We start from the raw sequence: 144,179 nt of genomic DNA on the forward strand, positions 1-144,179 counted from the left end.
TATAACGACTAACGCGAAGACATGCATATTTTTGTTCCATATACATACTTTTTTAGTTATACAAAACAACATCATAATACCGTTTTGAACGTTATAAACTTTATTTTGAGACTTATTAATACTTATTTTAAACCTTATTAACTCTTGTATCAGTTATTTCAAGCAATGGTCTTGGAATTAGCCCCCAATAAGGATCAACATGCGTACATATTCACATACTTTCACTTTAATAATAAAACAGATTGTAAAATTGTAGCATTAGTTTTAAAAAGACATACTTCTGATTTAGTAGTCAACCCAATATGCGCGTACATAAAATTTTGACAAGAAATACAAATTGACAGTTATAAAAGATTTTTGCATTTTCTCAAAATTGATGGCAACCTGAATCGATTGAAAAATTTTTAGTTTCCAAGGTAACCTGGAAGTCGGTTTTTGCTGTCTGTTGCAGTTTTTTTGGTTTTAACTCCCAACCAGCAAACAAATATCGTGCAATAAGGAGCATAGTTCCAACAAATAAATAAGTATCGCTTATAACGGCTCTCCATTATAACGACCATTATTGTTGGACCCTTCTTATTGTTCCTCACAAAGAACGTAAAATTCGGTCATGGGGGTGCCATCTTCACAAACCTCTTCAATGTCGCTATAACCGATTTTGACTGTTGTTACTTTCATTACCACCAGTAACAATAAAAAGACAATGAAATTTCATAGAATCTTATAGAAAAACGAGAAAATGGTATGTACCGAACAAGGAAGAGAGTTTATCTAGACAACTTTCCCATACGTTCTATTTTCGAAATTAATGCGAAACTAACAATTTTATTAATCGTATTTTATAATATAGTTAATGTTTGATTATTATAATCTTCCAAATTTAAATACGCATATTCAACGCAAAAAAACAAAAACTTCTTAATTAATCCCAAGGTTAAAATACATCTTTTTGTCCATCTAAATAAAATATAAGTATAATCATTTAGGATGTCCTCAGTAGATTTATTATCAAAAAACGAAGAGTTTCATGTTAAGTGTGACCTTGTAGCATACCCACGTGTGATGATCAAAATAATGCAAAAAATTAGATCGCATTTTAAACTCTAATAAAATATTAAGAGAGTTTTTATCCTTTTTTTACCAATCAATATAATTTTTATTGTAATCCTAACGACCTTAGCTGTGATAAAGACCTTGTTTGAAAGACTATACATACAAGTCAGTAGAAGAAAAAAATTTGTTGACCATACATTGACTAGGTTTTACTTTTACTTAACCATAAAATTATTACATTCATAAAAACCAAACTCATAAATATGTCACTCACGTTACTCCCGTATAAAGATACTGGTTAAATTTAGCTTCTTTTATTGAAGCATCCAGGACGATGTCAAAAACTCGATCACAAATGTTTTTCTAACCTTTAGAGTCCTTATAAAACAGACCTTTAGGCTGTAATTTCTGAAAAATTTGATGAATTGTAATTTTTAGCACATAATTGTCAAAACTGTTTGTCAGCTTAAAGTAATAATTGGGGTATATTTGAAGCTAAAAATCCCTAATTAATTAAAAAGGCCTTACTAATAAAAAACAAGTGAAAACAAACAATTGACTGAGTTAGTTGTTGAAATACCATGCATAGACAGTGTTGATTACTCTTTCACATTACACATACATACATGTCACACATACATAACTAATATTCCTATCTAATACATACTATAAAATTTACGCCTAATTTGCACCCTCACGGCTAAACAATGATGTTTACAAAAAAATCTTTCAAACAAAAGTTGGTTATTTTTTTATAAGGATTTTTTTTTTTCAATTTAAACTTTTGTTTACCCTTGTGGGCACTGTTTACCCTTGAGGGCGGAAATCTGACGCAAACTGTATAGTATATATTATATGGGAATATCAGTTACATATGTGTGACATGTATGTATGTGTAATATGACAGAGTAATCAACACTGTCTATACATGGAATTTCAACAATTAACTCAGGCAATTGTTTTCACTAGTTTTTATTTAAAATTAACTATTTTTCACTTCAAAAAAACCCATTTTTGTCTTAAATATGTTGCCAACAACGATAATAGTTGTTTTTTTTTCTGAAATAGATGTTTTTTTGTCTGAAATAGATACAAACAACATGCAACAATTTTTGTATGAAATGTTGCGTGGGTTTGTTGATGGGATACATTGTCGCCAACATTTTGTTGATTGGTGTTGATTATGGTTTATAAATATTCTATTTATCAGATTTCGAACACTCCACATGTATGCCTAAGCAAACACGCTAACCAAATATGTATCTTCCTTGCACCTCCACCATTAAAATAGCAAATGTCAATTTTGTACCATATTTTCAGATTCCGTTATGACATCAGACAAACCGATTATACCGAATTATTGTTTTTCCATAGGTTGTTAGTAATTTTCATGGGCGAATATTGAATAGGAAAATTCTATTATATTAGTAGTTCCAGTATATTAATTCTGAATTGCTCAAATATTTTAGTAGTTTAATTTTTCACGTATTTTAGTAGGATTATCCCGATTATCTCGAGCGTAATAATACATATGGAGGTATAATAATATTATTTAAGTAATTATTCACAATGGCATTAAATAATACTTATTATGAATTCTCATCTTAATTATTATATATTTTAATTATCATATTAAATAAATCAGAAGAATAAAAAGAAAAAAAAGGAATATTTTTTTTTAAATAAGGCATCGGAAATAGCATGGTTAAACTCTTTTATAATAAATCAGTATAATTTATGCATTAAAAGATAAAAAATTTAAAATATAAATTTATTATTGTAATGCCTGTCACATATTATATAAAATAGCTTATATGATGTGTTTTTGGTTTTTTATTTTTTTGAAATATATAAATTGCTGCGCCAAACGTTATGGAAACATTTAATTATTTGAAAGAAGATACTTTACACTTTCAAAGTATAGTTTTCAAAATACAAACACGAATTATTTATAATCAAATAAATTAATTTGATTGAGCTATTAATTTGGGAAATCATGTAATAAAGAATGCGTTAAGAGTTCTATTCCTATATGAGTAAGATACTATATACCTTAGTTGATTATAGTTAAGATTTAAAGAAAAAAATTAACGAGAAGAAACGAGACGAGATGTTTAAGTTTCTATTTATTAGTACAAAAATTTGCGATAAAATGTATCCAATTTTCTTAGATTTATCAGAGACTTTAACGTCCATCAATTGTTTTAATCAGTTTACCATCCGCAAAACAAAATTAATGGACTAAAAATGATCAATTTCCATGGTTGGTTTTCCAATTCATATGAAATAATAATGGATCTAAAGTGTATTTAAGTAATTTTTTTTTGAATTAATAATTAAATTTATTTATTTATTATTTAAAAAAGATTATATTTTTTAATAAAAAAACGGCAGTGACGTATTTACATCTTTTGAGGCTTGTTTCTATGGAAAATTGTGTTATAATACAGTGAAGTCTAGTTGAGAGACAAACCATTTATCATTATTCATGTTATTTTATCATTTCTCCGTGAGATGGCGAAAGTGATTTGTTGACGTCACCGCCTTTTTAATTTATAGATTAGAAAAACCATTTTTAATTGTAAAATTACATGAAAAATTAATTTTTTTTGAAAACTTTTAATTTTTTCTTAGTAATTATTAACAAATTTTTGAAAAAAAATAAAGTAAAAAACATGAAATTTCTCTATTATTATACTGAATTATTTCATTTCAAGAAGCTAAGTTTAATAATATTATATAGGGGCAGTGAAATTCAAAAAAATCAGATTCACTTAAAATAATATGGTTTTTTCTGAAATTTTCCGACAGATTTTCCGTTCTGTGCCAACCACAACTCATTCAAAAGCTTATTTATGTTGTCAAAGCAAAAACTCAAAAAGACCATAATGCTCTACTATTTTGTGTCTATAGGTCTGAAAAAACATTGTGCTGAAAAAAAAAGCTTAAAAAAATCTTTTGTTGATTTTTTGATCAAATATTAATTTTATAGACAAAATAGATACTGAATTTAAACTACTACAATTCCTGAAATAATGATCACACAGAAATCTGACGTCATTCAAAAGCTAAAAGTCTTTAAAGTCTATCATTCAATTTTGTAAATACCGATCAAATTACTAAAAATAAGAAAATACTATTTTTGACATATTTTAAATCTTTCTAGAAGGTGAAACAATTTTTTTTAACTGAATGAAAATATTCCAAAATAGATACTTTCAGATTGTATAGATTTAGCCACTTGAGCCAACACCAGTCTGTGCTAATAAATTATAATAAACATAAAACAATTAATAATAGTTTAAATCAAAAACTTTATACTTGTCTAATTTATTTAAATAACAGTAAAATGTTATTTGAAATCAATAAATGTATCTCAGACATTATAATATGCAATAACCAACCAGTATGCACAATAAAAAATATATATCCTTGCAATTTAATATCTTAAAGCATTCAAGTCTTATAATAACTTTATGATTGAACTTGTAACAATTTCAATAATAATTTTTAATTATCCATAGACGACATGGGTCATGATGGTTTAATGTATATGTATAAAAATATTGTTAAAAAAAATTACGATAAGTAATAATCCTTGTCCTGGAAAATTAAAAGGGAAATTTGATTTTATTTATAATTAAGGTTATTTTTATTAATAGATCGATAGTTGATTTATAGAGTAGCTACTTCCACATTTTCAAGTCTAAATTAAATCTCTCCAGTATATTTTGACATATCGTATTATTAATTGCTTGTAAATGAAATGGGTCATATTCACCTTCACTATTGAATTTCAATAATAAACAGATGACTATGATGATAAAAGAAGGCAGAAGTCAATAAACAAAGTTTTCCAAACTGATGTACACCTGAAACGGTGAATGGAAAATTTGGAGACTTTTGGATCTGATAAACCGTTAACGAGATGGAGTTTCGTTAGAGACTTTTTGTTTTGAGAATTTCTTGAATAATAAGCGGTTGCTAAGACTATTCACCTTTACAACCGTAAACTGCGTTAAAGGCTTGGAAATTGGCTTACGAATTGAGTTCATGTTAAGAAATAGCGAGGTAATGTCAACTTAAAAATTGCATGTACCAAAAACACTAAAAAAATCTAATTTCAATTAAAAACATCTGATAATAAGATTGTCTTAATAGTTGTTGCTCCAAACTAAATGATTTCCTAATTTTTTCTGCTAACAAACACTCAAATTGCTTATTCAACCTTGAAAAATTTGGCCGAATTAAACGCTAGATAAAAATTTAAAAAAACGCTTGATAAAAAATATAGACATAAATTACATCAATTTTTCTTAAAAATAGTTTATTTCTGACATTTCAGAGTCAACTTCTAAAGTACTTTACAATAATTTTTATAGCTACGTATAAGCGGCAAAATAATTTAGTTCAAGAATGTGCATAAAAAATAATCAATTTTTTATCCGATTGTATCTTGTTAATCATTTTTAAACAATTTGTTTGGTGTGTTACTTTTTTGCATATATAATTTAAATAACTTATTATAACAATACATACTTAAAAATGTCTGAAAATAACACCTACCACAAAATAATTATTTAAATTCCAAATGACAACTTTTTATATAAGATTGCAGACAAATTAATAAATGCATTTGAAATTTTAAGTAGGTACCTTACCTATTTAAATGTTAAATTAAGAAACACATAAATAAATAAATAAAGTATTTAAATAATTTCAACACACATAATTTGGTTTAAAAAATATTGTTTAACTCGCGCAGTACCTACTTCATTACGGGTGGAGAAAATACAAGAGAATTGGCTAAATCGTTCTGACATTTAAATCGTACTACTTCTACATTTCTCACAAAAGAATATAATTTTTCTAACCTGGTAGATAATGAATGATACCTGTTAAAATTGCATGTATGAGAGAAATAAATAATACTTCTAAAAACACGCTTTTATAACTAGCTGAAAAGTAGAAAATATTTCTATAAGTTCAAAAAATAAAATCGATTGATTAAGAAAAAATAAAATATGTTATTGGCGGATATTGGTAAGGTAAAGTCATTATAAAATACCCTTAAAAGCACATCACAGTTTTTAACGATAAATTGATTTTTTTCTAAAATAATTTTATTCTATTTTTTTATTTAACTTATTTTCTACTTTTTAGTTCAGTTTGTTACAAAATCGTATTTCTTATAGACTATTATTTATTTTTCACCTTTTAGTTCATATAGCTACAAAAGTGAGTTTTTTAGATTTTAAAACTATTATTTAATAATATTATAGAATATTATCTGCGCTTCCACCATCACCTATTTATTAGTTACTCGTTAATCCTGAAGATTCTGATCAAGATAATCGGGCAAACTTATGATATCATTGTATTGTCATCGGGCCTTGATCCGGACGTTTTTGAAGTGGGTGCAAATCCCGTTTAAGGATTCCGTTAAATAGATACATTGATACATACATATCACGCTAGTAAAAGATAGGAGAATTTGTATCTTGTTTTATTTAAAATAAAAAATTATTTAATACGTATTTTTAATGGTTTTATAAAAATATAATTCTATAAAAATACAGCCTTGTTGTCTGTTCATTATATAGTAAAATCTTCCTCTCAATATAAGGGATTAGATAGATATAGATAGATTACAGAAAGACAAAAAAGGAGACACACAGTTATAAAGTAAACTATATTAAGGCCAAGAAAATTTCTTAAAGGAAATTCTTATAAGAAATTATAATTCGCAGTAATGCCAACCCTCGTCCCCCAATCTCTACGTTTCCACAAATTTTCTTGTTCTTATAATGAGTTTATTACAATGCGTTACTAACAAAACTATTTATAATCTTAATATTGAAGGTTGGCGTCATTTAGTTAAACTTCATTTTTGCATATTTCAAACATGTTTAACCGACTTTAAAAAAAGTATATTTCTGTGAATTGGCGTAGTTCTTATACTTATAAGAAGGTTTTGATTCCTATATAATAAGTAACTGACTTCCATATTGTGCATTTTATTTATTTTAATCAATTAAAAAATTTTCATACACTACGTACATACATAGAGATGCCACGCCGAAACATAGTCAAAATGGAATCGGGAATGCTCAAAATGGGTATTACCGTAGAACACTAAACAGCAATTTTTTTTATAATTACAATTCATTCTTTCATTTTTACAATAAATTAATGAAACATAATATAGATACTAAGGCACCTCGATTCAATTTAAAAACCATAATGATGTATAAGATATGATAATAACATGGAGACTCCAATGCATGATTAGAACAGAAACCCATTGTAATATTCATGTTTCTTTTTACTCATATTTTTTCCGAAAATATAGACTTATGCACTGTATCGAAAGTCAATGGGGAGGGGTGGGAGTATGTTTTTGATCCGTTCTATGAGCCCAGAACGAAGATATTGGTGGTATGATAAAAGCTTTAAAAACCGAAAAAAGGGTGACTAAAAATGTTTTTTGAAAACTGTTATGTAAATTGATTTAGTGTCAAAGATGTGCCTTTTGGGGGTGAAGCAACTTTCAAACCCTCTTACCCTTTTTTATACATCAAAATCATGTTTAATGATGCGGTTTTTTGCAAACATATCATGTTTTTGACAAAAGAAAATTTCCATTTCAATAAAAAGTATAAGAATAAGAAATGTGAAATGCGAAGGAAATATGACATTGGGGATGAAGCTCTGGTGTTCTCGAGTATTTTTTAGTTATTTTTTTCTAAGTCTAGAACCGCCAAAGGATCATTATTGTGCCCATTTGCGTGTACATCCATCACAGCGGTTTATCTTAGACAGTGTATTGATGAAAATTGAAAAACAGTAGATTTTGATCTTCAGTGCTTCCAATATATTATTTCCACACTAAACAAATGGTATAAAATTAGCTTCCTTATTTATCATTTGATTTTCATTCAGTAAACAAGAACTTATTCCAGCGCACACTTTGCATTCCGTCATGAGCTAAATTTCGATTTGACTGGTAAACATTTTTAGTCTATAAACTAACTAAAATAAAAATGTTAGATTGTAAATATTATTGTTCGTTCAAAAACTCTCGACGGTTTATACTCTTAATAGATCTATTATAAACTAACGATTCTTAAATATTTGAAGCAAATTATTATAAAACTAAATAAATTGCATCTATTTAAATTACATTAGAGAATTATTCAATAGAATATTTATGTATTCTGTCATTTTCGATTAAATTAAAAATTTAAAAAAAAAAAAGTTGAACTAGATGGAAGATTTACAGGTATGCTATTACCAATCATATGTGCAAGTATGTTGAATATTCCATGTCATCTGTCCAACTTCTGAGATCAAAATAAAGATCCTCTTTTTGAGAAAATAAATTTTTATGGACATTTCTTTGAAAGAAAAAATTAAAATAGTAGGAAAAAATAATCTAAAAAACCTTGCACTGCAATTCTACAGCCAAAAAAGTTAACCAGTTAACCTTTTATGAGATAGTAACATGCAAAAAATTGTAAGAATTTTACAACTGACGAAAAAAAGGGTTTGATTTTTTTGTAAAGACATTGACTACATTTTTAAATCATTTGACAGTTGCAAACCTCCAGTCATTTTTGACTTCGTATTCTGTTTCAACAAATTTCTTTCGTCGAAAAAACACGAAAATCGAAAAATTTTGAATCATTTTCCAATTATCAGCTGATAGGGTAAGTCGATATCAATCCCATTCAGCTTTAACATTATTGATTTTTCAACGGACTACTACCATTTAAAATAGTCTTCATTATGTCTACATTTGCATAAATTTACAATATTTTAAGCACTTTACATTTATTACATTTCTTTAAATAAAAAAAAAAATAAATAATAACTTGCGGTCATTTCTTCATGTTTATATTTATAATGTACATTTTTTTAAATTTATGTGAAAATTATTGTAATCTATATAGAACAAATTACTGTTTTTTGCAATTGTACCGAGTAAAAAAAAATGATAGGCAGAGTTCGTTTTTTATTAGTATAGTTTCTTAATCTGCTAATCTTGTATATTTCAAAATTTATTAATAATTACTTTTAATAAGCTTAGATTACATGCCAATTTGATCTATACTTTGTATTAGATTAAGACATTATTTAAATTTGTTGCTTATATTAATGAATTTTGTACATAATAAGCTGCACACACGTCAATTTGTGATGAATGGACATAAAATATATTTTAAATGCTAGCCTAGAGCTTATACTTTAATTCGATTAAATGTGCCCATTATATTTTGCATAAGTTCAATAACCCCATATCTTTAAATAAGACACTTTTTTATCACATTTTGGCAAAACAATATACTTCGAGATACAAACTAACCTCTGTAAACATGAGCCATTGGGTGCGTTTGGCAGAAAAAAGCGCTTGAGAGCGCTTACTAGCGGTGAAAAACAAACTGTACAGTTTTCGGCCAGGACATGTTTGCTAACTTCAGTTGCGCTGACACAATCCGCCATTTTGCTTATTTATTTTGTTTGTTTTGAAGTAGAGTTCATAAGTTGTTTTGTGCAATTAGTTTCAAGTAATATTAAAATAAACAATAATGTCAGTCCAAAAAATAGTAAAATATTTACTATTTGACAGCGCTTACCGCTTAACAATCGCCATTTTGCTTACAAGCGCTTCCTAGCGCTTTTTTATGCTAAACGCACCCATTGAAATGAATAGAAAAACCAGCGTCATTATAAATTTTACTAACATTGCGGATTTACTTCAAACTACTACCTAATTTTAACATTATTTTGAAAAATAATGATATACTAGGGTAAACAACCACCAACAGTTGCAAAGGTTGGAAGAACAGAACTGACAATAGATGTTTTAAATCTTGCTGAAAAAATAAATTCGACTGGAAAAATATATACGCCTAAATAGACGTCGTCTTAGGTTGGGTTAGGTTATATTATCTGTCCACGAATAACACACTTAGGCTATAGAGCCCATTGTGATACCATATATGTGTTTTACCACTTTCCCGCTAATAATTTCATTTATCAGGTTCTCAATTATTTTCAGAGGCAGAGTGCACCTCCTTCATGCATATACCATGCACTACACCAGCCCATTAGAACTATTAATTAAATTAATTTGTTTTTTGGCGGCGATAATCGAACCCGCTACCCTATGCATATCGCGAAAGGAATTGGTTACGCCTTAACCAACTGAGCTACAAGGGTTGGCATAGACATCATCTTCCTACAGTTATTTTTTGAACTCGGTTACATTTAGTCAATTTTCTTGAAGCTTTTTTACGTGGATAAACAATTTAATTTGAAAAAATTGATGGGATTAAACTTTAACTTGTTTAAAGCGTCTTCAAAATGGCATATTTATATGTAGCAATCTTTATATTTTCTTGGCTTCTCCACCAAATTTATTTATTTATTTATTTATTTTTTTTTTTTTTTTTTTATGAGATCAGTATAAAACGATAGTATAAAATTGTCTTCAACACGTATACCTAAAATTTTAAATTGATTGGGTAAGAGGAAATACCTGAAAAATTTCTCTACAGATTAGAAAAGACAATTACGTATATTTTGACAAAAGGCAATTAAACAATTTTACGTAATGATTAATTCTGAAAGGAATTTCGTTCGTATTACATAATTGCTTCTCACAAAACTTAAAGTCAACAAGTTAAAGTTTTTTGGTATACTTTAAATACTACACACATTGTGCTAAATGTTGTAAGACTTTTTTTTTTAATTTGTCAACTCTGTTATTGCAACAAAGAAAATATTTTCACCTCAATTTATACAGTTTTGATCTACAAATACACTTGTCTCATAAGATTTTATCATTCATATATTCTCAACAGATCAGAAAATATTGTTCATTTATTAATTTATTATTGATAAAATCATTTACAAAAAATTATGAAAACTTCTCATAATATTTGTGTGTAAAATAAAAATAAAAATACATAATTACTTCTTTTAATTAAGTAAGATGTAATTTTTTTATAAAAAAAATTGGATTAAATAATAAATAAAATTTTAAATTTCACAGGATTGAACTTTTTATTTAAAAGTACGGGTAATAATGGCATAATCGTCTGCAATCGATTGATTGAGAAAAATCTTAAAAATTTCTGAAGTATCTAAGATTTTATATTTTTATAGATATCTACATTTTTTCGAAAACTGTGACTATTTAATTCAGAGTATCGATTTTCAAAGTTTACTATATACATTATTAAAGGTTAAATGAAAATAAACCTGCCAGAAGAGATTAAATATTCAAAATAGGTTCCTACCTCAGGTGGGGCCAAATGACGGCTTAATAGAATGGAGTCTTTCTGCTAATTATGTTGCTGGACATGTAGCAAAGACCAACCACCATTCCAAACAGAACAACCTGTGTAGTATCTTTGCAAACAGTAAAACTTCAAAGCTTTCTTTTTCAAATGAGCTTTTTATAAAAATATAATTCTATAAAAATACAGCCTTGTTGTCTATTCATTATATAGTAAAATCTTCCTCTCAATATAAGGATTACACTTTTTCACCGAAAAATAAAAATATTTCGTAGTAGATTACAGAAAGACAAAAAAGGAGACACACAGTTATAAAGTAAACTATATTAAGGCCGAGAAAATTTCTTAAAGGAAATTCTTATAAGAAATTATAATTCGCAGTAATGCCAACCCTCGTATGCGTTACTAACAAAACTAGGTTCCTACCTCAGGTGGGGCCAAATGAGTCTTTCTGCTAATTATGTTGCTGGACATGTAGCAAATACCAACCACCATTCCAAACAGAACAACCTGTGTAGTATCTTTGCAAACAGTAAAACTTCAAAGCTTTCTTTTTCAAATGAGCTTTATTTTTCAACTGTATCAGTCTGTATATTCGAGTGATGAGTGTTATTGCTCATAGTTTTGAAAACTTTTGAAATTATCTCCTCCAATGTTTCCTCTTCTTTCAATCAAAATATGTTTCGCAGTGATGGCCTCGCTAAGATACAGGTTTTCTGTTTGAAGTACTCAACTCAAAGGCAAAGTCAAAGAATGTACCGAGCTCAAAATATGCATGGATATCTGATTCGTCAGTAGAAATGCGTCTCATAAATAGGTGCATTTACAGAACTAAATTATTATTTCAAAATCTATGTGGACAGATTCTCAACAGAGGGGTTTTACCACCCAAAAGTCCTCCTTTACGCATGAGCTGATCCCCACCCTGACAATATTTATCGTGGTAGAGAAATAATGGAACACATGTAACAAATTTCGTAACTTGAACTCAAAATGAAAAGGGACTTTCCTTAGCATGAGTGAACTTGCTATCTACAATGAGTTTTTATTGACATGTAATCACACCTGAATCAACTTTTCAACCATACATTAAAATGTTTCCAAATAGTTTAACTAAAATTTTTCATTTTGGTAGAATTTCATTTTTTATCTATTTCCTATGTCTTATATATGTTTTAAGGATAAACTGAACCTGATTATCAAATGCTATCCATTCAGTATGATCTATTTAAATTCAATAAAACCTGCATTCATTTTCAAAGTACCATGCCAGTTTTAACTATACTAATATGCAAGTACACAAGTATTGTATGACAATTTTATAATATTTAATCAAAGTAAATATTTAATTACAATTTGGAACATTTAACACTTATGTTCTTTTTTACGTAAATGCAATTAAGTTTTATAACTGATTGATCTAAAAGATAACTTATAACTTTTTTACAACAACATGCCTTGAATTAATATTACGTTTTTTTATGTGAATCTACATGAATATTTATTAACTAATTAAGTTGTGTTGTTAATTGTTCAAATTTTAATATTATGTCATATAATTATTCAAAACGACATTTTTTTGGTATGCAACATTATTAAAAAATACAGGTATCTCACAGTCCTTCTGTACCTTTAATTCAATCAGCATAGGGTCTATTGATGACATTATGAGAAATAATCAAATGTCCTTAAGGACGTTTATTCATGATAATTGTTTAATAGGAAAATAAAAAAAATTAGGGTAAATAAAACTTAAAATGATTTTGAAAGATTTAAGAAAAACAAATTTACTGTTATCGAATTAATTTCATTGAATTTTAAGTTTAAAAAGTGACAAAAAGCAAAGTTTTACAATTATTTAAAATTTATATACTCTTATGAACTCTATGAACACACATAGCAAAACAGGATGGTGAATTAACGTCCTTACTCAGTTCAACTATGAATATAAATTATTTAAAACAGCCTCTAAGTTAATTAACAGGATATTCAATGTTATTTATACCAGTAGGATATCTCGTCATAAACTCCTGAAAAGCAATTACAGAGGCAGTAAGTTTTATTACATGATTAATCCAATATTAAATAAAATTAAATATCCTGTTAATTTACTTAAAAGCTTTTATTCAAGAAGTGTCATTCTCTTTTCTGAATAAATGTAACTTTTTGTTTATTGTAAACACTTATATTTTAATTTTTAACAACGAAAACACATTTGTTTCATTATCAATATCTACCGTGTTTTAAGCAAAAAACCAAATTTTTCACCAAATTTCTTTTAATCTATCAAAAGTAAACTTTTTCGATAAACGAATTTTTCGAGTTATTAAGAAGAAATGAACAATTTTTAAATAATCTTCATGCAAATCTTACATAGGTATGTATTATACATGTATATCTCGGAAACCACGCATTTTAAGAAAAAAAATATAGAACAGTTTTACATAGATTGAGTTTCTCTAACAACGGTCCTAAATATCAAAATAAAATTTCACTTGTTCTTTTTTACAATACATGTTTTTTCAAGATAACTGTCTATTTGGAGTCTCTCGGGAAAATGAACTTCTCTAATCGCTTTTAAACCTTTTACCAAATCGGAAATAAAAACACAGGTAATCGAATAATATTTCATACCCTTTTGTGTGTATGATAAATACAACAAAAAAAGAACATTATGAAAAACGTGCGTTAAAAAAGAAAAAATCTTCAAAAATACATTCATATTGCATGGTTATTAATTAATACAAAATTATTAATTTTTAAATATTTATTGATGTGGAAATAATTAATATAAATTTATAAATAACAAAAATTTATTTAATAATTATATTATTATAATAATTCTTTTATTACATTTTTTTCTACCAAGTAATTTTAATATTCATAATATATGTGGAACAAACAACAGAAAGTCGTATTATTTCGAAATTATACTCAATTAATAAAGCGAAAAAATTGATATAAAAATTAATGTTTTAAATTCGTCATTATGAAAAGAAATACTTTTTTTTTTCATTTATATTTTAAGTATATTATTTTGCAATTGTAAATAAGAATATTTTTATTTTTAATCAAAATTTTGGTTGTTCAAAATAACCAACGGCAATTTATAAAGATAGAATGAATAAATATACCTGTTGTGATTTGGGAATGATATACAAAAATGTAAATTAAATGCTCTCGACTAAATGTTTGTACTTTTCAAGAATTTAAGAATGCTGCATCGTAAACACCTCATCGATATATATATATATATATATATATATATATATATATATATATATATATATATATATATATATATATATATATATATATATATATATATATAAATTCGTTATTTAATTGGACTAGCTCGTTACTCGGGAGTTTGTTGGGTCGCTGAGTACGAATATCGCGCCATAATTAATCTCAGAGGTATGTTTTGCCCAAGGTACCTTGTGTCCGATTGTATCACGATATTCGTGTTCAGCGACCCCAAAAACCCCCGAGTAACAAGCTTGGAATCATTTTCATCACTATTAACCGAATTTTGAATTTAGTATATTTACGTTAATTTAAAATGCAATTATAAAATGCATATTTATAAAATGCAAATGCAAATATATGATAATTGCCTATTTTTAAATTCTTATAAATCAATTTAGGTAACAAAATTTCCTGACGCTCTAACGAAACGAATGTCGAAAACCGCAATCAAATCCGACTTACTGTTCAAATTTTTCAAACTTTGACCATTTTTAGTGTTTCGTTTCTGTGACTAATAGTTTCTTTTGAACAAACAGAAACGAACAATTACACAGAAGCCAGGACTCGAATCCGGGACATCTATATATCCGATCTTGGACATAACCAACTGCGACACTTCTGCTCTATATGAGTTAGTAATTTGTGAATTCTTTTTTTATAATTTACTTATTTATTTTAATTAACTTATATTTAATTATATATTGAATAACCGAGCAATGAGATTATCGGGGAAAAGAACCAATGGATACCTTGACACTTCCGCCCCAACGTTTCATTTAGTTTAAAATTGTTAAATTCATTGCGTTTCAATAATAATATTATTTAATTTTATTTGTAAGAATTTTAATTTTTTTTGTGTGTGATATGTAGCGAATATACATTTGTATTTTATCAAAGCTAATGTATGGGTTGATTAAGCCAATAGGGCATATCTAATAAATAAATAAATATAAAATATATTTAATTATACCTACATAGCTATTTAAAAAAAAAAAGTTCAACTTTATTTATTTATGATAAAAAATTGAAATAAAAAACAAAAATTGACTATTATTTTATTATTCGACAATTCAATTAGCCTTTTTCAAGACTTTGGGGTCAGGGGGTGTCTTAATTAATGAGGTACCTAATGATTTAGATGTCAATCATAGATTAAATATAATGATTTAGTTAATTGAATGTTTTTTATAATTTTTTTAATAATTTAAATAAAATAACAAATTATACTTTTGTATGTGTTAATTTTTAATATGTTGATAGATTTACACCTGGATCATCAACTCATAAAATGATTTTGTACCCCCCCCTCACAAAATTTTCAGAAGAAAAAGGTTAATATCTTTTAAATAGAAGTGATGTGAGTGCTTCTAGCCAAATAAATCAATTTATTATTAATATAATATTGAATAGAAATATAATAAATTTGATAAATTATTGTTATTTATCTATTTATTATACGTGTCGGTATGAATGAGAGAATCTTCAATATTGAACTTAATTTTAATAATATGTATATTTACTTTCAATTTCATTATTATTAAATATGTATGTATATGCGATCCTTTTTTATATATAAATGATAAAGAGGAAATTGCAAGACCTATAATTTACTTTTATGTGTTTTTTTATATAGCCTTATGTACTTTAAGGAAGGAGGATGCACTGTCAAAGCACTGTAAACAAAGAGAAGTAGAATGGTGTATAAATGCCCCGTAATTCTCAGAAATCAATTTCTGCATTCCCGGTATCAGACTTCTTATAATTTTCTTGGCCAGCGAACGAAAAATTGCATTTTTTTAAATGGAAACCATTAGTTTTTTTTTAACAGATTCTATTTGCTTTTGGCAAAAAACTTTTTTTTAACATTAATTACTAGGCTTAAATTTTTTTTAATTTTTGTTGTAAACTTTGGTGCCATTCGCTTAAAACCGTCAAATTATATTTTGTACAAAGAAACAGACCCAACGTACGAGAGTCAGACTTGACAAAATTTTTTAAATTTTTGATCTGTCAATTTTTGTGTTCAAGCATATCCATCCAGGCTTGCTGAATAAGCAAAATTGCCAATTTGAAGTTATGTATCTGTTTATCAATAATGTCTACACCCACAAAAATTAGATAATATTTTGGTGTAGTTTTATGGTATGGAAGTATAATTTAACTATATTTTTTCCAAAATAAAATAGCTCAGTTGTTATCGCTATAAGACGCTTTCATTTACATGAAATCGTCAAAATGAAAAAGGAAACATATCGATATCTCATGCCCTTTTGCTTTTTTTTATCTCATATTAAAAATGTATAAACTCAATTTGATCATCTATAAATATATAGGAGACTTTCTATAGATATAGATAGATAGATAGATAGATAGTCACTCATCACGATATCTCTGGAACTATAAGACCTAGAGACTTGAAATTTGGCAGGAATATTCCTTTTGCCAAGTAGAGGTCAGCTAAGAACGGATTTTACGAAATTCCACCCACAAGGGGGGGTTGCGGGGGTGTTCATGAATAAAAAATTCATATTTTTCAATTATGGCTTTTAATAGTTCAAAACTTGGTCAGAATGTTTTAAATTACATTTAGAAATTTTTTTAACCTTCGGAGGGTAGAAAGGTGTAGCGAGAAAGTGGGAAGGAAATATCGAATATTTACAAATATACCTAAGTGGGGTATCAAATAAAAGAGCATGACGTGTACATTACAAAACTGTTCCAACGCAAGGAAATGTGGAGGGAGGGGTGCAAGTGGGGATGTTGCCCAGCCTAGCGGGTATATTTTACGCCACGCAAAGCGGGCGGGTAACAGCTAGTTCTTAATAAAAGATATCTTTATTCTAATTTAATTACTTGTTAGGTCTACTTGTGTCATTTTTGGTAATTTTCAGTGTATGTAAAATAAAAGTATCTATAAATTATTTAAAAAAAATAATAATAAAAAACTATAAATATATTAGATTTCAAATATTATAAGTAAATCCGTTTTCTAATATGCATTGATTTTTAGATAAAATATATAAGTTTATTTGATTGTAAAAGAAATTATGTGGATTATATTTTTAATTTATAATGAACTTCCTACAAAAGATCAGAGCAAAAGTGTGATTTTGCAATCGAAACGCTAGAAAACTAATTATTGAGATATATTCTTTGTTATATCTATACCAAATATGCTAGATGGTAATGGCAACATGAATATGGTTATTTTAATTTCGATATAAGACCGATTTTTCGATATTTATTCATTTTAATATCTATTAATTCGATATTGATATAGTATCGATGTTTTTAAAAATATTAATCGAGGAAATGAAAGTATTTCGAGTTCAGTATTACAAGTTTATTTTTTAATTTTATTACTAGTGTGCTACGGAATGTAAAAATTGGACAAATTGATACTTAGTGTTATGTATTCAAATATTTCTATAAACTTGTAATAATTTTGAATGTAGACCAAAATAATGAAAAAATTAAAAATGCGAATTTTGTTATGAAAGTCTATATAAATATAATATGGATATAAAAAAATATTTCAAGCAACTTTTTCGAATAATTTTTTCACCCGGTATGATTCTGCAAAATTTCAAATCGATATTCCTATAAATAACGAAAATATGAGGATATAAACACTATGTCTTCATCTTAAATGCGACACAATGTATAAAATGATCGATATATAAAAACAGAATTTTCCAACCACCATGTTAAGTTTCCATATTTCAGAAATTCATTTTTAGATTCAGGAACCTCGAAAATTCTCAGGATGATATTATTTTCGTAATATATTTGTTTTGACCATGTTTCAAGGGTCTAATGGGCCTTCGGCTAAAAACTTTTTAGTTCCATAAATAAAATAAGTACTGTATTTAGCGAGAGCAACTCTCAAATATTGATCATTTTATTCAGATACACAAAATAGCACAACTTTTTTTGCATGCAAAACGTAGTTTCACACTCCCCGAAATGGTCCCAATTACATACCGTAGTTTTACCTCACATCACGTAAGTAAGTTGCATGAGCGGTATTGTCGTAAGAAAGATACATATTAAAACTGAAAAAAATTTCAGTCCTTTATTTTAAACCGCTTGGAAGTAATTTTGGGGATATCAAACTTTTTCCTATGATTGTATATAAGACCATGATTAGAACCAAATCTTTGTAAAAAATTAATTAGTAAAATGTTTCAAGAATACCCACAGTAATTAAAAATGTCTACACTTGTTTATTAAATTATTGTTTATACTAATTGACTTCCTTATATCTACCTAGATGAATAGATTTAATAAAAAAACAAAATCTATATAAGCTGACCATATTTTATTAAAAATTGAAAACAATAGAAAAATTGACTCTATACAATAAAAATTATCGATATTTCCTTATTTTCAATATCATTTTTACACCCAAATTGTATAATAGCATAATTCTTTTGTCTGTTGCATATAGATAAATATATTTTTAAATAATAATTAACCACTTTCTAATTTATAGTTTGAGAATAATTTCAAAAAAAAATATAGGTACATAAATGTTAGGTATGTATAAATCAATTATTAGTTATTACAACTGATTGTCAGTTATAAAATAAGGAAACCGAATATAGAGATATAGGCAATTTATTTCTAGTAATATTAATATAAAAAACAAGAGGTGTCGTGGGACACCCGGCTGGAACTATGCTCCTATCGTATCTTCGGATTTGCTTTGATTTTTTTGCTGTTTTTAATCATTGACTATGCACATGTCCAATTTTGCAGCACTAACTTAATGGTCATGCATTTTAACTAAATGAATTCGAAGCTTTCTTCTCGTCAATTCACCAATACTATCTTTACTTTATTAACAAGTGAAAACAAACAATTGGCTGAGTTAAAATACCATGTATAGACATTGTTGATTACTCTGTCACATTACACATTACACATGCATATATGTCACCCGGGGGTTTTTGGGGTCGCTGAACACGAATATCATGGCACAATCGGACGCAAAGTATCCTGGGCATTAGATACCTCTGAGATAAATTATGGCGCGATATTCCTACTCAGAGAACCTAAAAACTCTCGAGTAACGAGCTGAACTCCATACAGACGACGGCAATTTTGCTGCAATATTCGTGTCCAGCAACCCCAACCCCCCCCCCCCGTACCAAGTTTGGAAATATGTTCATCACTATTAACCGAATTGTGAATTTAGTATATTTACGGTTAATTTAAAATGCGTACTATTTATGCAAATTGCTTATTTTTAATTTCTTATAAATCAATTTACATAACTGATATACCCATATAATACATACCATACAATTTGCGCATAATTTGCGCTCTCATACATAAACAGTTATGTTTACGAAAAAATATTTTTAAAAAAAGGTTGTTTATTTTTTTTAGAAGGAACAAGATGGGTCCCACGGATCCAAGACCCAATTGACCTATGTTACTCATTTACGAGCTCGACCTCACTTTTTAAGTCCTCAGCACGCTATAAAAATTTCACCTTGATATCTCTTTTCGTTTTTGAGTTATCGTGATGACAGACGGACAGGCGACAGACAGACGACACGCAGGCGACAGACAGACAACCGAAAATGGACTAATTAGGGGATTTTATGAACACCTTTACCAAAATTTTGTTCATAGCATCAATATTTTTAAGCGTTACAAACTTGGGACTAAACTTAGTATACCTTGATATATTTCATATACATGGTATAAACAAGAAAAATAACGAATTTCACATTTATTTCTAAATAACGTACATTTTATTCATCATATAGAAATAGTAATACCTACTTTCGAATTGAATAATAACGATATAAAAATGATAAAAGAATTAATAATAATATTATATTTGTTTATAATACCTAATCTAAAATTCAATAAATCATTTTATAAATTGCTTTTGTAAAATTTAAACTATTTTTTTAAAGTTCATTATCTAAGTATTTCATTTTGTAATATTATAAATTAAATAATAAATGTGTTTTAAATATTTAACTTTATTTATTTACTTAGAAAAAATTTAATTGATATAATTATAATGTGTTAAAATAAGAGACACGAATTCGAACGGTTATAAAACGACTAAAAATGATTTAAGGCGCCTCTCATACAAAGAACTCACATTTTTTGACTATCTATTTTTGTTTGTATTAGCTACAGAGTCTATACACATACAGCTGCGGTGATAAACAATATAATATGTGGTGACTGACTAATAAAGTGTGTATGTAACCTTAGTCTATAGTTTCTATAATGTTTTTATACAATAAACCAGACTGAAGAGTTGGCCGAATAGATTAAACTGTAAGACGGGCGGATCGATAAGGTAAACTGTGGGAAATTCTCACAAGTCAAGATTGCGGTTGGCTTTGAAGTTCGTCAAGTTGATGATGCACTTGAAACTCTGGCTTCTGGCTTTTAAAAAAGAATTTCTGACAATATGAAACAATTTATGGAGAGTTTTCAATATGCCTCCACCTTTCGCCTCTTCTCTATGTACCAGCATCTTGACTCATGATTCCATTGTTTTTGTTTGTAAAATATTGTCATTTAATACATCGCGCCAAATTTTACGGATATCTTAAGGGTAATCTTAAGTTAAAACAAAAGAAATAAACCAAGTAACGTAGGAAGAGTAACGCCTTTTCTAAAGCAAAGCATGAATCTTACTGAACTAAATAATTGCCAACGGTGAAATGTTGGGAAGGTAGGAGCCCGTTGAAAGGAAAGGAATGAAGGGTAGAAAGAAAAACCGACATTAAGTGATTCATTTTACGGTATCAAAACTTTTCGATATTCCAAAACGGATTCCGAGTAATTTCCTACGGCCAAGATCTTTAAAATGAGTTCTGTCTCGATCTTTTTACTTGAAGTGAAAAAATATCTGCCAAAAATATTCTACCTTATTTTGTTAAAATGATGTATCTAAAAAAATTCATTTCTTTCTATTTTAGACTATTTATTAACACGTTTTTATACAATGACGTAGAATTTTTTTTTTTTTTTTTGAGAACACCCTTTTTTAACACATGACACCCTTTTTGGTCCTAAGTATAGGCTGTGAACAGATTTAAAAATCGCCCACGAAGTTTCGGTTATTAGCTATAGTTTATCAGTATAACAATTAAAAATACGAAATGAAAAATATTACAAAATTATAATTATCTTTTAGTCGATAAAGAATATCAACATAAACAAAAATGCAAAATTTCAAAATTGTTACCTATATCTTCGATAGCAGTGCACATAATTTATCAACATATTTTTTTTAAACGATATGGTTTCCATAATTAATATTTACAAGTATATATATTTATTTATATATCTATATAAAACAGGAAATTTTTTATGAATATATTAATTTTCGGTATAGTAATTTAATATAATAAAAAATCTTTTTTTATTGATTTTATTGATATCTTCAAAATGTCAAATTATTAAATCTATATGTAGATATACATATTTTTAATGCCTTTAGGTGATTTTTGTTGTATTTTGAACACCTATCAAGTTAGCATTGCTCTTATTCGTTGAAAGAGAGAAGTACTTACACAGCCCAGAAAGCACAAGACAAAAAAGAAGACCACTGTTAAAATGGATAAAAGATGAAACGCTAAATGTACGACAAACACAAGAGTAAATCGACTGGAAAGCGCTTTTAAAATGTAGTTGCAAACGCTCCGAAGTCTTCTTCCATAAAAAGTCTTTTATAGAAACTTTTGCACAAATGTATGTTCAGATGGACTCGCGTACCATTCATTATTTTATTTTAGTTTTAATTGTACTTTTCGGTACTCAAAAATGGTTCTACCGATTAACGAAGTGCATGCGCCCATTTTGGCTTATTTTCCCGCCTCTTCGTTCCCATCGGTCTCCGAGTGTTCGAGCAACCAGCCAATAATAATTTTGGTATGTTTACGCAGAACTGGGTAAATGCTGCTAACTTTGTAGACATGAAATATGAATATCAAATCCCAATAATAGTTAGCTCCAGTTCTTGTAATTATCAAAATTTGTAACAAAATACCTTCTCTGTTATTAAAAACAAGAAAAAACTGTATCAAAACCATTTGCAAGGTTAATTGATACCTTTTTTTTTATAAAAAGGTGTAACATTTATTAACAGTTAATTACTTAATTTAAAATCGACAAAATAATAAACAAAAAAATTTTTTTAATATATATCATTTCAATATAGTAATTTGCGTAAATACGTTACGTTTTATGGTAGGCACATAAAGCTCTAAGTAGTTAAAGCCCAATACACACTGTATTTTAACAATCCTTTAGTACGCTATAAAAATAACGAAATAAAAATTAAATTTTGCGTGGAAGAGGAGGGTTTCGGCATCCATTTTAAGACCCTACTAACGCACAGTCTCGATAGTGCTGGGGTTGCGATAATTAACGCTATATATACATAAAAAACGATTTTTAGCCCATATCACGGAAACCATCTTTATGAAAACAATGTTTCAAACAATTATCGGAAATATTTTTTTCTAAGAAAAATGTGGAATCAAAAATTATGATATCTTCAGCCAAAATACAACAATTTTCCCTAAAAACCGCCTTTTTTTGAAAATTTTTCAAAAAACCTGCCAAAAAAATCGTTCCGGGTCTAATTTTTGTGAACCCATCCCCTATCAAGTATGTACCTTAAGTTTTTTTTCCTAATGGGAGTACTGGACTAATTAAATTATTTTTGTTTTAAATCCATATCACCTTGGATCTAAAAAACGAAGCGTTTTGGTACCGACATCATTGGGCTTAAAATGTTTATTTGGATGGTCCCTACAGCCTCCATAAGTTGGTCGGTGTATTGAAACAGCCTTTGTACAGGATATAAAAATATAACACGAATTAAGAAAATATAATATTTGTACTTTGAAAATATCTTTAAAAAAATTATTTTAATTCGTACCAATATTAAGATGTTGAAATAACTGATAAACATTTTATAAAAGGATTTTTTCAGTTTAATTCTTATCTTTTTTTTTTATTTAATAATAATATTTAAATATTTCACAATTCCAAAGGTAAGCACCAGCTGAATATAATAATTTCGTATTATTAAGTTGATTTATTGACTATGATAAAACATAGATAAAGTGAACCAAATGCATTTCAAAAAAATTTGGAGTAGGTTTTCATAAACTGTTATTTGTTATTATGGTTCGAAATTATAAACGCATATGGTCCATACACCAAAAATTACAATGAAGTAATCCAGTTGTCAACCTTGGTGGTTCTAAAAAACTAGTGATCTTTAAAAAGATGCAACCGCGCCCAGCTATTTTACATATAATTTACGAGTTCCAATCCGATCTATCTGATACACTGATACATATATGAATTGTTATTTACATCTATATAAACACTGCAACTTTATGGGAAGTGTATCGATAGATAGGTCTTTACAAGTCGAGAATCTCATTTTTGGGTATCGCTTAGAAAAGTATGCACCAATATAAATAATACCTATTTATGATGTATCGAAATATCGAAATCAACCAGCTAACTGGTCGTGCGATCTAAATCGTCTTTAGAACGTTCGACTACTGACTGGAAGGTTGTGGGCTCGAACCCAGGCAGTGCCTTTGTGAGCAATTATAATTAATGTGACGGTAAAATGGATCGCACTGTCGTCGCTTAGATAAAAACGAAGTAACCAACTCCATTCCCATCATTAAATTTTATTGTATATTAAATGTAGTTTAAAATAAATCAATAAAGATTAAAAGAATAATGATGTGCTTATTATTATTAATATCGAAATCAAATAATCTTTTCCAAAATTACAAGTTTCCTCAAAAATTTTTTCGATAATTTTTGCTATTCATAAAACCTCACGACCACAAGTATGTATACAGAATATTTTCCAGAGAGGTCGTAAAACGATGATTCTTAAAGCAACGACGCCTTTTATTTAATTTGTGTAAATTTTTGCTATTTTCTTTCCTTTACAAAGTTTATAAAGCCATTTTTGCTTACAATAGTGTCATAGATGGCAATTAACTTTTTTTTTTGCTCAGTTTTTATGACCCACCACAAGTGTTGCTTTTTTATGGATGCGGAAACATTAATTTAATTTAACGACTCCCAACGTTATAGCGTTTTACGTCGCTTGACATCAAAAATATAATCTTATACATGTATAACATATACGTAGCACAAGTTGCCAATTAATTAATTTTTTAAGTTAACTTTTACATACAAAGTTCTATTAAGCGGTTTATTTAATTATGGGCGAAATTTGGCACTTAAGAAAGACATTCCAGCAGGTCTTAGCAAACAGTGAGAAGTTTATTTCATTTTCCTTAATTAGTCGATTTTAGTTACCTCTTTTACTGTGCTTCACCAACGGATGTATGATTTACAATATTGCTATTGGTTTATATTTTGCCAATGTGGCAGAGATCTTAATATTAATACCATAAATTTCTGACCAAAAATCTTTTTAGGTTTAAAATTTTTTTTAATTAAAATATTTTAGTTTACAGATTTTTATATTTTGTAGATGGAGGTTTTGTGGCATTCAAAAATTGGTTGTATCCAGATTAACACATTTTGGTAACTTTATTGGCTACAGGGTTATGAAATGCATTTCGTTGTCTTGCAGACAGATATCAATCAATTAAATTTTTTTTTTAAATATAAAATTTAAAATTATTAACACGTCTGTAATAGATATTTCATTTCGTCACTAATTTTGCATAAAAATTATATATGCACACATTCAATAGTTAACAGTCACTAAGAATCATTAGGTAAAGTCTCTTGCTTTAAAATATATTATCATTAATTTAAATTAAAACAAGTGAAAACAAACAATTGACTGAGTTAATTGCTGAAATACCCGGCATGGAAAGTGTTGAATGTCAGTGCTTACATTATTGTTTTTATAAATTTTAAGAAAAGGTTAAAATACCCGAAAATTTTGGAATACATTTTCTAGAATGTTTTTTTTGTTTTTCAAGAATGTTTTACAAGGCCACTAGTTGAAGCTTCCTGCATATTTCCAATTCCCTATCTTTTATAACTTTAGAAAAAATGGACTCCAAAATTTGGTCATAATTTTCAATACTTACGAAAAAATGTTCCAAACAAAAATTGTTAATTACATAGTGCTTCTTATACAACACTACTGTGTTGTTTCCTTTGTTTTCTGCATAAGAGCGTCTATAAAAACTCTTTTTACTTCATTTATTATAAATAGCTAACGAGATTATAGTTAACGAAAAGAGGATAATAGTGAACGAAAAGATCTACTTTCGAGTAGATTAAAATTCGTTATATATGCTAGTCAGTGAAAAATTTCTAAAAATTTTACTCTTGGTATTTTCACTAAAAGTAGTCTTGACCACATTTTTTAGGCAACCCATTGCAGGGTTATTTGTTAAAATTTTATATTGCATAAAAAATAACTTTCATTCGATAAGCAGATGAGTGAAGGTCGATCCCAATTTGGATCTTAGACCATTATGATTTATGCTGAAAAAAACCATTCTTACAATAAATATAAGAAAATTCAACAAAATTTAAATCACTTTATTTAAAGAAAAAAGGATTATCCTTCAAAAATTAACAAAATAAATATATTCTGGATATCAAAACTAACTAACACTCTATCATTAATATTAATTATTTCATCAGCCTGATAAAATCACATAAAAATACATACTTTTTATTTTTAATAAAAAGTTTAATTAAAAAAGTTCTTCTATTACACTGTTGGTATCATCACTGTCAGTAGAAACCGATGATTGCACTTCTATTAAAATTTTAAATTTACTAATTCACGAACAAATGTCGCTTGCTCACAATCACGTTCAGCTTGTGTTAAACGATACAGAACTGGGCAATCTAAAGAAGTACATTGAGTCTCTTCAAAACGACCACAACACGAAGAACATATCTAAAAATAAACAAAACATATGAAGATAACTAACAGAGTTAATTGTTTATATACTCTATATAATGCTTGAACTGTTTATAATTTAAAAAAAGATTCAAATGTTCTACCTTTCTGATGTTATCTAAATTCCGTTCCCATTTTCGTAGTTTATCTTCTAAAATTGTTACAGTTTTCTGTGGATCATTAATGCAGTTGGAACAAATTCCATCTCGTGTCTGTGTTTCACAACTAGCACAACTAGCTGTTGCAAAATGCTGAGCAATTGTAGTTTTTTTTGCATCCTTTGATGACGTTTCAGCGGTTGGAAAATATAATTTATATTTTCTAGGCAAATCTTTATACCTAAAATAAGAAATAGTTCAAGTTCAAAAAATCTCCGCCTTTTTATGACAAAATAAGCCTCATAAATTTAATATATTTAAACATTCAATTTCAGCGTTATCATATGGAGATAATAGTAGCCACGCAAAGACAGTATACAGGGTGTTGGAAAATTCAATGGTCAACTTGAATACTTGAGCTCATTTACAACAAAGACCGCAAAACTAGCGATCAAAAATGCACGGCTTTTAAGTTTTTTTTAAATATTTCACATATTTTTGGAAAAAAACAACTATCAGTACAAAAATTATTGGAACACACAACTGAGCTGGATCTAATAGCTAATGGGTTGATTATTGACTTCTTTAAAATACAATACACGGATCAAATAAAAAAATTGTGAGAAATGTAGATGATCAAATCACATAAGTCCTGCGTATTTCACAAAAAACTTCCTTAACTGATAAACCTTCCAAAAAGCCGTTTTCGGAGACATTTTCCTTTTGCCAAAATATTTTTTTTGTCGTACCCTACCATCTCCTTGATTATTGACCATTAATTAAAAGTATTATTATAATATTTTTAATTTTTAATAGACATCAGATAGTAAGATCCCTTTCAGCTACTTTTCTTTTAGTTGAAATTTGGTTATTTTTAAGCATTAAATCAATTATTAATATTTACCACGCATGAACATCAACACCACAAAGCGACAGACACCGATTTAATGGTGGTATAATAACTTTTGTAATATAATATTGAATATGAGGTTTTAAAGCTGGATCAGATAATAGCTCATGCGGTCCTTTTGCTAATCTTACAAGAGTCGTCCCTGGTGCTCCACTAGCAATAACATATGGTACACGTTCGCTACGTAATGGTTCACTTCTTGGATCTTGTTGTTTATATCGTCTTTAAAATAAATTGAAAAAAATATTAGAAAAAACTAAATATTGAAATTAATTTTTTTTTACTTACTTTGCTATTTCTAATGCTGGAACCATTGCACCCGGTCGATATCCATTTAATCCACGAAATTCTCGGGCAAAAATTAAGTCTTGTAAATTTATTCGTCCAGTTATAATCTTTGAAAATTGGCGGCAGACATATTGTTTGACCATGCTCATATCTTTGGTTTCAAATAGTATTCTTAATGTTTTCTCTAAAATCTAATAAGCAAAATCAAGATTAAAATATATCAGAAAAATTATTTAAATGATTCTACGTTAAGAAATATTTTTGAGAATCATGTCCATTTTCTGACTATTTATAAAATTCGTTATAGGTAAATAACGTATTAAGCTTTAAAATACCGAGTCTACGTTAAAGATTAAAAAAAAAGAAATAGTTTTGTCTTAATCGAATTTTAATTATTACAACAGTTATATCCTCTCATTGAAATTTATTACTGCCTATACTTGAACTCTGGACTCGAAAATTCTAAATTGTATGACATTATGTTCGAGAAGATTTAAGATTCTTCGAATTTATAGTTTTAAAAGGTTTAATCGAAATCAATTTTACATAAGAATAGTGCGGGTTACTTTGCTTTGTAAATGATTACCTTAGCTACAGCTGGACAACCATCACGTCTAACCGTTTCAATTCCTTTTGCATTATAAACAGGCTCTTCTTGATCAGGGCTCTCATACATATATCCAACGTACCGTTTTTTTGTTTGTAAAATACAAGGTTGATAAATTTTCTCCAATTTTAACTTAACCGGTGTTGGATTATCATTTGTCACAGCATCAGCAATTTCTTTACCAATTTCAAACGCATCTTTTCGGCTGCGTCCCGGTGTTATTACAAACAAAGAATCAGTGTCACCATAAACGACTTTTGCGCGCCACTTTTCATTTTTCTCCACCATTTGTATAGCCCGTTCTAAAGTTTCACGCCCTTTACTTACCACACTATCGCCTAATTCACAGCATGGCATACGACCACTAAAGTTTGCTGCTGTATAGCCATACGTAACATTTGCAATTAGTTTTAACCCTAATTGGCGAGAATTTAATACACGTTTCAAAGTTGCATCGTCTTTATTTTCTTTTAATGATTTTTTCACCATCAGTCGACAATCGAGAATTTCTTTTAACATACGTGGTAAAATTCCTTGGCGAACGCTGTCGTTAACAAATGCCACACCGCATGGACTAATATTTAGTTTATTATTATTTAGATATGCTTCAACAAGTTTTGGATTAACACGTAATTGTGTTGCTCCAAATTCAAAAGGATGTGATTGTCCGAGTTCACTTACTCGTCCTAAGCATGTCGAAAAACAATAATTATATGCAATTATCATTGAAGGATATAAACTCTGAAAATCTAGTACAATAATTGGATCGTTATATAGTCGTGAATCTGGTTCCATTATTAAAGGTAAAAATTCAGGTGCTTTCATTTTTGCTCGTTGTGTCACACTCGGTGTTACAGGTATATAATTTAAAGGTTTTGTTAATCGTAGCATCATTGATTCGACACGAAATTGTGAACCTCGGGATAAAACTTCATAGAACTGTATACCAAATAGTCGCGCAAGCTCCGATGTTCTTCCAATAAAGTCTAATTGATCTAAAATGCTTAATACTCCAGTGACACGTTTGAGATAATATTGAACAGTGATATAACGATTGCGTGTGCTTTCAAACCAAGTGCTCAAATTTCTAAATGAATGCTTTGGTATACGCTCATGTAAAATATGAAAGTAAATATTTTCAAATGAATAACTATACAAATTAATTTCATGTCGCATTAATCGCCATATTTCTAAAAATAATCGCCCGGTAAAATTTAAATCGGACATTTGACCATTTTCATCGATACGTGTATTTGCACGAGATTCTGGTATACGGGATAAACGTTTTGGTAGATTTAATTGCAAATGAAAGCTACGTTCTAAAAGATAACCCCAAGATAAACGACCTATTTCATATCCCGCTAAAATATCTGGATCCCATTTCGTAAATAATTCGATTAGTTTATCAAATAATTGTAATTCAGATTCAACGTATGTAATTTTTATATTACTGGTACATGTGCCCATTAAAAAATCATTTGAACCAACACAAATAACACCTGTTTCAGATTGAGGTAATTCGAAATTTTCTGGTACATCATTGTAAATTGAATAAAATATTGCAACGATTGGATCTAGCCGTGGATTTGGCTTAAAATCTTCTCGATTTTTAATATGTAATTCGAGAATAACTGTCGTTAAATATTGATACTTTATCATTGCTTTTACGTCTTGAAAATTTTCTAAAGGTACTTTAAAACCGTGTGTATTATCTAACGTAACGCCTGTTATAAGACAACTTGAATTACTCAATGGTGAATTTAAATCTTTACGAAATTGTGGATCATTTAAAAGATTTGCGACGGATGGATCTAGTAAATTTTCGTTCTCTTGTGATTTATTAAATGATTTTGCTAATGCAACTTTTACACGTTTATTTTTCAAAATATGTTTTGTACCTTTATGAATCATACTTGGACTTTGTCCAATTTGTGTAGTTTTCGGTGTATTTGAAAAATTATCTAGTGTTAGAATTGTTGAATTTTGTGCACTTTTTGGTGTATTTATGGAAATATCGATTGGTGTTTGAATTGATTCATTTCTTGGTGTACATGGTGTTAAAGTTAGAGAATCACTATCATCTGAATCGTTACCTCCACCGCCAGGACTGGAAGGAATTCGTATCTTTATTTTTACACTTTCATCTCGTTTTGGTTTAACATCTTTAAGATAATTTTTAGCTTTTAACCACACCTCGATATCTTTTAAAGACGGCGGTTTAATATTTGGTGTAATTAATATTTCACGATTAGAAGCAAAATTTTGGCCACCATTTACATGCATATTATCAATTTTACGCTGTCGCCACACATTCAGAGCATCAAATTCTAAATTAGATGTGAATTCTGATAAATCTTGTACAATCTTTGTAGGAATTTTCAATATTTTGTGGCCAATTTCAATACGACCCGTTGCATCCGTTGGTACACTATAAAAAGGATTTTCATATTGCACTTCAGGAATATTGTATTCGGCTGCAGAATTTTTAATATCATCGTAAGAGGGTGGGTTAAATTTCGGCATTAATATGACATATCCATTTGTTAAACGTTTTACACCTTTCCCAAATTCTATAGTTGACAAGTTTAAAATATTTAATTTTTCATTTGGTGTCTGTGTTAAAATTTGATCTGATTGAAATGATAAACCACTTAGTTGCATTTCTGTCGATTGTGATGGTTTTTGATCAAATTCATTAATATTTTGAGCGCAATGGAAAGATGAATTACTTTTAGAATTAGATACTAGATCGTCTTCATCGAGTTTTGTACAATCGCCAAATGTAATGTCATAAAAACTTTCTACATCACATTCAGACACTTGAGTTTGTGGCAATTTTTCATTATTTTCAAATAGTAACGATTGTGAGGTCTCATTTTCACAGAGATTTGTTATTTTTTCCCCTGGATGACTTTCAGATGCTAAGTTATCACCTTTAGTTGTGGAACATCCAGGTTGTGGAAAATATTTATTTTTTAGATCATATTCAAAAGCGTTTGAGTAATTTTTTTGTGTTTTCCTAGGTGAAATTAATAATTGGATTTCATGTTCTGGACTGGGAGAAATATTTTCCCTGTTTATTTCTGTAGGATTTGGAATAGTAATACTATCATCACTTTCAATTTCTGGTGAGCAATTTTTAAATTGTCCCATAGCAGCATCAGCTTCATCTTGTAAGGGAACTTGTGATAAATTAATTAAACTTAATTTTTTGGTAGATTTAGGACTAAATACACAACCTGTATTTTCCTCGACATATGTCCTATTTGAATTTATAGACGTTTCTGGAACTATTTTTCCAATTGAAGTTGATGGTTTTGAAATATTTGTTGAATGTTTTGCAATTTTTTTGGTTTCTGATAACAGTGTACGATTTCTTAAGCTTCTTCTACGATTCTTATCACTAATAGAATTATTAACTAAATCACTTGAATTATCACAGGAATTTTGAATCACATTATTCATATCATTTTGATTATTATATAAATAATTATTTTTATTCTTTTTTAAATTAATTTCTTTTCTTTGATATAATTTCTTAGTTTTCTCCGATTCTGATGAGTCTAAACTAGAAAAGAAAAGAAAAATATGAAAAGAAATTATTTATTACGCAAAAACCATGTCTTAACTGCGGTTATAAAAATTAAAGAGTCGCCTAAATCTTTGTTTATATCGAGTCTCATAAAGTCTCGAAACGATCATATTGCACGAGAAAAGCACTTTGTCCAATATTTTTAAAGAATATATCGAATATGATCATGGTCGGTCTCATTCCCTCAACATGGACTGAGATAAGAAGAAACTTATAAATCTTACGTAGGAATCGTAATTTTCCTTTAATCGTAATTTGAATCATTTTTTACAATTCGCATAGGATAATTTGAATAAATTCTATTGAAAAGCGAAACATAACAAAACAAAAATTCAGTAACTTGAAATAAACCAGTCATTGCTGCAAAATTCAGTAAAATCTCGCCTCTATGAAGAAATGGAGAATGTTTAAAGGCACTGTTGTATGAATTTCTCAAGTAAATTCACTGATATAACAAGCGTTATAAATGAGTTGGCTAACCACTTTAATTCGCGAGGGAAACAGTAAAACCTGGTGGAATCGATTAATCATATTATTTTAAACAACACTTATGAAACTATGCAAAATTTATAAGAAACAGATTTCTTCAAAAATAAATTCCTGGCTAGAGAACACAGTCTGGTTAGTTTTAAATGAATCTTTGATTTTTCCTAAATTCAATGAAAATTTTTTAACACAAAACTAATTTTAACTACTATAACAAATGTCTGAAATATTTTAGGTAATAGGGCTGTGGAGGAAATACCGATGTATCCAAATAAACAAGACATAATGGGTACCGATTTTCATAAACATGTGTTAAAAGTTGTTTGATTTTAAATTCAAATTTTTTTCTATTTCTTACTATTTTCGAAATCAATTTTAGAATGGGGAAATTAGTTTCAGTAACAACAGATATTTTCTGCATTTATTACTAACCGAGGAACCTCTTAACTCCGAATACGATTTAAAAGATTTCCGAGAATAATTCGAAGATCGATTCAAGTTTTTAAGAAACCTTAAAAAATATTAGAAAATGGCAAACATCAAAATTCTTAGAAATTAGTAGCAATTCTATTCTTTTTTATGGTTCTAAAACATATGTTCAAAGTGTTTGTTAGCTAGCAATAATAGGTGACGAAAAGGTAGGAATTGCTTTCTTTAATAATTTAATCTGGAAATTTGTTAGCCTCTTATGCAGCTTCATCCAGAAATAAAATTTCAAACAAACCAAAATGAAGACACAAACAAGCATCGATTATGTTATATAAGAGTGAATAAAAATTAAGAGAGCAAAGTGTAGATCAGAAATAAAAACCCTATACTGCCACCAAAATTAAATGCATTTTAAAGAATTGAAATATAACTACTCACGATTGCGATTCAAAATGTTGTTGAATTAACTCACCGCCTACAGATTGTGGTAATATTTCTTCAATTTCAGATGCGGATTGAAAATTCTTATCTTTGAAATTATCTTCAATATTTTGCAACTCTAAAATTAATTTCAAAAGAGAATTAGAATTAAATTTCATTTATTTAAAAAAAATTTTTATTTGAGAATTCTGAGCCATGTTTTCGGTTTAAGGGAATACTTTGGTCTAGAAATAAGAGAAAATCGATTTTTTGTTTGTTAGTATATTTTCAAAATTCGAATTATTTTCGGAGATACATAGGATTTTCTGGTAACGAAATTCGAATTGATCACTAACATCTGTAGAAGTAGAAGAAGGGCCAATGTATGGATCTGGGATCGCGCATTAATCCAAAGTGAGCAAAGTGTACGTCTGTCTGTCTGTGGACACGATAACTCAAAAACGAATAAAGATATCAAGCTGAAATTTTTAGAGCGTGCTTAGGACGTAAAAAGTGAGGCTAAGTTCGCAACATCAGTTGGGTAAATGAGCACCATAGGTCAATTGAGTCTTGAGTCCGTTGGATCTTATATACCATTAGGAGAATAAAAATTTAAATGCAAAAAATGTTCTTTATAAAAAATAAGCAACTTTTGTTTGAAACATTTTTTCGTAAACATCACTGTTTATCCGTGAGGAAAGTAGGAGCAAATTAAATAGTATGTTTTATATGGTAATATAGTTATGTGTGTATGTGATATGTATGAATTTGTGGCTATGTTCATGACGTTAAAAAAAACTATTGCGTAATCATCACTTGGTTTCACTTGTTTTTTTTTACAATTTGTATTTTTAAAATGTCAAAAAGATCATGTTAAAAAAATGATTACAGAAATGTTTTTTCATTTTTTTAATCTTAGTTTGAAAAATGCCTAAAATTTAAGCTTCTAGACCAGAATATATCCCCTTTATTGAATTCGGATTGATTTAAGAGGATTTCAAAAACTACTGCATTAGAAGGACAGAGTACCAAGAGTAAAATTCAAAAAGATACTTCCTTTACAGTTTTCGAATTCGATGTACCACTATAACTAACGAAGCAAGGCTTAATTAATAATAATTATCGTTTGTAATTTTAAAAATATCTCAATTAATATAAATCAAATTGACATTTTTATAAGTTGTAGAAAATAAAATTTTATACAGTTTATCTTGAAAGAAATTTTTATGTTTAAAATTCTAGAATACAATATTTGACTTTTGACGTAAATTTTAAAATTTTTTATTTGAGAATATTGAACGTAAACATCTAAGAAAAAAAAACGCTAAGAGATTAAATTATAGAAAATTTAATTTTCTACAACTTATATTATTATTAAAATTTCAATTTGTCTCAAAAATAAAAACAATAATTAACACTGTTTCGCTAATGGTACAACGGATTTAAAATTGGAATTTTATCTTCTATATCGTCCACCTATTTAAAATCTTTGTATAATTATTTAAAAAAATTCCACAAACCTGCAGTAGTTTCATTAGAGTATGACTGTTGATTATCGAATTTCAATCGTTTTTTCGCTCTTCTTTGTTTTTCGTTATCTTTTAAATTTCTAGATGTTGGTGATTTTGTAAAAGCAATATCCAAGGGTACAAAACTAGATTGTTGACTCGTCCCAAGAATTTTATTTGGTGTCATCACCCTGGACTGTGAACGTAATTTTCTCTTGATTGATATCTCTTGTTTTTCTTGTTTTACTTGTTCGTTCTTGGTAGCATCAAATCTAGATAAAACAACTGAACATTCACGTAAAGAATATTTTTCACGAATTGATTGTTCATTATTTAAACCATCAACAAATAGAATATCTACATGATCGTCTCCACTACTATCAGTTGAAGAATCATCTGATGAAGTAGTCAGTAATACATCAAGTGTACCATCAATTCCTGGAATGTTCTCATAATTACTTAAATTTTGTTCAAGAACCTCCATATTTTCTTGTGATGATTTTGGTAAGTACGTTTTTAATGGTAAATTTTCTTTTTGATTTTGAAGTTGATCAAGATTTTCTTCAATATGATTTACCGTAGACGTCGGAATATTATTTAAATTTGTTTCTCTATTCTGTTTAAAATCTATACGTCGGGAATGTACACCAAACAAGATTGAAAAATTTTGAATATTCTTACAAGCATTTAATTTAGCTTGGCGTACAGGTCTTTGTACTATACGGTCTTCCAAAGTATTCATTTCCTTATTTAATACCGATTGATTTTTTATATTTTTACTTTTTTTTAAATTTTCTTCGTTTATTTTTTTCTCTGTATTAAATAAAGAACATGATTCCTTTAGCGAAACGCTTTCGTTAGTCATTTTATCTTGTGGTTCAATATCACAAGTTTTTGCATTCCTTTTTAATTCTTCAAGTTTTTCAAATTTTTTACTCTCCGACGATGTTCTAATTGACTTTCCTAGATTTAAACCATCGGTTATGGAATCGTGACAATTTATTTTAACAGTTTTCTTCATTTTTCGGCGTCGTGTATACGGATTTCGTTTTTTTCGTTTTTTTTGAACATTTTTGAGCTGTTCTTTTTCAAATGACTTCGAAATTTCTCCCGTTAATCCTTTTCTTGAATCCGATGTATTTAAAACTATATCGATAGACGACTTTGTGTCCAAATTGATATTATTTAGAGATATATTCTCTAAATTATTTCTTAGTTTACTTTGCAAATATTTACTTGTGGATGGTTCTTGTTCAAAAGCATCTTTCATTAATCCGTTTTGATGGTCCGATGTATTTGAAAATATATCGACAGGCGACTTTAAATTTAAATTAACATTATTTAATTGATTTTTAGCAGAATTTTCATGTATTTCTAAATTCTCCACAAATACTTTTAAGTCTTTCAATTGTTTTGTGCATTTGCTCTTTACAATTGTGTTGTGTTCTTCTTTTGGAAATTGGACATTTATCTCAATTTTTTCCATTGATTCAATTGGATTTGGATTGTCAATATTGGCCATAGAAATCATACAACAATTTTCACCATTTTCTGTTAAATCTGGTCTCGAATTAAATTGAACCATTTTTTTGTGTGAGTTTAATCCATCAGAATTGATCTTTTTTTCCGTCTTTAAAGTTTTACATTTACTTGTAGAAGATTTGATTGTTGGGGATAATTCTATGTCATAGGATTTTGAGACTTGCTCCGCTGACAAATTTGAATGATCTGATTTAGTATCGATAAGCAAACTATCATTATTTTCTGTTGAATTTTCGTTCAACACCGTGGTGAATTCTTCAATTTTAATCATTTTATTATCGTCGTTGGACGTCTTATGATTTTCAAGATTTTTATTAATTTCTAAATTTTTAAAAAATACTCTTACGTTACTTGATTTTTGCATTGAACGTAAACGTCGTGGTTCATTTTCTGAAATATTTGAACAATCATTATCCTCAATTAACCGTTCAATAGTTGATTTTCTTATAATTCTTTTCTTTTGAATTTGTTTTTTCAATGGCATTTCCCTTTTTTTCATGAACTGAACTGAATTGGAAGTAGAAAGTAAAGTTTCACCATTTTCAGATATATTTTGTGATGAATTCATTTCAACCGACTTCTTAGTTTTGCTGAATTGTATTGTTTTCCGTTTTCCTTTTGAGAATTTGTTTCTTGTAGCTTGTTTATTTTCAAATGATGTCAAATTTAAATAATCTGATACATGATTTGAGGCATTATCAATATTATTTTCAGATCTCACATTCAGCTCTGTCGCCAATTCCTCTAATTTACCAAATTTATTTCCTAAAGATAATTTTTTTGAAGCTTTTTTCTTTGTAATTGGTTGTAAAATTTCAAGATCCTGGTTTTTTTTATGCTTCTTAATTTTTTCTATATATTTTACCTCCTCAACAGATGAAAGTGTGACAGTTTCAGATGATTTTTTTGAATCTTTTTTCTTTGTAATTAGCTGTAAAATTGCATGATTCTGCTCTGTTTTATTATTTTCCAATGGCGTCTCAATTTTTTCCAAGTATTTTACCGTCTCGATCATATCAGGAGAAGAATGTGTAACATTTTCAGATAAAATTTCTTTCAAATTGAATTCTTTTACATGGTTCTCAATTTTATCTTGAGCAAACGTTTCTGTATTTTTTTGTAAGTTCATTTGATAGTCATTTGATAAAACATTTTTCTTTTTTGTTCGATCTTTTCTAGTACCAGTATTATTTTCATTAGTCACTAATTTCGTAACATTATTTTCGTTTTTATATTGTTGTTTGTTTGGTGAACTTTGGGCAATTGGATAGTTTTTGACAAAACCTTCTTCATTCTCATTTAAATATAATGAGTGTTTCAATAATTCTTTTTTAGGTTTTGAATTTGAAGACTTCGTTGAAATAAAATTTTCGATTTCAAATAATCCAGCAGCAATTGAATCATTCCAACGTTCATTTAATGTTTTTCTTGGTATATTATAAATTTTGTTATTACACATCGAATCATAATTATTTACAGATATAATAAGCTTATTTTCAATTTTCTTGATAATTCGATGCGAAATAAATATTTCTAAATTGGTGATCTCTTTAGTAAATGTACTGTTAGAATTTGATTCCATTTCAAAATGTTTTCTTATTTTCTGTTGTAACAATTGTTTAAATTTTTTTGTCATATTTTTAAATTGTCGTATTTTCCGTTTCCGTTCGAAAATCATTCTAACTTGCTTTAATTTTTTAGATTGATTTAATTTTTTACTAGATTTAGACCATTTAGATTTTGCTGATTTGATGTTATTTTTTAACAATACTTGATTTTCTTTATTTAAGAGGCGTTCTTGAATTAATGTGGAAGAAGATGATGCAAGGTTAATTGTATCAATTAGAAGTTTATCGTTTTTTAAATTTTCAAAAACTTTTTGTGGTATCAAATTCAAAGGTATTTTGCAAATAATTTCATTAGATGTTCTGTCTTCATAGGCAGCTTTTGATTCAATTTCCTTAATTTTATTTTCGGATTCAAATTTTTTCAAGAAATTCTTTGGTTTTTCAATATTTCCACATTTAACTTTCTCAGATATTTCATCGTTATTTTGTAAATGTTTCAATTTTAATTTCTTTTCTGAAATCTTATTTTCTGATTCAAATTTCTTCAATATATCATTTGTGTTTTTAATAACCGAATCAATTTTTTGGGTAATTCTATTTTCGGATACGCATTGATTTTCAATTTTATCATCAATATTTAAATTATTTTTCAACTCAAGATTTATTTCTTTCGATTTTGATTCCGAATTATTTTTTAAATTGTTAAGTTTAGATTCTTTCTTAGTACTTTTATCTTGCTTTTTAAAATCTTTACACTGATTTTCATTAGTAATTTCGTCTTTAAATTCATCTATATTTTTTTCTCCTAGTTTTATTGACTTTTTTATTAGAGGAATATTTTCATTCGTTTTATTTTGTACATTGAAAGTATTATTATTCGTAATAAAATCGCGTAATTTTGAATCAAATGGTTTACTTGTTACAATTTTCGGTGAACTATGTACTTTTTTCACTTGTTTTTTTAATGAATCTTTAGTACTATTCCACGGACGGCCTTCTTTGATATTAAATTTAACTTTTTCCCAATTAGTATAATGCTCATAGCGACTTTTTTGATTATCATTAAATAAATTTTCCTCGATGACAATTTTACCATTTTTACAATATATGGTATGTTTGTCAGTAATTTCCAAACTGTTATCATAAATTATCGATTTTATAAATTTATTTTTATCAATAGTATATTTTGTTGTTGTTGGAAATTGATTTTCATCACATGTATCAATAGCAATTGGTTCTAAATTACGGTTTAATCTCAGTATATACGGCACATCTGAAGTTTGCTCAGAATTTAAAATTTTACGATAATGACATTCGCGTACATTTTGTAAGAACCGACAGCTAATGTCGACCATTGTTGTTTTACCGGAGATAATTGCATTCATTTCATGATATAAATTGCAAGATGATTCCGGATATATTTCAAATGTTTCATTTGGTGCAATCGCATTTATCATTTCAGATATCAAACCTTTAATACTCGGAAGATTATGATCATTGATAACAAATGTACAATTTAAAAAATCATCCATAAAAATATGACTAGGTTCTTGGTTTAAATATGTTTCATCGTTTGGTCGTTGTAAAATAGTTTCGTTTTTAATTAATGGTTCACTTTTAATCACTTGTGTGGTTTTTATATTAAAAGACTTTGGTTCAATATAGCTTTCAAAATTTATACTTTGTTTTGAATCAATACACTCATTTTTTATCGTAAATGTACTATCTAAATCTTGTTTTATAATAACATCAACTGGTGGCATTATAATAGAATCGTCACTACTTTCTGGTTTAGAGTATGTTGTATTCAATTCATTCGGTGGGTATATTTTATATATTTCATTCTGTGATGCAAAGTTAGAATTTGTGAATGTACTCTGTGATAAAAAATGATCAAAATCTTTTAATAATTCATCATACTGTTCATCGATAATTGGCATACTTAGTAAAACAGTATTATTTGGTTTTACATCTTCAAGCGTTACGGGCATTTTTACATCTTGAAGCGGTACTGGCATGTAATTAATACTTTTTGTTAAATCTTCCACATTTAAATTATTCTTTTCGACTTTTAATACTTTCACAATGGGTTTTTTTTGTTCTTTGGTATTTTTTGATTTTTGTCTTCCTAATTTCTTCTTTGGCAATTTTGGTTCAATAACAGGTTCAATTTTATAAATCATTCCAGTATATTCACATAAAATTTCACGAAATATTTCTGGTTGATTACTTTTGGAAAGTCTTGATTTACGTTTCGGTTTTTCTTTCAAGTCTTTTGTGGCTCCATCAATTTGAGGAATTCGTTTCCATTCACCATCAAATATTAATTCATCCGAATCCGATGAATATATAATACTTTCCTCATTATGTGATTTTTCAATTTTTTCAATTTCATTTTCAATCACAGAATCTAATGTATCATTAGATAATTGTGAAAAAGTTAATTCTGTTGATTTTAGTTGGGTTTTTTTCATCTCGAGTATATCGTCATAAAAAATTGAATATTGCTTTTCACTTTCGATTACAGTATCTTCGCTAAAATTATCTAAATCCGTGTGTTCTAAATGAACTTCAATATTTTGTTCTAATTGTGAAACATTGACATGTTTCATAAATGAATCATTTGAGGAAAATATTTCATTGATCACTTCCGATTCGATTTCAGTAGATTCATTTTCCTTCTGATTTAATGAAAACATTTCATTTTCTTCAACTAATGTTTGTTCCAAATCATGTGATTCCTGTTCTATTTCATCTTCTAAAGCTACTGCGTGTTCGTTAAGTGGATGCTGCGATAATATGCTGTCTTCATCAATAAGATCTATTAGAGCATTATAAATATCGTCTATAATTGGTTTATTTGGTTTTTTAGCTTCTTGTGTTAAACTTAATATTAAACTTTCATTCACAATTGAATCAGATTTTTCAATCGGCGTGAAAGATAATTCAGGATTTTGCATTAAATGTGCAATTGATGCATTTAAAAATTGATTTGGATCTGACACTTCTGATGGGTAAATCGATTGGTTTAACGATGGTACACTTGACACGTTACTATTTTTTATCGTTTCTAATCGATCGCGTAAACGATTTTTAAAAAATATTTCACTGTTTGTTTCTGTTAGTTTTGTTCGAAATTGTGAAGCAGTTGGTGCGATATCTTGTGTATTTTTGTTTTGTAGTTGACGCCGGTGGCGTTCTTCTTCCCAAATAGCTGCAATACCTGGATTCGTACTTAATTTACCATTTGTTACTTCTTGAAAGTTAAGTATACTTTCACATAAGCAATCAATTTCATATTTGCAGGTACTAATTCGTGTTATATTTTTGTTTAAAATTTGCTGCGATGGTATATCATCGATTATCGATGAATCGATCTTTTCATCGATACGATATTTTATATCGGATAAATATATGTTGTTCATTCCATGTAAATTGAAATCAATCATAAATTGTAATTCATAATTGATATGGGCGTCATGCGGCTGGTAAATACGATCTAAAATTGTACCATTTTGAAAAAGTGTTGCAGCTTTTTTAATGGAGAATGGGTTGAAAAATCTTATTTTTAAAAATTGATGTTTACGATTATGATATCCATACAATGGGCTAAAATAAAGAAGAGAATATATATCAATTTAAATTTTATGGTAAAAAGTTATCAGTTTTCATTTATAAACGAGATAGTAAAATGTACCCCTTCAGGACTTAAGTCTACTCTATTTATCATTGACAATATTGTTTTTGTTTTTCGTGTTGTCGCAATTTAGTTTTTAACTTTTGTTTCTGTAAACATTATTCGTTTTCATTGTGAAACAATCATGATTCTTCTTATGTACGCAAAGAATCGTACTTATTTTTAATGAAAATTTTCCATCTATGATAGAGTGTCAGTTTTTTTATTTGTGAGTATGTATATGCATTTTTGAATGTTTTAATATCAATAATCCCCGTATACAGTTGATTTTTATTAACTCAGTCAATTGTTCGTTTTCACTTGTTTTAACTCAAATTCATAAAATCCAATATTCGTAAATATAAAGTAATATTAACAAGAAAAATGAATTCGTTTTTGTCAATTTTTTCAGTATATCTTGATCAATCGGGTAGTGTTAATAAATTGTCATGACTATGAAACGAATAGATATGTTGAAAATTTCGATTTGAATTTTCGGGCTCACAATAGATTTTCATTAAAAATTTATGAAAACACCTATATACAGCATTATTTTTTTTCCACAGTATGCTGCTATGATGAGTCCGAAAATTCAAAACGAAATTTTCAACACTTTGGGGGTACTCTTCCAAAAATATTTTTTCATAAACTCTACAGAACCGCCTCAAAATCAGCTTTAAATAGATAATACATTTCGTATATTTGTATTTTTCTATAGCTATTTTGTGAAATTTAAGTTAACAATCTTTAAGAAATAATTTAAACATTGACGATGAAGTGTATGCAGACTATTTATAGAATTAACTCTAACAATTTATGATAACAAGTAATTAATTGACTAATTAGTTGTTAACTTTTTAGTGTTAATCTCGGTTACCGGTGAATAAACATTTAATAAAATATATAATTGTATAAATTTCTTACACGCCAGCAACTGGTGTAACATCAAATACATGCTGCGTAGTAGAATCAGATTGTCCCATTAAAATATTAATTGCTTTATCAAGACTTGTTGCAACCCGGTAACATAATTTTTCCGTTGATTCTAGACTTGTTTCATCATGTGGAATATGCAAGTATGGGAATACTCCATGAACATGTAAACAAGTTTTGTGACCTAAAATTAATGTTTTTTTAAACTCATTTTTAAAATAACAAACAAATGCCACTATCAGTTTTATAGGATACCTGTTTTATTTGCACCAAAAATTCTTAGAACGGGTACTTGTTTCACTTCTTTACCACGAAAGTGTGAATACGTTGGGTCTAGCCCTAATATCGGCGATGACATATAATGATCGACAGAAAATATTCTCATGGAAAACATTTTTCATTTTGTTTTATGTTTGTCGATAGAATTATTGTTTATTATTTATAATAATATTTGTACTTTACTTATCACATAAACTTAAAATCTTATCGTTTTATAAAAATTTCAAGTTATTTACTAACGAAACCACGTTAATGCACAATAATAGAATAATACATGTGAATTTCGGAAACGAAATTCATCAAATACTGATAAATTTTTCGGCGAATTAATCGAAGATTATTTTAACAGTAATATAATATTATGCAATTTTTAGTCAATTTATATTGAAATTATTTTTATATGATTTGAGTATTTTAGAAGATTCTATAAACGATTCTTATTTAATTCGCGCTTCTTACATTTTTGGAAACGAAACACAACATTCAAACAAGTATCAACTTGTTTTTTTAAAATTTGCACGTGTGCCGACTGTCGGTAAAACAGCGTCAAAAATTTACTCTTCTTCTCTTAACTATTAGTATATTTTATACTAAAATAATATAAATATTGTCTTATTTTTATTTTCAATCACTAAATGGTTTGAAAACAATATTCTTATAAAAATTATTTACAGAGAATATATCGGTAAAATATTTACTGATATAGTCTCTGTTATTTATTTTATTTTATTGGCTATACTGTTTGCTACTTATAAATTGTTGCGCCAATTTGATTTATTAGTGGTATGAGTTTTTATTATCTTAGTTTCCTTGAAAATATAGATATATCAATGGAATAACATAATTTTTTATAATTTTTAAAAGGCTTTGCGTATCTCTACATCCCTTCTAAGGTACCCTCATAGACACATACTGTGTGTGGTATATTGTAGTGAATTTTCAAAGGGTATATTCCATAGAAAATCAAACATAGAGAACGGAGAATATGTTTACTGGTATAGTCTATGATAGAGAACGAGGGATCTGCAAGTTTGTAAGCGGATGCGATATGATGAATGAGAGACAAGACTGCCAGTGAGTTCCTCTGTGTCCTTGTCATAGTCATATGTCACGATAACTAGTAATCGATAAATGAACACTTTAAATTAGAAAGTTGTTATTGATTAACAAAAGCAACATTTTTTGTTCGAAACATTTTTCCTCAAACCGTACAGTTTAGGCATGTTAAGGTTTCGTATAAATATTTCTGCGAAATCTAGCCTTCGAAAAAATTTAGAACAAATCCAATAAAAATGGTTTGTTTTTCTATAAAGACCATTTTTGTTCAAATTGAATGAACAAACGTACAAAGTTAGATTTTTGCTATCAATTATTATCTAAACTATTCGATTTACGAAAAAATATTTGCATATTTATAAAGAATCTAATGTTTGTCAGTTATGAATCAGAGGGACGTTAAATGAGCTATAACTTACGATGATATATTAAAAAAAAAAAAAGATTAAATTGTAGGTGAGCAATAACGAAAAATTTAACCAACTCTTGTCGCCCTATTAGCTCAGTTGATTAAGGCGTAACCAATTCCGTCCACGATATGCTTAGGTGCACTCAGCCTCTGAAATTGAGGAGCTGATAAATGAAATTATCAGCGGAAAGGTGGTAAAACACATATATGGTATCAGTTTGGGCTATATAGCCTAAGTGTGTCTTTCGTGGACAGGCAATATAACCTAACCTAACCTAGCCTAACATAATCAACTCTTAAGGTGATGAAAAAGAGGATGAAAGTTTATGGGTACATTATATTAGAAAGATTCACTCAAAAACTAGGTACTTAACCGATTTGAAGAATTATTTCACTTTATATAAAGCTTCATTATCAGCGAGTAACGAGCTGTTTTCAATATTATTAGGGTTCCACACCAAAATAATAAAATGGACGAAATTGTGAACAAAAAGAGGATAGGTGACGGCATATGAAGTGATGGTTATAACTCAATAAAATTGAAGTTGCCCTGTGATACGGATGGTTCACAGGTAGTATAATATAATTTTCTTAATTTAAATATTATTAGCCATTATAAATTTTAAACATTTATTAAATATAACAAAATACGTTTAATTACAATGCATATTTGTTTATATCATGTATAAAGCCGTATTGTAGCATCGGCACCAGAACTAAACAACCACGGTTGATTTGGATGGAAAATAACATCAAATATTCCAAAATCGTTAAACTGTTTATGATTTTGTATTCTTTTCAATGGAACAATTAATGGATTTTTCAATAAATCACTAAAACAAAAAATTAAGATTTATTAATTTTTCATATGGTAAAAACTCATTTTAAATCAACTCATACACCTATTAAGCTGCTATTTAATACTTACTTATATACCATACCATGCGATACAATTAAACTGCGATCATCCGAGCCTGAAGCAAATAGTGGATAACGTTTATGAAACGCTACACCACGTACAGCAGTTCCATGCAAACGAAGTGTTTGATATGGTTTAGTGCTCAAATCCAAATCAAACCATAACATCTTACGATCGTAAGTACCAACTAAAACATTATCGCCAGCTGGATGTATAGCCATAGTAGAAATCCATCGTGAATTCGATAATAATTTTTTTACTAATTCTTGTTTTACCAAATCATATATACGAATATTTCTTTGAGTCTAAAATAATTAGTAATTACATTATTAAATCAAACGGCATTAACATGTTCAGTAAGGAGTTTATTTTCTTTCCTTATAGAAACAGTATTGAACGTGTTAAGGTATTTCTAGCGGAGTGAGAGAACACGGCATCTTAGAAAGAGAAAAAATAAAGTTATCTAAATAGTAGTTGTATTAGCGCAGTAAAAATTTCAAACATATAACGCTTACTGTCATTATATTATTAATGTGTTCAAGCAGCACATGGTCACAGCACAGAAGTAAATTGTATAACTTTGTAGCTTGTACAATTCACTTGTGGTTTGGACTAGTTTTAGATTTCTATAATTCTTCAAACATACGCAATACTTGAAATTACTGATATATTGAAATTAAGGGAGCAAACAGTTAGTTGGATTATTTCTTTTGTAAAATAATATAAAAACTTACAGCAACAAATAGGAATGGTTTAATTGGATGAAACAGCACACATTGTATTAAACCTTTACTTTTGGAGAAGGGTAATTGTGAACGTCGTTTACTTAGTTGGCTAATAAGAACGGATCTATGTTGTCCTTCAGGCATCACACTTCCTATATAATCACCGCGTCCATGCCAAGTTACTTGAGTTACATCTTTAAAATGATGTAATGAAGCACGCACACCTAAACTCCATTCATTTGAATCTGGTGTGAAATTCTCCCATTTAACTGCAGTATTTACCCGATCATTTTCTGAAGATAAAAGAAAAACCGTACAAATTTTTAATATGGTAAATGAGGCATTTCAAATGAAGACTACCGATCAAAAGTTTGTAACTACATGCAAATTGTATATAAAATATTATATTTTGCAAAAAAAATTTACCAATTATATCAGTAACCGGAACTTGCTCTAAAATTGAATCGGTTTTCGAAACAACAAGTTTATCACCAACACCAGGATTTACAATATCAACTCGCTTTCCATATGCCACCAGAATTAAAGATAACGCTTGATTAGGACACCATGCAACACATTTTATAACATCATTAAATTTAAACGTTTTGACACAACGACCAGTAGCAATTTCCCATACTAAAATTTTAAAATCATTTAATATTAAAAAATTTATAGAAACTTAAAAATTAATTGAGCTACAATTTCGAAAACGTTCAATATTTTATCAATATCAAATTTAGTACACATTATTTTCTATTTCATATAAAAGTATACAAAGCACACATTTTAGACACATATCGCATATTGAAACAATCGAAATATCTAGAAAGAGAGTTTGTGATTGCTATGAACAATATCGTTTAGAGTGTGTGTAAAGAAATTGAAATTGATTAGAAATAAAGAACTTTCGAATCTCCATCTAAAAAATATACCTTTAACTGTTTGATCATCTGAACCTGAAGCCAAATACTGACCATGCCCTTCAACAGTTATACTTCGTATCATGTCTGTGTGTCCAGTATAAACCATTGATTCGGTAGTGGGGAATGGTTGTAAATCCTTAGGACTTGGTAATTTAGGAACGAGATCTTCTGCTTCAATCTGCAATTTCATTTTAATAGCTCTAGGGCATAGATAAAGATCCAAACAACGCTGGAAGCGTTCACGAATATACCGAGAATATGCTGGAACTTCTCGTAATGAATTATATTTTTCCGGTATAAAGTGTAACTTTCGTTTCCATGGAGTAGTCTGTTGTTTCTTCCATTGTTTAAGTTCTTTTTTATCGAATAAATATTCAGGAGGTGGATTGTAAGACTCAGCATGACCAGGTAAATGTCGTTTAGGAGCTGGGATATGTTTATGAATACGACGCATATGTTCTGGGACATCATCTGTACTCCATATCATATAAAATTGTGGATCTTTTTTGGCTCTCAGTTTTGCTTGTTCATGTCTTGTTTTGATCCAACCCATTTTAAGTGCATGTACTAATTTTGATACTTTTTTTGCTTCATCTCGGCTAGGAATAAATGATCTTTTATGCTCTGGAAATTTTCGTAAAGGCATTTTTTCTACTTCGGACGTGAACCATTCAATCCAAGGCTGTTAAATTAATATTAGTGATTTAGAAACAATGCAAAACGAACATGCACAATTATTATTCTGATTTCGATTGTTTTGAAGCCATTTGTGATGATCGTTCAATCTACGCCTCCTTTAAGTATCATTTATGAGTAAAGTGAGAACTTGTTCTAAAAATTTCATTTTTCCACTACATTTCGAATAAGTATTTTCGAGTAGTAGTCAGCACTTGATACTCGTTTTCTGCTATTTATTTTGACTATTTTCCCAAACTTCCAGCTCTAAGAGAGCCCAGAGCGATAAATAAAATAAAAAAAACGATTCCATTTTGTCTATACTTTTCAACAGAGGTCAGGAAGTAAACAGCTACAGAGACAATTGGAGTCTCCAGAACGTCTCAGATTGTGTTAATTGAGTTATTAAAGGGTACACCTCTCCATATTTGCTCGAGAGACTCCGGAAATAGTGTATTTTCTCTCGACATCAACATATATACTCCCAAGTTCAATAAATTGAAAATGAAAACAGATATTTTAATTACTTGTTTCTTATTTAGGTAATTTCTGAGTTCTGAGCAGCTTTTATTCTAAATTATTTGAAAGGTTTTTGTTTAAATTTTTAATCATGGAAAAACTAGGTATACACTACATCAAAAATACCGTACAGTATTATGATTCCTTGATATAATTAGAATAATTTTAGTATCTACCGACTTTTGGAACGTTGAGGTGGTTTCCCACCTTATGAGTCAATAAATTTGAGTTTGCCGCTTTTTGCCTAAATACGACTCAGGCAAGAGAGGCCCGCTAGATGGTACGTATATCCTAAGCCATTTTTATGATTTACTAATATTACGAATTATGTTTTTTATCTTACTTAAACTTTTTTAAATGGAACTACAAGTCCAGAAATAAATATACTTAATAAATACTAAATAGAACTTACCGCATATTCCTCGAATTGAGCATCGGGAATTCTTTGAGTTTGAATTCTTTGAATTAATTGTATATCTTCATCAGTAAGAACAATATTTTGATTTGTGTACGGTTCAAAAACAGTCCTCCAAAAGTTTGGATCTTCCACGCGTTTAAGAAAATCATCTAATTTATCACCTTGTTTTGGTTTCATGATTTTATTTCCATCCCAATCATAACCTAAATGCGCGTAATCCGAGTACCATTCTAATGGTACATTTCCTATTGTATTTCTAATGTCTTCTTCATCCGAAGAATCTTCCTCATATTCATCTTTTCCCTGTATCTTAACTTCTCCTTCCTCTGGCGTAAGTTTATTTTCAATAGAAATTTTTGATTTCTCTATAATTTTTTTATTGTTTTTTACTTTAATTTGTCGCTCAGAAGATTTCGATTCTTTATTAGCTACGTTTGATAATTCTTTGCAAGTATTATAACCCCCATTTTGTTCAGATTCTGTTTCTCGACCATCCTCACTTTTATTTTCGTCGTTATCCTCTGTATCATCATCTTCTTCTTCATCGTCATCTTCATCATCATCTTCATTATCATCAACATCATCATCTTCATCATCGAAATCTTCAGCACTATCAAAATCATCATCATCGGAATAAGTCTGTCTTTCATAGTCTGAATCAGATAACAAATCATCTTGATCTCCAGCTGATTCTTCATCACTACTATCCTCGCCGTTATCCAAGAGAATAGTATTCATATCATTATCCGAAAAAACTGATTCAACATTTGCACACTATTATAAAAACAAACGGTAAGTATAAAATCATTTTGAAGATTAAGTATTTTACAAAACTTACATTTTCTATTTCAGGCGGTAAATCTTCAGATCCTTTGGTTACGTTGGCTTTCCTTTTAACCATTTTTAATCTGAGTAATTTTTATTTAAAACTACATAAAACGGCTCCCCCATAAAACTATATAATATTATTTAAAGGTTATGTATAAATTTTACACATGTGTGTTTATTTTACTCATTTTATACATAAACGAGGAGAAAGAGAAACAACAGTAGTTTAATGGTAGTATTTTACATTTCCACTATGTGTCACTAGCATAGCTTGCACTAATGGAAAGATGGTGTTAAATAGTAAAAGCCTCCATACTATCATTTGCACATCTCAATGTAAAATACCCATTTAACCTCCATGTGCTATAATAAAAGCGGTGTTCTTTTGTGTAATCACACTGTGTCGGAAAAATCTTGCTAATAATGATTTCTGTGAATAAAATATGCGTCAATAGCCCTTTTCAATGCAATTTCGATTCCGTATTGTCAAACTGTCCGAAACAAAAGATATTAATCAGTTTAACTTGAATAATTGTATATTGTGTCATAGATGTCAATTAATTGTGAGAGCGATATTGGACTTCGAATTAGTAGTTAGAGTGAACATATGATTTACTGATGGTCATGGTAACCGTCTGCTGAGCCTTAAATATGATAGTAGGTAATGTTCCAAATCGCCCTGTAAGGTTCCTCGAATTTCTATGTGTCATATTCCCCCCAGGGGGAGATTTGAAAAACTGTCACTAAGTTATGGCTCTGAAAACTGTCTGCTTGTTTGATATTTCATTAGATGTGATTCTGAACAGTCATCCTACAAAGTTTGAACTCAACAAGTTGTCCCATTCCCGAATTATGCCAAAAAAACCGAAAATGTCGTTAAGCGGAAAAAAAATTTGAAGTGATGGTCCTGGAAACTGTAAAACTTGTTTGGTTGTGTTGAGGATGTCAAAAGGATCAGGAAAATATGTCTGGCAGAAAAGCAAGTGGTCTGGGATATTTTTGGCAGCACTTTGAAAAACACGAATTATTCTCTGGGGGGGGGGGGGTTTAATTGGGGATTAATTCACAAGTGTCTTAGTAATTAGAAAATTTTCTACAATGATGTAATGAAAATAATATTTACACAATTTTTTTCACTTTTTTAAACATGAATCTTTTACTAAACTTTTTCTCTGTTAAATCATGGAGATTACTTTTCGGAGAAAATATCTTTATTAGATCATTTTTTTCAATATTCAGGCAATTCTCAGATACAAAAACATTTTTTTTCTTTTTATTAAACGATTACATATCATACAACATGATTTATAGCATTTTGTTTCATGTAGGTGATCGATATGATAATTTAACAAGTTTTCTGTCCGAAGACTTTTTTAGCCGTGGTTGCCATGTTCAATATATTTTTCTGCAGTTTATAAAATATACATAAATATTTAGCTAATATAAGGCGTAACATAACTGATATCCTTAGTTTTATACTTAGAATTTGATTCAGTATTTTGGCAATCTTTGAGACATTTAAACAAACCTTCTTGTAAATCTATGTTGGTGGAATTAGTTTCGATACTTTCATTTTGATCATCGGGTTCAATTGTTTCAGTAATTGCACTAGTCTCAATATGTATACATAATTTTGGTGGGCAGTTAAACATCCACAATCTCGTTTTTTTGATTTTTGTGTTTCAGTTTGTGTTGTTTTATAGTTCTATAAAAAAATATCCCTGAGTGTAATAACAGTAAATAATCAGGCCGTCTTTAGATCAGAAGCAACTTAATAATACTGATGACATGCAAATACATTCCGTACATTGCTGTGCGCGCATTAAGCATTCTTTTTAATTTGTTGTCGAAAGAATCGTAAAGGAGCAATTTCATGGTGACACTTAAAGCTACACGTGACGCTGCTTTTTATCTAAATGGCACTCTGAACGAAATTATACCATAATGTAATCAAATTTGACGTTAAAAGCTAGCTTCAAGCATCACTATGAAATTGCACCTTAAATTGTGTTATGAATTCAAATGCGCGTGCTCATTCTAAATAGTTAGTTTGAGTATTTAATTATTTTAGGATTCGATTGAAAAATTACACGTGTTGCAATGGTACAATCGAGTGGTTAAAAAAGTTCCCGCAAAAGCAACATTCATTTTTTTTTAAATTCTCAATTAATTAAATTTTTTTAAATCATTTGAAGCAGCGTTTTATATTTGAGGCTTCTCAATGTAAGTGAACTAAAAAATACCTTAATGCCCTTATGGTACCATGCAGAACGAATATTCAAAACTGTTTTAACTGAGAAGTTCTTTTTTTTTTGCCGATTAAAAGATTCAATCTTTGAGATATTTAAACAAACATTCTTGTAATTATGGTTTCCTCGTTTCTTCTAAGATATCACATTGCAGATCCTCTGTCCCAACTGCTTCAGTAGTTTTACTAGTCTCAAAATGCAAACAACATAATTGCGTTGGGCAGTTACATCTACATACTCGTTCTTTCGTTTTTTCTATTTCAGTTTGTGTTGTTTTATAATTCTGTAAAAAAAGATGTTATTTCTGAGTGTAATAAGAGTCCATATCGGATTTTAAAATTTTCTTTTAGTCGACCAGAAACAAGTTCCCAGTTAAAGCAGTTTTTAATGCATTCTGTGGGGTTGCTGAGCGCACATCGAAATCATTATAAGAACTAAAATGCATAAACAAGGTGTAAATGTTTCCATAAAATTTTAAATAATAAAATATAATTTATCAAACACTGGATGGATATCATACATGCGTGGCAAGTGTCCTAACAATTTAACTCATTCAATAATCTTTCAATTAAATTATAATATTTATATTTATAAATTAATGGTGTACACTATTTATACAAATAAATGGTATCCCACCATAAACTTGAGAGAAACTATACCTCCTGACATGGATACAATAAACTTGACGTAGACGTTCCTGCATTACAATGAAATCGCAATTGGTATGATTTACATTGTTGTTGAGATTGAGCCATCATTTTTTCTATTATATGTTGTTCTAATTGTCTCAAAAGTGTGCAATAATCAATCTGAGAAATTTGTTGTCCATTATTATTACAATTTTGTGGAGGTTGTTGCTGGCATCGTCTAGAAAATGTTAATTACAAAATTATTCATTGAATTTACGCATTTTATTCAAAGTTACAAAATCTCTAAAAGTTTTCGGGAAAATTTTTCGTAGATTTTTCTAATGCGAACTCAATGTCCTTTTTAAAAGTAATTGTTTTTATCAGTCCTAATCAAAATCTAGGTACCGATTTGACAAATAATTTTAAAAAAGTGGGAATTTGCGAAAAACAACTCAATACTAAATGAACAAGAATTAATTCATTTATAAAATTAGTAAAATTTAATCCTAGTACAAATAAAAAAAAAACAATTGATTGAGTTAATTGTTGAACTATCATAGTCATTCTTAATATCATCATAATAGTCATTTTCAAATATTCCAAAATCGTTAGAAATAGAGCAAAACTTCAAATGGCAACAATATTTCTTATAAAAATATTAGCAACGTTTGCTCGAAAATCTGAAAAAAGTTATCAATTCTGTAGCCGTTTCCGGACACTTTTTTACTATAATAAAACACTTATTTTGGCATACCCTATTAACATTTCGAATATTGAAACTTTGTTCAGGCACACGTGGTATAGCCCCAATATTTGAAACTAAAGAATTTGTAGAACAAAAATTAAACGCCCGAGCAGGGACTTGAACCCTGGACCCTTGGATTAAAAGTCCAATGCTCTACCGACTGAGCTACCCGGGCTTACGTTTTGATGTAAAAATGTAACAGCTTAGTGAAATATTGTTAACGTAGCATCCACAAAGACAATATTTTCAGCATAAAACCAACCTGAACGTGAAAACTGCAACAAATAAAAACGGAAATGCCATAACGACGTTAAGCCGAACGACGACGCCATAAACTTTATGCCATTCGCTTGCTTGTTTTTTAAATAAACTTTCTCGCTATATTATCCTGACAAGACGCTCACTAACCGTATGGGGCCTACAGCTGAAAAGAGGCACTTTTAATAAAGCTTCGCTTTAAATCGGATACAACATAACGCACTTCGTGCGCCATAAAATAATGCTCCTTATGTGTCTAAGATAATGAGCATTGCGCTCTTTTAAATAACGTTTTGTGTAATATTATCGGAATTCGTTTCAAAGCATGAAATTTCAAAAAATCATTGGGCGGATATTTTCTATGGAAAATCTTGCATGATTCGTAACATGGGAAATGAGAACTGGAAGATTTTGTAGAAATATTTGAGTTTTCTTTTTAAATATAATTTACTTACTGCTGTTGTTGTTGTTGTAGTTGTTGCAGTTGTTGCGTGGGTTGTTGCACATATTGCGCTGTTGTTTGTACGCCATTCGGACTAGGGCAAGGACATGATGGCGCCTGCTGAAATGTGAATGTTACTCCTCCAGGATAACAAAATGGTATAGCAATCAAATTACTACTATTATTTGAACTCATTTGTGGAATGTTACTGTTATTACACTGAGGCACTTGATAAATATTGGATGATGCTATTTCTTGTACGCTGTATATTCCATGGCCATTTAATAGATGTCTACTATTCTGAAAAATTGTCGAATCTGTTGCAAAAATTAAACTATTTGTATTATATTGTTAAAAAAAGAAATATCGTTATATCCAAGCCCATTCGTCGAAATTTTAATAATCACTGTAATGGTAAGACATTGGTAACAATTATCTCCGTAAATACTTGTGAAAAAATGTGGAAATTTATTAACAGATTTTTCGTAAAGCAAAATCATCTGAAAAAGGGTTAGTTGTAAAACCAACTACTAATTGTTTGGCAAAAATCGATGGGTTAGGAAAAATCATACAATGAATAGAAAATAAAATAACGCGTAAGTAAACTATTAACGAAATAATTTATTATTTCTCAGATGATTTTTTGATACAATATATTCTTTGAAATACGTAAGAGGAATTTAATATATTCCCTAAGCAGCAATTGATATTTTCAGAATTTTTTATTTATTTAAACATTTCAATTACAAAAAATTTAGAAGTACTTACTATTATTATTATTACTTGTTAAAGGTTCATTACAAATATTTGTTCCTTCAGACCTTAATGATGGTCGGTTCATTGTTTACTACAAATTTTGATAGCTTTTTAAATGGTCATTTTAAGATTATTTGAAATTTTTTTAAAATTATTGCCATGGAAACTTTTTTTATTTTACATATGATAAAAATTTTCGCTTCACGGTTGGAGGAATTTTTTGGGACTCTACACTATATGCATCTCTTTTTTAGTAAGATCGAAACTTGAATTTTCACTTAAAAACTTTTGATTTCTTACTAGAAAATACCAATTACAACAAAGCTGCTTTCAAATACAATCAAATAGATGTCGACTAATATCCTGATCATTTTGAATATGAACTCTAGATGTTTTTGGAGCTAATAAAACTATAAATATTAATTCTAGAATGAATTTTTTTAGATTAATTTTCGTATTATAATACGAAAATTAATCTAAAAAAATTCATTCTTCAAGGAGGTAAATTAGGGGGTGAAAGTTTTATGAAGCTTTGCCATTTTTGAAGTTAGAAATGTAAAACTTGATATATGAGCTTATGGTTAGAGACGGTTATTTTACTCTTTTCCTAACAATTCATTCTTTAAAAGGGCCAAATTGGGGATGAAAGTTTATATGAAACTCCGTATTTTTGGTGGTGAAAAGGAGATGATAGTTTGTATGAAAAATCGTTATTTTTGAATTAATTACTTAACCGATTTTAAAATTTATTTCACCTATAGAAAGTTACAATATCAGAGAGTATCATGGGCAAAATTTCATTTCAAAAAAAGTTAGAGCACTCCCCCCCCCCCAAAATTAATAAAATAGTGAATAAAAAGGAGGATAAGTGCTAGGGCTATAATGCGCTAGGGCTAAAATTGATCCAGAAAATTGGGGAAAAAATCGAAATTTAATATGGGTAAAAATTGCATATTTCTGTACCGACGTCCTATTTACCGTAAAAGTATAAGCCCGGGTAGCTCAGTCGGTAGAGCATTGGACTTTTAATCCAAGGGTCCAGGGTTCAAGTCCCTGCTCGGGCGATGCTTTTTATTCAAATTGTTCTTTCAGACTTTATTTTCTGATTTGAAAACTGTAAAGAGTAGCGAAGAAAACTATAAAAAGTCCCGTACGCGCAGTAGTGAATGAAACTAAACCAGTGTAACAATTTTCGTGCTACAAAATTTAGCTTCTCATTTCATTTGAAATTTAAAAACTTTTCTTTCTAAATTCTGTTTATTTTTTGAAATTTCAGATTCAATAATTTCGGTGACAAAGGTGGAAGGGCGGTTAATTGTTACAACTTTTCTTTAACATTTTTCTAACATATTTTTTAAAATTTTTTAAAAATATTCACATTTTTTCCCTGAGTGTGCTCCTATGTTCTGTGTACTTTTCAAAATAACTTTACTACTTGAAAGACAAAGTTTCAAGGAATTATTTAGTAAATTTTTTGAGAACATTTTCAAATTCAAAATGAACATTCGTTTTTCTTTACTCGTACATTTGGATCTTATGAATAAATAACCTTAACTAAATTTAAAAATAAAAAAACATTGTTATATGTCAAAAATTGATTTTATTTGAATACGGTAAATTTTTAACAAAGTACAAAAATATGAACTCACAATTTAATAAGCTTCTACACTACTACTAGTACTAGCCCGTGCGGTGGCTTTTTGCCATTGTATTCTTTCATAATCCGCTGATATTCGACGGGCTGTAGTTGCATATTTTTTCAAAACATTATGGAGATGTTGGTAGTATACACGATACTTTTCATTAGCTTCTGAAAGACGTTTTAATCTTTGTAAAATATGGAAAAATGTGAATGTTGGCAAGCAGAGCGGAGGTGCATTTGGCAATATTGGATTCTTTAAACCAAACAATTCTTTTCCTTTTCCTAACGCGGCATCAACATAATCAACACATATCCTACATGCTTCCAATATTCGACCACTTGAATTGTACAAACGAATTAACTCACCGGCATTTCGAACCTAAAATAAAAAAGAAAACGTTGTAATAATTGGAAATTTTTTAAAATTTAATCATATACTGCCATCCTTAATAGTAGAAAATTCGAAGTACTCCTAATATCCGTTTAACTATTGAATTTGCTAGTCTCAAATCGTTATAATTAATGATGATGTTAATTTTGTAAATAAATTCATTTTAAAATGAAACTATACTTTCATTTAAAATAGAAAAATATTTCTTTGAATGGGTAACTTATAATCTCTAACGACATTCTCTTGCTCTCTCTTATTTATTGCATACAGATAGCTGAATCGATCTAAATTAAAATATCGATTCAGATTTCAAAATAATCCCAAAAATACATTAAAAAAATGCCTAACATTCTTAGAATATGGTAGCTATTCTAGGAATCTTTCCTATGATCCTAAAAGCTACTTTCGCAGTTTTTGTTAGCTATCAACAACTTCAGTAATATAAAAAGAAAACCGAGGTCATTAGAAAAAGAACATGCTGGCCTGGTCAGAAGTGTCTTATCCAAACTCGTTCTCTTAATTGCAAAAATACGGCAACATAAAATACGACATGCAAACTTTTGTCTTTTAGAATCACTCCCTCCCTCATCACGCTACAAAAGAAACTTTGAATTTTTGAAAACATTATACTCCTTCTTTGATGTAAGAATAGAGTAACAAATTTCTCACCTTATACGATGCTGTTAGCCAATATGGAAGATATCCATTGAATGCAATAATACGTCTTGCAACAACTTTATGTAAAACCGTTAAATTATCTTCCTCGTATTTCATCAACATTTCTTTTAAAAACATCCAACCAACTTTTGCGGCACTAGTTTCGCCTAATGCCAAATCAGCTACAGAATTTTTAATTAACCATGCACTTGATTCAGGAGATTGATTACGATTTAATCGCAGACAAGCTGTTGTAAGTGCTTCAAAAACTGTATCATACGACAAGCCAAATGTCGTACATAAATTAGCTGCTGCTTCAAATAATCCCACATTTAAAAGTAAACCAACTAATTCATTTGGCGCTGAAAGAATGAATCAAAAAATTAATATTTTAATCATTTTGTATAATTTACATTCGCAATTTAAAACAATTAATACTATATCTAACGGAGGGGGGATCTAGCCTCTACCATTGATAATCTGATAATAACTCCAAATAAATTTGAACTAACAATATAATCCTGTAAATACAGCCATTTATGAAACGCATTTCCAATGATAAGTTTTGCTGTTCAAGCTGTTTCCATTTGTTGATATTTATTGATTTTTGACCTTAAGACTGTTGACTGCGATCTTATTTTCAAAAACGAATAACTTTCTACTTACTAGAATAGCAGGATATTTGAAATTGTGGACTTAATTTGGATAATGTTAATCTGGCAGTTACATGTTCCAATTCCTTTTTAATATCTTCAATATTTAACACTTCAATATCACGTTTTAATTCAATTTTTTCCGCCTGTAAACAAATATTCGATGAGAATAAACAATCAGTTGAAATGAAAAATCGTATTCGTGAATTTTTTTTATCATTTCACCTTTATGATGAGTTAGTTTTTACTTTTTTGCATTCTATACGTTTATTGAAGTTTCTAAAAACACGATTAGTTTGCTACTTGTTTCATTTTAGGAAAAAGGTCTCTTTATTTTATTAGCTTGAAGAACTCTAAAGTCGCCCTTTTAGCAATTGCTTTTACGGACTCGCTCAATTTAATGGACTTGTTTGTACGCCGCGTTAAATTTTTTTCAATTTTTAATAAAATCAAAATAAGGAGACAATAAAACTACGATATGCAGTAAATTAATGGTGGTAATATAACGACATATTTTTTTTTAAAAGTTAGTGGAAGGAAAAAAAGTTGGTTTACACCAACTTTAAAAGTCTTTATACGCTGATTTTTTCATTTCTTTCCCCGAACTCGGTAAAATTGTAAGTATCGAAAAGATAGTTTGATGGAAAATTTTCGTTTTCAATACATGTTTTTGAAATAAAAGTGTAGTATCAAAAATTTATTTCATAAAAATGGGTTCAAAAAAAGTGCACATCTATTACATTTTTGTAGGACCATCATATATAAAAGTAAGAATAATATTTTTAATACATACTCCATCATCATTTTGAAATTCTGATATAGTCAGAAAAGTATTTTGCAATCTTTTTCGAATTTCATCTGTTAATTCAATCTTCAATGGGCCAACACCTGGTATTTCAACATTTTCTGCAATTTCAACAACAGGTTGCTCATCAACAAAAGCTCTCGGTCGAACAATAAATTGAAATGGTTTTTCGACTAAATACAAGCAATTTAAACATGATAAATAACTCTTGACTTGTCGTTCAAGTGCCCATTCTTGATTTATTTGGCTCAACACTAGACCTTGTTCGTACATAACAGTTCCAGCTGCAACAACAAAAAAAGAAAGTATTAGCGATATTTATTTGTGGAAATAAAAATTTTTTCTAACAAGCGTTTGCAATCAATACTGTGATTAATTTAGAATCTAAACCAAATCTAAAATCTTTAAATGAATAAATTTTAATTTTCTATCTATAATCGCCTTTTTGGTAATTAGATATCTTTATGTACGTTAATCTGAATTTACAGAGAAAAAAGTTTTTTTTATATATAGATACACATAAAAATTAAAAATCCAATTTACCTCGTCTAAAATTTCCTTTGATCATATGAAAGCTGTATAGAAAATCATATACATAATTTTCCTGCAAATTCATTGCACGGGCTCGTGATTCAACAATATTTTCAAATTCAGAAATCATACCAACATACGGAAATTTAATTAATGTATCCAATTGTTTTTTTTCCAATAATGTACCAACTAATTGTCGTAAGCAATCTTTACGTCTGTTACGGTCTGGATTTGCATCTAATGCATGATATGCTTGCTCATAATGATCCAAATTTAAATGATGTACAAAAATTATTGAGTGTAATGTAGCTAAATGTGTTTCGTTTTCATCATCAATTCGACTAATTGCGGTCTCAGCCATTTTAATTGCACAGTCATATGCATCGTATTGTTCAAATAAATTAATAACCTGTAAAAAATAATTATTTTTTAGAAACAGTATTTTACGGCCTTTTGCTTCATGCAGTTAATAGCACGTCGCTCGGAATGCTATATTGTTCGATTTTTATGCAAGCGGTATCATAATTCCTCAGGTAATAATGAATTTTCAAATAAAACTTGTGAATTATGCTTATATGTTCGCTTTCTTTTTTAAATAAAAATTATTTGTCGAAGTATTCTTTAAATTTATTTTTATTTTAAAATTAGTCATTCGGGCACTTTATTTTTTTTAAATCTAAGTAAGCTACTGCTACTGTTTTTCACCATTATTTAACTACCTAAGTATGAAATAAATAATAAATGACTAAATATTCAGATATGTTAAAAATTTTAGACTAAATTCGCTACAATATCCTAAAATTCAGTTACAATTCCCTTATCAAAACCTCAAATTTCCTACATTTATATTGATTAATAATTTTAAATCATATCCTCAATTTATTTATAATTAACATTACCTTTAAGTAATATTCTGTTAAAGCTTTCGTTTCAGTATTTTCTTCTCCCGATAAATTAATAATCTTTTCAATTAAAAATTTATCCGTATATATTCCATTCGCAGCTAACTGGAATAAGTCTAGCGCTTTACGACGTTCACCATTTGCAAGAAATGCTACCGCTAACAAAAATTGACCTACAAAATTAAAACATAACTTTTCAGTAATTACAGATTTTTCAGTATTTTTAATGTCAAACAAAAATATTTACGTGAACAATTGTTCCATTCACACCATGGACTTAATTGTCGAACATATTGTTGTAAAATTAAATGTTGGCCACTAGATAACAGCCATTCACCAAGTGTAAGAGTACCACTAACTGGCCAACTATTGAAATTAATATTAAGGATTTAAATAATTTGAATAGAAATTAGTGTATCATATTAATCGCACGATACACGTTTGATATTTTTACGGAATAAATTATTATATAAGGGAATCACCAATCGCTGTAAGTCTTTTTCAGCAATCTTTTGACAGGTTGGCAGAATTATTGAAGATTGAGCTACAGTCAAATATCATCTGTTCAGCTATACTCGATTGAATAAAATAGGTGAGTTTAATAGACTGACTTGGTTGAATAGACTAGTTGAGGCAATACAGTTAATGCATTCATGTTGGAAAAAATTCTGATAAAACCTCCAAGTTTTAAAAAAAGAAGGTTTTAAATTCATCTTTGAAACTGGTCTTGATAGAATCTTGTGGTTTAATTAGTTTATAATAAAACTTGTCATGTAATCGTTATTTAAAAAAGGATACATTAATTTAGAAATAATTCCAGCATATGTTAGTAAAGAGTTGTGCCAGTATGGAATTGCATTTAAATCACTCTGTAAATTGGCCAATTGTTGATGAGCACGCCTTCCACCATCACCCAAAATAAATAATTCCGGTAGAGTTGTGTATCGTTGAGACAAAGCTCTTGAACTTGTTATCACAGGTGCAAGTTGTAAACAGGATAATTTTTGTTGAGAGCTTTCCCTTAATAAACATAAAAATGACGTTTTTTTTAAAAATATTATTCAAAAGTAGGCAATGGTAAGTGTACTTACAACATAGTTATAGGTGACGCAATTGTTTCGCTTAGCCATACAATCGTAAAATATGCTTGCGTAAAAACAACGGTATCCGGCATACAAACAGATCGAATTGCTTCTAAAATATCCCAATCTTGCTGTCTACCTTCTAAGAGAATATGTTGCAAAAATAATAAATTGCGACAAATTGAGAACCTGAAACAATTAAATTGTATTTCTGAATACTAGTGAAATTACATGAAAAAGAGGATTATTCTGGGAAAAAAAACACCCGAAGTTTAAAATTGGTAAACAAATATCCTAAGAAGAATGGTATAATGTTATAAACAATTTCTCTCTTTTTCTCCTTCCCTTGAACACCAAAAAAGCCTTCGTCACTGTTATCATCAGATCTCGATTCGTATGAATTTGACTTCAATTAATCAAGTCGTTCAGATTTCAAATTTAAAAACAAATAGAAACACACAATATTCCTTTTGCAGTTTTGACCAGAACATGAATACCATGTATATTTAGTATCACTAAAAATACACATGGTATCCAAATCCCTGGAGTTTAATCTCTTAAAAAAGGGTCAAAAGAGTGAGAAATAGAGGAGGAATTTTTTATGTTAAAATGCCGAAAAAAAATATTTTAAAATTGGCAAATCTATTCAGAAACAGAAATATTGATAAACTTATTTTGTTTGTGTACTAAATTTTGAATATAATAAACAGGAACAATCTTTAGTAATGGTCGAGTAAATCTTAATTAAAGAGAATAGAAAAAAATACACATATTTCCAACAAATACAAATAAAAATGTTTACCTTATAATTGCCATTTGGTGCACACTTTCTGTAACTACCGATGCTCCTAATGAACTAGAATACATATGATCAATCATCGCAGACATTTTTCTTAAATAAGGACCTAAAATAGAACATAACGATCATCAGTATCGTCACTTTATTAATATCTTCGGGGTTCAAACATACTATCATCAAATATTTTTAATGGAAGTACTCAAATGTGTTTACGGGGTTACATCCTATATTGTAAGTATTTTACAACTTCAAAAGTACATGTTAATTTTAATTTTTAATTAATAAATATGTCATTTATGTGAAATTAATATAGAAAAATTAATTATTACTCTAGCATTTAAACAAACGTGGCGTTATTAAAAACTATTACTCACCATTTTCATCATCAGAATCTTCATTGTAAACATAATATTTATCCAACCGTAATATTTGTAATAGAAAATGAATTGCTTGGTACAGATCAGTTATACCAGAAGCTTTACGACATAGTTCCCAAATAACTGCTGCCGAAATAGTTGAATCATTACCACTAGAAATTAATTCTTCGACCAATTCAGCGATTATTTGATCAGGTGGTCGGAAAAACCTTAATTCTTTTTCAATATTTGCTTTAATTTCATCTGTCAAACACTGTTCGATAGATACCAGAATCGATATTAATTGTAATAAATCTTTACAAACTGCAGGATCTAAAATTTGAAAAAAAATTTTGTTAAGCAATTTCAAAATTTATCTAATGACCTAAAATGACAATACATAGTTTGCATTTTAGACCATTTTATTATAATATTAATTTCGATTGTTATAAATATTTTATTTGAGCAATTTTACCATTCGATACCATATGTGAAGAAAGTAATTGTTCTACTGTCGTGTGAGATCCACACAATATAAGATGTTCCAAAATCTCCATTGGACGCATTATTGATATTGTTGCTTTTCGTATTAATATTAATCCCGACACAGGTGGTAATAATAAAATGCCCAAAGGTCGTGCTCCGGTAGCATTATATTGGGCACAGCATGAATAAAATCGTGACCAACATCTAAAATTAAAATTATTTTGTAATTTTTTAGAAAGATATCAAGTTTTTTTTATTAAAAAATATAGAAACCTGTTTGAAATTTCTAAATAATCGTCATCACTCAATTCATATTCCATAACTTCAGCTTGAATTTCTGCTTCAATTGCCATGCACACCCGTTGTTTAAGTAAGGTTGGTGATATTGAAACATCTGTTAACATTGCTGATTTCTTATAAATCTGTAAAAAAAAAATTTTAATAAAGAACTAGACATAAATTTTGGAACTGAATGTAAATTACTGGAAAAGGTAGGCGTTAATTTCTTTTTCCAAATGTTTGCTACACATGATTGCTGCGGTGATTTAAATACGGGCTATGAACCGCCCAATTTCACACAGCAAAAGGTATTGTTTAACAACCTATGCTATTGTAAAAGTCAATTACCCAAGATAAAAATAAATTAATATGGTTAATAATACTACATAACTACATACTAGTAGCCAATTTCTCTCACATAAAATCGGTATTGTGAAAGGGCCTATCGAATATGTAAAGACAAGCAATTTTAAAATACTTACACTTAAAGCACGAATAATAACAAAAAATGGAAATCGACCAGGATAAAATATATAATCAGAATACGCTTGACGAGGATCTAAATTTGAATCTGCTGGTATATAATCACGTGGTGGCGCTGGTTCTAGTACAGATGGCATCCATAATGCTGTTTGTCCAGATTCGAGTAAATACGAATTCGTAACGGAACAGTCACCTTGTGAACCCCGCCAAACAACCCATAAACGTTGACTATCCAATGTGTAATCCACTAAATCATACTAAAAATAAATGATTATAAATAAATACAGATAAAATTATACAAAATAATAATTCTTCTAACCTCTGGTGCATACAAAGTACACACTCTTAAAAATACGAACATTCCGTCCTCAAAACCTGCTTTAAATATTTGAAATTGGCAAGCATTTGAAAAGCATAAAAATATTCCAATTAATAAATTTTCTTCATCACTGTCTGTTGATTTTCTTAAAATATGATTTTGAGCTGTAATGATAATTAATAAATAATAATAGAAGAAAAAATAAATCATTAAATTATTAATTAGATTAGATCTCACGACTTTCTTTAAATCAGAGAAGGTCAGAGAATGAAGCCGACTTTATTCAGTAATCGACTCAAGGAATCGAACTCTTCTTTATCGATAGAAATTCATGCAAAACTCAAAGTTTCTCTATTTTGCACTCGTTTTTATTAAATTTATCCTTGAGTATCTGAACAATTTCGGGCAGATTATTTGACACAGATAATCTGCCTGAAAATGGCAGATTAGTATCTGACAACATAGGTTTGTTCATTTAAAATTTATAGATTAACATAGCATCTGCCTAGCAAATAATTAAAACTTACACCCTTGTGTTAATTGCGATTGACTGTCAGCAGTATCACCTAAAACATCTACACTTCTAACACAAGCACTTTTTGAACATGACCAAACTCTTAAGTGACCATCTCTACCTAGGACCAAAGCGTAAGTTTCTGATTGAATGCAATGAAGTAATAAGCTCACTGCTACTTGTCCATCCGTACTTTTTCCACTCCTATAAATATTATCATTATTATATTACTTTATACAACATGAAGTTAAAATCATGGTGGATTACCTAAATGCACCTGCAATTCCTGATAAAAATCGAGGTACAATAGAATCTTGTTTTAATTCAGTAGTATAGCATTGTGTACTATTAAGTACCATACGAATTAAAAGTATTGTAATTGTATTATAAGCTAATATAAATGTTGCTTCATTATCTGCTCGATTGAAAGTTGATGCTGCGGCATGAGGTAATACTGATCCTATAAAAAAATTATTGATTAGAAATTTCTTACATCAATAAATACAGTAGAAATTGATTCTAGTGAAATCACTTTGTATATAGATCCGGTGGATCCTTTTAATTTCTGTGAAGTTATATATTATCTCTGAATCCGACTATAGTAGGTGGATTCGGATAATTCGTGCCTTGATATCATTAAATTAGAATTAAGCGTTAGATTTTGTTGATGAATGTTAACTATTCGAAAAAAGATCTGTCTGTTGCCTATTCGAAAAAAGATGCAACCTGAGTGTGGTGAACATTAGCTCTCTAACCATTCTGAATCTACATTTCTAACTTTATCATATTGTATTGATGATTGACTCCGTTGTTATTTCCGTCAACTTGACTTTAAGAAAGAAAAAAGTGCTAAAGACATTCTATTCAAAAGTTGATTTTTTTGTAGTTTTTGAGATGTTTGTTTAATGACTCAATATTTTACCAAAAATTTATCAATTTTCTATCTCTCAAATTTCGGTGTGGGCCAAAAGCAGTATTCTTTTAAGGTGTCTATATGATCTCAAAAATGCATCAAGTCAATAACTATCCAAATCCAACTGCTATTACTAGGTTCCGAGGCTTCGATTTATATATATATACAATTTATTAACAGAAAATTTTTCAAATTCATCTGCACTTTGCGCGCTTCACTGGACAGGAACTGAAGAACTTAGCAAAGACTAAGGAGTATCAATGTTTTTATTAATTTTGTATTCGTTTCATAGTCTAGTAGCTGGCAACATAGTTACTGAAACCTATGTCTTAAGCGTACGTGAACAATTACACATAATTCCATTTTTCAAACAAAAGTAACACTTGAACGTTAACTATTTTTTGTTTATTATAAGAGATTCTCCAACACAATTTTGTGTTTTAATATTTTCATTAGGTAACAATTTTTATACAAGTCAATCAGATCAAGTAGTAAGTAAAGGACCTTACGACAACCAACTGAAGAACTTAGCAAAGACTAAGGAGTATCAATGTTTTTATTAATTTTGTATTCGTTCCATAGTCTAGTAGCTGGAAACATAAACATAGTCAACGTTCACAGTATTTCGTAATTAATTTTATTTTTTAATTTTTACCGATATTATTCACAACATGATAAGTTGAAGGATCTTTTGCTTGTAATACACTAGCTTCGGCAAAAATGGATGGAACAGTAAGATCTGGATGACTAGCACCAAATACATTATGCTAAAAATGAAAACAAATAAAAATAAGTATCATCATATTTGAAACTAATCTCAGTTTCAATGATTATACACATACTTGTTTATGAATTCTTTCGGGATGAGAAAACGTTAAGCAATGGACACTACATACAGTTGGAATTAATATAATCACTTGTCCATTAATTTCGTGTATTGTAATACCATCTAATATCGGTGTATCGGTAAAACGGTATCGTACACGAGCGTCTATTAAATTCACATCCATGCTTTGTTCAACTAACTCAAGAATATCATGATAAATACGCCTAAAATAAAAATTTTCTTTAAGATATTGTCACGGTCTTTTTCCCGCTTAAACTCACCAGTAAATAAATCGATTTCGTGTATAGTATTTTGATGAATCCTGGTAACAATAGCCACCAGCTCTTTCAGCCACTTTAACATCTTGTAATATACTTTGAGTTCCTCCTAAATTTTGATATACATAAGTTATTTTTATTATTTTACAAAATTTATCTGTATTATTTCTTATACCTGTATTAAGTATTATTTCTTTCCATTTTTCAGCCACTGTTTGGTCAGGTATTACTTCACGATACCCAAATTTAAAATCTTTCATTGTGTATTTAAGTGACAAATTTTTAATTTTATTTACTATAAATTTAATCCAGTGTTTTAAATTTAAACCGGCTAAACGCTAGTCATAACCTTTACATGTTAGAAAATTAACACATGTGATAGTGAATTACTAGACAATTATTATTTATTTAAAATTAGTTAATTACTATTTTCAGTTATTAAAATTTATTTGGTAATTTACTATTTAAAAATCAATATCAAAAATAATTAAAAATTAAATTTTCGTTTTGATTTTTGAACAAATTAATTAGTTATTATTTATAGTCACTATTATTATAAATAATAATAATATTCTTCAGCTATGTCACTGATGTGTAATAAACACTGGATAGTAGATGCCTATACAACTTTTATCATTGGTCGTTGTGTCGGCATAAGAACTAAAGAAGGCCTTTCTATGAGGTCATCCAAAATCCAGTGTTTTATATAGATCAGTGATCTGAATTAACAAAACAATGAAGGCTGCGTTCTATTTAAATTAAGTCGCTTTTAAGTGTAAATTCGCTTGGTAGATGCATTGGAAGAATTGGGAAACAGCACCGATTTTAATGAAACTTTTAATTGTATTGTGTTTAAAGGATCCCAAGGAACATTCAGCCAACTTTACCTGTCATAGGGGGGCATACCCTAATGGAAAAAATATTTTTCCGAATAAGAAGAAAGAATAAGTCTTAATAAGTGTTAGAAACTCTGAAAATGTCTTAGGAACTCTTAACAACTCTTTATCCAAACTTATTAAATCTGGAAAACTCTGAATTAGACAGTCCAAAAACGTTGACAAATTCAGAGTTATTCAGAGTTCCTTAGACTTTTTAATAGTTTCTTCAAATATATCCACCAGGGTAGGGCCTAAGCGGGAAGGAAATGTAGCCCAAAATTTTTTTGAAATGCTTTTTCTAAAAAATATCTAACTTAGCTTGTTAGAAATACTTAATTAATTTTTTTCATTGATTGTTTGACAATTTTAAAAATAATTTATGTCATATATTATGTTCATTTGTTTTTATCTTCCAAATCTGTTTTTTGCTCAGTAGTCAGTAAATGGCAGAAATCAAAACTATTATTATTACCATGAAGGTTAGAGAGAAGGAGAACGATCGCTACGCGCTAAAGCATTAGCGCGCGAGGTCCCTGATAATTCGTCGGTAAGTAGTATCTGCGAAGTTAGCTGTTTATGAGTATAAGTAGATGAAGTTAGTTGCATAATGTACAAATTTAACAACAGCCCGCTTTTATTGAGACAACTTAGCGATCGCAGCGCCTCACTTATTTTGACCGATTTTCTGGGACACTATTCCCTACAGCGATCGTTCTTCTTCTCTCTAACCTCCATGATTATTATGTATTACTTTAGCCGCAACTAACCTATTTCATATTCACACAAAACAAATATAGTTTTCAAAACAATAAAAGGAATTTGGAAATATAATTTTTGTATTTTTTCTACAATTTTTAATAATTTTGAAGATAATTAATATATTACATAATGTGCTTTTGAATGTATTAAATCATATAATGATTTAATTAAATACGTACCTGGAAAATCCTTGAAATAAGTAAATATTAGTTTATTAGATTATGATGACATGTAATTGATAAAAAAAAATTGTTAAGATTATGTTGAGTACATCACATAATTTTCATTTTTAGACATGCTGGTCATTGTAATCGAATATAGATAAAATTTATACTCAAACTAGTAAAGAAAAAAGTAATGAAGTTGTTAATAAGTTAGTCATATGTGACTTGGTGTGATTTTAACATATTAAATTCAAAAAAAGTTTAAACAATATTAATACAAAAATGAATATAAAGGCAGTTAAAGCGATCGCTGGTGTGTTTTTGGGATGTATGTCGAACATGGTATTTTTGGAATTACTTGTGAAAAATGATCCAAGTATAGGAAGTTTAACAACATTTTTACAATTTGCATTTATTGCTGCATATGGATTTATATACATTTCAAAATTTGGAACTGTAAAAGCACATATTCCAATTATGGAATATGTTAGTTTAGTAATAATGTTTTTCCTGACAAATGTTATGAATAACATGGCTTTTGATTATAAAATTCCAGTTCCTTTACACATGATATTCCGTTCTGGTTCATTGATAGCAAATATGATCATGGGTATATTTATATTAAATAAAACATATACTTTATTAAAATATTTATCGGTGTTAATGATTACAATTGGGATTACAATATGTACATTGTTATCAAGTAATCAAGATTCGAATCAATCTCCAGACAATTTCTTTTGGTGGGTTATTGGAATAACACTATTGACAGTGGCATTGTTAGTATCAGCACGTATGGGAATTAGCCAAGAACGTATTTTCAAACAGTATGGAAAACATCCAATGGAAGCTTTATATTATTCTCATTTATTTTCATTACCTGGTTTTATATTTGTGTACAATGATATATTAAAGTATTTCGTAAATATAATGCCTGGACCACAATACACTCTACCAATTTTGGGTGATATTCCATTACAATGGGTATTTTTAGCTGGTAATGTGATTACTCAATTTTTATGTATTAGTTCGGTGTACACATTAACAACGGAATGTACATCGTTAACTGTGACATTGGTGCTAACATTAAGAAAATTTACATCATTATTATTATCAATTATATATTTTAGAAATCCATTTACACTTGGCCATTGGCTTGGTACATTTTTAGTATTTGGTGGTACTTTAATATTTACAGAAGTGCCCCAAACAGTATTAGTTTATTTACAATCTAGTAAAAAAAGTGCTAAAAAAGTTCAATAATGTTGGTTTTTGTTTTAAACTAAAATTGTAAATATTTTGTTATATTTTTAACGATTGCTAATAATATGCTTTATAAAATGTTTTTGCGTAAACAACAAAGCCAGATTTTGTGAAAATTTTTGGCACATTGGTTTTTTCTTAAAAACGGCGTGCCGTATAAACTTAATTTTGTGTAACAGGTAAAGAATTAGTGACTTCTTTAAAATTCAATACATATCTCAATTCATTACTCAGTGGAAAAGGTCACTCGAATCGGCATCAAATCACTCGAGTTATAAAAAGTTCTAAAAATGTATTATCGATCTTGTAAACTAATTTTTTTAATATAATCTCTTGATTATTATTATTGGAGTAATTCAACGATTTTTGTTCATTTTTTCAATGTATTTAACAGTAATTAGTTCGAGGGGCTTGTCACTTCTCGAATATGCTTCTTAAAGAGAGACTTTGTACTCCCCCTAAACATTCAACTACCCATACTGCTTCGCGCTTGCATAAAATATATTCTGTATTTTATAATTTTCATCCGATTGAAACTGTCTTTGTCACTTTATAAGTTTAAAAGCATTCCTAAGAAATAGCTTATTTGATTATTTCAAACTGAAACGAGAATCAATCGATGATTTTCAAGATTTTGACACACATTTAACTTAGGGGTAAAATGGAGATCTTACTTTTTTGAAGTCGGTTAATATCTATTCAATTTTACCTTTAAATTAATAAAATAAACAAAACTCGTTGATTTAGTTCCTTTTTAATTAATTGTTTCCAATAACCAATAGCTTTTATTTAACCAACATAATTACAAATATATATTGAAAATAGGGTGTTTTCGTTGTTTTATGGTACATACCGGTATGAAACCGGTAATACATTTTTGGAAAGCTTATGTCTTGAAAAAGTTTTTTTCTGGAATAGGCACACCTAATGTTTAAAACTTTTTTGAATAGCCTTCTTTGGAAAAAGCAAGATGCAAACTAGATTTCGTAACTCGGGTGATTTGATGCCGTACATTATTCATGGGAGTTCCCGCATTTAAGGCGTATATTTAACCATCCATTTTATCATTTTAAAAGAGTTAATATTTCATTAACTGTTACGCAAAACTAATTGAACACATACTTTTGTTAGGATACAGTTTATAGTTAGATAATGTTGAAAAAAGTTAAAAAAAAACCTGGAACTCGAGGGCCGTTATTTTCGCTCAGAGTTTATTGGTCTAATTTTTGATAGAGCCTTAATATAGCCTTCTAGGTGAGCAATTAATTAATGACGGATACCCTGTATTTATTTATTTTGTCGAGTCAGTTTTACTGATTAACATGCAAATCAGTCAATGAAATCAAATATTCCCCGTTGCAACATATTAATTATTAAAACTCATTACCATTAGTTTAATCGACCGTGTATTATTTACTCATTTTTCATATTTTAAATTACCAATCGTTAAAAATACACCTAACATTAACAAAACATTTTTATCTAGTTGAATTTTATATTATGTTGAATTTAGTTAAATTTTATAAAATAAAAAATGTATTTAAACAATAATTCATTGTACATTTGAATTAAATATATTTTATTTATAAGACTAAAATACCTTGAAATGGAATTCCTTACATAATATGAAAACAACGGTATATTTTTCCCAAGGTTACGAATTTACGGGTATACACTCCTAGAGATAATAGGTAATTAGAACCGTAAAGTGGGCAAGTGGCCGCACAAACGATTGATTGCTGTAGAGAGAGACCAAATTTTAGAGGCGCGTGTAGGCGCGATAGCTGTCCATAGAGGTAATACATAAAGTCTTTGTAGCTGTTTTCGATTAGACAGGGATAGAGATAAGACCAGTATATAATCTCTAGACAGTATAATCTTATGGCTGGTGATTGTGACACATAATATGACATGTTTTCTACCATTATGTATGTTATATTAACATAACTTTATTGGATTTTTTATCTATTTCATTTTTGTTGTCTTGAAATTTTTAATTTTATTTTTTATTACCTCTGTATTGTGCGCATGCGTTGAATAGTTCCACTCTTTCTGAGGCGCTGATTTACGCCATAAATTTTATTTTACATATATCTTTTATTATAAAAGATATGCAAAGCGTGTGCATCCTATTTGTACAAAAGTGACCTTAAAATTGCATTAAATTAAGATGGCATTGGTACCATGCAATACATCATAGACATAGGAAAAATAAGGACGGAGTATAAAGTTGTATAATACATTTGTATAAAACTTTCTGACTCTTTGTTACAATTACACTCCGTCCCTTTTCCTTTGCCTATGATATATATATCCTTTGCTACACTAGCGCCATTATAGCCTCTTTTTTTAATGCTATTTTGCGGACACTTTTTAATTCAAACAGTCATATGAATTTGTGTTCCTTACCTCTAAATTCCATAGTTACGCCTAGGAAAAAAGAAAATATCTATTTTTATACGACGGACTGCTAGGTTATTAAATCCTGGTAAAACTTTCTTTTTTGTGAATAGCTGGAAAATCGTTTGTGCACCTAATTTATCGTATATGCATCTAAAAAGCTCCTAATTTTCACCTCACCCAAACTCAATAATTTTATGGACCTCAAAAAGAAGCCACTCCCGAACTTTCAACTATATATTAATCATTTTACAAAAAGGGTGCTGCGCGCGGACTAAAGTATTTTATCTATGAATATAACCATAGACAAACAAATCATTATAAAATATATTCATTTTTTGAGTTGTCAAATTCAAATTAAAGAAGAAAGAACGTTACAAATATTTACTTCAGAGCATCTGAACATTGAGCACAGCTTTTGAAATAAAAATGGATCTTAATAAATCCGAAGAAATAAATAAAAATCTAGTTATTGATGCAGATGAAATAATAAAATTTTTAGAAAAAGTAAAACAAGCTGAAGAAACAAAGTGTATGTAATTCTTCTAAATTTTTTGTTAACTTTCCAATATTGGAAGTTATTGTAATGGGTCCGATTTTCGAAATCGAAATTTTCAACAAATCTTTACGTGCCATGGTTAGGACAAGGCTTTAACACCAATTTTGATCCGAAACGAATTTCATAACATTCGGTAGAGTCATTTCGATTCGGTAGAGTTATTATTTTTTTAACTATTATGTTGGGAAGTTATTCGTGTGGACCTCAAGGGTCGTACCAGACTCGTCTCACGGCTTGTTTATATAGATAATTATATTCTCTTTTAGATGAAAAAAATAAGAAACTTCTTGACATAATTGGAATAAACTTGGAAAACTTTGATGAAAATGTTACAGAAGAATTAAATAAATTATCGAAACTACAATATCAATTAGGATGTAATGAAAGTTCATACAATAGTTTGATATTACATGCTGTTGATCGTAAAGCTGATTATTTAAAACAACAGCGACAAGCAAATAAAATAAATAAAGAAATTAAAAAAATATCAAAAGTTACAGAAGATACTTTAAGACAGACGAAAACATTAAAAAGGTATACTTTTTTTTGATTCCTATTTTCTATTATCAATTCTCATAAGAACTATAAATAGATCTAGTGACTAAAACGTTGACTTGAACGGTAATCTACCAACTTTTGGTCACCAAATAGGTATACTGAATTTAATTTATTTATATCTATTTCAAAAATATTGAATAAAACTAACAATGCTTATCAAATACTTCACATATACTTATCAAAACTTTGAGTAAAATTACGTAAAAAAAAGATTATCTCGTGAATTTTAGAGAAGAAAGTTTAATGATCTGTTAAACCTCATTAGCCCTCAAGTAGATCTGCCCGTACATATGCAAAGAGTATTCAAATAAATTTTTATACAATATAACATAAAAAAAGTAATAACTGCGGGTAAATAAAGGTTCTAAATTTTTCCCTTGGATCTTCATATTTTTTTAATCCAAATGTTGGGCAAAAAGTTATTAAATGAAATTATACATGTTTTATCCAGTCAAATTAGTCCATAAAATATAAGTAAGGTTACAAAATTCCCATAGAGCTATAAATAGGGTCTTCCAGAAAAAAAATGACCTATGATTTTTTTACATAAATTGAAAGTAAACAATAAATAAAGACATTCTGCGAAAGAAACACTTTTTTTTGTTAACTAGATTTTTGTTAAATAACATTTAAAGTTGCGAAATATTCAAATGGACGAAAACGCGCTGTCATTGAACGGCCCCGACGTCACGTCACGATGCATGTTGTGAGGCATTGTTGACATTGCTTTTCGTGTGTGATAACTTACGTATTTGCACCAAGTGAGTTTTTTAAACAACAAAAAGTTTTTTAAATGAAACCAAAAACTTAGAAAAACTGGCAAACGAAATTTTTAAAAACAATAAACCAAAAACAAATGTAACAAACTAAAAATAAAACCAATTTTAGAGGTTATGTTTACATTTATGCACTTTTTTAAATAAAAAAAATTGAGAAAAATGAATTTGTTAAGAAATGCCATTTTTATAATAATAAATAAATAAATACTTACGTCAAATTTTAGAGGTTATGTTTACATTTATGCACTTTTTTAAATAAAAAAAAATTGAGAAAAATGAATTTGTTAAGAAATGCCATTTTTATAATAATAAATAAATAAATAAATACGTCAAAGTGATCTTCACAACAATGCAATCGTGATGTTGCTGAAACATCCAATGGGCATCGAACTTGTTTTACCCATTTAGCTCGTTTATCTCCTTTGGGCACCGAAATAAACAGCTTTTCTGGGTGCTTTTCGATGTGTTTTTGCATTGGGGTACAAAACAATACTTGTACGAACTTTTTCCGCGAAGATTTTGACTATTTTCACCGAGTTCCATGTTAAAGCCGTATGCTCCGAAATGTAAACGTGCATCATGACGTCACAGCAACATGGCGGCACATTCTCGGCTTTTCAAACGGTGTTAAACTTTAAATGTTATTTAACAAAAATCTAGTTAACAAAAAAAAGTGTTTCTTTCGCAGAATGTCTTTATTTATTGTTTACTTTCAATTTATGTAAAAAAATCATAGGTCATTTTTTTTCTGGAAGACCCTATTGGTATGAACGTTCAGAATACTATTATAAATGAATTGTGAAAAGTAAAAAATTCAACTCAATAAAATTTTGTGCACAAGGGGGATTGATGGGGACTTTTCACAATTCATTTATCATAGTATTCTGAACATTCATACCAATTTTTAGCTATTTGGGAATTTTTGTAACAGTCAAAGTGTAATTTAACTGGATAAGTTATTAAAAAAAATAATTGTAAATTACAAATATGCAAGGTTTAAAAGAAACAATTTTATATTTTTAGAGATTATAAAACTTTACAAGATGATCTAGAATTACTAAAAGTGGATCAAACTGAACAAAAAGAATTAGAAGAAAAATTGAAACGCTATAAAGCAGTACTAAAAAAGCTTGAAGTAAGTATAATCAAAATAAACTAAGAAATAAACTGACTTTTTTCGTAATAAATGATAAAAATAATTTAATTTTAGAATGATCTTCATAAATATAACTTACCTGAGCACAATATTCTAAATTATGAGGAGGATATAGAAAATTTAAAAAAATTGCAACGTAGAAAAATTGAATTGAGTGAAAAATTATCGAAATATATGGGCGCATCACCAGATATTGATGTATTATGCAAACAAGTTGAAGAGATTGAATCGCAATATAAAGAATTACAGAAAAAATTTACTAATTTATTCTAAATGATTTACTAATGCTCTAATTTTATAAAATAGCGGTTATGGTTAATGTTTTAACTAATTTAACTAATAGCCGATATGGTTAGTGTTTTAACTAGCTCAAATATCTCCAGCTTGGATTTAATAAGGGTCAATTTTTCATTTGTTTGAACAAAATACAGAGTAAGTCTCGAAAAATTTCATATTTCAACGGAATGACTTATTTAGAGTTTACGTCCGTACGTACCAACTAAAAAAATGATCAGAACTGGAAGGTAGGATATCTGGTACATCTACCATTTCCATATTGCAATTGACTGGGCCAAAAATGTGTGTAAAAATACACTTATAGGTAAAGCGGGTCTTCGATTTTGAAACTTAGATTTTACCATCTAGCAAAATTGTGTATATGTATAACAGAAAAAAATACGGATCTCTATTTACCTATCTCGGGTAGGATTGTAAAAATTGGGTGAAAGCGGTTTACTATTGTTTTTATCACTGACAATATGTACTCTTACTAATTATGTAATATATTTTATACTAGCCGCCACTTCTCGCTTCGATGGAATGTAAACAAGTTACTCCTTATAACATCAGCTACCTACCAAAGATTTGAAATAATACTCTTCCATTCGTTTTCGATAGAAGGATATACCTGTTAATTAAAAAAAAAACGTTTTTTTTGTTAAAATATTGACTTAAAGAAAAAAAAAAAAAAAAAAAAAACAACTGTAACAACGACCAAACGAAAAGATAAATATCGTACTTTTGGAGATTCACATAGAGAGATTTGGAAATTTTAAGAAATGATTTATTGAAATTTGGGGAATAGCCATAAAATGTATCTAGAAATTAATTGTTTATCTCTACGTCTGGTTCACTGATATTATAAACAAACTAAGAAGCGAGTTTAATTTTTATAAATTGAGTTTAATTGTAATTTATTTTTGTAAAATTAATTTTAATGTGAAAATAAATAAATTTTTCAGCTAAATCTATTATTCTGATGAAAACAATATGTATATTTATTGATTTTTTAAATGCTTAAAAATATTATCCGAAGCCCCCGAAATTATTTGGAAGTGGACACCTTAAATAAAAAATTTTAATGACCGAAATTAATCAAATATAAGTGAAGTTTACAAAATTAAAAAAAAAACCCCCGATCCCCTGCCCTCCAGATTTTCTTGAAACGCTAAGAACACTAAACACTAAGAAGCTAAGAACACTATCAAGTTACCTTTCAAAAAGAAATCATTCAAATAACCCATTTGATACCCACGGCGGTACAGACAGACAGACATAGCAGCCAATCTTATAACACCCATCTTTGTGCGTCGGGGGCTAAAAAAGTTGAATGTTCGTTCATCTTTTTGGTTTAAAAATTGGATTTTGTGAAATACAATTTGAGTAAAAATTTTATTTACCAAACATCTATTTCCTAGAATGTCATAAGTAAAATATAAAACACAATTACGGAAAGAATAAATATAAATTAGAAAATTAAAAAAATACCGCCCGAGCAGGGACTTGAACCCTGGACCCTTGGATTAAAAGTCCAATGCTCTACCGACTGAGCTACCCGGGCTTATTATTCATAAAACACATTCACGATGTGTATTTGCCATGTTATACCACTTATATAATTCTATGATAGAACAGAAATAATCAATTTTCAGGTAAGAAACAAAATTTAATATCTCATTTAATTTTTAAACTTCAAAATTATTATGATTATTCTTAAAACGAGTGAATATATGCCAACTTAAAAATCATTAAGGTTGAACTTTTTCGTGATTTTTAAAAATGGAACTTATTACAATTTATTTTCGTAGAAATATTGTAATGTAAATAAATAACTTGTACACTAAAATCAAGTATTCGTAAATAACAAAGAATTATTGTATGTTTATTACGTTTGAAATTGCATCTGATTCAAAAAAGACAAACCAGATGAACGCTTTAAATTAGAAAGTTGTTCTATTATAAATAGGCAAACATTTTTTTGTAAACCGAATATTTTAGATAATAATTGATTGAAAAAAGTAATTGTTCATTCAATTTGAACTAAAATGATCTTTATGCCGGTATATTTCGCAGAAACATTTATACGAAATAACAATTTCGATACGAAAAAACAATTTTGGGTAAAACTTTTCAGTCCGTTTTTGAACAGAAACTGTTACTTTTTTAATCAATAACAACTTTCTAATTTAAAGTGTTAATCCTTCGATTACCAGTTATAGAGTAGAGTGAGCTTGAAAACCTAGGTCAAGTTTAATATCTGCGTAAGATATTGTGCGCCTACACACCCAACATTTTTCAAGCATATGTAAACTTAAAAAATCAACCCTGTATACAAGGTATATGTATTACATGTACAGTTAATTAAAATGAATTTTCCATACAATCCCAGTTTTCTGTACATAATTTTTTAAGGATTTGTCGCCCCAAATTTTTGCCGCTCCGAGCGGTGACCAGGCTCGCCTGCCCACCCCGCCTGGATTGGGCACTGGCTCGTGGGTGTGTAAAGAGTATATTCAAATAAATTTACATACAGTATAACATAAAAAGACATTTTTAATTAACTTTTATAAAAAATACATATAAAATTTCAAATCAGTTTAATTGAACAGCATTGACACAGATTTTAAATCCAATTAATTATACTTAATTAACACTTCCTTAATTAATTAGTACCAACACGATTATTTTCAATTAACGGATTAGTTCTCATAACAATTACATGTCCTTGCACATCGTACAATTCACCATTTGAATCTTCATATAAAATTATTTTATTACAAGTACAGCATAACATTTTACATAAATTCGCACAAAATTTATATAAATAATAAATAAAAGTTAATGTCACAACAATACCACCTAACAATAAACACCCATACACAATTTTTAAGAAATGTGAACCATATTTAGTAAATGCTTCAGCTAAATCAATTAAAAATATAAACAAGAATATTGATTTTAACATCATAATTAATATTGGCTAGAACAATCGTGAATCCTTCTTTTTATCGATTATTTGAATCTGATGAATACATCTTTGTTATCAGTTTATAATAAATAAATTGGAATAAAATAAAATAAAATTAGGTACTTGGGTACTCTTAAATGTATTATATTATATTATACATATATATATTAATAAACAAAGCACTTGATTGTTGATAATTATTCACAATTTACATTATTACTTTAATTAAATGGTCAAGGAGACATTTTGATCATCATATTTTAAAATATTGAAGTATTTACACAGTGATTCAGCCAAACTTACAACTATTAATATTGAATACCGATTACCAAAATCTTTGGTCTAATGATTTTGATATTTGTGACTATAGCCTCTATAGAGGCTCTAAATATTGTGATGTCGAAAATTCAAATATTTTGAGAAAATATTTTACAGCCCGTAGTGTACAGTTTTTTCTTCGATACCCTTTGACTGGCAGTTAAATCGAAGCATAGAAAATAATAATTTTAAGAATGGAAGAGGGAGTGTTTCAATGGTGAGGATTAATTCGATGGGGGAGGAATGTAGGTACATTACAGTAGGTATAATTTTTTCCACCTTCATTCTTTATTTCCATTAAAAATAATTTTCCTTTAACAATCAGTCATATTGTAACCCTCATAGTAAATTTCCACATTAAAATTTCGATCAGCTCCCTCGAAAATCTCCGGGGTGAAAATTTTAGTCTACTTTTGTTTGTTTTCGTTAAAAAAATAGCAACTTTCCTTTAATAATCGACCATATTGAACCCACCATTTTATATTTTGAAAATAATTTTCCACTTGCCATACGAACTGTATTATATTTCGAAAATTTTTTACTGGAAATTTAAAGCCACTTACGTTACCAAAAACAATATTATTTAAATTTCTATTTTTCCTAGATCACGTGCTCGTGCAGGCCGTCACCAAATTAGCAACGAGTAACATACAGTATATATATAAATATAATTAGCTAGGGGAAGGTGTCTTATGATGATTCGCCAAAGAGAAAATCGTTTATATAACTTTTCTAGATATGTATATTTTCGGAATATTTTTGAGTTCTTTATTCAAGAGTTGCAATATTGGCATATCAATTTCTTTTGATTTGTTCAAATTTTTAGAATTGTTCAATATTTCAGAAAAGGGATCGTTTTACCGAGCCTGTAAGAATAGTAGAATAGTGGGTAAAATGACCTCATTGCGTTTTCTATCAAACAGTTACATAAAATATTAATTGTTCTTTTAAATTGCATCAATGTTTCGGCTGAAGTGGAAGCCCGATGTCCCCTTATTTGTGATGGGAATTGGATCTTTGGAATTTAAGCATATTATACGCAAAACGCAATTTGATAGAAAGCCTGCATCTCGAAAATTGAAATTAGGTATAAATTATTCTAAGAAATTTTTCAGTTAATTAAATAATCTAGAAGGGATAAAAAGAAACAAAAATTATGGAAATAAAATCTTATGGAGAATGGGTTTCAGCAAAATTGAATGAAAATTTCATTAATTAAACGGTGCGTGTTAAAACGTGTCAATGTTGAAATTTTTTCATTTGTCGCGCAATAAAGTAAAATTAACGGAATACTTCTATCCATTGTTTATTCCTAAACTTGCTAAAAATCGAAAATATTTAATATTTTTAACGCAATCCGCCTCCCTTCGCGCTATTAAAATTACTGTGGATTTTTTATTTTCTCTTTTTACCTCATTTAATGTTTTTTTCTATGATGCGGGGCCAAGGCTCTAGGAAATGTTTGCATGGTATCTTCATATATATTTGCGTGCATGTACATTTTTTTGCATATATATTTGCGCACATATTGAACTTGACTTAAGGCTTCTATTCCCGACGCTTTCTGTGACATCATCCATTACCCAGTGTGTTAAATAGACAAAACAGTTTCAATTTATTATTTGTAGATTTTTTTGAAGAATAATAAAACACGTACGTTTTCTTAATTAGCTTTCAATGATAAACTATCAGAGGTGCGTGCGGTGGGTACAAATTTAATTTTTTAAAGCTATACTTACCTACTTATTGAAATACTTTTATACCATGTATATATGAAATATACAGTATATTAAGTTTAGTCCCAAGTTTGTAACGCTTAAAAATATTGATACTACTAACAAATTTTTGATAAAGGTGTTCATAGAATCACCTAATTAGTCCATTTTCGGTTGTCTGTCCGTCTGTCTGTCAACACGATAACTCAAAAACGAAAAGAGATACGGGGATACAGGACGGATTTTTTTTATTTACGTTACGTCAAAAAACAAACGATTACGTCATCAACATTGTATTTACATGGTTTTTCAACAATTAACTCAGTCAATTGTTTGTTTTCACTTGTTTTTATTAAACTTATATTTTTCTTAAATTATTACCTAATATAATGAAAATTTCGATTATTTTACAAATGAAAACACTAAATATTTTTTTTTTTTGACAATTTTAAAATTCAAGTGAAGATTTAAAAAAAGGATCAAGATCATTACATAAAACTTCTGTTGTTTTTTTGGCTCTAAAGTATTAAGCAATTGAATACGGAAAAAATTTTAACTCAAAAACTAAGTATTTCGGCGAAAAAATCACAATAGTACTTTTTTATTTAAAATTAGTTTATATAAAAAATTTATAAAAGTCAGTTATTATTAGTTAAAAAAAAGTTTTTCAATATTTTTTATTTCGACAGTTTTACCGACCGCGACATTTAGACGAAGTTTTGTTTTGTAAAATGAGTTTTATGCACGTTTTTTTATTCATAACAATGAATAAAGAACTCGGCGAATTCTTACTAAAAAAATCGTGCTCAAGAAATTGAAATAGGTCCATATTAAAAAAATGTGATAGGTGCATCTAAAATAAAAGAATTATGAGAATTATGCCAAAAAACTTATACTTACAAAGATTTTTTATTTACGACAATATTCCGACATTCTTATTGCGAGAAAAATTTTACAAAAAAAAATCTTTATTGCGAAGTTGCAATACATAAAAAAGCTTGGTAAATCCAACGATATAACTAATGTTGGCCATTGGCGTTAATACCAATATCCATAAATATTTTTATCTCGAGACAATATTTAAAACTCGATTAAAGAAATCATCTTGTACCATGGAAAATATGACTTGTATTAAAATTTAAAAAAAAGCTGTTAAATAATAAAATAATAACTGATTCAGATTGTACATTATATATAAAATGCTTTATTATTATTATAAATTAACATTCAACTTAAATTATCACAAAATTTGTTCAATTTTACTTTTATTGTTTAGTGGGCAGCATTCACAATTGTACCCCAAAATAGAATTGCTTCAGTCATTTCATGTCGAATAAAGAACATAAATGGTCGATTTGCTTCAAAATTTTTAATACCACCCGATAATGAAATTGTACTAGCAGTTATGGCAGCCGCTTCTGTTCCTTTTTCGTTTATGGCCAGTGACATTTGTTGAACAATATCAGTTAACTTAAATCGAGCATCCAATGAAGCACCACTTAGATCAATTGGATCTTTTTGGGTACCAACAGTAATATCCACACGCGAATCTAAACTGATTTCTTTTTCGATATCTTTATATGTATCGATTTTTTCATCCAAAATATCATATTTATTTGTTAACGGTTTCGAAGAATATTTACTAAGTAGTTTTGGCATTTTTTGAAGTTCATTTTTATATTCTTGATATTTTTTTAGCGGATCCAATAAACTAATTGTACTTGATAAATTAATTTTTGGTAAAATAACACGAACACTTCGTAATTGCGTAAGTTTAATTAAATCGATGATGTCTTTGGACCGTAAACTTGTTGTAAAACTTTTTAAGTCGAATTCATATTTCGTACCTTTCTTTGGTAGTATTAAATACATTGACATTTTCTTATTTTTATATGGTAAAACAATCATCGAGCAATTTAATTCTTTACTTTCGACGTAGGATATATCGAATTGCCCTCGAAGATATGTTACTTTCACTGATTCATTTTGAGCTGTATGAAAAATACCTTCAGCAGATAGCTCATCACTAAATGGAGTTTCCCAATCTGCTTTGAAATATATTGCATTCGCTAACACAGCCGAGGAAGTTACAGGTAGTGGAGCTGGTAATATTTGATTAATTTTACCTCGTGTGCTTTTTGTTGCCCAATTGTTTATGAATTTAAACGATCCAAGTGGGTCTGTGCTAAAATTAACTGGTATTATCGATGTATCGTAAATACTTCGAATACTGTCCTCGAATAATTTATTTAAATGTAACTCAGGTTGCAAAAATAACGCACTAGCTGTCTCTAAAATATATGTGTTTTCTAAATCACCATGTTGTTGAAGATCTCGAAGGAGCGTTCCAAGTTGTTGATGAATATTGAGTAAGGGGATGTCTTCCCTTTTTTCACCAATAGCAGTTTTATCAGTAATTGAATTTGCGCCGTCAATTATTAATAATTCAGCTAAATAGTTTCGTAAATCACCACGAGCTCCTAACATTAGTTCACCAACGGTTACTGCCATACTTAATGGGGATACTAAGAAATTTTTCTTGTTAGCTTCGGTTTTTTCCAGTAGCAATTGTAAACGAACTCCAATTCCAAATATAGCTTCAAGAGCTTTTGCATATGGACTATTTGGATTAAACAAATGTTCCTGTACATTAAGAGCAGAATTATTTGATGGATTTACAGAATTCATTTGTTTTTGAAGGCGTCCAAAATCATCTGGACTAATCACTTTTTGTTGATTTGCATTTATAATTATTAAATTGTTTATTAAAAAAACTAAAATAAATATTTTCGAAATCATTTTTAATTGTTCACGTATTTTCAACACAAAATGGCACTATTTTTGTTAACAAAATTATTTTACCGTCGAAATTTAATTCAACATTTTAATAATTTATTATACACTGCACACTTCTGTCTCTTGTCGTTTGTTGTCAAAAGTTGGTCACCTACAAAGAGATTACGCTTGACCTTTCAGTGAAGTTACATTCTGATAAAATAAAAAAATAAGCAAAAATAAGTTTTGTGGAGAGGATATAAAAACACATTTAGTTTGTTGTGTTTGTAAAAATGAATTTACATAACTCGTCACTGGGAAATACGTTTTGAAGTTTCTTAATTTTACAATAAATTGTTTTAAAATAGTGGTTGTACACTCAACAAACTTAATACACAATTTACTTCAAAAAAAAAATTAATATATAGGGTGGTAATATAATAAATTGTATTACAATAGTAAAACAATACTGTTATACTTGACCCGAGAATTGAAATAAAATTCGATTATTTTGAAAAAAAGTTATGCAATTAAGCAGAGTTACAGTGGCGGATTTAAGAGGTGACAAAGGAGCAGTTTCCCACTGGTACCCTGCAATAGAGTACCACAAAGGGTCCCAAATGCATTTACGAAGACTGAAAAAAAGGGGGGGGGGGGTCAAATTTGTATAAAAGGGCGAAGTTCATTAACGAAGGGGGAAAAAGACAAATTTGTAGAAAAGGGCACGCCATAAAGAGAGCGCCAAGTTGATTAACGAAGGCTAAAAAAGCGGACCTATTTATAGATTTGACCCACTGTACCTTTTTCTTTAAATCCGCCACTGGCAGAGGGTAACTGAGAATCAAGTGAGAACTGCGGAAACAAAGTTAATTTCTTTTAAAAATCAAATCGTCACCTATTCGATTTGAGAAATTCCAAGAAATGCTTAATGTTGTTAAGGCTAGGTCGGATCAAACAAATGGTACTAAATTGTATAAATATAATCCCTTTAGGACCCACAGTAAAATTTTTTGTTTATTGTGGGTGTTAAAGGAGATATATTTTAACAAAATGCAAATTTATCTTGATTAATTATTTAACTGATTTATGGTAGCTCCCAACGGGTTTAAAATTATCGATATCTTAGATACCTTAATAAGTTTCATTGCTTAAGGTTTTCATTTGCTTAATTGTCTGTATTTGCAAGATTGGTGAAGCAAGTGAAAGTGCTGGTATCTACAAAATAAATATATGCGTTATTTGATAATTAAATGGAAAAAAGGCCTCAAGTTTAAGGTTGATATTAAAATATGTTTTATGAAATTTTAATCATCTATTTTTGTCAGACTGAAACGTGCTACATCTGAAATACAATACGTAAACAAAGCAATTAAGTAAATCTGAATAAAAAGTTATATTGTTAATTCTGATAACTTCCATTTAGTAATATTAAAATTGACATTGGGTATTCCCAACATACCAAGATGATGAAACAACAATGCAACAAATTTATAGGAAATATAAATTTTTTTATGCCTCAATTCTAATTAAGATTCAGTAGTACACTCAATATCTAAATAAATGTTAGCCTTGAAAATTGTTATTAATAAATGAAATAATTGATATCATGAAGAATATTCATTGCTACAAATAAGGAAAGATTTCCATTCATATTTTTAAAATAAGAAAGTATAGGAAACAACATTTATATGAAAAAAATAGATAGTTCACTTTTAGGATTTCGTTTCACTCGTGTAAACAGTTAAGTTTACGAAAAAATGTTACATACAAAAGTTGTTTATTTTTTATAAGGAACATTTTTTACGTTTAAACTTTTGTTCTATTTCTAAAGGTTTACAAAACCTTACTTTACGCCCTGAGAACGCTATAATTTCAGCTTGATATCTCTTTTTGATATCGGGCAGACAGACGTACAGACGGACAGACAGGCAACCGTAAATGGACTAATTAAGTGATTTGATTAACACTCATATCAAAATTTGGTTCCTAGCATCAATATTTTTAAGCGTTACAAATTTGGGACTAAACTTAGTATATCTACATTGATATATTTCATATACATGGTATAAAAATCAATGGGTAAACATGTCTGCGCATCACTTCATATATGAACGCACTTATTTGTTCAATTCATTTTTTTTATTGTATTTTGTCTTATGTGTGATATTGGTAATCAAAGTTTTTCTGGGCAGGAAAGATTCCAAATTTTCATGGTGGGCATAGGTTACAGATATAAAAATTTTTTAATGCGATTTTACTAATAATATTCAACTTAAGGTTTTTAATTTAATATTGTGTTGTATAGGCTATTGGTTTAAAGATATGTATTGTAAGTTGTCTAGTAAAATAAATATTTGGTATTTAAGTTCAACAATTCAGCTCAATTCATGGCGTATTTTCATAGTAAGATTAATATTTCTAACTGCTTCAAAGTTTGGATTATCCTCAATAAGCTTGTATATATTACAGAGTCCATACAATCCAAAAAATCGGTTTCATGTTGCTTCGCGTGAGCAAACTAATCAAAATAATCTTCCATTCTCATGATTTATAATATCCTTTAGAAAAGAGGCGTGAAACGCTTACCTGACTGTGTATTTTTGGTCCATTTTTTTTATTTGAATGCAAACAGCAGTTTGAAATACAGAACATACTAAGGGAAATGAATCTTTGCGCAATTATTATAATGAATAGTTATTATACTTTGTATATAAGACCCAACTGCTGACTTGAGACATTCAATGACGAAACGAGCCAGAGGCAATTTTTTTTTCTTCAGATACACCGAGTTAATTTTAAACAAGTTAATTTAAAACGACAAATTTATCAATTTGATTGAGTAAATTTTATTAATTTAAGATTTTTTAGGTAGCAATTGTTACCTATATGTACATACTAGCCATCAACCAGTCGCTTCGTTGGACAATTTTGTTGGACATTTTTGGTAGATCAATTTTCCGCTATCTCATACATTGTGAGTAGGATTTAATTTATTCGCGTGGTTTAATCATTGAAAGCAGTTTATCAAAGTATTTGAACCGATGAAAAATGCACAAAAAAGGAAATACCAATTCGAAATTATACATTGAAATCGGTAAAATTAGTTTTTACTTTTTTGTGCATCCTATTTTTTGCAAATTTTATTTTATCCTTTCAGTAAGTTAAGGTTTACCTTTATATCTTCTTGAAAGTTTATCTTGTCAAATAAAATTTTTCCAAATCGGTCTACAATTTTCGGAGAACTCGATGAAAATATATAAGAATCGGTTCATAGATGAAAATTCAGTAGATGAGCATTAAATCAATCATTCCCTATTTTGTTAACCTTAGAGACGAATTTTTTTGCGCAACTACAAAATTTTGAATTTTTTCAAAATAAAAAATTTGTTTATTTTTTTATCAGTTTTAAGCAAAAAAGTACTCTTGTGATTTTTTCACTAGACGCTTAGTTTTCGAAATAAAAATTCTGAAAACTTAAAAATGTAATATTCGATTTTAAGAAAAATGATCCTGAGCTACGAATTTTTTTTTTTTATTTACTGGCTTGCTAGCTTAGAAACCAATACAATTGTGTTTACACGCAGCCTGTTTAAACTTCTTGCTGCCTTGTTGCCTTAAAATATTGGCATCGTGTGTACGGGGCAACTTTTTAAACCATGTATATATGTAATATATATCAAGGTATACTAATTTTAGTCCCAAGTTTGTAACGCTTAAAAATATTGATGCTTCGGAAAAAAATTTTCTATAGGTGGTCATAAAATCACCTAATAAGTCCATTTTCCATTTCTGTCTGTCCGTCTGTCCGTCTAACAACACGATAACTCAAAAACAAAAAGAGATATCAAGCTGAAATTTTGACAGCGTTCTAAGGACGTAAAAAGTGAGGCCAAGTTCGTAAATGAGCAACATCCGTAGGATACATTTTGTAAACTGTTAGAGATAGAACTAAAATTTAAATGTAAAAAATGTTTCTTATAAAAAAATAAACAACGTTTGTTTGAAACATATTTTCAAACCGTATAGTATGTATTATATGGGAAAATCAGTTATGTATGTATGACATGTATGTATGTGTAATGTGACAGAGTAATCAACACTGTCTGGTATTTCAACAACTAACTCAGTCAATTGTTTGTTTTCACTTGTTGTTTTTTTTTTTTTTTTAAATAACTATTTTGCAATTAAATCTTTCATAAATACAATTAAATAAATTAAAAATAACAATAAATAAAAATATAATTAAATTTAAATAAAAATCAAAGTAAATTATAAAGGTTTATGTTTATTTATTTTTTTTCCAACAGGAAGATGATGTTGTGTTTGATGCTATTGTTTATATAATATAAACCGATTTATGTTTTAAAAATAGATTTCCATATTGCTATATCTATATTGAAAAGATGTTTGGTTTGGTTTATTATTATATGGCAGAAATGAATAAATATGTATAATATGGCAATGGCAACCCCCAGACAGCATACGTCTATACAGTTATTATGTATGTTATGTATATTTATTTATGTTTGTATATATTTCATTATAAACAATACAGGATTTATATTTAATAATATATTTTTACAAGAAAAACATCAAACAATACAGAACATTTAAAAACTATTCAAACATTCCAAAAATTTACGAATCTACTACAAATGTACAAATTAGCAATCGGAGCTTATTGGCTTATTATATACAGTGGATCCAGAATCATGATTTCTCAATGATCAAAACTCTCAAAAACAAAAGGTCTTTTGTTTTTTTGTTTTGTTGAAATTTGAATAAAAATTTAACAATCTGGAAAAAAAGTCAAACTTCCATGAAAAACGAATTTAATTCATGGGCCAACTACTTCTTGCAGCTTGAAGCTGAAGCTGCTAGTAACGGGTATGGTGGTTGGATAATCAGAAAACTGTAAACCTTATTGTGGCCTGGAGAGGGACAGCTACAAACGTTGATGCTAACGTTGATACTAGCTGAGCGAGATGATTGAAAACAAATGATATACCGTCTAGAATTTCCAGTTGAAGGGCCGTATCCAAAGACCAAATTAAACGCTACGATAATTTGAAGGTGATAGTGTCCGGCTTGCTAGGCTAGTATACGCCCTTGCATTATAAGATAATCTGGAGTGACACATCATAGAGAGTTTCCTTCACCCTATGAACAACCAAACAAGGAAAACCCTACAGTCGTTAAAAATAAATAATTTTAGATTCTGAATTAAAGTTATTCACGAGTATTTTGCGACTATTACGTTGATTCATGAACTTCCTACTAAATCGCCACAGAAACGCTATTTTCTTAAAAAAGCACGCATCTAATGATTATGATTGTTTGTTTTTTATTTTAATTTGTTTTTATACTTATTTTTTCTTTAAGCTTCCTATAATCTTCTATCGACCACCATAAATGTGCTGACATGCAAGTTAAAGCTTATTGTAAAAATCATTTTATATCAGTTACAGCATATTGTAAAAATCATTTTTAAATAAAGTAAGTTAGATGCACATTTTTGCAGCATGTTGTATGCACATGTATCATATGATGATTACATGGAGGAGTTATGGTTTTCATGTAAGCATTAGCAATGTATGTATAATGTAACTTCTAATCAGCTTATATACTACTTGAAAAAGCTGACTAATGTGAATCCAGAGCAGTGATATGGGTTTACCACCTTTTTTATTTACAGTACAGTACTAGCGAATCATTTATATTTTATTTTTAAATTAATTTAATTTTTAAATCGATTATCGAGTCTTTTCGAAGATCAAATCAAACGTAGCAAAACTATTAGAAATAATGAACATGGCTTTACTGCTTACTTGGAGAAATTTTAATTCGTTACGTAACGAAAATTAAAAGCTGTTTTGGAATTTTATGAATGGTTAGTCTTCCACTTTTTTTATCCACATGTTGGTGCCAGGAACAGGAATATCGATATCGAGACAGTGAACAAAGTGTCTCAGATGTACCGCATGTTCATTAACGATAGTGAATCAACTGTATAAATGAATATCGACTCTGGGTGGCCAAGTGGAAAAGAGAATGTGAAAATAATTTCACCATTCCAGAGTCCATAGCTCATCTCATGGAAGCATGTGTTCAAGATTTGTACCCTAACAAAAAAATTTCTTTACAAATCCTGACAACTCTCCCGGTTAGCGTAACTACCGCAAAGAAATTTTTTTCTAGTCTTCGTGGAGTAAAATCTTGATTGCGTGCCTTAATGGCACAGGAAAGACTTCCCGGGCTAGAAGATGTGAATCTGAATACGAATTAAACTATCAATGTTTTCACGAAAAAGAAAGGTAAGCTTGAATTTGTAATTTAAGTATACACCTAAATAAAATTATTCAATGCAAAATGTAACACACTATAGCGTTTAATTAAGGTAGTACCAGCATGAAATCACTTTTCGACAGATTTGGCCGAATTTTTTTTCTCGGGTTTATAATAGCTTTATTTATGAATTCCTAAAATTTCATAATTTTTGACCGTTTAGATCGCGAGATATTTAAAGACAAAGTTCGCGATTTTGAGGGTCATGTCCCATTTAAAGCATGTAAAATGTCCGGTCTCTCCAACTATTTTTTATGATATTATTATATATTGAAGAAAAAGTAGAAAAAAATGTTTATACAATACAATTCTAAGAAAAAAATTTAGAAATTAATTTTCACTTTCGAGTGAATTATTAATTTTGACGTAAATTGATCGAAATTGGGACGTTGGCATAATTATTTCCCATTTTAAACGGTCAAAATTTCTGAAACTTTGGGAATTAATAGTAAGCATTATTAAATTCTTAAATTTAATTTTTCGTTAAATTCTGTCGAAAAAAAAATTGTACCATTGCTTTAACATAGAAACTGCAAATACCATGCTGGAACATCGTTAATTTAATTTGATATCTTTTGAAGTAAAAATTTCATCAAAATTGGTTCATTAGTTTAGAGTCTAAATGTGACACTGTGCAAACAACTACACATTTACTTTTGTAATTTTCGTGAGCGAATAAACTAACATTTTATGGGTGACTGTGACCACAACCTTTTTTGAAGACTGGATTCCTGCCTGCATCATGACAACTGTGGAGTTTAAGTGGATCACTTGAAATTTTCAGAACATATTATGCAATGATCCATGGTTCGGAGGTTATTTGAGTAAATAAATATGTTTTTTCTATATGGCCTATACATGCGGAGAGTATAATAATAACCGAACGATACATATGATTGAATTCATAAAAAATTAAATAAAAATAATCCAGCTCTGTTTTCAATAATATTTCAACATCCCCTCCGAGAACACATTTAAATAAATTTGTTACGTATTTTGTAAAAAAAAAAATACAAAAAATCATTGAAAACATTATGTTTAACTTGTCACTAAAACATATGCAACAAAATAGCGAATCCAAAAAAATGATTTTTCTTGATTGATTTTATCGAGAAAAGATTCAAAAAAATATGGAAATGGATCGTAAATCATATATATTTGGAAGTTTTTCAAGACGTCGTCAATCACATGATTCAACAACAAAACGGCGATCAATTATATCTTCTTCTTCAATTAATACCATCATTCATAAACCCTCATCAATATTACATAATGGATCATCATCTGTGGTTAGTTCATCACCATCAAAGTCCAAAATTACTAAAAAATCAACGACTTCATCCTCATCACAAGGTGGAGTCATTTTTTCAAATTTTATAACAAATGGCTCTGTGAGAGAACAAATCATTGTGACTGTGTGTAGTTTATGTAAACGTGAATATGTCGATCCAAAAGTGTTACCTTGTTTGCATACATTTTGTGCCCGATGTTTGTTGTCGTTGATTGTTAGTGAATATCCGTGGAATAAAGATTTTGATGGTAAGTATTATTTTTAATTTTTTACGAAAGTCTAAAATAATAAAAGGATACAATTTAAAAAGGACAGTTTTTTAAACATCGTCCTTGTTTAGTATTTTTAAACTAGCTAGTAACTTCGCCTATACACGTTTTTAGCTGTGAAGAAACAATTCCAGAAAATATATGCTGGTTCTAGAACCTATAAAACCTGAAAAATCAAGGCTTGGAAAGCAAAAACTATAAATAAGAGTTCACAAAAAAGTTAGTTCATTAGATTTGTTTGTTCGAAATTAGGGTAGAGACTGGCAAGACTATGTTTTTTTTAATTTATTTTAAGGAATTTCTTGGAAATGGATTTTTATAACTGTGGCTATGGTGAATCATAGAAGTGACATCATTTCAATAACATCTTCCTTTAATCCAATTAATAATTTTAAACGTTCATATTTTGCATATTTCTAAAGATTTTTGAAAGCCACCTTCACATTTCTGCACGTAAAGAAAAATTCGTAAAGCAGCCACCTTTTCTCACCTATACCTCGACTACTGAAAGACACTGAAAGATTTGTAAGAACTAATATTATTGACGAATAGTTTTAACAGCCGCAGCATGAACATCATATGCAACATTTCGTTCCTAATATTAAACCAAAACACGGAAGTATAAACCACTTTATGGGAGCTAACTCCTGTATTAAATCCTAGAATAAACACAAGCAATGAAAACCGATTATCAATATTACATGTTACTTGTTATTGTTAAATAGTTAAATATATTTTAAAAAGTTTAACTTTTTTGTCCCATGCAAACTTTATGCCCATCAGTTTCTGCATATTTTGTGTATGGGCAATAATTTTTTAAATTTTTACCCTCTTCAATTTTTTATAAATTTTTAATATTCAAGTTTCGCTTTGGTAATAAGTTAGTGTCGTTTTACAATTTGAAGTGTTGTAAGGCAAATTCAGTATCAGTATTCTACTCAATTGTATGTGTAATTAAATACCTTTTATTTAAGCATACTTTCGATGAGTGAAGATACGGAAAATTACGTATCTGCTTATTTTTGGGGGAAAAAAAGATACACTATTTTCTTTAATACGAGGACATTTTCAAGGTTAAACAGAGATCAATTTGGTTTTTTAATGGAAGCACAAATTTATTTTTCCGATTTTTACTTTTTGTCGCTTAGTCCCTTTGAAAAGGTTTTTACTACAGCAAGTTTGCAATAAATTTGACCATAGAAACAAAAAAAAGCTAGTGATACACAAGCTGTTGTGCTTTGGAAAGTAGTCATGGAAAAATATAATGAAATATATTAAAAAATTTACAGCTTCCAGTTCTGGTTCCGGGTATGGAAGCGAGCGGCGCGATGCTGCTAGCTCGATTACAGGAACATGGTCTCCAAAGGCTAGTTCCAGTGCAAAATCACATTCAGAAGACGTAATTCAAATAGTTATTTGTCCATCATGCAAATATCAACACACATTGCCTCATGGTGGAGTGTCAAGTTTACCATCAAATAATATTATTCAAAATCGTCTACGAGAAAGTACTTCCGAACGAAATACAATTCAAGTACTATGTGATTTATGTGCTTATGATGTACCGGTAAGTTTTTCTGCAAGCAATAAGCTTTTTCTTAGAAATAAATAGGAATTTTTAAAAATTAATTGAATTATTTTCATCAATTATACGTTTCTAAAGCCTTTAACTTCAATACATAACTCGTAGGCTCTGCTTGTCTGCCGAAAAAACTTTGGATCGATTTTTAACCCCTTTCCCGTGATCCAATCGAACTGAAATATTGCAGGCGAACTCATGGGGATGACAAAACAAATTCTATATCGCCCTAGCCAAAAGTACGGTCTAATAAAAGTTAAAATAAAAATAATAGTGGCCGAAAAATTCAATTGTTAGTTACTTGATTATGATATACTCGGAAGTTCTCAATAGCAGCTCTCTCAGAAATTTATCTCTTAAAATGGTGAAATAAGTAATGCAAGTTTGTATGAAAATATACATATATACAAACTTAACTTCACTACTTAACCGATTTAAAAAATTTCTTCACCTATAGAATGCTACTTTTAGTCACGAAATGTTGCTGATTTTGAATGAATTTTTTAAAAGTTATAATTTCTAGGCAGGAGGATTTTGTAAAACTTGTAACAAGAATATGTGTCCCTTATGTTGGGACTCACACATACGGCAGCGCAATACTAGTACTCATGAGGTTGTAAATTTAAAAAAATTATCACGTAAACATCACAAATCAAGTGTTGCAGACATTGCAAAATGTTCATATCACCCGGATTATGAACTGAACATGTATTGTCTGTCATGTTTGGAATGCATTTGCCAAAAATGTTGTATAGATCAACAACATAATGGCCACAGCTACGAATTAATTGAGAATTTAACACGAATTTATACAAAATCAATCCAAGAAGCGCTGATACGTGCACGTCCTGCAACCGAACAAGCAAGTATTGCACTTGAACAAATACGTACTTTAGGACGACGTATTGAAACACGCAGTAATATTGTTCAAAAGGAAGTGGAAGGATTTATTGAAATCTATAAACAATCCTTAGACGAACATCGGCAAACATTATTATCACAAGTACGAAAATCAAAGGACGATAAATTAAAATTAGTAAATGCACAAGAAATTACATTGGAGCGACGGATTGAAGAAGCAAATCATACAATTAAATTTGCTGAGGAACTTTTGACAGAAGGATCACAAGTTGAATTGTTATGTTTTGTGAATCAAGTATTAGCGAAATTAGATTGGTGTAATGATATTGCACGACAAGTTGAACCACGTGTCACAGATTGTATACAATTTTTACCAGATGAACAAGTACCAGCTACAGCCAACAAAACTCCGTTATATGGAATGATCACCACACAAACTGTGGCGCCTAATAACTGTTTTTTGAATACTGAGGGTATGTATTACATTATTATTGTTTAGTATCCACAGATGTGTAAAATGAATAATGTCATCGGGAAGATAAAATACATGATACTTTTTCATTTTATAAAAGATGATTCAAATTGAGTTTCCTAACTTTAAAACTTTAATTATCCGTCAACACTCGCGTTTTATGAGCATTTTGCTCATATTCGTTTTGAAACATTGCCGAACGGTTGAAACGTTTTACCTATTTTTATTAATCGAATATTAAGTAATACTCCATTTAATATAAAAAACGATGCCAGTAAAACAGCCACCCCAGTAACTTCTGCAGCAGTTTATTTGTTCGAGGTAATTCTTTGACTTTTGTCAAGTTTTAAGGGGTTATTTCGGCTATAACTTGGTGGATGTTAGCTTTTAATTGCGCCATCGTTGCATGTTTGTTGATATAGATGCGATTTAAAAGAAAACTCCACAAAAATATCCAATGGCATACCCTTGGATGAACGCACGCTACCATGATAAACATGCATTGCCCTATCTTTAATACTTAAAGTTTTCTCGAACTTTTGTACAATGATGTGAATAGATCCCTCATTAGGACGCTTAAATTGGACATAATCTTTTCGTAATGTTCTTAGTATACTCAGTTCTTATAGAATTGTTATTTCTGTAGAAAAAGTGAACGATTTGAGCGTTGAGCGTTAGTTTCACATCCTAAGAGGAAGGTTTCAAACTAGCATTTTACATTTTATATTCAGCAGTTTTATATTTTAGCTGTGTAGATAAAATAAATATTTGTCTTAAACCTATGACAACAACTATTGTTCCATGCCTAAATAATTCGATTATCTATAATTTTCATTTCTAGGATTGCAGAATATTCGAGTACATAGAAAAACCGAATTTATTGTTGAAGCACGAGATGTTGACAATCATGCATTATGTCATGGTGGTGAGAAATTATCAGTTGATTTACGATATAAAGACAATTCGTCTAAAACTGTACCAGTAAATGTAATTGACCATCGTGATGGCTCGTATTCTTTAACATTTGTTCCTGAAGCAGCAGGACATTTGATTTTAACGATTCTTATAAAGGGCAAACACATCAAGGTAAGAAGTAAACATTTTTATTGAATATCAGCTGACCTCCTTTGCGTTTCTAACTTCCTCAGGCTTCCTTTGCGTTGCTAACCTCACCTCACTTCTTGCATGCGTGATTCCATTCATACATGATCCGTAAAAATAATTTTACGTTATATTTATTGGAAAAGCATTTCCATTATATAATAACTAATTACTATTATATGGTAAAACGTAGTTTTTAGCTCATTTAGCTCATTTTAGCTCACTTAATTTTAGCTTCAACAAAAATAATACTTTATTTCAGACAAAATTTGCTTCTTTTTTATTCATTATGCAAGCCCTTTTTACGTTAGAAAAAATATATAAAAGATCCTAAATTTACAAAAAGATCGACCGTGATATTTTTATGCTGAACAAGATCTATGTTATATTAGGCCTAAATATGGCACGCCATTTTACTATTTAATGTCCGAAAAAAAATGATCGTAATAATATAATACATTATTATTATGATATCATCATAATAATAATCATTTTCATTATGTACATAATTTTAATTCAATCATTTTTATTATGTACATAATTTTAATTCATATTAAATAGTAAAACGGCGTGCCATATATTTCCATTATGTACATAATTTTAATTCAATCATTTTTATTATGTACATAATTTTAATTCTCTATTTCCATTATGTACATAATTTTAATTCAATCATTTTTATTATGTACATAATTTTAATTCTCTATTTCCTTTATGTACATAATTTTAATTCAATCATTTTTTTAATCTAATTCAAATAAAATTAACTGATTTATTATTATGTATCATCATAATAATAATACATTTTTATTATGATGATAACATAATAAAAATGTATTATTATTATGTATCATCATAATAATAATACATTATTATTATGATGATAACATAATACATTATTATTATTATGATACATAATAATAATACATTTTTATTATGTTATCATCACAATTTTAATTCTCATCTCTCTTTTCTCATCTTATGCTATATCAATCTCTCTTTTACTAAGATTTATTTTACAAAATATAAAATATAAAATATAAAATTTCTGAAAATAATTAATTAATTTCTTTCTCGATAAAAATTAGCTTATTAAATAGTAAAATGGCGTGCCATACCTAAATGTAATTTACTTATATACTTTAATCGAAATTGTAAATAAAATTGTTAAAACTCTCGAATTATTTTTAGGGCAGTCCATTTTCACTAGCGGTTCGAACGGTTCGACCACATCATGGTATATTCCATTGTTGTAGCTTTTGTTCAAGTGGTGGGAGTAAACAAGCTGTTTGTGGATGCGGTGGTAACATGCCTGGCGGATATAAAGGATGTGGTCACGGGCACGATGGCCATCCTGGTAAACGACATTGGTCATGTTGTGGAAGTGTTTATGAACATTCCGAATGTAACACAATTGGTTCAAGTCACTATCAGTTTACATTATAAGTTTCGAAACAGTTCGTTTATTACATTTACGAGAAATTGCAATCAGGTTAAGTCATCTAAAATCTATTTATTCATAATTGTACACTTGTGGTTGGAAAATATTGAACACACATCAGGACACAGACAGTAAACAGGACGAAAAGTAGCTACATATAATTGTTTTTTAATATACAGTAGAATCTCGATAAGTTAAAGTCCAAGGGAAACACAAAATATTTTAAGTTATAGAGGTTTTAAGTTATCAAGTGTCTATGTTAGGTAAAGGTTAATATAGAGGTATGTACATGTTTCTATGTACCCTAGTTAATATAGAGATATGTACATGTTTCTATGTAGTTACTGAGGGCCTATACAGAGATTATTTATTTAAGTTATAGAGGTTGCGTCTTTTAAGTTATAGAGGTTTTGGGCTCTGATGGGAAGGGAACATAGTATTTTTTGAAGTAACAGAGGTTTTTATGTTACCGAGGTTTAAGTTATCGAGATTCTACTGTATAATCGTCGATTTTGATTTAATTAGGATCGAACATTACAAGGGCTAATTTATTAGAATATCGGCAAGCTTCGATTGGTTCTAACTAATTTTAATACATTTTTTTGTTTGTGTTAAACATTAGTTATCATTGGTTGATCGTATACCTATAATATAAAAATCAAAAACTATGTAGGTACTAATTGTTCACAATCATGTATTAAATTTTATATTATTAAAAATAAAATAAATCAATATCATATGCCAAAATATATAAATTTAACCCTTAAATAGTGACAATATGATGGCAATATTTAAGAATGATACATTTAAATATTTTGATTGAAGTGTAAATAAAAGGCTGATGTTGTGCAAAGGTTGTTATTTTTTTATTATGTGTTAATATTTCAGGTATAATCAAAATTTGATAGCAAATGGTATAATTAAACACATTCAGAAGAGTTCTCATATAACTGTAGCCAACAGAAGGGTTAAATTAGTGTTAGTGTTCTCATAAATGACGTAATATGTACCAGATAATATGATATTTGAAATTGAAATAGATATTTAACTAAAGAATAGTCAGTCGTTTAAAAAAAAATTTTGTTGATGAATTTGAATAATATTTATGATAAAGAATTGAAATAAAATAAAACAAACTATTATATTACTTACTGGCATGATACTGGCGTTATAACTTCATAAATATTAATTTTAGAAAAAAAATATTTAAAGTAAATGTTTTAGGAAATTCGTAGATTTAAAAGTTAAGTTATTATCATTTTCTTGTTTATACAAATGTTAGAAGACATATCGGTCAAATAATCATGTAAATCGTCATAGTCGTATAGGTAAGTCATAAACGGTTAGTGATACAAAAAAAAGGTAGGTAATTTAATTATCTACAATAAAGGTTATTACCATTTTTGGCCTAAAGTTCACGGTTTTGGAGACATAGCCCATAACGATTTTTCTTAAAATGGAGTTTTAAGAAAAATGCCATCCCGCCTATTTTTGTAAGGATTTTGTGCATTTACTTACAGTACGTGATACTGAACCTATTTAAATAATAAAATAACTTCTGTAATTTAGTGCATTATGAGCAAGAGTAACTAGCTTCTATATAACCTGTAGTATGAATACTATTCGTTGTGTCATGATAGGGACAATAAAAACGATGCCAGCGCTTAGAGTGAAAAATTTTGGCAATAAAGGAGGCTGTTATTACTAATTTGAAATTCCTTACATGTTAATGTTATAGAAAATGTCAAATTCAAATTATTGAAAAACATTAATTAATTGAACTTAATGCATTAAAAATTGTGGAATTAAGAAATCAAATTGCACAAATATTATTTTTCAAATGTAAATTATCATAATTATTTATTTAAAATTGTGAGACAATAATATTAAATTTTCAATGTAAGTCATAAATGCAATCCATACAATTATATATGCATCCATACAATTCTATAATTAAAGTAGTGTATCGTTACCATGGAAACGCCTCCAAAAAACTCTCGCACTGTGCGAATACTTATAAAAATTCATATTGAACCACGACTGATACTTTCTGTAAACTACCACAACTATAGAAAAAAGAAATTTATTCACAACCACTCTCAGGTAATGTAATATTTGTGCTATCAAAAGGTCCATTTGGGTACAACTCACAAATAAACGGCAATTTCATGCCACATTTTACAGTTTTCCACATTTTATCTGTATCTATAGCCACACAATAATGATGCTTATTTACAGGTTTAGGGTTTGATGGTGCCCAAGCTCGATATGGAAAACAAGTTAATGGTTCTTCCAGTGGTGTTTGAAATTTCCCATTGCCATTTACATCTTGTAATCCCACATATGCTAATTTTCTAGATATATCTGCTCCTTTAAAGGACTGTCGTAAAAAACTTGAAATGGCAATTGTTCTTGAGTCCGTTAGAATATGCGCTAAATCACCACCTTCTTCTTTGCAGATGTCTGCAGCTTGTGTGTAATTAACGTGTTCCTTATGCAGATTAAATAAACCAATACTCGGTAAGCACGTGTAAGTTAAGATTGCTGTAATGTAAAAAAAAAAAAACCACCATACCATTACATATATTAATCGGAAATTTGTGGCCTCTGTTAAGGTAGTACGAGCGTCAAGGAAGTTTTAGATTTATGGTTGAAATTATTTGTATCTTAATTTATGCGAGATATCGCAATATTTTCATCGATTTTAGTCCGTATCTCAAAAACTATTGGACCAGTCGTCAAATGCACCCGATTTTTGTATTTTTTGGGTCAACATTACCTTATATACTGAGTTTTATCAAAATTAGAGATACAAAAATTTATCGTATTTTTGCAATTTTTTTAAGGGGTACCCTTTTGATAAAATCGAAAAAATCGCAAAAAAATTTTTGTTTTGGAATTTGATGAAACTCAGTGAATGGGGTAATTTTGTACCAAAAAGTATAAAAATCAGGATAATTTAATGATTGTACTTATAAAGAGTTACAATATCAGCGAGTATCGTGGGAAAACTTCATTTTCAAAAAAGTTAGTTCCCCACCAAAACATTAAAATCCATAAAATTGTGAACAAAAGGGTGGATAAGTGAGGGCTAAAACGTGATAGTCTAAAGCAGAAATTGCCTAGCAAAGCGGGCGGGTATCTATTAGTGTTAAATATGCCTACTTTTGAAGTCATAGAATTTTATAATCGGGTCACCTCCTAAAATTTTCAGAATTGATTTAGAGTCCAACTTCATATAAATAAAAATCAAACATTTTATTTAAAATTGCCTTGGTGCTCGTACATTCTTAAGGCTTAACGTTTTTGTCAACTTACAGTAGGGAATACTTATTGGGATAACAATAATTTGGATGGAGTACAAAAGCTTAAATCGAATAATAACGAAATAAAAAATACTTACGTAATGGATTTGCATAAAAACTGTAATAATTATAATTTGGACTAGGCTCTAATGATGTAAAATTTTCATATTCAGGGCAGTCAAGCACTTCACATGTAACTTCATTATTATTTACATTATCATCTGATAACAATTTACTTTTATTATTAGTTAATCGACGATAATTAAATGCTAAGCCCATACGTTGTACAGAATAGTCAATACATGATTGTAAATCATTTTGAAAACCATACCCAATAATCGTTCCTTTCGATTGTAAACATGATCCAACCATATGAAACTTTGGATCCGGTGTATGTATACGCGAACATTGCATTTGGCAATTAGTTATAAGAATTGAAAAGTCAATTGTTAAAAAAATAAAATTAATTTTAATAATATATAACATCATTCTGATTGACTCTTATGAATAATGATGCTGGTAAAAATTAAAATCAAGGAGAACTATTCTGCTGTGAACGACATACAACGTAAAAAAAAATTAGGTTTCAGAATGATTATTGAAGTTAAAATATTCAGTTTGTTAATAGTTATGTTAAATAGAGTTTAAGCAAAAAACGGGAATCTTCGTATTTATGTAATAGTTTGTTTTTATATTTATATCAATGCAATTTTTTATCTTAAGATATTAGTACAATAATACAAATAAATTTGGGTCATACTTTTAAAATTTGGAATCAAAATTAACCTAGCTTTAATAGGTTTCAAGAGTCCTGGAGCCGGAATTAAGCACAAAAGTGAAAGCTAGAGAAAAATTGACGTCACAGCTGAAAAGAATGACCCAGAATTAGTGGGTTTCATAAAAAATTCCAATAAGATCGGATTAAATTTGCCTGTGTTATCAAAAAAATTGAATTTTTTAACTTTATGACATCATCAGAATCCAAAAAATTTAATTTTGCTCTATCACATCCAAATTTTGTCCAATTTCATACTTTTCAAGTATAGGATCAAAATTAATCTAGCTCTAATGGGTTTCAAGAATGTGGATCTCTTTGTTGGCCACCACGTGCCCAAATCTCGATAAAACCTAAATAAAATAATTTGACCAGTACTGAAATAAAAGTTTTTAGGTTTAATATCTATGATTCTCGACTAGTATGACATTTCAGGCTTCGAATTTTGAAAACTAATGTGAATATTGCACAATTTTGTCATGTTCCAATAGAATTAAATCACTAACAGAATTTATCATCCAAGAAAACGTTACGTCGTAAATCGTAATTTTTCAGTAAAAATATACCTAGTAGGTAAATAAAATTTTCGGTGAACTTAATGCTGTAGAATAAATTTGCCTGCATATTTTAGGAAATCAATGATTAAAATGTCAATCATTTCATGATTATGATAAGTAATTAATTACCTGCTGAAGGAAATAATTTGTTTGGGATATGATAATTGTGTCTATTTGTGTCAAAATTTCTTTTGTATTTAATAATAATAACTAATTAATTATTTATTCATGAAGAAAAAAACGCAAAAAAAGTTAATTTGTGGATATTTTTTTGAAATGTTGATACTTTGAAACGAATTTTGGCATATACATATTATGAATTAAGTGAATTTTTGCAGGGTGGTTCAAGTTATAACACCAGAACTGACGTTTCTCGGCTATAAGATGAAAGATGTCTTGCAGGCTAAATGGTTAAAATAGATGTGTTGTTGTTTCAAAATGTTTCGAACAAATATTTTTAGGTCTAAGGGGGGCATGCCAAATATATCTATCTAGAATTCAATTTTTTAAATCCTTGAGTGCATGTATTTCAATGCACGGATTTCATATAATACTCTATGTAATCCGTGCATTATTTGTGACACTGACATACTTTGAAAATCAACTCGGATTCGTAATTCATAAGAGACAACAGGTACTTGGAAGATTGTTTGTTATTGTTAAATGTAGGTTACATTTTTTGTTTGAAGTGTTTTTTCATAAAAAGATTCCTCGAAAATCGTTTTAAAAACAGAATAAAAAATTTTGTATGTACATATTCTTCTGAATCGGTTTACATTTAGAAAAAATGTTTCAGAAAAAAAATGATGGTTTTTTTATAATGAAGACGAACTTTTCTAATTTGCAGTAGTGTTGACTTTTAACTGATTCTGAAGATCATTTAAAAGTCAACTCAACTTTAAGGAATTTTAAAGATGCCTTGAGCTCGCTTTTGTGTCCAACAATTTTGTTTGAAACTTTTTTGTTTGAAACTTACCCTTTAATATATTTCTGATCATAGTCATCGAATCCCGAAAATTCAAAGGAACGGAAAGGTATATTGGGTAATTACTCCTACGATTTACTTGTCTTCTTTTTTCTCAATTCTAGAAATTGAGTTTCTAGATGCGTCCATTACGAGTTAAATGTTTCTATGATTTATCTCTTCGTTTTGTCTATTTTGGTCTTTGGGCCTCAATTGGTCTGTGAAACTTGAGGCCCAAAGTTTCACAAAAAAACTCAACTGAACTAGAATTTTGCAACAACTGTGACACTAATAACAACACAAATTATTACTACTTTTGAATAATCGCTTACCTACTAGTATTCGAAAATACTCTATGAATAATAATAAATATATCTATGCTTTAAATATGGCATATTTTTTAATCTGTTAAAAATCTGCTTTTTGTTATAGGAAATTCTATAAGTGGCGTCATCGTGGCGTAAGAGAGGCATAGACAAAAATGTTTCACAAACGTGTTTGTTGAAATATCTGATTATGTGGTGATAAACCCTAAAGGAAAACTTTTAATAAGGAACTGATTCAACGCTTTATTTGTTTGGCAGTTATTCAACATTATTTGAAATAAAATGATTATTTTAACCAAAATAAAATAACTTTTTTTGCATCTTATAATAAATTCATATTTTTAAATTCATTCATGAAGCATGTTTAAATATTAAATAACAAATTGTTCAACAAATTTTACTAATACATTATATATACTTATAATATAGTATGAGTAATAAATAAGCTGTATATTTTACATCATAAAAGTGTAATGCGGAACAAAGCAATAAAAATTGAATAAAATAATTTTCATTTGTATTTCCAACATTTTTAAAACTCCAAATCTGTAACGCGATTGCTTTCTGATAAAATATATTTTATTACACTTTGAACACAACTACCATAAAATTATTGAACATTTTCGATGTAATTAACTCTATCTGCCCTGAGTGTATGTTATTAAATTTGTAATTTTCTAGCAAATATTAATGCTTTCATTACTTCTTGGCAGTCAATTTATCTAATGCAGCTTTCACATCAACAAAAATTTCATCAACCGATCGTTCAGCGTTAATCTGTAACAAACAAAAATATACACTAATTATAATTCAGGGTTGTGTTAATTAACGCTATGTGAAAAATAGTTTCAAATTTAAATTGTCGGGAATTTTTTTCCCTACAAAAGTGTAGGATCAAAAATTTTGATATCTTCAGCCATTTTCCCAAAAATCGGGAAAAACAACCAAATATATATTTATATGCTTATTTTCCAACAAAAGGTATAGACCCGTTTCTATTATTAATAAAAAATCGAAAAAAAAATCAAACAAAAAAAGTAGGTACTACTTTTTCATACTATTATATTTATTTATTATTATTTTAATTGAATGCATATTTTAAAGCTCGTCATTTTTTTCGGGGTAGTGTAGTTCCTATTATATAGTTAAAAAAATTAATTGATATCTTACCCTGACTAACTTGCCCTCGAATTCCTTTAAAATTGCATCATTATTCGTTAAAAATGTTTGTAATCGATTTTTAATTGTGTCAATGTTGTCGTCTTGACGTCCAGATGTTTTACCACGATTTAATAACCGATCAATTAATGTTTGTTCCTGGCATTCAAAATATAATATAACATTGACGGGTACAATTGACTTTTCAAATGTAAGACCTTGTATGAGTTCTCTTGGATATCCATCAATTAAAAATCCATTTTTATTTTTCTTTAAACCTTCTAACATTGCTTCTCGAATCAAATCCAAGACAATATCCATTGGTACTAATTTACCTTCGTTCATGATTGCTTGTAAGGCTTGAGCACGTTCGCTTTGTTTACTCACTTCTAAACGAAGTAGATCACCGGATGATATATGTTCAAAATTATATGTAGCAACAATTTTGTCACATTGTGTGCCTTTTCCTGATCCTGGACCACCCAATACCCAAATCACTGGCAGACCTGAATCTAAAATAGGTTGCACTTGTGGATTTACACATCCCTGAAAAAATAAGGAATAAGTTTGATATTTTTACAATTATCACTTATAAGAGTTGTTCACTAAATTACAAGTTCTTTTGGCATTTAAAAAATGCCAAAATTAGGTACTTTTTAGGTGCTAATCAGGTATCAAATTTCCCGAATTTTGTTTTCGCTTTTTTATGATCGTTTTCTTCTTAATATTCATCATTTCATTATTATTTTCATTGCGTTGCTAGCCTCACATAATGCTAGCAACTCAACTATGAGTATTGAGTTGCGGTGTAAGTTACAGAGCACCTAATTTATGACTTTGGGACCTAATTAGAATCTAAAAAATGCCTAATTTTGGCATTGTTTAAATGCCAAATTACAAATAAATTACAAATAATGACAAATGAATTCGATAGCTCAACTAACAAACTACTTCTTATAGTCCTGAACCTGCCATTGCTACCCTGTAGGAAATTTAGTAGGGTTAGTTAATTTTCAAGGTATGTGTCTACACAGTTTGGTGAATTTTCCAGTTACGATTTAACCAAAGATGTTACGCTATATTTTAAGAACTTCTGTTCAATATATTTGAGAGCTTATTTCCATATGTACAATGGATGAAATATGGTAAAACCTCAAATACAAAAAAATTTGGAATTGGGCAAGAACTGACAGACAATAAAATAGGTATAAAAACCCAAAATCTAACTGTTCGCCGTCTTTGATGACTACAGTTGGACAGTGAAATCCCTTCAATTCCAAAATACTATCAAATATTCTTGAGCTTCAGGCTTCGTTTTTCGGAATAAAAGCCCCCTCCCCCTCTCCTAAATATTTTTGAGATAGAAACGAGACATTTGAGGGTATTTTTAAATTAAAATAGATGGCGGTCGTGATAGTATAATGAGAAAATATCTTCAATTTCGTTCTTCCAATCTGAAAATGATTTGTATCATCATTTTTCGTCAGAATATAAAGATATCATGAAAATTTTCAAAAATACTTAATGTGAGTACATTCCCAAAAAAATTGATGAGTTGAAGAATTTATCATCAGATAACATAATTTAAAAGATTTTTCTTTGAACGTTATTTTAATTTAGCTCGTAAGGAAAAACGGTTTACGAATTCAATTAACTTTCCCTTTTTCCTACGTAAAAATATATATTTTAAAATAGTTTCGAGCATTGAAAAACGTCACTTTCTCCTTAAAATTTTGAGAATTTTTAGTCAAAAATAGCTAAAGATATAATAAAAGTGGTGCCTTTTGAAGAAATTTGAATTAATCTCGAAATCTCTTCAAGTAAGTCTGATTAAGTACTTAATTATTTTGTTTGCGAATTAGGTTACACGAATGAATTCTAAACAAACTTTTACAATCTTCATTTATATGCTTATCAGATTATTTTCAAGGTGAACAGTTTTTTCGGCACCTTTTCACTAAAATTGATGGAAAATTACTTGATAAAATTATATTCCCGGATTACATTTAAAAAAAATAACTCAATGATTTGATTAGTTACAGGTGTTTGAAGGTATAGACTGAATTGCTTGATCTTTTGGATATGTGTAAACTTATAAATGTAGGAAATAAAGAAGCTGTTTTGGGTAGAATTAAAAATTTAATATTTACTACTAATTTATTACGCCTAGTACATCCACATGGTTCTGGCGCCACTGACATAATTTATATACTTGAAGTTGCTATTCTAGCCAATTTTTATCTCTTTTCCACATTATGCATACAAATAATTTGGTTACTATGGTTTTATGTTTATTACATATAAAGAGAAAGTAGAAAATACTGTTTAGTCCAAGATCCCACTGTTTAATTTGAATAATCTCTGCATATAGTCCTAGTATCCATTAGCAAACGATGTTATCAATGAGTATACTTTTAAAAATTGTGTAACATAATTTTGTTAAGCATATTTATTTTTCCCTAAACAAGTCTTCGTAAATTTTCATTGCTATTTACGAATTCTGGAATATTTTTGATTGCGGTATGAGCTTAAAATTGATGAATATACTTTTTTTTTTACTATAATAGAAAGATAATTTGATAATTGAATAACAAGTATAAAATTTATTTTATCCAGTTTGGGAAAAACCATGTGTCCACCAATCGATATCTACAATCCAGCCCACAGTAATAAGTGGTGATTTTCTTTGGTTAACACTAATTTGAAACTTTGAACGTGGCTTTTACCTTGAAATAATTTATTATTTATAGGATATTTTTTCATGGTGTTCGAAAATTTTTAATTATGCCGCAAATATAAAAGAAAGGTAATTGAATATATATCAGCTTTCTTTTTTGCGCAAAACAATATTCTACTCTTGGCTTTTAAAAGAAAGTTTAAAATAAGGTAAGCAAAATTTGTCTTTTTTCACCTATCTTGATAAATAAGAAGTGTTGAATTTAAATTGATGACCTAAAGTAAGGGACTTATTTTAAATTGAATAACTTTTTTCAATGAATTATTATTTTTTGATCTGGGAGGCCTCAGCTGCTCTTTTATGAGAAGTTCTTTTAAAGAATGCCAGATTCAGAAAAATGTTTCAAGTAGAAATTATTCGTATCTCATACCGGCCTGGATTGGACTTTCTGGTCAGTTAAAGATAAATTCAAGAAAATTATTCTGTATAAGAAACATTTTTCAAAATAAAAATAGATTCGGTTATAATTAAACTAAGTAATTTTACTAAAACAATGAAATTTTTGCTCCAAATTTTGAGCTTTCAAATTCATCTGTTTCTAATTATCGCGAGAACAATTGCAAGTAAGTAATAAAGAAACAGTGTTACGTAATCTGATTTTAAAATTCAAGTATCTTCCAAATAACATAATTTTGATATTAAATAAAATTCATTTAAACCTGTTAAATTACTAAGTCTAGATTTAATAAACCAAAAAATAAATAAAAATTTCATAAAATATACTTACAGTTTCAGAAGACATTTTTCAACAATAACAAATTTTGATTTTTTTGATTGAATAAAAGATTTTCTGTATACGATAAATTCAAATGTTATTCACACACGTTAATCGTTAGATATTTAACGTACACACATTTAACGTTAAAGTGTATAAAACATATTAAAAATAAACATTTTATTAATATTGAAAGCTAGTTTGAGGCCATCTAATTTCGGATAATAATAATTTTTTTATTTCATAACACTCTTCTACAATATCATACATATATTATTATCATATGATTCGCGCAAAATGTTTAATATCCTGACGACTCTGTGTAGTTAACAAACAACACATACAAAAGTATATGATAACATGCACTTTAATTTAGAATAATATTTTGTTCCAAGTAATTACAGGAAATTTATATGGTACTGTTGATTTAAAACAATAATTATTACTTAAAAAGCATTGCGTAAGTGTGACTCATACTTAAATTAATTTTAAAAAAAATCAACTGTGAAATTGATTATAAATAGCCAAGTACATTCTAACCCAAACATTTAAATGATAAAAAGAATTTGAACAACTCATTTGCATTTATGATAATATTTTTGAGTTATTCAGTTTCAAATTTCATCAGGTGATACAAACACTCCGTAAAATATCCGTCATAAAACATAACTGGGCGAATACTGTTGAATTTTCAAAGGACCTCGCACAAATTAGATGTAATCTGCATTTCGGTCAAACTATTTCAAATTTTGGGGAATGATAGTTTAAGTCATTCTGAATAAAAATTATCATGGTCACAAGGCATGAAAATCAAGTTATCGCTAAATTAAAATTGGAAAATGTACTCATTTATACAAAAAATTATTTTAATTTAATTGTCAAAACATGTAAGTATATATATATGTAGCTGAAAATATTGATCTTAACAATTCATTTTATTGATCCACTGAAGATTTAACACTGCTTCTTCTTTGAATTTCGTAACATATTCTTCAAAAAAACAAGAATTAAAAAACAACACCCTTACATTAAAAAATACACGTATGCATGTAGTTATACTTATCTGTATATGTATTTGCCTATACACACATAGGCATATATTATACAAATAAGTACATTTTCCAACTTTAATTTATCTATAACATGAAATCTTATCATTTTCATGGCTTGTGACCATGGGGACTTTTCTTTGGAATGACGTAAACTATCATTTGCCAAATTATGAAAAAGTTTGACCGAAATGCAGATTACATCTAATTTGTGCGAGCTCCAAAGCAAATTTTGTTCAATAATGCAGACTCTACTTTTTGTTCAATAATGTATGAAAACTTCTGCCAACACGAATTGCGTATTTTTTGGAGTCTTCCCCGCAATTGTGGAGCAGATGGATCTTAAAATATCTTTTAGTTTTTGAGATATACCATTTTGAAAAAGAAAACGGTATTTTTGCAAATTTTTGCGTTTTTACATTTTTTGTCGCAAAAAAATTTCTGCCAGTATGATTTCATGATTACATAGGAAACATATTATTATATGTTTAAGTAGGAGCCTTTGTACTTTGTTAAAATAAAAAATACTTTTAAAACATTAAAGGTACGCAAAACTTATTTTCAGCGTTTTTTTGTACGATTCTCTGTACAGACAAACAAAATCGCACTGTACAAGCAAACAAAAAACAAACTCGATGTACGGAAAAACGCCGAGAAAACGAATACAGGTTCTGTGTTTAAAATTGTTTGCCTGCACCGTTTTGACAGGTAGTAGAGTTTTGATTTTTGATGACATGGAGCTAACTATATTTGATATTATAATGTTTCATAAAAATTATATTCAGATTTTAAATTTGGACTGAGCGAGCTCCAAAACAACTCTCAACAAAACAACTCTTTAAAAAAAAATAATGTCCATGTAGGTGAAAAAATATAGGCAATACTGTTATATAAGTGGTTTAACTTTCGGGTAAACACTCATAATGTATAAAATATTTCAATTGGAGAAAATACTTGACTGATTTTCTCACGCAAAAAAATTATTACAATTGAATGTATTAACGTTTTGTAAAAGTGTTACCAATTAAAACAATGAGCTAGTAATTAATCACAAAAGATAATACTTAAGTAGTTAAAAGATAATACTTAACAGAGAATTAGCTTAAGTAGTTATTAATTTAAGCAGAGATTTAACTAATAAGTAGTTATAAATTTAAATCTATAATAACCAGATAGGAATTTCAATCAAAATTATGCAACTAGATATCTTATCATTTTTAAATTTTAATTATAAATGGACCAGCAGTTACCCGCCTGCAGCGCTAGGCAATTTCAACAAATAAAGACTACGGTTTTCAAGCCTTCTCTTCTTTTACCCTCACTTAATTCCCCTTTTGTTTGCCATTTAATGGGTTTCAATTTTTTGGTGCGGAGTCCTATTTTGTTTTAAATAAAATACAGCCCATATTACTTGCTGACAATGTGGAATTCTATAGGTGAAAAATTTTTAAAATCGGATAAGTAGTGGACTCTTGTATTTTCATACAAACTTTCATCCCTTATTTCACCTCCTTAGGGATAGAATTTCGGAATATCCGGATTTTCCGGATCTTATCGAATGCCTACGTCATACAAAAAACACTCCCTCCAAATTTCCAGTCTCTACGATTAGCGGTTAAGTGCGTTGATGCGTCAGTAAGTCAGTCAATCAATCTATCAGTTTTTCAGTACAAAGCATTTTATATGAATAGATATGATAAAACAAGCCAAGAAATAGCTCAATTTACGATTTAATTAAATTCTCAAAAAGAATTCTCATAAATTATCAAAAAATATTTTTCGTAAATAAAGGTATAGCCTTGTAAGAACCATTCACTAACAATGGATGTAAGTTTACAAAATATGTAAAATAATTCAATGTAAAATGGTTCACAGTGAATGAATTGAATACCAATATAATCGTCAGATCAAAAATTCAAAACAAGAGATTCCAAATTAAAGCTATCTTCTTGAATATACCATTACACTATTTCTATGAATAAAATTACATTGTTTGTCGATTTGTGCCAAAAATTATACATTTTATTTAAAAATAATGAACATTGGTCTATTTTTTAATGACAAACAAACATATTTTAAACATAAACGCCAACTTGTTAAGAAAAAAAACAGCAGGAATACAAAGTTACACTACCAACTTCAAAGCAGTTTACAAGAATTTTTTTCATTTGTACACAAAAATCTACTACAGATCAATTTTTGTCGCGTGTATATACAGGCTGTATATTGACTGCAGGCCCCTTCACTTTCTGAATAAACTAAGAAAGTGCTCTGTATCAAATTTGGATCTGAGGCTTAATTTACGAGATAAATAACCAAATCAATTAATAAAAAATACATTCATCCAATAAAACACTACTTAAACAGAGGATGTGTTTTATCATAGTTTGGAGGGGTGACCTAAACGCAAAGTACATCGTATCAACTTTTAACTTCAACGTTACAATCGTATGCGCATGTATTCGTATATGTTACAAACGTCAGTACACCTTCCATGGTCAGAACAATGTATTAACACCACTTTTAGATTGATTGATTAAGAAACTGATAATTTTTATAATTAGTAAAGTTTTACAAAATCGATATTAGAATAATTGAATAATAATTTATTATCTGTTATTTGTTGTGTAAAACTAATATTAACAGAATATTTTACGATAATTGCCCAGTATTAATCTCAGTACTCCATGCACATAACGGGGGTCTGTAACCTCTAATAAGTTACACATCTAGGTTGCAATACAATAATTTATTTTGCAGTGATTTAGGAATTTAGGTAAAGTTATTTTCATCATCTGGGAAGTTGCTTATTTTCATATCAAAAGGATCGACAAAATTTTTAGCTGTTAACACAGACAAGAATTTCATTTATATTTTCTTTTATAAAAATTTATGAAAATGATGAAAGTGCAGAGCAAGAACTATTTTTTTAAAGAAAAATCTTAGAATATAAGCTGTGTTTCTTATTTAAACATAAAATCATTTAGAATTTTTTCAAATTTCTATCATATATTTTTATATTTATAATCATTTGTTTTTTTTTTTTTTTTTAGTTTTTTTTGTTGTTACAAATTTCAAGTTAAAAAAAACACCCCGTAAAATCCATTTTTGGATAGTTTTTCTAATTTAACGAATTTTTGTCACAGATTAAGAATAGGGCTTACTATTAAATCTCAAAGTTTCAGAAATTTTGATCGTTTTAAACACGAGATAATTAATGCCTAAGTTCCCAATTTTGACAATTCACGTCAAAATTAATATCTCAAAAACAAAACCACGTTGTGCTATTTTTTTTTATTCTTAAAACATTTCTTTATACTTTCTTACTTTTTTTTTTTTCAATTTTGTCGAGAGAATTTTATAATTCAGTAAAAAGTAGCTGGGAGGACACCGAGCATGATCCTCGAAATCGCGAACTTAGAGATTATATCGCAGTCTAAACGACCAAAATTTCTGTAACTTCGAGATCACAGCCAACATTATTCTGAGTCTGTGAAAAAAATAGGCCATGTCTGTTGATAAGTGCTTTCACGCTTAGAAAAACCTTAAAGTGACTTCATGTGTATACAATATGTATAGTATCTTTTTTAGCGAATACTTTTAGGATTTTCAAGAAAAGAATTCAAAATCACATAAAAGTCGAATTTTAGTGCTATCAGAGAGAGTTAACCAAACCGAAAAAAGCTAGTGCAATATAAATCCAAATTACTATTACGGTTAAAAAATAAGTTAAAGAAAGATGTTAATTTGTTATGCAACAATAAGCCACGCAAGAAGGTCTAACAGAGTGTTTAAATTAAAACTTTATTGTAATATTTACGTTTCTCAATAATAGAACCAAATAAATTGTAATTGTAAATACATTATGCTCCATAAAAGATAAATCTTAACTAAACCACACGAAAATCAATAGTTTTTTTTGTTAATCATGTTTATATTTTTTTTCATTCAGTAAATTTTACGAAATGTAAATAAAACATGTCATTTACAATTATACTTTACATTGAAAGTAGGTGGATGCCAAAATAATTAAATTTTATAAACATATATTTCATAACATAAAAAAATTGGTGTGGCGGAAAAATCAAATTTAATCATTTGTTTAGAATGAAAAAATTGAAAAATTTAGAATTGAATTTCTTGGACTCAATGGCTTCTGAGGGTGATTTCAAAAGTAACGAGGAAAACTTTGAATTATAACGACGTGAATATGAATATATTAGACTTACTATTCGATTTTTCTAGAAAGGATTTTTCAAGAAGAGAAATTTTTTAAGTATGAATCTTCTTGACGCTATTTTAAATTTGTTAAGGATTACAGTATTTTTATGCTTTCGGGAAATTGTTGTACAATTGGGATGCAATATCGAACTTAAATAACGTTAAATAAAAAATCACCGCGTTCATCAAACCGAATATTATGAAATTTTTTTCGGCTCATCTTGTCATTAATACACATTGTTCGACACCTCAACGAATTCCATAACATTTTTAGTTCGCGCGATATCGACTCGGAAAGAATTTTAAAAAAACTCTCCGTCATATTTCTGGTAATACGCTTTGATTGACACGACATCGAAGTCGATATCATTTTTTGTTCGCCCGATATCGACGACGAAAAAATGTCTACGGACGTACACACACACACACACACACACACACACATACTTCTTTTTCTCAAAATTGATGTTAAAGCCTTGTCCTATCCATGAAACGTAAAGATATGTTGAAAATTATGATTTCGAAAATCGGACCCATTACAATAACTTCCTATACTGCGAAGTTAATAACATTAGAGCATAGGTATCGTAACTTTTTGGTAAATTTCAGGATATTTTAAAAACATTCGCTATAAAAAACTCTTATCAATACTATTTGTAATCACGGAGTATTTTTCATGTCAGTATAAGCTATTTAGGTATTTTTAAACATATATTAGAAATTTTTTTATCAATATTATTTCAGGAGGTCCGGGTTCGAGTCCTGGTGAAAGTGTATTTTTTTCAATTCTTTTTAATTAACATTGCTCGACAAGTTATTTGTCTTTATAGTTTACGCCATTGTATCATAAATAGACATCAATTATATAACTGAAAGGCTTTGACATTAAAATTGTATACAAGCTAGTGAACAAAACATATTAAATAATAGGGTATTATCCTTAGTCAAAAATAAATTATGAAATTTAAAAAAAGTTAAAATTCATATAAAAATATACTTAAATATTCTCATTTCGAGTCCCCTACCTGTCCGTCTACCCTATTAATAAATGAGTTACTGTTGACAAACAAACAAAAATAATAATTCGATCAGTTGAAAAAATTACACTCTGTGTCTAGAATTCGTATAGGAACTGGAAAAGGCGCTTGGCAGTACTTCAAGAGGTCCGGGTTCGAACCCTAGTGCGTGTGTACTTTTTTCATTTTTCTTTAATTAATATATTTTAGATATTCTTTTAAATTTCTACCTAGCCTTGATAAGTTCAAATGGAATAGGGGTGGGGGTCGACGAAGCAACTGAGAGTGCTTATTTTACGCTCACTAAAAAAAATACATTATTATTATCTCTGGAATTGATTAAAAATAAATTAAATATAAATGATAATTAGATCAGTGTCTAGAGTATAAATAATTATATTTATTATAAAGCAACTTTCTTTAAAATGACCTTGACTTTATTAATCATAGTTGTTGAACATGAAAAATAAGAGGGCAGCACGTGTTTACAAATGTAATATATAAACAATGCATTATTTTTAGTACCTACCATAACACATGTGGTAGGTACATATTTTATCATTTCACATATACATTGCATACCTATTTAATTACAAACTTTTTTCAAATCAACATTTCCCAGCACCTAATACCAAATGTAAAATTGCTAAACACATGCATATTACTAATTAAAAAAAATGCAGCATTATTGTTTTCAAATTGCAACAAAGAGTGTTATGAGGATAAAAATTAATTATTAAAAGCAATATTAATTACCCGTGTTTTAAATACACTCAATTAAACTATATATTCTTTCTTTCGAATGTTTCGAAAGTAATCGAGTTATTAAAATATCACCCGTGAGTTTCAATACATGTATAGCATAGAATATTGATGTATAGTTAGAAACAAATGTAGAATATTTATATATACTATATTTTTAGAGCATGCGCGTTCAAAAATCAATATAGTTGCATTTTAAGTTTTAAGAATTTATTTTAAATTCGAAAAGTTATAACAAGAACTTCCTTCAATCAATTTATTAGTTGTTTTTAGTTGTTGTTGAATTATTTAATAGTTCCTAGTTTATTTTCTCTAGTATCTCAATCGAATTTTATTAAATTATTAATTTGAAAATATCTAATAATATCATCAATTTATAAAAATTTTAATATCTATGTCTATTTTGTTTAATATTTTATTTGTTTACTTTTCAATGTAAATTATACATATAAAATTTATTTGATTCGATTTTCTTGACAGAAATTTATTTCATATCGTTAATACTTCTAATATTTTAAGCACTAGTTTCTAATTCCTGGCATGCCTCGAGTTCGCCCTAAAACATCTTCTGTTGTATATACATTATTTCCACCCTCTGGTAACTTTGTCTTATCAGTATATAGCTCCCTGGTCTCACTAGATTTGGGTGGGTGGTGAAAAAATCCACACACAATGTTTATGTCTCATCTTTTAGCACGATGGTTGAGGCGACAGTAAATTATACAAACTAATATATGGAAAATTAAAAAAACAGAAAAACACATATAGAGCGGGCGCTAGATAAAGTCGAGGACCGAATTTTGTCAGTTAATTCTTGTTGAGAAAAGCTTATAGATTAATATTCCGGATGTTGGCAGAAGTCCAATTGGTCCAATTTTTTGTATATCTCTCTCCTTTCGCAGAAACAGTCAAAAGTCAATTTTTTGCACCAAATTAAGCTACCCGAGTTTTTTTTGGCAATTTTACGTCAAAAAGACACCTATTGATTTTTTTTTTAAAGTTCACCGTTTTTAAGTTATTAACAGTTTAATGTTTGGAAAAGCTTTCGAAAGGTTATTTTCAAAGCTAAAAATTAATGCAAATAAATTAAATTTTTGAGCTTTTCAAAATCTTAAAATCATCTTTGAACATTTTTTAAAAAGTTCTGAAGTGTAATTACCGATTGGTATTTGGTGGGGCTTTTATTGTTGGAGTGACTGTTTGGCCTATGCTTAATTCGAAGGCTTGATTCTTAATTTGACTTGATTCGAAGATGCTTGGATTAGCAATATATAATGATTTTAGGTTAATTTGTACAAGAAACGATACACAAAATATTAATTGCATAAAATTGATTTATTTATATATAAAATCAGATATAATTCAAGTATACAAATAAATAAATATACTTAACAAATATATTAAAATAGTTAATATTTTAGGCCGATTTCACATATGTTCAGCAAAATGTAATAATATACCTACCTATACGTATTCACGGCACTGGGCGCCGCGGCCGAGGCGTAATCGAAGGACGATTTCTATAATTTGCGACAGACGTTTTAAACCAAAAGCGCATGCAGAAATATTTCGGGGGAAATAACCCACCAGGAAACATGTTGAAAAAGATGCTCCTATATGTAAAGGTAAGTTGAAGCACCATGGCGTTAGTTTTGCGCGGTAGATGAGTACAGGTGAAAATATGGAGGTTGCAACCCTGGGTATCACACCTCTGTACCAGCAAATATGTACGGCGTTGCTGGATACTAACTCTGCATAAGTATACCAAGCAAATTACATAGCTGGCGTTCAGATATAAATCCGATAATTTCTGTACCGAAAGTTAAAAAAAACTTTTGATCTCCCGCCAATTTCCGAACCCCTACGCGTTTATTTCTTTACTTCATTTGTGTTATTCGCTTGGAATACTTATGCAGAGTTAGTATCAGCAACGCCGCACCTACATATTTGCTGGTGCATTGGTGAGATACCAAGGGATGTGACATCTATATTTTCATTTGTATGGTGCTTAAACTTACTTTTACATATAGGAGCATCATTTTCGACATGTTTTCTGGTGGGTCATTTCACCCGAAAAATTTCAGCACGGGCTTGTGATCTATATTTTGTTACAAGCGTTGCCTTCTGTCATTTACGGAAGGTACTGTGACCATTATTGGGCCGTAACAAATGGATTGCAAAATTTTGTGTACGTATCTAAAAAGATAGAAATAGGATAAAGTTTAATGTATTACACTTTGTCTCACTAATGTGAAATTAACGCTATGATACCATATTAATAATGAATAATAAATTATATTAATTATTATTAATAATTTTTATGCTTATAGTGTAAGAAAGACGTATCACAAAAATATCCTTTTTATAATAATAATTATATTTTGAGTATTATTAATTAAATAAATTATAACTTCAACGATATATTTTGAAATGCATTAAATACAGAATGATTCTAAAAAATAAGTGTTGGATGAAACAGTAAAAGAATGCACTCAACTAGGTACTCAATTTTAGTAAATATTGAAGAAATTTATTGCTCTTCTATGAGGAAATAAATTCAAGGTTTTTGGATGCCTCGAAACATATTTGGAAGCCTTGAACCAAAAACCTCGTCACCGGAAAAAAGAACTTTAGAACTTCGTATCTATACAGAATGTCCATCAAATTGTAGATAACGTTCGTTGAAATAATGATAATTTCTCAATATATTTTTAAACTGGAACTTTCCCTTTTCTAGATGATGGGTGTTGATATTGTAGAATATTTTGTGAATATTACCAAAAGACCTGCTTAAATATTGGAAATTTGAAAATATGAGCTAAGTATCCTTCATGGTGTAAGCTTTATGGCGATAACTTACCAAAACCGAGTTTTTTTTAAAAACTATTGATAAGTTAATTTTTTAATAAAAATTCGACACCATTTATTCAGAAAATGGTCATTGTTTTAACCTTTTTTACCATTTGTTTATGTTTTATTGATATAACTTGGACCACCCTGTTTTTGCAAGCCAAAGTTTCTTTTTTATGGTTTAATGATCTTTTTATTAATACCGTAATATCTCCATATTACGAACTTTTAATGAAATTATTAATTATCTATTTAAAATAAGGACAAGACTTTTAGAATCATTCTGTATAATTTTGTACATTCATTTAATTTATAAATTAATTTTTTTAAATCTTAATATTATTATTATATTATACATAAAAATTTAAAACTAATAATATTTTATAATATTTTATACCCGTCCAGCGGATGTGTTTGTGTTCGAACTATTTTATAATTAGGTATGTTTCTTCAATTCAATAAACTACTATTCATGTGTTATTTTTATAATAATAATTAATTATTAATTGTAAAATAGTTTGGACCTAATATTAAAACACGATCACTGTGATTTTATTATTTTTATATACAAATGGGTTATGAGGAAATGGATATGGTTCTCTTCACATACCGACTTTTCAAGAAATCCGTGTGTTTAGTTTAAACCTACTTAAAATTTAAAAGAAAACTTTTAGATTTTAAGTTAAATGAAAATTATTTGGAGATCCGGATTAAAACTATCCACTGGGTATCCAAAAATCTGATATGTATTCTAAATATCTCCTTCGTGCTTATAAATTAGTGAAAATGGACTTGGGAGTAGGCATCTCATGGTTTATTCTTAGATATGATTTAGAAAGTGGTATGAAAAATGCTAGATAATTTTTCCCGACATATAAATGTTGTGTAGGATAAAAGCTTTCAAAGAAGGTTAAAACAATAATATGTATGTACTCGATAAAGATATCAAACGAAAATTATTTTGAATTAGATCCGTTAATATGTGGTAGAGAAGGATTTAGTCCAAAGTTTGAGTTATGTATCGGAGAAATATTTCCGTAAAAGTTTTCTACGCCAAAGTTTCTTCTTTTTGTTTTTGCAAGAATAAAGTTATTTTCGTTGAGGCCATTGAGGAGTTTCGACAATGTTATACAGTTATATACCATTTTGATATTAATAATTATCGTGGCATTTATTTCAAAAATTCACCTCATTTTCAAAAAGTAAATATTTCACACCTTTCCTTAATCTATTATTTACTATTTTATTAAATTATTTTGCATAAATAATTAGAAAATTTGGTTTTTGACAATTGTCTTGTATACTATAGTCATTTGGTTCCAAAAGTTAGTTACCTGGAAATTTTTCGCGAGTTTCGCTCGTCATTATGTCTATACCATTTTTTTCATAAACTCAAAAGTTTCGGCGTGCGAGCGCCGCAAAGTGTAGTTGTGATGGTCATATTAAATAACTCGTAGTTATGCTGAATAACACGTTTAAATAAGCCTGTCTAACATACTTCTCAAAAGTGATATGTTTCCTTTATTATAATAAAAACCAAGTTTTTATCGAGTACTATCTATGTTTTACCTGATGCTCAATAGTTTATCGGCTGATATTCGATAAAACATTATAAAATTATAACTGTTAAAAAATTGTCTGCCGGCAGAACTCAATAGGATAATTAGTTAGCGTTCATTGAGCCATGGCTTCTATTAATGGGGAAACTGTTTTATTTGCGAAAATCTACTAACTGATGATGAAGTAGCTGAAGCTAAGGAAAAAGGATTAAACCCACATTTAAAAAAACGCTACCTCAAGTTGGTGTGGTAACGAATTGTATTCCCGAAAACGCGTATTAAGGAACACATTGCGGCGCTCGTACGTCGAAACTATTGATATTGCGAAAAAAATGGATAAAACATAAATATTGTAGGCAATTCAGTCTTGTTTAATTTTGTTTATAGATATTTTCCTCGTAAAATGACTTGGAAAGGAAGGAATTCTTTCAACAACCTGCTTTTCGACGCTATTTGTTCAATATGGCGGCGCGAGCAGCAAAGATACGAGCGAGGTAGCAAAGTGGAAATTTGAAAAAAGCAAAATCTATAAAATCACCCATTTTCAAAACTCTCGGAAAACTTTCCAGGTAAAACTACCAGATGACTATACTATGTACAATACAAAAAAATTAAAAAAGCTACTTTCAAAGTATTATGAAAAAAATTAACAGTTTTGTAATAAAATTTACATAATTTTTTTATTTTTGATAAGAAATATTATGTTTTGTTCCATAACTCTATTGAGTAAAGTAAAAACTGAAAATTGATTAATGGATGAAAATGTTCTTTTGTAGTGATCGGAATTCATAATTTTCCGTCGTGATCGGTTTAGTTTTCTTAAATAATGGTGATACTATATTATATAAATTCAGAATAGAAAATAAGCCAGTATTATTATTTATAAAAGTTAATATAGCTGTTTCAGCTTTTTATTTTTTTTAAAACTAATATTTGGCCCCATATAGTCCAGTCGGTGATAATTTTAATTTGGTAGGTATATTTCTAAACAAAGTGAAATACACAAAAAGCTATTAATCTCAACAGCAATAAGATAGTGACATAATAGATTTTCACATTTTTTCGCTTCTGCCTCAGAGAAGGCAGAAAAGTACCACATTATTGGCTAAAATGAGGAAAAATTTGCAAATCTAGGTACCATAACATAATGAAAAACTCGTTTTCTATTTTTGAATCTTATAAAATTACCTGTTCATTCGTAGATCTTATAATTTTTGTGAACTTCATAAACAGTGCGGCATTTACCATTGAGGCAGGATATGCGGCAGTCTAGAGGCCTCCACAAAAAAGTCCTCCGACAGAAAAAATTTTTATAGCAATTTTTATTTCTAGATTTTAAAAAAATTTAAAAAGGTTTATATTAAAGGTAGCTCGCGTGTAAGGTCCCAGGTAAATTTACGAGAGCAAAAAACCCTCGACAAAAATTCCGCCTACGAACCACGACAGTTGTTAACGCCGCACTGCTCATGGTATTCATTAGCTTCTTCCTTTTTTCACATGTGATTCCTTTAATTTAATGATTTTCTATACTAAATTCTGTAAAAGATTTCATTAAGTAAACATGGCCGAATCGACAAAATAGAAAACGAATTTTTAACCACTTGTTTTAATGTTAAAAACATGGAGGCCTATCAAATTTCCTCACTTTCTAGTCAAGGCTGATATACTTTTTTGCTCCGATCGAGCATCCTGTTTTGTGTATTGGAGATATTTTTGCATATTAGGACGAAAACCATACATAATGGTAAATAACTTGTTACCCAAAAATTATCACCGTGCACAATTGTACATATTTCATCAAAAAACTAATCCATCTGAAATATTCCTTAATAAAAAAATTCGGTAGTTGTTCGTATCAAACATTAAAAAATCGATATTTTTCGTTGGGATATACACATAAATAATCTCGGCTGCGCTATTTTCTAAGAATTAGGAACGTTGCTTTAAAAAGAAAGGTATTTGATCGTTTAAAGGATTTTGAGCTTAATGTTCAATAGAGGAGGTTGTTTTGAGCAAAACCTGGGTATTTATGGATTTGTAGGTCAAATTTCCTTGGCTATTGCTCGGCGCACAATAAGTGCTGTGTGCAATGAGTGCAACTATTGTAAATCGTATAATTTAGTACCGGAAAAACTAACTGTTTTCAAGGTAAATAAATAACTATTCGTCTTCGATTCAATTTCTAGATAAAATGAACGAATTTACGTTAAATCTCGGTCGGTTTTTACGGTAAAAACTGACTTTTTTTTATAAAAATTACAATTATTCAACAAAAATTCGAATTATTCGAAAGATCTTAAATTTCAATCAAAGCCGGTTGGTAACTAACAGTTTTGTGGCCGTGAGAGTTTTTGATCAGAATGATCTGAAGAGGATTTTGGAGGGGGTTTGAAAAAGTTACACTAAAACTTTAATATATTCGCAGCTTTGATCGCCCGTAGCTCAAAAACTACCAGTTAAAAATTTTTGCAGCTGTGAGAGCTTTTGATCAGAGTGATCCATTTAATATTTTAGGGTGGGTTAGAAAAAGTTTCACAGAAAGCCATATTCCTATTTAACATTGCGGGGTTTTTTATTTTTAAATCTCCTTAGGTAGTAATCTACAATTTATTATGGTAATGTGGAAATCTACAACTATCCACAGTCATAGGGTTAAAGCATCGGTATAATAAAAAAGGTTATAAGTTTTATTATGAAAAAGAGCTGATACTGCTAGAGGAGCCTTCATCTACTACTGAGGATTGTGACTTTGTGAGCAATTGCTGCTTTACTTAGATCGATTAACCCCTCCACTGCCGACATTTATCTATAAAACTATTCTCAATTCACAATATTTTATCGTGTTTTAGTTGATTATACTTTGTAATGCATGGAAAAAATTAAGCTTCGAATTTCAGATGAATTATTTCTTTGCCAATTTATATATGTACATTTTTTTAAATATGATTTGCATTATCCATATCATACATTTGTATTTCACCCCTTCGCTGATTGGCAATATTCGAATACATATCATTGTTACCAATTTTTGTTTGTCCAGGTATACCACCATTACGATGAAATGCATTTACAATACCATTGGCCATCTGAGTACCATTTGACATGATTGCAGCTCCAGCATTTGTGGCCATTGCATTACCATTTGCAATGAAACCATTTGTTGTGTTGGCAATACCATTTTTAACATTTGATATTGCATTATTTGCATAACCATTTGAAATAGCACCATTCGCTACACCGTTTCGCATGGTATCCGAAACACGTTGACTGATTGTATCCAAACCTGTTACTGATGTTAAATCCTCTACCATTGTTCGTTGATGTTGAAGTGGAGGATGATGGTTGTGATTCATGGTAGTGTTATTGTTCAATGCTCCCATATTAGGGTGAGGTTGATCATTATTTGGACGATTGTTGAATGTAAGTTGTAATTCTTCCATTTGTTGAACGATTACATTGGAAAAGTCTTCTTGTACTTGGGGTGAATCAGTATCACCATCCACCTATAAAAAATTTGGTATAATGCTTTACTCTTTTATAAAAGAGATTAGGGCAGGTTCTATCAGTTTAGGTTAGGCTACTTTTTATTTTACTTTACTTATTTTAGGTTTATATATTAGTCCTGGTGAAAAATTAGGAGTACATTCTTGAACCAGTACAGAAAATTTTGTAATTGCCCTTGAAGGACGCCTAAATAAGATAATCGAAGTCTTCCTGAAGGATAGCGTGGTCTTCCTGAAGGGTATAAAATAAATTCGGGTTAGCGCTATAATGTACCTTCGCCTGACATCGGTCAATAGTTGGAATGATTTCCGATCGTTCAAAAACTTTGTCCAGAATCTTTTTACTAACAAAATACATGATTGGTTTGTTTCAAGTGGAAATTTCCTTTATATGGGCCATATACTTACAATGATTAATCTTCCATCATTATCTAATGATTTGAGCATTGGCAGCGATAATTCACGAAATACTTCCAATCGTCTTCTAAATGCAGATACACTATCATCCAATCTTCCTCTTCCTAGTTGAAGTTTTGAGCAATCCAGTAATACCATGGTTGGTTTTTGTTTAAACTGAAGAAAAAAAATTAATTAACTTTTTAAACAATAAAATAATAATCTATATATATATATATAAATGAACCGATATTTCTTCTGGTCATCGAACCACGCGTGAACGCATGGAATAATTTCGCAAATTCTTTTTTTTTTCAGGTTTGTATGAAAGAAAAATAAAAATTAAGGAAGTTTGAAAATTTGAGAAAAAATAATAAATGCAATAAATGGTGGAAACGCATATAAATCATGCATTATGTTACCTTACTATATACTTATGTATTTATTTGCGCTCCCACCATATTTATCTAGAAGTGTGAACAGATATTTGAATAGTATTGAGGTATTATTTATTATTATTCAGGAATTATGAATATGTATTTATTAGAACTATATGCAAGCAAAGCGAGCTCTACTTCCGAAGGCTTCAGCCGGGCCAGCGGCCAAAGACCTGTCCAAGAGAAGAGAATGTTATAAAATTTGTGTTTAGCGGGTGGGCTTAATGAACTTAGCGGGTGGGCATAGTATAGCTATTCATGAATTGGAGCTGCAGGTTAAAGAAGATTAATAATCGCTGATCAATAGTTGAGTTAACAATGAAGTTCACCGGGTCATCTAGAGGTATGGATATCGAATTCAATATTCATAGTTAAGACAGAACAGCGTCTGTCGGGACAGTTTTTGAAGTTGAAGTTTGCAATCTTTAAAAATAGAGGCATCCAGAAGTAATTTTTATGCTTATCTTAAAAACGCTAAAGCTCTGACGTCATGCATCGAAAATGAACTCTCGAAGTGTTGGAAATCCTCTAAATAGGCTATTTTTTACAAAGTAGACAAAAAAATGAGTTAGTATAGTGGTAAAATAGAATCCAGTTGTACGAAAACAGCGTGGTATTTTTCTCATGATCTTGAAAAGTTGAAATAAATTTTGCAAATAGTTTGTAAGTATAATTAATGTTTTTAAACATACGACAACAAATCTATCTAAATGATAATTCAGAAAATATTAAAATAAATGACTTAATAATTACGCAAAATGTTTTTTTAATGTTTCCATTCAACATAGAAAGTCAATAACAATAATAATAATAAAATCAATAATTTTTTTTTTATAATAATTGGTTTTCATTTTTAAAGATATTATGCATGCTTATTTAAAAAAATTAATTTATAATATTATTTATTGATTAAAAAGTAAAACAATAACAAAATTAAACAAACCTTGACTTCAAATTCATTCGCCTGTTTAATATCTCTAGGATAACCGTCTATTAATAATCCCATTGCAGACATATTTTGAGACATATTTGCTTCTAATATTTGCATTACAATATTTGGTGGAACCATTTCCCCCGCTGAAATACTTTGTCGAATAATTTGTGCATCAGACATATTTCTTGTGTCAGTTGGTTCCGCTGCTGCTCTTAACAACCGTCCCACACTAATGTGTACCCACCCTGGTTTTTGAACAACTGATTTTGCACATAAAATTGCTTTGTTACTACCAGGACCACCAATTACCCAAATTACTGGCGGCCATCCTGGTTTTATAGGTGAATTAAATGCTCCTGTGTCTAGTGCACGAACTGTTATTACTTCAGAAGATGTATTCCCAACACCGGCACCAACATTATTGGCACCAATTTCGGGGTGCACTTGATTTGATGGGGGAATTCCAGGTACGACAGTTGTTGCAATTGGCGCTGTTATATTTCTTGAGCTGGTGTCAGTTGTACTATTTACAACTGGTTCAATGCCATTTGTAATTGGTGCTGTTCGCCCACTTGTCAATTCTGGGGGATTACTTTGCATACCCAATATTCTCATTACCGCCTCTCGAAAGTCTTTATACACATCACCTGGATGTCGTTCTCCATTTACCTAATAATTTTAAATAAATTTTAGCTTTGTACGTTGTAGGTAGAAATAATTCAAATTCTTTTAACTAGATTCATCAACGTTTCAGGAATAAATCAGATTTAATGATAAAATTCTTATTAAAATCATTTTATCATTTCTACAACAAAATCGCTTATCAAATTGGAAATCAAATGCGTAAGAAATAGTCCAAAATTAATATAAAATAGCGTACTACGATTGTTAATAAAAGTCTATTCGAAAAATTGTCAAGTGTGAGCTCAACTACAGCACATATGGTCCAGATATTTAAATCATTCTGTAAAAATTTATAAAACATCGTGTTATTTTTAATAAAATAAACACCTAGGTCTAATTTCGTTTTTTTTTTAAACCATATTTTCAGAACTGTATAATTTTAGGTATTGAAGTCTTATACTTTAAATTTTGTTGTTGTATATACAACCTGAAAAATAAAATCGAATTCATGAATGGTAATTCGTGTTATTTCAAGTACTTTTGTCTGCTAAACGGTGACAATTTCTATAGAATGTTGGCAAACCAGCCTTTTTTAATTTGAAGACATTTTAATAGTGAATCCCTCGATTATTTTAAAGATCAATATGATTATTTATTTTGAATCCGAAATTTACGTTCCCCCACAGAGGCAGTGATTAAACTGGTCAAAAATACTTGGACAAGTGTTACAACAGACCACTGAATGGACCAAGTATTTTTTCGAAAAACTTAAAAAATGTTGGATACCAAAATATTTTTTCCCCAAGAAATTCTCCAAATTCAAAAAATATCCCTAAATTTAGGGGGAATCCCCTAAGTTAGCAACACTGCAGTGGGACATTTTTTTCAAATTGTTTCTAGATTATGATTATGATTGTCTGCGCAATTAATAAAGTAATAAGTGATTTCATAAATCCTAACTGATACGTAGAAACAGTAAAAAAAAAACTTTACCACGGTATCACCATGTTTGTATGGTCATAATATTGTTTTAAGGTCCGATTAAGAGACGCCTTTGATAGTTTGATTGGGAAGTTCATTAAACAATGTTTGGTTTTAACAGGGCAGAAGGCGAACAAGTGAAATACCTACTCAATTAAAGTAATTAGTTTCTATCATATTAGTAAAAAATTACCAATTAATAGCCAAACAAATTAACATGTAAACTACTTAATTTCTAAGACTGTTTTTAATAATAATGTTAAATAAAATTAAATCAAATTTTCTTAAACAATTGAGGCGGATTCCTTGAAATAGAATAACTTTTTATGCAAATGCAGGTAATTAAAAATACTCCGTTCTTTTTGTATTATATTATGTGGGTGTTGCACGCAAGCATATTTGTAAAACTGATAACATATGCTTCCTGACCAAAAACTACACACGCAAATCCGGTTCATATTTTACTATATATACAAGGTGGTCCGCTAGCAATCAATTGGTGAAAATCAGTGTATTTAATTATTAAACTAGTATTATTGTGATACATGAAAGATTGCAAGAACTCAACGTTAAACATTATACAGAAACGGATTAATCAAATAATTGTTTGTTAGTTATTGGCGGCGTAATTAATCAAACATGGAAAGAGTCGAGAAAAATCAAAGCCGGACAGAAGATTAAATTTTCGATCTTTTTTTTTTTGTTCAAAAACATTTTATTCTTCGAAAAAATATAGGCAAAATATGAAACGAATTCTAGACAATCGATTTAATATAACCGCTTTTATTTTGCAAACTAAAAATCCCACGGGCATGAAATATAAATCAAGTAAAAGAAAAAAACAACGCTTTAGTCCTAACATGCTGCTTAAAAGTGCCAATGAGTAAATAATGAATGAATAAAATTTAATTGAATATGAACTAGATTTGAGTATTTTCAATTTTAAGGGGTTAATTTCCTTTAAGTTCAGAATTTAGTAAACAAATTTAATTTAATTTTAAAAAAAATGTTTTAATAAATTTGACAATCTGAGGGAATCAAATGAAAACATCTGAAAGAAATATGAGACATACTTTTCAAGAACCATTAGATGTAATGACGAATTTTGGTTTATTGTAGATTTTGGAACACTGTAAAACATTCGTCGTTTGTTTCACATCAAATGAAAGATATGATAATAGCTCAATTTAAGGCGTTTACAGGTCTTACCAGAACACGAGATGAAGGCACATGTTCGCATGTAACCATTGTTAACGTGTGTTAGGCATAAAGACGCAGTAAAATCTCCTGACGAATCAATGCTCAATACGACTTTTGGTGCGACAAACAGAGAACAAGCCAATCAAGAAAATGATGATTCAGATAAACTCTAAGGCTACTTTCTCATGCAATTCTCTTTTTTTCTACTTAAAAATAATTTTAGTTTTTAACTTTAATAATAAATTGTTTTAGTAGATTGAAGGCACATCGAGTTTAACGGAAAAATATATGCTAGTAATTTTTTTATTACATTTTTAAACTTTATGTACGGGACCCATTAAACTTGAAAATAGTCGAATCAGTTCATACAGAGATAAGGACCTTTGACCCAAAATATCTCAAAAAGTGTTAAATACACAACTATACACCCATTGAAAATTTTATGAGCATGTTTTGCATAATTATTCTAATAGCCCAGCTCGTAAATTTGATTCAATGATATTGTTGTAAATGTGTAATAATATTATGCACAAAGTACATTTTTATTACATCTAGAAGAAAAATATAAAAAAAGAAATGCTTATCAGATGTGAATCACGTTTAGTTACCGAGTGTTCTGTAATATTAAGCCATGTAACATACTGGTGATTTTTCATATGGTTGTTTTTTGTGTGGTTGTAATATTTATTATGGTCCGATATAACATTAATTTATGATTTTGTTATGTAAAGCAAAAGGATTTGTTCGGCCACATTGCTAATGTTTATGAATGTTTCAATAGATACTTCAAAAATTAAAACTTATCAAAAACTGGCTGACATTATTTTCTGACAGGATGAAAAATAATCTTAATACTGTCGAGTCAAACTAAATATTGTGTATCAAACCTTCAACAAAACCAAAACACATTAAAAAAATAGTCAAATTTGCTGCATTATTTATAAAATAGGCAATGAAATAAAATTTTCTCGAAAAAATTTTGGGGAGTTGTCAACTAGAATTTTTCCAAATGCATTTAGGGAAACCAAGTAAAATAGCTTGTCGTCAAATATTATTTGCATTAAATTTTAAAGTACTTAGAACGTTTTTTGGAAATTTCCGTTTACCATTTTGACTAGAAAAGGTGTCTTAAATAATGTATTCATCTTTTTTATTATCAATTTTATTAACATTGTTCTTTGATATAAAACCTTGATACGGAATCTTAATAATATTTGATAATATTTTAAATTCGTAGTTTAGGTGCTTTTATTATACTTCAAGTTAACTATACAAGGGTTTGTGTTGACATAAATTAAATGTAATAAGCTGATATCTAGGAAAAACCCAGCATAGAGCAATAATTTATTGTAAAAATGATGATACAATATTGTACCTATACATGAAATTTATAAAAAAAATTATTTTGATCTCCTGTGGAGTGTTTTATTTTTTTTTAGTTTTTTATTCGTGATAAAAATAAATAATCTAAAAATAGGATTAAAAATTGTTTTTAAAGTTGTATTTTTTATACGCGATAACAATTTCTGCATTTTTTCTAGAACCTTGAATTTGTATTGTATTATAAAAACAAACATTTAAATATGCGTTTTCTTAAACGGTTCAAGAAAAAATATGCCTGCATTGATATTGATTTGCAACAAAATAATAAACTGATCAATTCACTGTAATCTCAAATTTTGAACATCTTTCTAGATATCCAACGATCCGTTATATCTTATTCTCTTTTATTTTGATAGAATATTCGAAAACGATTTAAAATTTGGTGGTTCAAGGATTGGAGTAATTTGAGTATTTTTGCTCCTAAAAAAAGAATACCAAGTATCCCATTATACAGACTGGCATACAATTGAAATATAATAATAGCATTACCCGTTTGCTCACTGGTTTAAAGTATTAGATTAATTGGAGCTTCCCTTGAACGAAATTCTAGATCTGCACCTCAGTGCACCTCAGCAAAATATATCAAGTGTCCCATTAAAAAAAAAAAAAAAAACGAAAATTTCTTTGGGTCACAAGATCTTTTAAAAATCGACTCATAACTATAATAAGAGATAAAGGAAATTTTAAATTAGAAAGTTATTCTTTATAAAATCACATACAAGTTCAAATTTTGTTAAAGAGTAACTTTAAATAACATTTATATCCAAGCTTGTCATATTATAAGAAAACCAGTAACTGTTTTTGAATTAGACTCCCACATAGCTATAGCTTACTATTACGATTACGAAAAAAATGTTTGCACCAAAAGTACATAGACTAAGGAAAAAACATTGTTAATATTCAAAAAGTAGGTCTACTTAATTCTAACTTAACAGAAGAGAAAAATGAAATTCTGAATTGAAGCCATCGAATGTGACAACAGACCTGTTTCTGATTTGCAAATTATAATAGAACATTTTTCGTTTTGCATTATAAAAACTCTATTTTATAATAAATTATTTATGGATTTAAAAATTGCTTAATCATGTTACAAAAATATTTAAATTATATTGATTATTTTTCCTTTTATTAAAATGAAAAATTAATACTAAATTCATCTATTCATCGTTAATAAACCTTTATGAAAACATGTTCTTTTACTATTAATAAATTACCAATAGAATTGAAATCAGGTTGTCAAAATATAAGTTTATTTAGAAATGATATATAAAGTTATATGTTTCACGAAAATATACCAACGTTTGCAATATCACTCGAAGCTGAGGTAGTTATGATCCTAATTGGCCGATCAATAATTTCCTGATTAGGTAAATTGTTGTGTGGTTGTATACCTAGGTAAATCCTTCAATTTCAGGTACTTAAGATAAAGTTTTTTATTTTTGGCGAGATTACGCACATAATTCAAGTGAAAAATACATTATTCAAGCAAAATTTAGTGCGCTTGCTATGTAATATACAACAATTTTTCAGATAAAAAATTTTTTATTGAATTATATAAAGCATACAAACAATTGTTTAAATTTTTTTTAAACTGAACTCAAATTTGACATCTCAACTTTGCTGACACCTTGAGAGCGAATCAAATGCTTTCAAATTCAATCTATTATAATATTCGACTTTCCTGAAAGATTGAGTAATATTTATAAAATACTTACAGATATCAGCATTCCGCTCTGATCAAAATAATCAGCAACTGGCATTACATTCTTATAAAAATTTTCGAGTTCCATTTTGGCTAAAGATAATACAACTTGACCTAGTTTTGCACCATAATCGATTTGACGTTCAAGAACTTTTTGTCTCCATGACACTAATACCACTCCATTCATAACTTGTATCTAATTAAAAAAAATTATCAAAAAATTAAAATCGTGTTTTTTTTATGTAATTTCTTAAGAAGATTGAATTTAAAACTACATTCATTGCAGAAATAAAATTTTTCTTGTGAAGACAATACTTTTTGTGTTTCATATTAACTGAAATTGGTTTAAAGTTTTTGGATAGACTGAGCAACAACGGCTTAATTTATGCTATTTATTGAAATATAAGGTTAGATTAGAGTAGCTGTCCTAGGGAGAATAAACTTATCCCCATCCATTTCTCAATGAACCATTTGAAGCTCCATTTAATAATGTCAAGGGTGCTTTAATGTCAACTGATTTGAGAGGACGTCGTAGAATGCCTGGCTTCTTCTGATGCAAAAGCTGGACAGTGAAAGAAAAGATGGTACATCTTTTCCTCGTCCTCCTCACTATCACGAGTACCACAACTACGTCGCTCCCATCATTTAAGGTTGGAATTTTTTAAGATCTCCTCATTCAAATCCGATTCAGTTTGTTAGAATTAGAATTTATATGGGCAAAAATAATAATAGATACTATAATCCCACAAAAAGGAATATAGTATCCATTAATATTAAAGGCTGGTGTCGGTGTACGAATATTTAGGCCTCCCACAAAATGAAATCCCATAATATAATAAAAAGAACAACAAGCCTTGTCTTGGCATTCAAAAATATTTAATTTGTAAAGTTTTTTAAATTTTGAGTGTTCGTTTAAGTAATAATAATAAATATTTTGGTAGAGTTTCCTAAAGTTTTGATCGCTTTTACGAAAATACATTCAAACAGAAAAAAATAACGCGGAAAAACATCCTGTGAAACTGTCGGGAGACTGAAACATGGTCTTGGTCTAAAAATTGATCTTGATCTTGGGTCTCACATGACAAATTTTGACCTTGCAAGTCTAGACCAAGACCAAAACAGCAATACTAACACTGATTATGCTTAAATACTACTAGAGCGATAAAGTATTATCGTCTTTATCGTCCCAGACTAGAATATACAAAAGAAACTTACCTTTTCAGAATATTCAACAACATCCCGCATGTTTCGCGGATAACCAGATATTAAATAAGTTTTGGCATTTGGAGACATTTTCATTTCAAGCATTAATACTTCTGTTACCGTTTTACTAGATAATTGACCAAAATCTTGCATATCTTTAAAAAAACAAAAATAAATATTAGATGTTGCAGCTTTGGCAATACAATAATATTTAATGTCAGGGTAAGTTTTTGGAATTTATGAGAATAAATTATTTCTCCTGTAAGCTTAAAAATAATTAATCTGAAGTGAACGTAAATTTTCCTTTAATGCAGGAAAAAAAGAGTCTAAGTTAAGTCACTTCGAAGTTTGTAAACTTTTAAAGATACGCAGAAGCATGCCCTTGTTATATTTCACTGTCCCATCCCATCGATTCTTTCAATATATCCACAATTTTTTTTTCTATTTCAATAATTCTTAGAAATTAAATTGTTTTCCAAACAGTCGCAAAGATTTTTTAATTTTTTTTGATTCGCATGTAGCATATATGAGTTTGTTCTTCAAAGCTGGGTATAGAACACAGCGCGCATGTTTTGCATTAATATTGGATATTCGTGCGAATCTATGAGCAGTATTTCCAAATGTACTACAGTTCGATGTGCTAGCCGAAGAACTCGAAAGAAAAAACAAGTGTCCAATATTTTTTTTTAAATTTACCTTATCAATAAATGAATTGATACTTTTCCAATTTTCATAAAGATTTTATTTCTCCATAAATAATGAAAAATTTCAAAAAGCTTACTACTGTATCTTTTGTTCTAAAGACTATATCCGATACGCTTCTTGCTTTTGTCTTTTTTAGATATATGTGGATAGGTATTTAGGTATATGTCTCCTAGACGTTAATACGAAAAATTAACTAGCAGTTAAGTAATTCAACATCAAGAATAAATTAACATATAACTTGTATGTTTTCAAGTTTCGTTTTCGAAATATAGGAAAATTGTCTTTTTCAGTAACTATTGAAAAATGTACTTTAATATCTTCGAATTAGATTTTACTGATATAGTCACTCCAGTCAAAAAAAGAATGTCAAACCTCATAATTAAAGATAATAAGCTACAAATTTTTATAAACATTTACTTTGGCATTCTAAAAGTTTTCTCAAAAGCCTCCCTAGTAGCCTAGAAAATTTTAGATCAAATTAAAATTCTGCATTGTTTAATCCTCTGCAAATTTTGATAAAAAAATACTACCTCTGTTAACATAATAAAATCATACGTTGATAATTTTTGCTGATTTCTAAAGGTTTTAGGTAAATCGCCTTTTTTGGTACAAGTGGTATGAAAAAATCAGCCTAATCCATCAACCTTTTCTTTCAGCCATTTTAACAGGGAGATAATTTCCTTATATGAAGTTTGTGCAGAGTTTTTTTTATAAATGTTTCTCACAAGCAATAAAAATACAATAAAAAAATTTGGTAATAAACCATGCAACTAAAAATATTCATGCAAAAATCATTTATAAATAACCAAAAACTTATTATTACTTTTATTAAATAACTTTTCCCATCTAAAATATTGAAAATTTAAAACCGATTTTTTAATTACGCAGTAAATTTTTTATCTCCTGTATGTGAAACGAACATTTATTATAAATGTTCTAATACATTTATTATATAGCTTTAATACAGTTGGACTTAAAGCGGTTTTTTATCAACAACTAACTGCGGGGACTACTCGCTTTGCGGGGCAACATCCCCATTTTCATCCCTTCCTCCTAAATCCCCTTGCGTAGGGGTTACAGTTTTATATTTTACTTAGGTATATTTTTCCACTCCTCGAATGTTAAAAATAGATAAAACAATCATTGAAGCTGGTTTTATATCTTATCAATATTTGAGCATAATCAATGCACAACTTTTTAAGTTTTTGAAGCACATCCCTTTCAATCCCTAATTCAATCCCTTACTCTACTATATTATGCATGTATTATACATAAAAACCTTTTCTTGAATTAGAATACATCGCATCAAAATTCGTTGCGTAGTTAAAGATCTAGGCATGCATAGGGGTTAGGGACAGACAGGCGGAAGCTACTTTGTTTTATACTATGCATTGACATAATGTTTATAAATACAGGTCTGCTGTAGATTAGGTTAGGTTAGAGTGGCTGTCCTGGGGGGAGGTGACGCACTTAGACCATAGGGTCCGTTGTGATACCATAAAAGAGTTGGCCCATCCCCGGCCACTACTCCATGAACCATTTGGAACTGTTTAAGAACAGCAGGAGGGTTTTGACGTCGACTGACTTTAGGTCGGAGAGCTCGTCAAAGAGAGGTTGGCTCAAGTAAGTCCATCTCCTCATGACAAGAGCTGGGCAGTGACAGAGAAGATGAGACATTGTTTCCTCTTCTTCACCACTGTGACAGCTCCTGCAGTAGTCGTGATACACTACCAGGCCCAAGCGTTCAGCATGCCTGCCGCCCAGCCAGTGTCCTGTGATAGCCGCCACAACTTTGCGAACAGAGGACCTTGGAAGTGATATAACAACTTCGAAACGCCTGTGCTTGTACTCAGACCATATTTGTCTTGTAGTACCACAAGTACGTTCATCCCTCCATCTAAGATTGGCCTTTTTCAAGATATCCTTTTTCAGGAGCAACTTGCAGTTCGCAAATAGAACTCCCGGCTATTTATTGATGCTTGTGTGCGGCAGCATTGTGCCATTTCTGGCAAGCTCGTCGGCTTCACAAAGGTCTGCTGTAAAAATCCAATTAAAAAATTTGTATTTTCAAGTCACTCCTCACTATCCATTTATTTGGAATAACTCTACTACTATTTCTAAATCAAAGAAAACATGATTATAACAACACAATTATAAAAATTCAAAACATAAAAATCAAACTCAGTGAAATTCAACTCTGCTGTGGTTTTTTAAAAATCACACACGTTTCTCAATAACTATGTGTAGTTACCTTCAGTTGCTTTATTAGCTGATGTAATTACCGTCGGTTCTTGACCATCTAATAAAATAAAATAAATTTTCTTTGTTTAGATAAATTTTAGAAATTAATTTTCCAAAATATATTATTACCTACTATGATATATATCATTACTCTGCCATTTTAAGGATATTGTGGTGCTAAATTCATTTAATTATTGTAATTTTATCATTGTATGTATTAAATAGTATCTTAAAATGTACATCAGGCCTGTAAACGAATCCTATACAATTTGTCATAACTACTTGATTTTGGTTTCTTGAGCTGAAAGATTTTGCCGATGTATTCAATGATTCAATGAAATTATCCTCACTATTTTGACGGTAATCTTATTAAATTTAATTTTGTAATTTTGTTATTAAAACAGCGCTTGAGCCTTCTTACTTCAATTTTCAATTATCGCTTTAAATTTTACTATCGTTTAAAGAAAATTTAATGGTTTAACACACAGTTATTGAGAAAAAATAGGAAAATAATTGATAAAATTAGTTAACATACTCTTCAGAAAGGCAATATTAAACATAAAACCTAAGAAGTAAATTAAATACAAATTGAAAAATTAAACAGCATTTTTAAAATTATGAAAAAAAGAATCATTTTGCAAACAAATAGTATAATTTAATAGACAAAGTGCTTAATTAATTAGCAATAAACCCAACACCACAACATCCTTTAAATATCTTAGGAAATCCTTTTGCAATTCATTCCCCTGCCAAGGAATGAAATACAAATAAAAAAATTAATGGCCCATTATCCAGTAACACTTGAATTGTGCTAACGGATGCAAACTTATGCTCACGTAACTATGTGAAAGGGAGAAATATTAGTCCTCCAATCTTGTAGAATTGCACAGATATAACAAAAAAAAAAAAAAATAAGTAGAAATCGATTCATTAGCGTCAACTTCAGAAGGTAGATAATTTCTCACTAAGAAGTTATTGGTGGAAGTAATTATTTTATAATTATTTTACATTATCAATTTTTTTAGAAAAAATTGTCTTTCTACCTAGAGCAGGCATGGGCGAGTTATTTTAAGTAGAAGTCACCATTGTTACAACTTTAATGTGTGTCTTTTTTTCCAAGTCCGCATTGCTCATAGAGGAGGAAGCGAGACGGATCCTCTTACTACGACTCTTCTACCTATCTCAATTTCTCTAATAGTAATGAGATAGGTAGAAAAAAAGTCTCTCTGTCTTATTCGTATTTTTTGTTGTCACTGGTTAAGTTGTCACTGTCTTACTCGTATTTTAGGTACAAAAGTCTGAAGGACTTCTCTTAGTCACGTTTTCCCATGCCTGACCTACAGGATATATATAATAATACAGTCTCCTTCAACGTTGAAATGATGAAATTTATAAACTTCATAAAAATTTTTTCTTCCAATGATTTTATTTTACAGAAATTCAAAGAACTTCAATAATTTTATTTTACAGAAATTCAAAGAACTTCAATGATTTAATTTTAGAGAAATTTCCATTAACCATCGTCCTCCGCTCGTAATATGAAGCCACTGTCGTTTTAGCTCGGAGAACCCCCAGGAATGATATTTATACCTCCTAAGATATGTATGGTATCTACACTTTTTACATTCCTATAAAGAGGTCAGAGAAATCAAGGAAGGATTCATTCTAGCTTTGGCTTCGTTCGTAATATGGATGAGATTTCCGAATAATAATAAATACCCTAAGGGCAATAAAAGTGGAAAAACGATCAAAAGGACCATTATAAAGTGTAAGATAATATTCGATATCAAAAGAGTGTATCTTAAGGTGTTAATTTTTGGATTAGACACACTAATCATTAAAAAACTAATAAATTTCAAAATAAATTTAACACATTAACAATATTCAATAATAAAATAATGTCAATATAACATTGAATATTCCGTATTGTATTTGTATACATAAAAACTTCGTATAACGCATAATTTCTACCTAGAAAGGTTATGTAAATACAGATAATGACATAACATTACATAACCTTGATTTTATTCAATGATATATAAAAAATTGTAAACAGTTATTTATTAATTATGGAGAAAAATATGTTTTTATTATGAAACTAAATTTTTACATTTATTTCAAATTTTTATGTACATTTATATCAGAGTCAAAGTGAGTCAAAGTATCTCATTCATGATACTTTTAATAGCTTTTGCTATCACAACACATTAAACCTCTTAATATATGTGGGATAGACTGTAAACTTCAATAAAAACGCTCGTTACGTATTTTCTTTTGAACAAATAGAAAGAAACGAAAAAAGTACACAGAAGTCGGAACTCATACCCGACTCTTCTAGATATCCGAAGCCTTTAGGGTGATATTGATACTCTATACTAATCGTTGGTACAAAGGAACAATTAATATTTTATGAGAACCGTTTAGCCAACTCAAATTAAAGGTAGCCTCTTCGTGTTTTTATACTATTTGTAAGTTGAGCATGTATTGTATAATATTATATATTTTTAAACCCACTAATTTTGGGTCATTCTTTTCAGCTGTGATGCCAGTTTTTCGATAGTTATCACTTCCACATTCTTGAAACCCGTTAGAGCTAGGTTAATTTTGATTACAAATTTGAAAACTATGACCCAAATTTAGTAGGATTACCTATACTTGGTTTATCAAAATTGCCAATATGGTACTTTTTGATATCTTGTAATGAACAGCGAATATATTAATAATAACTTCAATTTTAATCCAATTTTGTTCGTATTACTCTGTATTATTTTGGAGATTAATCAGTTCCTTATGCAAAATAGCCCAGTATCATTTAAGAGATTAATGAGTTCCTTGTTTTGATCGGAAACGTAGAGAAAAACAATACTTTAATTTGATACTCTATCATTTGAATAAATTTAAAAAGTTTATCAATTAAATGGCAATTAAATGTAACAGACTCTTAAAGGTAAAATGACACGATTTTGGCGACTCCCCCCCTCCAATTATGCCTTAACTCTTATCTTAAATACTATCAGTATACGAATTTTCATCAAAATCGTTAGAGCCGATCCCGATATGTATAAAGCGCAACCTAAATACTAGCCACCGACCGACTACTTTTAAGTAATTAAAAAAGTGTGCCAAATTTTGCAACTTCATATCAAAACTGCCAGTGCATAAGTAAATCTAAAGCTTCAAACATTAAAGTATGCTATAAATATGGTACCAAAATATTAAAACAATAAACTGGAGGACATGCTTCAACCTTGAACATCTAAATTTTTTTAAAATTTGGAGCTAATAAAAGTAAAAGTTTAGTTTGGATGAGTAATAAGTAGTAGGTAAGTACTTATTTCAATTACTACCAATTACTATGAGTGACGTCAAAAGTTTATGAAAATAATATTATAATTATAAATTTACATATTGATTATATACAAAAATTTATAGTTTTATACTTCGTTATTATAGGTCTTTTATTCATTTTTCGAAGGCCAAAGTTAGAATCTAGCATTCCATAAAATGCTTCGATATGAGTTTATTCGGTATGAGCTTCGGTTATTTATTTTGAAATAAGACAGCACCAAACGGAAATTGTAAAGAAATAAACGACTTAAAGAATAATTTTTTACTTTATTATATTATAAATATAATAAAGTATTGTGATCGAAAAAAAAATCGATATCGGGGTTTCAACGGAAATACACGTGTTGAGGGTCCCTGATTCCAAAAAAGTGGTTTTTAAAAAACGTTGCTCCCGTCGGTATATCGGATATGTCGGTATGTCGGTATGTCTGTTACCAAGCTGGAGCCTTCAATTTTCAACCGATTTTTCTCAAACTCGGTACATAGGTTCAGTTTGGTCATAATTCCAGATGATTTTTTCATTTTTTCCCTAAGTCTTTTTTCAAGGGTACTTCCCTCTAGGCCAAAACAGGATTTTTGGGGTTTTCTCAAAAACGGCTCTAACGATTTCGATTAAACTAGGCACAAGGCTACACCTTAAGGTGTTCCTAGGATTGGTATAAGTCACATATCCGGGAAAATTCGAGAAGGCCCACACCCTAGGGAAACTCATTACTTGTTTTTAAATAATTCTTACAATTGGCTGCTTTCAATAAAAATATTACAAGAATAATCAATTTTATAATATAATAAAGTCTTGTCCGATGTTTCGGACCGTTTATTAACATTTTAATTGTGTTTCTATTTGACTCGAAAACAAAACATATAGGCAGTTGATCCTGATACAAATTTAAAAATTAGCCGAAAATCTTATCTACAAAGATCTTTTGTTAAGGCCTGAGCCTGACTCATCCTAAAACATCAACAAAATTCAGATGCCTTTTAACAATATTATTTCAGTAGTATACTTTTAATTGCTAGGATAAGTCGCGATCAAATTACAAATCGAAAAAAAAAATTGCTTATAATCATTATGTTTTGAAGTAACCGTGACAAATCATTTTCGAAGTAAGCTAGAAAATGTGGTTTAGAGGACTATCAACAATTGATGTGCGTTGTATCAAATCAATTGTTCAGAATCAGATCAGAATCCCGATCGATTTTGCGGAAGTTTTTTTTATAAATTTTTTGTATTAAGTTATCCTACAAACTTTCCACTTATCGATTAAAATGATCCACTCTGTATATAGTTTTATGAAAAGTCTAGATACAACATCAAATAGTAGATTCTTTGGTTTGCCCGCAATTCACATACGTTCATTATAGGTATTGGTATTGTAATAAACGTAAGTATTTAACATGTTATTCATAAATTTGTTTGCATTATAAAACATATAAAATTGATTTTTACGTTTTTTATTTTATTTTTCCAGTAGTTTCATTATAATAATCATTAATACATCATATAGACACCACATACGTACACGTAAATAATAAAGTCACATGAGTCACTAATAACGTTCATTTTAGTATTATTTGTCGTCATTTTAATTTATCTATTTTATAATATTATAGTTTTTAATATATCGTAATATTGAAGTCCTCTCAAGACATCGCAAATTAAAAATAAAAATTTGACTATAATTTCGTTCAGAATTATCAAAAGAACTGTCGTAATTTTAGATATCAGTATGTCCTCGAAAAATGATCCAATCTTGACGTTGTACAGTTCAATTCAAAACATGCACTTTCGACTTTTTAAAAAATTTAGATCTTCAAGAGTAAAATAAAACTACCTATCAATGATCTCAAAGTTTAGAAGATTTTATTTTTTTTAATATGCTTCCCCAAAATAAATGGTGTTTTCCAATACTTATTTCAGATATAATACCACGCTCTAGATATAATACCACTCTATCGTTTGTGCCCTTTGCATCCGTTGCTATTTTCAATTTCTTCAAGTTTATCAATTACTTCGATCTTCGAACACTCAAATAAAATTGAATACTAAATAATGTGCTATCTTACATCTAACAAAATTATATGTTTTAAAGATCATACTGTGTCATAGCTGGTAAGAGATAGAAGGATAAATAAAATGTTTTTCTTCTTATAAAAAATGCTAACATTTTTAACACGCTTTTATTAGTTTGATATGTATATATGTAACTGAATATTTGAAAGTGATTTTCACTCACTTCAAAACGTCGGATTGAATTGAAACTTCGCCTGCTTAGCAAGGACCAATGGCAATACAATAATTTATTTTAAGTGTCCGATTATCCTGATCAAGATCTTTAGTATTAACGACCGAAAAAAATCTTTGATGGTGGAAGCGCAGATAATATTTCATAATATTGATAAATAAAAAACACACTTTTTAGCTACCTGAACTTAAGTTTAAAGGAAAACTTTTGAGTAGAAAAGCGTGGGGTTTTTTTAAGATAGTTTAAATATTGACTTTAACTTTATATCTGTCAATAAAATATTAACACTAATTGTAATCTAACACTCCTTGCTTTTACGATAAAATGATTTGTTTGGTAATCACTTATTTTCTACTTTTTAGTTCATGCTGGTCACAAAAGCATGTTTTTTAAACTATTATTTACTTTCTATTTTTTTGTTTGAAACATATTTTTGAAAATCTATCAGTTTCGAAAGAAATTGGATAATCTACTACTTTTTAAAGAAGGACCTTAAATAACAAAAACGGTCTTTATTATAGATAAACAACTGTGCTGTTTTCGAAAAAAATAAAAAAACTTTACATTTTAGAGTTTTTTTTTCAAAGAGCACCTATACTTGGCTTTTAGTTTCGGGCAAAACTATACGATTTTTTCTTAATGTTTCGAACGCTCTTAATAATAGAGCTATTTATAAAACTTGCAAATCCAGAAATTTTTGCGTAAGATGTTCGACAATGAACTCAACATTTTTTGTTTGAAGCATTTTTCTTGATAAAATTTATTTTTCCAGTTTCGAGCATAGGTTCTCCTAATTTAAAAAACAATCTTGTATAATTCAATTCAATTATAATTGAATAAAGCCGGCTTGATATATTTGAACCGGTAATTATACATGTTTTTAAAACAATAAGTTCATTATAGAAAGAAGTATAAGCGAGTCGACAAACTACATTTTAATGTTATTGAAAGTGTAAAATACTCTTAATAATATTGCACAATTCAAGGAAATGTTTACAGGAAATAAATGCAATTAAATTAAATATGTATATAAGAAATTCTTACCATTTCCGATTGCATATTGTTGTAATAAATCAGTCATATTTATATGAGCAATACCACGTTTTTCTTGCATTAAGTTATCACAATGTGTTACCTTACCACTTCCTGGGCCACCTGGAAAAATTAAAAAAATTGCATAAAATTTAAAAATTTACATGCTTATTTAAAAACAAAAATTTGTTATATAAAACGGAGGTGTCAATCAGGGAAAGTGGACCTAAAAATAGATTAATTAAAAGGGGCTTATTTTCGTATAACAACTAAGTTGTTCCGCCTAAACGCTATATAGTCCTAGATTTAAAATTTAGAAATCGTATGTTCTTTTTTATAAATAAAAAACAGAGAAAGCTATTTTTAACCGACTTCAAACAAAAACGGAGGAGGTTATCATTTCCACTGTATTTTTTTTTTAATGTTTATTAACACATTATTTTCGACTGGGAGAATCGATTTTGATGATTCTTTATCTGTTTGAAAGCTAGTGCTTCCCGTGTGGTCATTTCATTTTGGTCTAACAATGGCATCCATGAGAAAACCATAAAAGTTTTAAATTTTCATTAAGTATGCACGACAAGAGGATGAATAACTCAATATCAAGCCAGCCGATTTCGATGATTCTTTTTCTAGTGACAAATTAAAAAAAATTAGTTAATGTAAAAATAAAAAAATAAATAAAAAACTTTTAACAAAAAGAAAACCGACTTACTTTTCCAAAATAAATTAATATGCACTAAAAAGTAAAAAATAACGAAAATATAATGTAGTTTAAATTATTGTAATTTTTGGAGTCGGTGTCAGGCAAGCTAATGTAGCAAACTATTCTGTCAAAGTTGTTTCCTTGGCTGACACCGAATCCAAAAATAATAATAATTTTAACTTCATTATATTTTTGTTATTTTTTACTTTTTAGTGCATATTAATTTATTTTTGAAAAGTTTTTCTTTTAAAGTCGGTTTTCTTTTTGCTAAAAGTTTTTTTTAGTAAAATGAAACTGTTCATATTTATTTGCTAATGAAAGTAAAGGGTTTTAAGGAGGCCCGAGTACCAAATATTTAAAAATAAAGAAAATTTTATTTTATTTCTTATTATTTGTTTAAAAAGTATTATTATTTATTAATTACTAATTATTTCGAAAATTATTTCCTTGGTAGTGTTGCCAAGTGAAATATCATGCTTTAAAAGTTGAAAGTCCCGAAATAATATGGGATTGATGTGATACTTTTCATAACATATACCAAACATCTCCGTAATTTGTTAGGAAACCCACTTTTTGAGTTACAACCTCATTTAATTTAATTATCCAACGTAGGAATATTTTACAAAATTTTAAATGACTTAAGTATGTACGAGCATAAAGCTAGAAATTTTAAAATATTTGGCTGTTGAAAAAATAACAGCGTATTAAAAAGAAGGCGGAAATTCAAAAATTTGTAATTACCTTTATTAAAAGCTTTTTAAAAAAGGAAAAAAAACTTACCGAGAACAAATATAACAGGCACTTTTGGAGTTTCAAATTGCACATTACCACCATTGTGCATTGGAAATACACCATCCGGTGGTGTGCTTGTATATCGAAATTCGTGAGCACTATCCCTTACTTGTCGTTCGTCAAACACCTGTGATCCATGATTCTGTTCTGTAAAAAATATATAATGATTTCGTTAATATTTTCACTTAGTAGTTTTAAAACTTTGGCATACAATAAACGTAATAAATTTTATAGTTTTAATAGCTTAATTTTCCCTTTAAATATTTTTTAAATTGTAAAATTTACAAATAAACAAGCGGGGAATATTTTGGTTCAAGTGTTAAGATACCTTCTATAAAAAAACCAAAGAAGCTTTTAGATTGAGAGACAACAGAAATTTAAAAAAGTAGGTATACTTGAAGTCTGCACAGGAGTTATAGTTTTAAATATATGTAGCATAGGGGTGATAAAACCTGCCTCCCTAATTTTTTGTAACATTTTTGTGACTACAAATATCTCTGAATTTTTCGTTAATTTTCATCAACTTATAATCAGTCTGCTAAGCATTTATTCCACAGAGACTCATTGGTACCCGAAGTTTTTGGTACCTTATCTACATTATTTCATTATTTTTAGCTCTACACCAAGTTTTTGGTTTTTACCGCATCCCATCGTTATTATTGATTTCTAAAGGGTCTGACAATACACTTTTGAAGTGTTTAAGTTATTATTTTTTCCCTTTTGAATAGAAAGTGTCAACTTTCGACCCGCTGCACTAAATGAAGTGGCCACTTTCCGAATCCGCCTAGCTACTCCACCCTCATGTCTGAGGGTGGAGTAGCTTTCGATAATAAAACACTTGGTTTTTATGTCCCATCCTGTTTTTAGTAAATATTTAAACTATTATAAGATATTAGGATAATATTTTATCAAACTTTTTTATTTCACCTGCATTCATTTTGATGACGCAAAAATTATAATTAGCACAAATTATGACGAGATTTTACGCATTTAATCGAAACAATGACGTAATTTTATATCACACGCGATTCGAATTTATATAATACATAAGTCTGTCTGATGCTTATAAACAAACAAAAATGTATAACAAATTATTATTTTATTTATATTGAGAAAAATGATCGAGAGATTTTAAAAACGACGTTGAAACGACGACATTCAGGACTAGGAAACGTTCTCCAATTCAATTTGAACGTTTCTCATGGTTTAATGAAAAATTCTTATAGAAAAATAAAACGAAAATAAAGAGTAATAAAATATTTAGAGAATTTTTACGTTGGATTTTTTCTATGCAAAGTAAATTTTTAGTAACATGCAGAGTTTGAAGAATAGAACTAGTTTACATCTATAACGTGAATCCAATATAAAAATTTTGGCCCTATTCAGTTCAAAAGAAAAACTTTATATTTGATATGGAAATGTTTATATTTTATATGGAACTCTTTTAAAGAAAATATCATGTGCAGTTTGTTCATCAGAAAAAGACGATTTAATGCACAATCGCTATTAAGCGGCTCCACAAAAATGAATTCTGTCAAACATAAAATTAAAAGTGAAAAAGGACCGCCGTCTTTCATATATTGAGTGAGATTTGTTCGATTCGACTTCTAACAAATAAAACTCTTTTTGAATTTAAAATATTCATCGCCATGTCAAATTAAAAATTTAATATGAATATTTAATATAAATTTTTAGATATTGATGAAAAACAAATACTATTTTCTTATTTATGTTGTAAATAAAATTGAATAATTAATGTGTTCATTGTAATAATATATTATTATGTATATAATATTTGTGTCATTTCAAACTTCCGCTTTTGTTTGGATTCAAAATTGACATTTTGAGGTCGAATTTATCAGATACCTATTCTGGTTATAATAATTCATATAATTATTCTTTGTATTAATTAAAATTGAATGAATTCCTATAATATTAAACAAAGTTTATTGGAGGGTAAGGTGTAGTAGATACCCTAGATACATTCACCCTTAAATTACTCTAGAGTTTCTTGACAGGCATTGCTTTCTATGAGATACAAACGATACAAACCATATGATAGCAATTAATGACATTTTTTTGTGTTTCAAACTACAGAAATCTGGGGTCTAATGTTAATTTATAAACAAGTTGACTATTGTTGACTATTGTTGACTATATCTAAACCATTGTTCATTGGTGGATATTTTATTATTCCATATTTGAGTTTTAAACATAACGTAAAATATTAAAAAGGAGAAAGATGAAAAGACGTAAAATCATGTACCTTGAATCAAACAACATAAGATACCACTGATACATGGTAATAGATACCCACTCAATTTTAAAATTATTTTCTCTCATAATGGGTTACTAAGTATAGGTATAGTAAGCGTAGTATAAGCACAAAAAAGAAGCCTCATTCACACCCAATCATTAAAAATGACATATAATAAGACATTGTAGGGTTTTCAATGTTTCAATAACATATCTAGATTATATGACTGT

The 144,179-nt window shown here is 29.0% G+C and overlaps 11 protein-coding genes and 2 non-coding genes across 14 annotated transcripts; 3 read left to right on the plus strand and 10 right to left on the minus strand.

Moving 5' to 3' along the window:
* Positions 1-26,272: 26,272 nt before the first annotated feature.
* Positions 26,273-43,095, minus strand: LOC123292259. Its single transcript, XM_044872840.1, has 15 exons — positions 42,845-43,095; positions 42,581-42,773; positions 38,442-41,589; positions 38,097-38,372; positions 37,278-37,706; positions 35,721-37,154; positions 34,883-35,615; positions 33,679-33,753; positions 33,602-33,607; positions 33,381-33,501; positions 28,415-31,919; positions 27,829-28,019; positions 27,535-27,762; positions 26,637-26,871; positions 26,273-26,529 (listed from the first exon to the last, which is right to left on the minus strand). Exons 1-15 carry the CDS (start codon positions 42,981-42,983, stop codon positions 26,389-26,391), a joined length of 10,854 nt encoding a protein of 3,617 aa, XP_044728775.1. The 5' UTR covers positions 42,984-43,095; the 3' UTR covers positions 26,273-26,388.
* A 1,855-nt stretch (positions 43,096-44,950) lies between these two features.
* LOC123296765 (ribosome biogenesis protein BOP1 homolog) lies at positions 44,951-49,588 on the minus strand. The gene is made up of 7 exons (XM_044878419.1): positions 49,351-49,588; positions 48,507-49,286; positions 46,910-47,582; positions 46,404-46,613; positions 45,987-46,270; positions 45,262-45,557; positions 44,951-45,166 (listed from the first exon to the last, which is right to left on the minus strand). Exons 1-7 carry the CDS (start codon positions 49,411-49,413, stop codon positions 45,013-45,015), a joined length of 2,460 nt encoding a protein of 819 aa, XP_044734354.1. The 5' UTR covers positions 49,414-49,588; the 3' UTR covers positions 44,951-45,012.
* Positions 49,589-50,923: 1,335 nt separating this feature from the next.
* LOC123305953 (ras guanine nucleotide exchange factor B-like) lies at positions 50,924-54,475 on the minus strand. Its single transcript, XM_044887796.1, has 6 exons — positions 54,428-54,475; positions 54,192-54,193; positions 53,677-53,980; positions 52,249-52,456; positions 51,584-51,872; positions 50,924-51,045 (listed from the first exon to the last, which is right to left on the minus strand). The coding sequence occupies exons 3-5, from the start codon at positions 53,856-53,858 to the stop codon at positions 51,705-51,707; spliced, it is 558 nt and encodes a 185-aa protein (XP_044743731.1). The 5' UTR covers positions 53,859-53,980; positions 54,192-54,193; positions 54,428-54,475; the 3' UTR covers positions 50,924-51,045; positions 51,584-51,704.
* On the minus strand, positions 53,066-53,138 carry Trnak-uuu. The gene has a single exon. It is a non-coding gene; the product is annotated as a tRNA-Lys (tRNA).
* A 1,563-nt stretch (positions 54,476-56,038) lies between the features above and the next one.
* On the minus strand, positions 56,039-66,737 carry LOC123305095 (nuclear pore complex protein Nup160 homolog). The gene is made up of 21 exons (XM_044886711.1): positions 66,511-66,737; positions 66,339-66,444; positions 66,074-66,281; positions 65,887-65,998; positions 64,586-64,778; positions 64,332-64,522; positions 63,805-63,968; positions 63,485-63,742; positions 62,997-63,145; positions 62,713-62,927; positions 62,256-62,570; positions 61,885-61,987; positions 61,092-61,271; positions 60,799-61,020; positions 60,248-60,366; positions 59,998-60,173; positions 59,111-59,507; positions 58,556-58,851; positions 57,776-57,908; positions 57,122-57,471; positions 56,039-56,440 (listed from the first exon to the last, which is right to left on the minus strand). Exons 1-21 carry the CDS (start codon positions 66,593-66,595, stop codon positions 56,072-56,074), a joined length of 4,341 nt encoding a protein of 1,446 aa, XP_044742646.1. The 5' UTR covers positions 66,596-66,737; the 3' UTR covers positions 56,039-56,071.
* Positions 66,738-68,251: 1,514 nt separating this feature from the next.
* Positions 68,252-69,414, plus strand: LOC123296712 (UDP-xylose and UDP-N-acetylglucosamine transporter-like). The gene has a single exon (XM_044878314.1). The coding sequence runs from the start codon at positions 68,419-68,421 to the stop codon at positions 69,397-69,399; it is 981 nt and encodes a 326-aa protein (XP_044734249.1). The 5' UTR covers positions 68,252-68,418; the 3' UTR covers positions 69,400-69,414.
* Positions 69,415-72,192: 2,778 nt separating this feature from the next.
* Positions 72,193-75,483, plus strand: LOC123306069 (reticulocyte-binding protein 2 homolog a-like). Of its 2 annotated transcripts, XM_044887943.1 has the most exons (5): positions 72,193-72,331; positions 72,625-72,892; positions 74,719-74,830; positions 74,906-75,165; positions 75,201-75,483. In XM_044887943.1, the coding sequence occupies exons 1-4, from the start codon at positions 72,229-72,231 to the stop codon at positions 75,122-75,124; spliced, it is 702 nt and encodes a 233-aa protein (XP_044743878.1). In that variant the 5' UTR covers positions 72,193-72,228; the 3' UTR covers positions 75,125-75,165; positions 75,201-75,483. The 2 variants fall into 2 exon arrangements, with proteins under 2 accessions (XP_044743878.1, XP_044743877.1); XM_044887942.1 differs by having other exon boundaries at positions 74,906-75,483.
* Positions 75,484-76,618: 1,135 nt separating this feature from the next.
* Trnak-uuu lies at positions 76,619-76,691 on the minus strand. Its single transcript has one exon. It is a non-coding gene; the product is annotated as a tRNA-Lys (tRNA).
* A 4,667-nt stretch (positions 76,692-81,358) lies between these two features.
* LOC123306059 (serpin B6-like) lies at positions 81,359-83,228 on the minus strand. Its single transcript, XM_044887928.1, has one exon. The coding sequence runs from the start codon at positions 82,928-82,930 to the stop codon at positions 81,404-81,406; it is 1,527 nt and encodes a 508-aa protein (XP_044743863.1). The 5' UTR covers positions 82,931-83,228; the 3' UTR covers positions 81,359-81,403.
* Positions 83,229-90,387: 7,159 nt separating this feature from the next.
* Positions 90,388-96,434, plus strand: LOC123292266 (tripartite motif-containing protein 45). The gene is made up of 5 exons (XM_044872853.1): positions 90,388-90,790; positions 92,101-92,378; positions 92,914-93,724; positions 94,565-94,809; positions 96,016-96,434. Exons 1-5 carry the CDS (start codon positions 90,388-90,390, stop codon positions 96,268-96,270), a joined length of 1,992 nt encoding a protein of 663 aa, XP_044728788.1. The 3' UTR covers positions 96,271-96,434.
* A 1,914-nt stretch (positions 96,435-98,348) lies between these two features.
* Positions 98,349-99,984, minus strand: LOC123292275. Its single transcript, XM_044872865.1, has 2 exons — positions 99,669-99,984; positions 98,349-98,809 (listed from the first exon to the last, which is right to left on the minus strand). The coding sequence occupies exons 1-2, from the start codon at positions 99,982-99,984 to the stop codon at positions 98,349-98,351; spliced, it is 777 nt and encodes a 258-aa protein (XP_044728800.1).
* A 2,636-nt stretch (positions 99,985-102,620) lies between these two features.
* On the minus strand, positions 102,621-106,997 carry LOC123306071 (adenylate kinase isoenzyme 1). The gene is made up of 3 exons (XM_044887946.1): positions 106,815-106,997; positions 103,363-103,896; positions 102,621-102,969 (listed from the first exon to the last, which is right to left on the minus strand). The coding sequence occupies exons 1-3, from the start codon at positions 106,827-106,829 to the stop codon at positions 102,892-102,894; spliced, it is 627 nt and encodes a 208-aa protein (XP_044743881.1). The 5' UTR covers positions 106,830-106,997; the 3' UTR covers positions 102,621-102,891.
* A 14,198-nt stretch (positions 106,998-121,195) lies between these two features.
* LOC123292283 (adenylate kinase isoenzyme 5) lies at positions 121,196-142,343 on the minus strand. Its single transcript, XM_044872878.1, has 9 exons — positions 142,334-142,343; positions 141,681-141,839; positions 140,207-140,317; positions 130,635-130,777; positions 129,433-129,615; positions 124,054-124,198; positions 123,539-123,891; positions 122,171-122,335; positions 121,196-121,762 (listed from the first exon to the last, which is right to left on the minus strand). Exons 1-9 carry the CDS (start codon positions 142,341-142,343, stop codon positions 121,196-121,198), a joined length of 1,836 nt encoding a protein of 611 aa, XP_044728813.1.
* Between the last annotated feature and the right edge of the window lie 1,836 nt (positions 142,344-144,179).

Source organism: Chrysoperla carnea, chromosome 1, assembly GCF_905475395.1.
Source record: "Chrysoperla carnea chromosome 1, inChrCarn1.1, whole genome shotgun sequence".
NCBI lineage: Eukaryota > Metazoa > Arthropoda > Insecta > Neuroptera > Chrysopidae > Chrysoperla > Chrysoperla carnea.

Coding starts and splice junctions, on each gene's coding strand:
- LOC123292275 (XM_044872865.1), bottom strand. CDS start 99,984: ATGCAATGTTCGCGTATACATACACCGGATCCAAAGTTTCATATGGTT. Junction 98,810..99,668: donor TTTTTATGCAAATCCATTAC/GTAAGTATTTTT, acceptor TTTACATTACAG/CAATCTTAACTTACACGTGC.
- LOC123306059 (XM_044887928.1), bottom strand. CDS start 82,930: ATGATTTCGAAAATATTTATTTTAGTTTTTTTAATAAACAATTTAATA.
- LOC123296712 (XM_044878314.1), top strand. CDS start 68,419: ATGAATATAAAGGCAGTTAAAGCGATCGCTGGTGTGTTTTTGGGATGT.
- LOC123292283 (XM_044872878.1), bottom strand. Junction 123,892..124,053: donor CATTGAACCAGTTGTAAATA/GTACAACTGACA, acceptor TTCGTGCACTAG/ACACAGGAGCATTTAATTCA. Junction 121,763..122,170: donor ATGATGGAAGATTAATCATT/GTAAGTATATGG, acceptor AATTTTTTATAG/GTGGATGGTGATACTGATTC.
- LOC123305953 (XM_044887796.1), bottom strand. CDS start 53,858: ATGAGTTCAAATAATAGTAGTAATTTGATTGCTATACCATTTTGTTAT. Junction 52,457..53,676: donor CTACAACAACAACAACAGCA/GTAAGTAAATTA, acceptor AACATTTTCTAG/ACGATGCCAGCAACAACCTC. Junction 51,873..52,248: donor TATTGTATCCATGTCAGGAG/GTATAGTTTCTC, acceptor CTTTTTTTACAG/AATTATAAAACAACACAAAC.
- LOC123306069 (XM_044887942.1), top strand. CDS start 72,229: ATGGATCTTAATAAATCCGAAGAAATAAATAAAAATCTAGTTATTGAT. Junction 72,893..74,718: donor CAGACGAAAACATTAAAAAG/GTATACTTTTTT, acceptor TTATATTTTTAG/AGATTATAAAACTTTACAAG. Junction 74,831..74,905: donor CAGTACTAAAAAAGCTTGAA/GTAAGTATAATC, acceptor ATTTAATTTTAG/AATGATCTTCATAAATATAA.
- LOC123305095 (XM_044886711.1), bottom strand. CDS start 66,595: ATGAAAGATTTTAAATTTGGGTATCGTGAAGTAATACCTGACCAAACA. Junction 62,571..62,712: donor TTCACATATGGTATCGAATG/GTAAAATTGCTC, acceptor TTCAAATTTTAG/ATCCTGCAGTTTGTAAAGAT. Junction 59,508..59,997: donor TAACAGAATATTACTTAAAG/GTAATGTTAATT, acceptor TATTTTTTACAG/GTTATTAATTTATTTGAACA.
- LOC123292259 (XM_044872840.1), bottom strand. CDS start 42,983: ATGTTTTCCATGAGAATATTTTCTGTCGATCATTATATGTCATCGCCG. Junction 38,373..38,441: donor ACGATGAAATATCTGAGAAA/GTTAAATGTGGA, acceptor AATAAAATTAAG/GAAATTGAATCAAAAGCTGC. Junction 33,754..34,882: donor CTCTAATGAAACTACTGCAG/GTTTGTGGAATT, acceptor GCGCGATCCCAG/ATCCATACATTGGCCCTTCT.
- LOC123306071 (XM_044887946.1), bottom strand. Junction 102,970..103,362: donor TCGAGGGCAAGTTAGTCAGG/GTAAGATATCAA, acceptor TGTTTGTTACAG/ATTAACGCTGAACGATCGGT.
- LOC123296765 (XM_044878419.1), bottom strand. CDS start 49,413: ATGGTTAAAAGGAAAGCCAACGTAACCAAAGGATCTGAAGATTTACCG. Junction 46,614..46,909: donor AGATGATCAAACAGTTAAAG/GTATATTTTTTA, acceptor TTAAAATTTTAG/TATGGGAAATTGCTACTGGT. Junction 45,558..45,986: donor AACCATTCCTATTTGTTGCT/GTAAGTTTTTAT, acceptor TAATTATTTTAG/ACTCAAAGAAATATTCGTAT.
- LOC123292266 (XM_044872853.1), top strand. CDS start 90,388: ATGGATCGTAAATCATATATATTTGGAAGTTTTTCAAGACGTCGTCAA. Junction 92,379..92,913: donor TATGTGCTTATGATGTACCG/GTAAGTTTTTCT, acceptor TATAATTTCTAG/GCAGGAGGATTTTGTAAAAC. Junction 93,725..94,564: donor CTGTTTTTTGAATACTGAGG/GTATGTATTACA, acceptor TTTCATTTCTAG/GATTGCAGAATATTCGAGTA.